Source organism: Sabethes cyaneus, chromosome 2, assembly GCF_943734655.1.
Source record: "Sabethes cyaneus chromosome 2, idSabCyanKW18_F2, whole genome shotgun sequence".
Lineage (NCBI taxonomy): Eukaryota > Metazoa > Arthropoda > Insecta > Diptera > Culicidae > Sabethes > Sabethes cyaneus.
In genome coordinates, this window is record NC_071354.1 from 131,685,859 (window position 1) to 131,811,227 (window position 125,369).

At 39.9% G+C, this 125,369-nt stretch overlaps 4 protein-coding genes across 4 annotated transcripts; 3 read left to right on the forward strand and 1 right to left on the reverse strand.

The window, feature by feature from the left end:
• Positions 1-498: 498 nt before the first annotated feature.
• Positions 499-9,667, forward strand: LOC128734053 (protein kintoun). The gene is made up of 6 exons (XM_053828035.1): positions 499-620; positions 684-1,819; positions 7,162-8,017; positions 8,479-8,909; positions 8,973-9,087; positions 9,144-9,667. The coding sequence occupies exons 2-6, from the start codon at positions 729-731 to the stop codon at positions 9,444-9,446; spliced, it is 2,796 nt and encodes a 931-aa protein (XP_053684010.1). The 5' UTR covers positions 499-620; positions 684-728; the 3' UTR covers positions 9,447-9,667.
• Positions 9,668-12,215: 2,548 nt separating this feature from the next.
• LOC128736005 (uncharacterized protein K02A2.6-like) lies at positions 12,216-13,895 on the reverse strand. Its single transcript, XM_053830490.1, has one exon. The coding sequence runs from the start codon at positions 13,893-13,895 to the stop codon at positions 12,216-12,218; it is 1,680 nt and encodes a 559-aa protein (XP_053686465.1).
• Positions 13,896-59,965: 46,070 nt separating this feature from the next.
• LOC128736006 (potassium voltage-gated channel subfamily H member 8) lies at positions 59,966-113,836 on the forward strand. The gene is made up of 17 exons (XM_053830491.1): positions 59,966-60,059; positions 79,958-80,068; positions 80,195-80,314; positions 81,957-82,094; positions 87,082-87,269; positions 87,525-87,753; positions 88,602-88,765; positions 89,002-89,206; positions 102,459-102,638; positions 103,938-104,056; positions 104,368-104,448; positions 104,519-104,614; positions 107,322-107,475; positions 107,543-107,658; positions 107,719-108,032; positions 112,215-112,431; positions 112,917-113,836. Exons 1-17 carry the CDS (start codon positions 59,966-59,968, stop codon positions 113,793-113,795), a joined length of 3,405 nt encoding a protein of 1,134 aa, XP_053686466.1. The 3' UTR covers positions 113,796-113,836.
• Positions 113,837-115,262: 1,426 nt separating this feature from the next.
• LOC128736007 (uncharacterized) lies at positions 115,263-118,440 on the forward strand. Its single transcript, XM_053830492.1, has 3 exons — positions 115,263-115,953; positions 116,112-116,866; positions 117,046-118,440. Exons 1-3 carry the CDS (start codon positions 115,263-115,265, stop codon positions 118,438-118,440), a joined length of 2,841 nt encoding a protein of 946 aa, XP_053686467.1.
• Positions 118,441-125,369: the final 6,929 nt, after the last annotated feature.

The following is a 125,369-nucleotide window of genomic DNA, read 5'->3' on the forward strand; positions in this document are numbered from 1 at the left end:
GCACGGCCGAGCATAACCTAGCTTTTTTGACATCTATTAGTGGTTTGTTTACATGGACTTGGATCGTGGGTTAACATGTTGAAAGTGAATATTGCTTAAGGCCTTAACGGCAAGTCAGAAAAGCACAAAAACTGCCATTCCGAGTAGTTTGGAGGGCGACACTGCTGGGCAATAGCTTTTAAAACGTTTAACTTCAATTTATGCATATCGTGTTTGCCTAACAAATAGTAAACAAACCACGAGTGGATGTCAAACGGATGAATTGCGTTCATTCGTGACGTCACCTTGCAAAACCTTATGACGGCGCCGCAGTGGAGACATCTACATTAGTTTCGAGTATGCGTGAAGCAGAATAGCGATTTGTTGAAGAGTGCAAAAGACAGAAACATGTCGGAAATAATTTTCACGCATTCAGCACCGGACAGTTCTGTAAGTGAAAAAGAGGTCGTGCGGTGCCGTCATTGCGAATTACGCTATTCTGCTGTAATTCGTATAGAATCGCAAAATCTTCGCCTATAGTTTATTTTGTTGCCATTCATTCATTCATTCATTCATCGTTACGATACTATTTTTAAGTCGTTTATCAACCATCGATTAGTTGAATATTGCGACTGATTGCGGTAGGTTTAATAATGTTTCTGCTTAACCGGCGGCCTCAAGGAAAAAATATTGATAAAAACTAGGTACGAATACGCAATACTATAGAGAGTGAAGGAAAGAAAAACAAAATGTCAAACGTAGATGGTGAAAAGTTTGAACTTTCTCGTGATGAATTCCGCAATATTACCCGGTGTTTAGAAAACGAAGAATTTCGGAAACTATTTGCTGAATATTGTGGAGAACTTTCCGATCCGGCAAATCGAAAACAGTACGAAAATGAATTGAAAATTCTAGAAGCAGAAAGGGGATACGACGTGCAATTCATTAATCCATTACCGGGTTATGTAATTAAAACTGTACTTCAGGAAAAAACAAAAGCATTTGTAAATGTTTGTTATTGTGACCTTATCGGACGTCCGGTCAGTCAAAGTTCCACGGGTGAATTCGGTCAACGCGGTTCGAAATGGAGCATTCCTTATGCACAGTGCCATCCCAGGAAGGATTATGACAATAAAAAAAACGAATGCATTGTATATGATGTTGTTTTTCATAACGATACGCTACGTTTAGCCAAGACTAATCGAAATCTTCGAAATCTAGTGACCGACACTGCCCTTGATGCGGTTGAGAGGTCATTCAATGTGTCATTGGATAGAGCCAATTTAAAATTTCCTAAATTGCAGTACAAGGGTGTTCCAAAAATGACGGTCATTCGTCAGAAAAACAATAGTTCTCAAAACGAATGTTTGATCGATCCGTTTTATCCTTTATCAAAATCATCAAGCCATCTAGCCGAAGAAAAGAGCGTGAATAAGATAGGCGCCACGCTCAAAGTCTCTCAATCCACAAAAGAAGTCCTGTATGGAACACCTAGCTTTGAAATTATTCATAGAAAAAACATAGAGTATCACGAGCTAACAGATGAAAAAGATGCAAAATTTGATGCCGCGATCCCAAAAGAATTAGTTATAATCATTCAACTGCCCTTACTTAATTCGGCTGCCGATTGTAGTTTGAACGTTACCAGCAAGAAGTTACATTTAGTCAGCCAAACTCCAGCAAAGTACAAACTGGACATGAAATTGCCATATGAAGTACTGGAAAAAGAAGGAAATGCACAGTTTAACACCGATGAAAAAACTCTTACAGTTACACTACCCACTGTGAAAAAACGATGCCCCATGCTCGATAGCGCAAAAAACGTCGAGCTCGTCGATAAGTAAGTATCTAGGTTTTCAATTTAGTTTTTGTTTGAATGTTATCAATAAATCAAGCGAAGCTCAAGCGATGACTGTAAAAGAATCCTTGAGCGGAAGTTATAAGTTTCATGACAAGGATTTGTCCTTTATATGAGTTGATATTATATATGTGAAAATAATCGGAATTGTCAACCATACTCAACAATAATGTACCCTTAATAAACACAATGAACAGCACGACCTCTAAGCTATTCTTTTTAACCAAAAAAGTCGATTAAAGTTGAATTTAAATATATTTTGTCTTAGTATTCAATACCCGTCTCACTCTTCCCATGTTTTTGGGACCAGGTAAACGAAATGAGACATATACACTTATGACTTCTGTAGCTTACCAGAATATTAGAAAATGCAAAAATGTTGTGTAATTTACATGCAAAGGGCCACATCAAAGCTCGTCGAAGAGTTGCTCTGAAATTTAGTGAATAAATCTGCCTCCTCCATCAACGCCACCGGTTGTTTGTATATCCTTCATCTATACCTATAAAAATGGATTTCTGTCTGTCTGTCTGTTCCTCATACAAACGAAAACTACTGAACCAATCGGCGTGAAAATTTGCATGTAGAGGTTTTTGGGGCCAGGGGAGGTTCTTATAATGGTTAGAGACCCCTATACCCATTTGTATAGGGGGCGCCTATACAAATGGAACACAAATTTCTGCATAACTCGAGAACTAATCATGCGAATGCACATAAGAAGGGCCCCATATAAAGTAGCGGCCAAAATTGCCGAATGTAAAATTTCACATTTTAGCACATGTTTAAACGCGGTTTTGTAGTAAATTATCTATATTTTTATGATTCGCGAATTAAATTTTGATAGAAAAAAATATGTAGAAATAAGCCGTCAAAGTTGCCCATTTCAAAAGTTTGAAAAATAAGTCATTTTAAAAAAGTCAAAAAATTAAATAGTTATCGCGGATGTAAATATTATTGTTATATATCATTTTAAAACTGATATCTTGGTCTATTCAAAACTGAAATGAAAACAAATTTAAACTCAATGAGGAGCGCCATAGGCTACTTATAATAAAAATGAAATTCTCATAAACTTTAATCAAAAAAACAACTCTTGTCGCCTCTTGTCGCCGCAGTTTCTTAAAGTGCGTCTGAAAGCTCGAAGTATGTTTTATCAAAACATGAATTAAAAGTTTGCTATAATTTGACGTTTTCTGAAAAAAATAATTTTAAAATTGTCATATTTTTAGCAAATCTTTAAAATTTTAAGTACTCTTTCAACAAATTTGATTATCTTTGTTACTAAATTTATTTAGTACCTGAAGAGAGTTTCAATGAGAGAATGTGAGAATCCCCGCGAGAAAAATTTTTTTTTTGTCAAGCAAATATTTATTTCGAAAACATTTGATCATTTTTCCCCAAATCACCCTAAATATAAGTTCTTATAAGTTTAAATCATTTCTTTTGTAACAAATATAAACTAGTATCAATTTGAAATTAAAAAATAATTTTGGCCAAAAATCGCTATTTTCCGACTATTGTGGAATGGAACAAAATTTGGCACGTGGGTATTTTTGGAAACAAGAATTTTTTCTATGGTGAATTGAGACCCCTCCCCTCTTTAGGAGGGGAATTATGACCCCTCCCCGTTCAATAGTGGGGGAACTCCAATACAAATGAAATACAAATATCCTCATAACTAGAGAACTAATCAAGTAAATGGGACCAAATTTGGCATGTGAGGGGTTTTGGAGGCAGGAATTGTTTTTATAATGGTTTGACACCCCTCACCCCTGTGGTAAGGGGATAAGGACTCTCATACAAATAAAACAGAAATTTTTGCGTAACTCAACAACTAATCGAACTCGAGAAATTTTAGACTCTTTCATAAAACATTCGTCAATAACAAGACCACCGGAAACTATCAATAGTAACATTAGATGATTCAGGGCGAGACGGACATAGGCCGCGAGTGTTGCCGGCGACCTGCCGTCGGAAGCGTAGCCCCCGGTAGAGATCACCTCTATCTAGGTTTGTTTATTTTCATAGATCCATTGACCTCTATTACTTTCCTTCAGTTGGGTCACCCCTGCGAAATGGTACTTTCTACGAAAAGATTTTCCGTGAAATAGTACATCTTGCGTAAGATTTTTCGCGAAATGATATTCTGCGAAACTCTATGTTCCGCGTTATGATCAACCGAGAATTGGTGTCCCGCAAAATGGTATTCGGCGAAATGGTTTGTAATGATGGCGAATATTTAAATGCTATCCGCTTCATTTTATCAGACTAAACAATGGGGGGAGTTGTTTTCTATTTTACTGTGAGGAAAATTTGTATATTAAAACACCCATGGACTCCTCAGAAACTTGCAAAACTCGAGATTGTGATAAAGGTCATCCGGGACTCAGGATTTATGTACAACACAGTTTAATTTGTGGCCATACGAAGTTTGTCGGATCAGCTGGTGATATATAAATGCAGCTAACAAAACCTAAAACAACAATTTTTAGATTTAACACGAAGACAATCTATAAACAAATAGAGAACAACACACTGTCAAATTACAAAAAAAAGTTGACGCCAATACCCAACTCCGCCAATGGTGAGGTTAGTTCTTCGACAAAAAGTTACCAATTTTTAAATTCTCTAATTTTCCCTTTTATCATCAAAAGTTCAACTTACGTATTACCAAGCGTATTACCGTCGTCGTATTTTCGATTCTCGGCTGGGAGACGCTGTTAGAAGTCAGTAGGATCGTAGCACCACTAACTCTCCGCAGTTGTCCTGTACTCTAACAGCTGGCTGCAAAGTCTGTCGTATGGAAAAACAGAAGGTCAAGTTTTGATCACGGAATATAGCAAAGCGAAGCTTTGGAATGGGAGATTCGAACATACGACGACTGGCTTGTTAGACCAGCATCGTGCCCCGAAGCTAGCTTGGCGGTTATAATGATAGCACTTAGGCTTTGCTTTTAATTCCAAGAAGTTGAGTGCACAGAAGAAAACAATCTTGAATTGTTCAACTTTCGCACGATATATCTGACAGAGCCTTTTTTGTATCAATGTCGGTTTTAGATTCCCCTCTTGTCCCTCAGCTATTTCTACATCTGCTGTCGCGCCGGAAATTGATATAAGGCAAATGAAACCTTTTTTTCCTTATTTGGACCTTCTCGTCATGTTAGGGACCCTCTCCGTTTTTCTCAACCATCCCAGTCTGATTACCTTATGTCAAGATACATGTATGCCAGCTTTTATGAAGAACCGTCCAGGTGTTCCGGAGTCATATATACATACTCAAGTTCCTCCGAGCCACCTCTCCAACTATTTGGCTTTCACTACAAAAACTTTTTTTATGCCAACTTATGAACCGATAACTCAATATTTAGTGAAGGAGACCAAGCCAGGATAAAAGAACATAGGACAACAGAGAATAAGCGCATAAACGACTCCAGTGTGGCGATGCATGCCATTAGTCTTCAACATCAAATAGACTGGGACAGCGCAAAAATGTTGAAAAACGTACGAAAATCGTCACATTTAAATGCTTGAGAGTCTATGCAGATATCTACAGCTGAGCAACCGCTAATGAATGAGGATGATGTTCCAATAATATCGCTGCTCTTCAGTTTGACTAGGTTAAGGATGTAGATGCTCCATCTCTTCAAGATAATCAGTTGGACATCACCCCGTTGATGGGAAACATATTTCCCGAAACCGGTCGGTTTAAAAGGTAAACTAATCGTTTTGTAAGAACTAATTAGTATTCTGTCCCGTTCACTAAATATTGAGTATTTGGTGTTCCTTTTTCGAACCGCAGCTACTTATGGATGTTCGAACCGCAGCCACTTATATTTTATTCGAGTCTCGGGTGAGTCAGTACTCTAATAGCCGGCTGCGAAGTCTCTCGATAAAAAAGGGTCAAGTTCTCAACAGGACGTTTATACCCATGGCTTTGCTTTGCTTTTTGCCACTTATGCATCTGTTGGCTCTTTGAAAATCCTTACTTTTCCTATAGACCCCCCTTTTCGTTTAATACCATACCTATTCTTTTATGTCAAAGAACATGTGACAAGCAACATGTCAAAGGTAATCAAAAAATAATTTAGAACAGAGCAATTCTGCTTCAACTGGCAAGAACACAGCACAATACTTTAGACTAATCTCAAGTTTTAAGTCTTGACCTTGAAATGCGGTTATAAATATATATTAATATTTTTTGAAATGATGGTTCTACAATTGATGGAGGGACGGTAGGGGAAAGAAATGAACATTTTTGGTGAAGGAGGGGAAGAGCGAAAAGGAAAGGGGGGGGGGGGGGGATATTGGTAGCTACGCTTGACAAGTAGTCATTTTGACTCCTACCTTTTGTCCAATGCTGGAAGGTGCATGAGTCGAACCAAGCTATAATCTGAGATTATAACCGGATTTGAACCCACAACACCCGCCAGGGTTCAAAGGTACAAGTACCAGCGAACCATATGACCAAAATGACTACTTGTCAAGTGTAGCTACCAATATCCCTCCCCCCTTTCCTTTCCGCTCTTCCCCTCCTTTACCAAAAATTTTCATTTCTTTCCCCTACCGTCCCTCCATCAATTGTAGAACCATCGTTTCAAAAAATATTAACAGTACTTTACTTTCAAATCTTTTTATTTGAAGCGAACAATATTAGAAATGATTGACATTCGAATTGATCGATCTTTGATGACACGAAAAATATCGATATGTACATACCTTGCACCAGACATCCATCCAGTTATGCATGTTTTACATAAATTGCACAAAATACTTGAAACCCACGGTTTATCAAGATTCTCAGGACCAACTTAAAAATACATAGTTTGCAATGAAAAAGATAGTTTCCACAAGCGTAACAGAATTTTTGTGAATTATTTTCACACTTAACCTCACGTCTTTTCACACTCATTGTTTCACATTGTTGCAACCGACAATTCTTACTGTGTGTAGCCGGAGATATTTGCAATTGTGCACATGTACCTTCTTTCTTTAACCAAATTTCAAATTTTGCGTATATCTCAAAAACTATTCCACTTTAATTTTTTCTGACTCCATTTTCGGATTCAGTGGTCAATTTTACATGAAAAATCACCTTCAGTTTACTGAGTTCATTAACGCTGTTAACTAGCATAATATACATAATATGCGATTCTCAAATGTAAGTAGTTTGTAGAGCCGAGTTAGGGGATTTTATAAAAAAATAAATAATATTTTTTTTATAAATATATTCAATTATTTAACTCAAGGCTTCGTTCTCGATATCGCTTACTTCTATATCAATTATTGTCATTTTTATAATGCTGCTTTATATTTTTTTATTCTTTAAGACTTGTGCAACCTGAAACTGATACTAACGTGGAATCTTCACCCGTGTCCGAGGAAAAACAAAGTGCACAAGTTGTGAAGCATCAGCGAGGACCTCAATTGGTTTCCCACTCTGCATCCAGGAAAATTATTTTTCCTAAATTTTCTACAAATCGCATGGAAAACATGTTTGCATTTACTCTTAACGTTCGTAATATTGATCCAAGTTCCATTGAGTTGGAAAACGGTGAAGATTCTGTTTGCTGTAGATTTACAAATGTTAGTAATGGATTTTTCCCATGTTACTACATATTTTTCGTGCGTTTCCCTAATGCAAATATTGCCGAAGTACACCACGAAGAATGGGACAACAATTTCATTTTACAAGTTATATTAGCAGACAGTACACGTGTTGATTGCTATTATGCCGGTCCCGATGAGAGCAATTTGGTACAGTATCATATATTGGAAGATATCAGTGAAAAGATAAACAAGCTTGGGAAAGAAATTGAAGATGACAGTCTTAGTATAGCTGTATCAAAAGAAGCTGCTAAGCGCGAACGCAAGTCTAGCTCCGGTGTAAGCATTGAAATCAAAACTAAAAGCGATTTCGATATCAGCGATGAAGACATCACTGAAGAAGCATCCGCACAAAATTTTAAGACTGATCAACCTTCAGAAAAGGATACAATTTTAAAGGGAAAAAATGATTGCAATGATACTAGTACAAATCTGTTTAGCAAACAGGAGAAATCTGTAGATGTGACTAACGAGCTAACTTCCCAGATCGATGACAAAGAGTCAAGGAAACATAAAAAAAACTCTCGCAGGAAGAACAAAAAGCGTTCCTTTTCTGAATCCTGCTGTGATAGTCTAAAAGTGAGTAGGAAAAAATATATTACGCCGCAGAATGTCTCCCATGCTAATAACTAAACAAATATGTAACAGTTTCATCTTTCATTAACTAAATTTACTAACTACTGTCGCTACTAAACTAAACTACTAAACGCTATTTTGCAATTCGTGTAGTTTATGTAATAATACCCTTATACTTCTGCGGAATTTAATTTTTTTCTATGAACTAAAAGTTGTAGCCTTCAATAGAAATGCTTAAAGTTTTCAATGATCTATAAAATAATTAAATTTCCTTTTATTTGTCTTTGTATCTCTTCAAGTTTAGTTTTAAATTGCTAGGTAATCGCATTCTGATCTTATATCTATTTATTCAGCTTATAATATATAGATCATTCTATTGTACCCTCCTTGTTTTGTATTCTTGACTTATGCTGTTTTTTAAAAATGCTGTATTTTGACCCTGTTTGTTCTATTTATATCGGAAGGTAATAATGGAGCATGATATATCCAAATTGGAGCGAAGTGTCACTTCAAACCCCCAAACGGATTCGGAAAGGAATGATGATAAAAAATCATTTTCCCTAACTGACATAAAGCAGCGCAAACCTCGAAGTATATCGGAATCATGCTCGTCCGTTTGCGCTGATACAAACCATGCTGCAACCGGGTCAACATCGATGGATAGTCTAACTGCTCTAATACAATTTAACCAAAAATGCAAAGGTATCCTGAAGCGATCTTGTTACGCAAGAAGTATGAGTGAATGTTCATCAGTCGATGATGCTACGTATTTGGCTACTTCAATGGATGGTGGCTCAAGTCTAACTGAGTCTGTTGATCATTCGCAAGGAGAGCTCTCTGAGTGTTGCAGAAAAACTGTTCGCTTCAATGATCTTATCAAAACTAAAATATTTAAGTACGCTATCATAAATACTGTGTTTTTCAAAGGATTGTAACTAATTTTTCAATGTTTTTGTAGATCGAATTCTAGCATATTAGCACAGAAGAAGAAAAATGCAAAGAAAAATGAAAGCAAACGTCGTGTTCAATCTCGTCGTTTAAGTGAGGGTGAAAGCACCGATAATGATGATAAAGTAAGACTGTTTGCTATTATATAGAAGATCCAATTCTCCATCATTTTCATTTTTAGGAACATCTAAATGATAGCGAATCTGGCATTCATGGAGTGCAACCTGAAGCGGAGCATGATAGTGGAATTTCATTGGACTCCGATGCAGGACATATGGTTGAAAATACGGATAATAAGGATGATCAGAATAATTTCTCAACTAAACCGATCAATATTGGACAGACAGTTACAACAGGTGTCGTAAGCAGCAAAAATACTGGCGACGACAAAAAAACTAAAACATTATTGCGTAAAACCGTTAAACGGTCGGATTCAAGCGATATTGAATTCAAAAGTGATATGATTTTTGACATTGAAATGTGAAAAAAATACAATTGTACCTAATGAAAATTTAGAACATTAAATTGTTCCCGTTTTAAGTGATTATAATACCAGTGTAGTAAGTATAAGTTCTAAAATTAGCCTGTCTAATTTATAAGAGGCAATCTACTTTTGGCGGCCTAAAGCTAAAATGCATTTGTATATGAAAACCATTTATTAGCTAGTTTTGCGCTGCATTTTAGGTGATTTGAAACATTTAAATTTTCAACGTTTATCACTTAGAATGTGGAATAAAACAGCATTCATGGATTGTTATATAGATTCCTAATTTCGATTTGATGACCTTCTCTTATGGCAACCAGCATGTTTATGGACAAATTTGATGGCTTCCCGGTAAGAATCTTTATCAAAGTCGACTTTACTTGAACCTTTACCGAACCGAACAGCACTGGGAATTTTTGCCTATAAGGGGAAATCTTTGAACTGATGCTGCCCGAATTACGTGCGCTTAATTTTGGGCGCCTGATTCCAACAATCTCTCAACAAAACCCATCAATGATGTTTGAAACCTTGAAAGAGTATACGTTCAAACATTTATTTCGAAAATATTATGCATGATCTACTGGAACATGGTGGTGATGGAGGAAACCGCCACCGTTAGACCAATTGCGTGGAATCAGTTACTGCAAGTAATTAGGGCACACCACGGTATAAAAGTTCTATTTAAGAAGCTTTGCCGGAATTAACATATTGGTACATATAGGAATGGTGATGAATGATTGCACTGGCCTGACAATCCAGTCGTCGTTTGTTGGAATCTGGACTGGGAGATTAATAGGTATGGAACAAAAGTGCCATTATGATGGGATAAAATGAGAAGACGTAGAAAAATAATAATTATTGTTAGGTTGTTTCCATATTGATCTTTTTTTAAAGTTTTGAATTAATGTTCCTATCCTCGGTTGAGGGCATTAATGGTTTTTGTGGGTACTATGAAAGGTAACCAACCTATTTTAGACCCCATCAGCAGCTGTACATAATTTGGGCACTGCCATTTGATTTTGCTGTAAGTGTCCAAATTATGTACAGCCGCTGATGAGGTCCAAAATACGTTGGTTATCCTAGTGTGCCGAAATATAGGACTTATCAATTTGTCCAGTCAGACTAGACGTGGTTATTTGCAATTGAAAGTCGAATGTATAAACGCTACAAACTCTTCAAATTCTTCTCACAAGAACGGCCGCAAAAGAGAGGAAGTTTGAATAATGGTGATTATGAAATGATTGAGTATTGGTGTCATTTTTTGACGTAGGACTACGTCTTTGTTTACTATACTGGGACTGGGTAGCACTTTGTGAAAACGAAAATAGAAGTGTAACGTTTGAATGCAAGATTTCGAATGCTAATAGCTACTAAACTACTAAACGAAACTGAACAATTTATATGTCGTTGGATAGATAAAATGACCAGCAATTTTTTAGGAGTGTAAGGGAGCAATTTTAAGGAGGGCATAAGAGAGGGGCTTCTATACAAACGAAACACAAATTTCCTCAAAACTCAAGAACTAATCAAGCAAATGGAACCAAATTTGGCATGTGGGGCTTTCAGAAGGCAGGATTATTTTGCTACGGTGTACTGAGACCTCTATTCCTTCTAAGAGGGGGGGGAGGTCTCCCGTACAAATGAAATACAAATTTCCTCAAAACTCTAGAACTAATCAAGCAAATGGAACCAAATTTGGAATGTAGGGGTTTCAGAAGGCAAGATTTTTTTCTGTGGTAAATTGAGACCACTCCCCTCTTTAGGAGGGGGGCCCCATACAAATAATATTCAAATTTCCTCATAACTCGAGAACTATTCGAGCAAAAGGAATCAAAATTGGCTTATGGGGGTTTTTGGAAGTAAGATGTTTTTCTATGGTGTACTGAGACCCCTTCTGCTTCTAAGAAGGGGGCTCCCATACAAATGAAGTACAAATTTCTTCATAACTCAAGAACTAATCAAGCAAATGGCACCAAATTTGGCGTGTGAGGTTTTTTGGAGGCATGAATTTATTTTGATTTTGTTATTTTATGATGCTTTGAGACCCCTCATCCCTATGGTAGGAGGATAATTCATTATAGTTTGAACCTTTATGATGCAAGTGATTTTTAAAAAAGAAATTTCTATGACTCAAAGGTTGCAGGCGTTGCACTTATGAGACCCCGTCCACGTATTTTCAAAGCCACCATTGCATTAAATGAAGAATTGAATCTGAATATTTCGCTCTGTTCTTTTAAACATTCACTTAAACAATGGCGCTCACAGATTCTTATAAACATATTATCAATTTCCCACCCTTTCGTACGCAATGAATTATAACCGTCACGGGCGAAACCGACTCCAGAATCGTCGCGGGGGCAAGAATCGTTTATTTTGTCAAGTAAATTAATAACTTACGTGCTAGACAAGCATATAATATGTTCCTTCAAACACCGTGAGGATAAACTTAGGGAACTGTGATATACGGTACTGATAAACGTGAGGTGAACGGTTCGTCAGTCAACTAAAAAAACTGAACCTTTATTTTACTAATCAGAACACTGCCAGCAGCTGTTCCGTCAGGGTTGTACTCGAGGGTGGTCACCACAGTTCTCCCCCTTTTTGTTAAAACATTTACTTTACATTTGAAATTGGCCAAACTTCACTGCCAAAACTGTCGTACAATTCAGATTGCGGTTAAACTAAACTGCCGCGTATTATTTATAAAAAAAACATTTGATAGTGGCGAAACTTCACTGCCACAAACTAAAAACACGATTTGATGTTTCATCAATAGTATATAAAATCAGAATTTTTCTTTAAACACTGTGATCTAGTTGAACGTCGTAAACTCGACGGATGACGCTTTGATTTCGACGCTAAACTCGATTGCTTCGATGTATTGAAGCGACGTATTTTCCTCGGCTGTACACTGGAACTCGACGATGGATTCGATGGCTTCGATTGCGACCACTGCCGCGTAGATGGGCCTTCCTGGGGATCTACTTCCTCAGGTGGTAAACTTGTTGCTACACTTCCACTTCTCGATTCACAAACCTTGGGATGATCGTCAGTTCCTCGGTAAATAAACGAATCTGCTGCGAAACCGAGAAAATCGTCAGCATCGTCGTCAACGCCTTCATCGTCATCGTCACGTGCTCGTTTTCGGTTACTACTAATCCCCTCATCCCTCGCAAAAATCAAACCGTAACGATTCTTGCGGGTGCCAAACAGCTTCAGCTGATTGCGGTGCGCCAGATAAACCCGACTTCCGACGGAAACCTGAAATGTGTTTAAAGAAGCACGTTTTAGAAATTTAGCTTCTAACCATCGTCGAATGTCAGTTGGTCTAAAATTTTTATAATAAACTAGATCTCCTGGGCGCAACTTATCAATCCAGTCATACTTTGGGTGTTGTTTGGCTTTGTTACTATATACAGGTTTATTCATAGACTCTCGCTTCGTCAGATGATTTCTAAAACTATTCCTAGGATGGATCAAATCCAACAGCGTCTTGGGCTTAAAACTAAACAGCTTTTCAGAAGGAAACGAACTGTTATCCTCCAAACATGTGTTCCTGTAACCAAACAAAAAATATGACACCATATCTTCCATACTTAGCCTTGCCATCTCTGGATCCAACAGAAACTTTTTCAAACCTTCTTTTACCACTCTTACCATGCGCTCTGCTTGTCCATTGCTGGACGGGTTATACGGCGGGCTCTTCATAACCTTGATACCATGTGTCTGAAAAAAATCAATCAGTTCTTTAGAGCTAAACGGTGGTCCTCCGTCCGTAACAACTACGTCCGGTAACCCAAATCTAGCAAAAACGCTGATAAACTTCGACTTTACACTCCTGGCATCAGTACTAAACTTCATGTACTCAACTTCAAGCCATTTGGAGAAACTGTCTACAATGACCAGGAAAACTTTCTTGTCGAAATAAAAGAAGTCCGCATGAATGCGGGCAAACGGTTTTGTGGTAGGAATCCAGTTAGAATGCGGAACTTGCTTTGGAATTGCATTCATCTGGCAGCACACTCTACAAGTTTTTACGAAATCTTCGATGTCAACACTCATGCCATGCCAGTAAACTGTCCTTCTGGCCATCTGCTTTATTTTGGTTATTCCTGAGTGATTTTTATGCAATAAACGCAGTACTTGCTTTTGTAAACTAGCAGGAATAACGACACGATCTTGGTACAATAAACAACCTTCAACTTCTTCCAGGTCTTGGTGTTGCGCATAAACATTGGCTAAACTGCGATCTAAATTCTGCGGCCAACCATGCTTCATGTAGTTAAAAATTTGCTGCAAAAACGAGTCTTTTCGTGATTCACTTGCAATCAACGCATGATCTAGCGGAAACTCATTGGATACAATTAAACTTTTTATAAATTCATTTTGCAAAGCAACGGGTACGTTTTCTGGAAGAGGGAATCTTGAGCAAAAATCAGCATTGCCCATTTTTGCTGACGGTCTGTAAACAATGTCAAAATCGTAGATACTGGTGCTTATTACCAATCTCACTTCACGGTGAAATAAATTTCACTTCCAAACTCACGTCACTTTTTTTGACCTATTCCCGATTCCACGTAGAGTGAAGTGAAAAAAATTTCATTCGTGAAGTGAGATTGGCAGTGAAGTGAGTTGCATAATAACCCCATTTACAAGATTGACGGAATAGCGTCGGATTGTTTCATTTGCCTACTCATGTGAACTTGTGCAATAAAATCTACGGTCCCTTATGCCCTTCTTATTTCCCTTGCCGGACGGACGGCCTGTGCTCAAAGGCTAGTGCTAGTACAGTAGTGCACATGTGCCATATTTCCATCTGATTCTGCATCATCCTTGATCCTGCATTCCGATCGGGCTCGTTCCGATCAGAAACGTCCCGATCGACGTGTGTTATAGCATAGGATGTATTTCGATTGAAGCGCAATTTCTGATCGGATCCGACTCCTATCGGCATGTAGAATAGAGGTGTGTATTTTAATTTTAGCCTGGTCAGCTGGGACTTGAGACGCGGAGACATCAAATTGGGCTTGAAATCATACTGACCAGACGTGTTGGATTTTGCGGGACTGTACCGGATTTGGAAGGTTTGTTCCGGATTACCATGTGTCCCAAAAATGGTCCCGCATTGATTAATTTCTTTATCATGTCAGTTGAATATTGAAACGCTACTGTGAGTTATAGGAACTATTCAAAAAATTCTCTATAGGTATACGAATTATTGTTGAAGTAAGTTCATTCAACTGAAAAATTTATGTAATTTTGTATTAAACTGCCTTTAAATAAATCTATTATATACTACTGATCAAATTTAGCAAACAATCCATTCAATATGTCCTGCTGTCGTCGTCATCAGCATCAGAGAACCAGGGTAGCTAATCAAGCAGGGTCATTCGTCGCCGTTTTCTCCGGCGTCCTAGAAGTCGCAAATCGCTTTCGACATGGTCGAGCCATCTTGTATGTTGGGTCCCTCTGTTCATGGTGCCGTGGCACATCAATGGGCTTGTTTCGTTCTACCCATTACGTCTAGTCTAGCGTCTAGTTACGTTCTAGTCAGTACAAACGGATGCCTGCTCGTTGACGGCGTGTCGCAACGTGGCCCTGGAAGCCACGGAGAGCGCTACCAACAGCGGTAAGGCATCAGCCAAGCGTCTGAGACAGTCCCCGGGGGATGGCACCCCTGGTGGACCAAAAAAAACGCCTGATCGGTAAAAGCCCTCAGGCTAGCGAGTTGGTGGAGCTAACCGAACAAGCAGTGGGAAACACCAAGACGGGTGGCCCGTGGATCGAGGTCACGGCCAAGAGGAAGAAAAGAGGAAGCTCCACCAAAAAGAAAGCTTCACCTAAACCGACAGGGAAGCGAGCGAGGAAGGGCGACGCTCTTATCCTGACAACCGACGGGTCGAAATAGGGTAACCAACGTATTTTGGACCCCATCAGCAGCTGTACATAATTTGGACACTTACAGCCAAATTAAATGGAAGTGTCCAAATTATGTACAGCTGCTCATGGGGTCCAAAATAGGTTGGTTACCCTACTCGGAGGTTCTGAAGGCCATGAGAGGAGATGCCCTACTAAAGGACCTGGGCGCGGACGTGCGGAGCATCCGCTGCTCACGCACGGGCGAAATGATCCTTGAGTTGAAGAAGGACGCCTCCAAGAAGAGTTCCGCATACAAGTCGATAGCGGAAGGGGTGCTCGGTGAGGAAGTACAGGTACGTGCTCTCACATCAGAAATGACTCTCCAGCTTAAAAACCTGGATGAGGACACCGATGTGTGTGAGGTCGTACAGGCCCTCAAAGAGCAAAGTGGAGTGGTGGTGGCAACAGAGGCGGTTCGCCTGCGTAAGGGTCCTGTCGGGACCCAGGTAGCCACCTTACGACTTCGCTGGCGGACGGAAACGAAGCCCTGAAAGCTGCTAGGCTAAAAGTGGGGTGGTCGGTATGCCCACTAAGCGTGCTGAAGCAATCGGAGGCTTGCTTCCGATGCTTCGAGCACGGGCATAAGGCCTGGAACTGCAAAGGGCCAGATAGGAGCCAATTGTGCAGGAGACGTGGCAGTGCTGGCCATAAAGCAAGGGACTGCGCGGAGCCTCCCCAGTGCTTGATCTGTACCGGTAAACGGGACGCAAAGCACGTAACGGGAGGTCCAAGGTGCCCGGCCGGTGTGCCGGCGAATAAGCCACGTTCATAGTGCAAGTGACACAACTCAACCTGAACCACATTGCAGCACGGCTCAGCAGCTGTTACACCAAGCAGTTTCCGAGTCGGCAACGGACATTGCCATCATCTCGGACCCATATCGCGTCCCTGCCGGAAACCGCAACTGGGTGTCGGATGGGTCTGGGACGGCGGCTATATGGACGACAAGCAGGTTCAAGAGGTTGTGTCAACCGCAGACGAGGGATTTGCGGTTGCCAAAGTGGGTGGAGTGTTCTACTGCAGCTGTTATGCTTCACCGAGATGGTCTATCGAGCAGTTTACGCGAATAGTAGACCGAGTATCAGTTGTGCTGACTGGTCTAAGGCCGGTGGTTGTGGCGGGAGACTTTAACGCTTGGGCGGTAGAGTGGGGAAGTCGTCACACGAACCATAGGGGTCGGATTCTGCTTGAGGCTCTGGCAAAGCTCAACGTAGATTTGACCAACGTCGGCACCACAAGTACCTTCAGTAGGAACGGTGCGGAGTCTATCATCGACGTGACATTCGGCAGTCCTAGTCTGATAGGAGACTGGAGGGTAGACAATGGCTACACTCACAGTGACCATCAGGCGGTCCGCTATAGTGTCGGTCAGATAACGAGGCGGCAGGTGGCGAGTAGAGCCAACACTCCAACCACTCGTGGATGGAAGACATCATACTTCGATCCCGAAGTATTTGTGGAAGCGATCCGAAGAGAGTGCGGTGATCGCGGTATGTCCGATTCGAACGCTGATCATTTGGTTGAGGCACTGTCGCGCTCGTGTGATGTTACCATGTCTAGGAAAGGTCGACGTAGGTATGGCTGGTCACCGGCTTACTGGTGGACAGTTGAAATTGCGGAACTCCGCGGAGCGTGCTTTCGTGCGAGGAGAATTATGCAAAGAGCTCGTTCGGACGAAGGCAGGGTTGAACGTCGAGTAGCACTTGTTGCTGCACGCGCAGCGCTTAAGAGTGGGATAAAAGCTAGTAAACGAGCCTGCTTTGAAAGGTTATGTGCTAGTGCCAATGCGAATCCGTGGGGTGATGCCTACAGGGTCGTAATGGCAAAGCCCAAGGGCGTGATGGCGCCCGCAGAGCAATCGTCAGAGATGCTGGAGCGGATCATCGAGGGCCTCTTTCCGCGCCACGAGCCAAGGCCCTGGCCCCAGGCCGCTGAATCGTCCCACGGCCGACGTTCCAGTATCTCAGACCATAGCGTAGGATGGTCGGCCTCCCAGCCGAACATCCAAAGTAACGTCGGCGACGGCGGTTTGGAGGTCGGGGAGGAAGTGACGGTTACGAACGAGGAGCTCATCGAGATCGCCAAATCCCTAAAGGTGAGAAAAGTACCGGGGCCAGACGGTATCCCGAATATGGCCTTTAAAGCGGCTATTCTAGAGGCTCCCGGATTATTCGGGGCAGTAATGAGTAGATGCCTGGAAGATGGCCACTTCCCGGACAGATGGAAGCGACAGAACCTGGTCCTATTGCCGAAGCCGGGAAAACCTCCGGGTGTCCCCTCGTCATATAGGCCGATCTGTCTGCTCGATACTGCCGGCAAGGTACTGGAGAGGGTTATCCTTAACAGACTCGTACAGTACACGGAGGGTACAAACGGTCTGTCAAGGAACCAATTCGGCTTCCGAAAAGGCATATCTACGGTGGATGCCATCTTGTCTGTCACTAAGACAGCCGAGGTGGCAATCCAGCCCAAGAGGACAGGTATCCGTTATTGCGCAGTTGTCGCGCTCGACGTGAGAAATGTGTTTAATAGCGCTAGCTGGGACTCCATAGCCAACTCGCTTCGGAACGTCTAGGTGCCGGTGTCGCTGTACAGGATCCTGGAAAATTATTTCCAGAATCGTGTGCTATGCTACAACACGGAGGAGGGTCAGAAATGCGTTCCAATCACCGCAGGGGTTCCGCAAGGTTCCATACTGGGCCCGGTGTTGTTTTTTTTTTTTTTTTTTTTTTTTTTTTTTAACGAGTAGGGAAATCTGCTATCAGACACCTGAGAAGACAGCTCAGGGTGTGGGGTTTGGTATCTCGTGAAGATCGTGAAGATCCAGACCCACTAAAACCCTACTCGAGTCTCCAGCCTCAATCCCCCCTGGAACCACCTTATCGGTATTACTTCAGGGAGGGGCTATTGTGCTTAACGCACCCTCTTAGATAACTACTGGACTATGGTAGTTAGGCTGTTTATTCGCCGTTGATCGGCTTTCCAGCGGTTTTGTAGCTCAAGTACGATCTGAGTAGCAGCCGCATTGACCGCACCCCAGACGTCCGAGCTAGAACACATCCTTTGGACTAAGTTATCCGGAGTAGTGTCCTGTCCGCTAACTGCCATCATGTTGCTTCTCACGCCCGCGAAACGAGGGCACATGAAGAAAGCATGTTCTGCAGTTTCCTCGACGTCCGCGCATTCCGGACACTCGGGGGACTCCGCATGCCCAAACTTGTGCAGATACTGTCTAAAACAACCATGCCCTGACAGAATCTGTGTCAGGTGGAAGTTGACTTCGCCATGGCGCCTGTTGACCCATCCGGATAGTTCCGGGATAAGTCGATGTGTCCACCGGCCTTTTGTGGAATCAGACCATGCCCGCTGCCATGTGATCATCGAGGCCGATCTCGTGGTACTCCGTATGCCTCTAGTTCCACGTTGGTTGAAGCACTCTACGTCCTCGCTGATGATGATACCAATAGGCATCATACCCGCTAAGACGCAGATTGCGTCATGTGAAACTGTGCGATACGCACTCGCCACTCTTAAGCACATGAGACGATAGGTGCTTTCCAGCTTGGCTAGATAGCTTTTGGTACCTAACGCCGATGACCACACCGGCCCGCCATACCTGAGTATGGACTGGACCACGTTGGCTAAAAGCCTTCGCTTGCTGCCATATACCGCAGAGCTATTAGACATCATACGAGACAATGCCGAAATAGCTGTGGAAGCCTTCTTGCAGGCATAGTCGACGTGGCTCCCGAACTTGAGCTTGTCGTCGACCATGACTCCAAGGAGTTTTAAGGACCGCGTTGACGAAATAGTGCAGTCCCCGACGCTGATATTTGCTTGCTGCACCGACTTGCGGTTGTTCACCACGATAAACTCCGTTTTATGATGCGCTAGCTCCAGTTTCCTGGATCGCATCCAATCTTCAACAATGCTTATAGAGTGGGCAGCCGTCAACTCAACCTCTCTGATAGATTCGCCGTAGACTTCCAAGGTGATATCGTCCGCAAAGCCGACAATCACCACCCCTACCGGGAGCTTTAGCCTCAACACCTCGTCATACATGACGTTCCACAACACCGGGCCCAGTATGGAACCTTGCGGAACCCCTGAGGTGATTGGAACGCATTTCTGACCCTCCTCCGTGTTGTAGCATAGCACACGATTCTGGAAATAATTTTCCAGAATTCTGTACAGCGACACCGGCACTTGGACGCTCCGAAGCGAGCTGGCTATGGAGTCCCAGCTAGCGCTATTAAACGCATTTCTCACGTCGAGCGTGACAACTGCGCAATAACGAATACCTGTCCTCTTGGGCTGGATTGCCACCTCAGCTGTCTTAGTGACAGACAAGATGGCATCCACCGTAGATTTGCCTTTTCGGAAGCCGAATTGGTTCCTTGACAGCCCGTTTGTACCCTCCGTGTACTGTACGAGTCTGTTAAGGATAACCCTCTCCAGCACCTTGCCGGCAGTATCGAGTAGACAGATCGGCCTATATGACGAGGGGACACCCGGAGGTTTTCCCGGCTTCGGCAATAGGACCAGGTTCTGTCGCTTCCATCTGTCCGGGAAGTGGCCAGCTTCCAGGCATCTATTCATTACTGCCCCGAATAATTCGGGAGCCTCCAGAATAGCCGCTTTAATGGCCATATTCGGGATACCGTCTGGCCCCGGTGCCTTGCTCACCTTTAGGGATTTAGCGATATCGATGAGTTCCTCGTTCGTAACCGTCACTTCCTCCCCGACTTCCAAACCGCCGTCGCCCACGTTACTTTGGATGTTCGGCTGGGAGGCCGACCATCCTACGCTATGGTCTGAGATACTGGAACGTCGGCCGTGGGACGACTCAGCGGCCTGGGGCCAGGGCCTTGGCTCGTGGCGCGGAAAGAGGCCCTCGATGATTCGCTCCAGCATCTCTGGTGATTGCTCAGCGGGCGCCATCACGCCCTTGGTCTTTGCCATTACGACCCTGTAGGCATCACCCCACGGGTTCGCATTGGCACTAGCACATAACCTTTCAAAGCAGTCTCGTTTACTAGCTTTTATCCCACTCTTAAGCGCTGCGCGTGCAGCAACAAGTGCTACTCGACATTCAACCCTGCCTTCGTCCGAACGAGCTCTTTGCATAATTCTCCTCGCACGAAAGCAGGCTCCGCGGAGTTCCGCAATTTCATCTGTCCACCAGTAAGCCGGTGACCTGCCATACCTAGGTCGACCTTTCCTAGGCATGGTAGCGTCACACGATCGCGACAGTACCTCAACCAAATGATCAGCGTTCGGATCGGGCATACCGCGATCACCGCACTCTCTCCGGATCGCTTCCACAAATACTTCGGGATCGAAGTATGATGTCTTCCATCCACGGGTGGTTGGAGTGTTGGCTCTACTCGCCACCTGCCGCCTCGTTATCTGACCGACACCATAGCGGACCGCCTGATGGTCACTGTGAGTGTAGCCATTATCTACCCTCCAGTCTCCTATCAGACCAGGACTGCCAAATGTCACGTCGATGATAGACTCCGCACCGTTCCTACTGAAGGTATCAGGTATCAGGTATCAGCATCTTTGGCTCGAGCAGCACGTTCCTCACAATCATGTGGAAGATTTGTGCCTTGCCCATCTTGCCCGTGTCATCATTTACCTGATGAGGACGGGAAGGAAAACAGGAGGAATAGGAAGGGGTGGATGAGGAATTTGGACAAACACAAACATATATATACCGAGAGATTTTTGTACCCCCGAGGGGATACTGCAATCCTTGGTAGTTAACTTATCAAAAGTACACCCCCTGGGGGGTATACTCATGATAAATAAGAGCTTATAGCTCAATACCGCTTTCGGTAAGGAACATCAAAATGTCTCGTAATTTTAGTTTCCTAAAATCCGATTCATTTAAGACGTAGGATCCAAAGGTCCTATGACGCAATTGTGCTACTGCAGGACAGTTGCAAATTACGTGATATGGTGTACCGTAGTCGGATTCACATAAATTACAATGAAACGATTCAGCTCGCTGAATCGTAGCCATATGATAATTTAGTCTGCAGTGACCAGTCAGTGATCTGACAAGAATACTGCAATTTACCTTTGAGTGTTGCAAAAGAAATTTCGCAACCTTCTCACAAGGCTTAACAATGAAACTTTTCGTTTGACGACAAGTTTCAAGATTTTCCCAATAACGTACATGTTCAGATGAAAACCAAGATCGAATCTTTTGTTTTATCCAACATGCCGCAATTGGTAAAGCAGGTTCCGGTCCGAAAACCGACTTTTCTGCTCCAGATCTTGCTAGTTCATCAGCCCATTCATTTCCGGTTATACCAGAATGGCCAGGAACCCAAACCAGATGAACGGCATTTAGAATGCTTAGTTCTTCTAATTGGGTGTGGCAGGCGATGACTGTTTTAGATTTAGAATTAGCCGCACAAAGGGCTTTTATAGCGGCTTGACTGTCAGAACAGAAGTAGATAATCTTGCCTATCAGTTCTTTCTGAAGTGCAAACTGAGCTCCGCACATAATTGCAAAGATTTCAGCTTGAAAAACGGTGCAGTAACTACCCAACGAATAGGATTCCTCCAATTCCAGCTCACGGCAGTAAACACCAGCACCCGCGCGACCTTCGTACAAGGAACCATCGGTATAACAGACCACATAGTCGGAAATTTTCCTTTCCATGTAGCCTGACATCCAATCCTCTCTAGGAGGAAAGTCACTTGAGAAAGTCCTATACGGGAAAGTACGCATGAGCGTTACATCGCTAGGAGCAAGGGCAAACTTGTCCTCAGCAACAATTTGCGACCACAGTCGAGTATGACCAGTGGAACCGTCCACAGACTGCCAAAGGCCAATCGCGTGTAGTCGATAAGCACATATTAGTGCCTCTTGCTTCAGGTGGAAGTGTAGAGGTTTAATATTGAAAATAGCTTCTAGGGCGGCAGTAGGAGTTGTAGTAAATGCACCAGACATTGCCATTAAACACATCCTTTGAAGATGGTTTAGCTTTGTCTGGACAGTCACAACTTCCCCTCTCTGCCACCATACAAGACAACCATACGCCAGTATTGGTCTGACAACGACCGTGTATAACCAGTGTATGTATTTGGGTTTAAGCCCCCAAGAGTTGCCAATTGCTCGTCTACATTGCCCAAAGGCCATGCACGCTTTTTTAATTCGGAAATCAATATTTGTGGACCAGTCAAGCTTGGAGTTGAGAATCAACCCCACGTACTTCACTTCGTTCACAACATCAACAACCGAATCGTAAAAGCGCAGAGCGCGAGCTCCATTGGTATTTCTACGTCTTGAAAATAAGACGATAGATGTTTTGCTCGGATTTACCGAAAGTGCAGTTTCTCGGCACCACGTTTCTACGACCCGTAGTGCCTGCTGCATTAAGTCAAATAATGTGCTTATGCACTTTCCAACTACTAGGATGAGATAGTCATCCGCAAAACCATATGACGGATAGCCTAGACCATTGAGTTTCCTCAATAGGCCGTCCGCCACAAGGTTCCATAAAAGAGGCGAGAGAACGCCACCTTGTGGACATCCACAAACACTTTGCTTCCACATGCTTGCTTGCCGTAAGGACGAAAAAAGCAATCGGTTACTAAGCATTTGTTCTATCCACTTTATGATTATTGAAGGCACATTATGATAACGAGCAGCCTCCAAAATGGAAGCGAAAGATACGTTATCAAACGCGCCTTCAATATCCAAAAAAGTTCCTAAGCAAGATTCCTTTTGTGAAAAAGCAACCTCAATTTTATCCACCACATCATGTAATAAAGTGGTTGTAGACTTGCCACTTTGATAAGCATGCTGTGCTGAATGAAGAGGAACTTCTACTAAGCTTGTTTCGCGGATGTGGTGATCAACAATCCGCTCAAGTGATTTAAGCAAGAAAGACGTTAGACTGATTGGTCTAAAACTTTTGGCTTGCTCGTATGTCGCGCGTCCACCTTTAGGAATAAACTTAATGGTTATTTCACGCCATTGAGTTGGGATGTACCCAATAGCAATACTACACACAAACATCCTTCTCAGAATGTGTTTGAAGTACTTGAATCCTTTTTGCAGTAGAATAGGGTATATTCCATCTGTTCCAGGAGATTTGTATGGAGAGAAGCTGTTCACGGCCCACTCAATCGCTTCAGTTGTGACAAGTCTCCGAGCAAAAGCCCATGAGTCTAAGCCACCTAAAACGATTTCTGGATCGTTTCGAACTTCAGGTTCCACACAGCCCGGAAAGTGACTATAAAAGAGACATTCCAGGATTTCATTGTCATTCGAACAGTATTCACCGTTCGAACTTCGAATGTTATTAACCTGATAATCTTTCGATTTTGACAGTATTTTATTAAGTCGACTTGCCTCGCCGAAACTGGAAACGTTGCTACAGAACCTGTGCCAGCTCGTGCGTGCTGAAGATCGTAAAGCCTTTGCATAGGCTTTCCGGGCCTGCTTGAAAGGCTCTACGCCATCCCTCCGACGTCTATTCCAGGCTCTCCTGCATCGTTTCTTTAGTTCCGCGAGATGAGAGTTCCACCATGGTGTTCCTCTAGTCGTTTTAATAGTTTTTAGTGGGCAAGCTACTTCAAAAGCTTCCGCAATAAAAGATGTTGTGACATCTACAGCCACATCCAAGTCGATCGATGACTCAATCGTCGGTTCGAATCCTTGAAATTTCGTCGCCAGTTCCTCCTCAAAGAGTTCCCAGTCAGAAAATCTCGGATTGCGAAATGTTGCAGCGTTCAAGGAGACACCCAAATGATCAAAATATATAAAGCAATGATCAGATATTGGTGTCTCATTTGAAACATGCCATTGTGCCAACTCATGACTGATCCTGTTAGAGCAGAGTGTTATATCTAACACTTCCTCTCTACCAGCTCGTATGAAAGTTGGACAATTGCCAATGTTGAGTATTCCAAGGTTGGTACCACTCAAATATTCCATCAAATCAGAGCCTCTCAGATTGATATCCGAGCTGCCCCAAATGATGTGATGGGCATTGGCATCACTGCCTACAATGAGCGGAAGCCCACTAGATTGGCAGTATCTCACCACATTTCTGAAATCGTCGCTGGGAGACGGTTCATCGTGTGGTAAGTATGCAGAACAGTAGACATAGCGCCTATGGACATCATCCACGACGAGTTCTACTGTGACTGCACAAATATCTCGAGTAGTCAACTCAGAGATAAGGCATGCACTAATTGACCTATGCAACAATATGCATGCCCTGGGCATCAAACGAGGATTTGTCATACCAGTTTTGCTGAAAACAGCAAAGTTCTGGTTTCCAATATCCGTCGAATGAAAGTACCCCTTGCGAAAATATGGCTCCTGGACCAATGCGATGGTGACAGAGCCATTAAAAAGTTTTTCGCATAAATACAAATTTGCTGCCCGTTTGTGTTGAAGATTTATTTGTGCGACTCTAACTATTTGACTAGCGGAGTATATGCACAAACAATCTCCAACACAGATCAGACAGCAAATTGTAAGCGAAGCCAATTAAGTTGGCCAGAACGCACTTGGCGTAAAACCCATAAGGGAAATTGGGCAGGACTACTATGCTGTTCCCACGAAACGCAAGGGACAACAAAGATCGACCGTACCAGAGCCCCGCATGGCACAGTAGGGGCAAGATGCCCAAAGCACTCCGTTCGCGACTGGCATGTTTTCACCCCTCCAGCCATTCAGTCATCGGCACGGAGATAGACCTTGACTTAGGGGCACCTGATTTGCCGACTCCCGGCAGGATCAGGTCCCGTGGCTCAATTTTTGCCCAAACGTACAATTCGGCACCAACCGCCAAAGGGCGTAAGTGCAGATTGTGTAAAACAGACCGATTAAGAGTCTCTCTCTCTCTCTGTGCTAAGCCAGCTGAGAAAATAACTCTCTCCCGGTGTGCTCACACCCCGCAGCCGCGCCCTTCGAAAATCCTGCGCCGAACTGCACGATTAGGTAGCCGGAAACCACACGGCGAGTGTTCCACCTTCTCTGTCTGCATACGACAACCAAAGTTGCGTACCACCAGGTGCGCAACTTTGGCTACCGTACCCCAGCCGGCACCTCGTGGAGGTAGAGATAGGAGTTAGAAAACAGAGGTGATATATTTGCACATGTTCACTCATTTGCCAGCCTCCTACTGAAGGTACTTGTGGTGCCGACGTTGGCCAAATCTACGTTGAGCTTTGCCAGAGCCTCAAGCAGAATCCGACCCCTATGGTTCGTGCGACGACTTCCCCACTCTACCGCCCAAGCGTTAAAGTCTCCCGCCACAACCACCGGCCTTAGACCAGTCAGCACAACTGATACTCGGTCTACCATCCGCGTAAACTGCTCGATAGACCATCTCGGCGGAGCATAACAGCTGCAGTAGAACACTCCACCCACTTTGGCAACCGCAAATCCCTCGTCTGCGGTTGACACAACCTCTTGAACCGGAAACCTGCTTGTCGTCCATATAGCCGCCGTCCCGGACCCATCCGACACCCAGTTGCCGTTTCCGGCAGGGACGCGATATGGGTCCGAGATGATGGCAACGTCCGTTGCCGACTCGGAAACTGCTTGGTGTAACAGCTGCTGAGCCGTGCTGCAGTGGTTCAGGTTGAGTTGTGTCACTTGCACTATGATTGTGGCTTGGTCGCCGGCACACCAGCCGGGCACCTTGGACCTCCCGTTACGTGCTTTGCGTCCCTTTTACCGGTACAGATCAAGCACTGGGGAGGCTCCGCGCAGTCCCTTGCTTTATGGCCAGCACTGCCACATCTTCTGCACAATTGGCTCCTATCTGGCCCTTTGCAGTTCCAGGCCTTATGCCCGTGCTCGAAGCATCGGAAGCAAGCCTCCGATTGCTTCAGCACGCTTAGTGGGCATACCGACCACCCCACTTTTAGCCTAGCAGCTTTCAGGGCTTCATTTCCGTCCGCCAGCGGAAGTCGTATGATGGCTACCTGGGTCCCGACAGGACCCTTACGCAGGCGAACCGCCTCAGTTGCCACCACCACTCCACTTTGCTCTTTGAGGGCCTGTACGACCTCACACACATCGGTGATCTCATCCAGGTTTTTAAGCTGGAGAGTCATTTCTGGTGTGAGAGCACGTACCTGCACTCCCTCCCCGAGCACTTCTTCCGCTATCGACTTATATGCGGAACTCTTCTTGGTGGCGTCCTTCTTCAACTCAAGGATCATTTCGCCCGTGCGTGAGCGGCGGATGCTCCGCACGTCCGCGCCCAGGTCCTTGAGTAGGGCATCTCCTCTCATGGCCTTCAGAACCTCCGAGTATTTCGACCCGTCGGTTTTCAGGATAAGAGCGTCGCCCTTCTTCGCTCGCTTCCCTGTCGGTTTAGGTGAAGCTTTCTTTTTGGCGGAGCTTCTTCTTTTCTTCCGCTTGGCCGTGACCTCGATCCACGGGCCACCCGTCTTGGTGTTTCCCGCTGCTTGGTCGGTTGGCTCCACCAACTCGCTAGCCTGAGGGCTTTTACCGATCAGGCGCTTTTTTGGTCCACCAGGGGTGCCATCCCCCGGGGACTGTCTCAGACGCTTAGCAGATGCCTTACCGCTGTTGGTAGCGCTCTCCGTGGCTTCCAGGGCCACGTTGCGACACGCCGTCAACGAGCAGGCATCCGTTTGTACCGACTTCGACGCCTTCACGGTCTTCACCTCTCCTACATGCGCCACGAGGTCGTTATGCACTTTGGTCGCAGCACACAAGGTTCTCCGAAGCATGAGCAAGCTCTGCTTCAGGTCCTTGGAGAAATTGCCGCGACCTGACGTGAACTCGATGATTAAATCGAGCTGCTGTGACGCGGCTACCACTTTGGGTAGTTCCTCTCTATTCTTTCCCATCGCCTTGATTAGCGATGGGCCGTTCATCGCTGTGTCTGGCGTGGCAGGCGTACCGCTGCCCTTGCCACCCACACTAGCACTTCGGGTTGCATCCTTCTCCACCCTTGGTGGAGAACGTTGGATGCCTCCCCTCGCGAACGGGTTTTCCACCGTATCCGCACTTGCTGTAAATTTGTTTAGAAGACTCATTCTGATTCTAAAGGGTCCCCCTTCAAGCCGCTATCCAAACCCATTTGAAGTAGTCGCTTTAATGATCCCATGGCGATCTATGGAACAGGGAGAACCATGCGAGGGTTGGGGCAGCGCCTTATGGGCAACTGCACCTCAGAGCCAGATCGGCGTAAATCAGGAAAAAGCATCTGAACCTACTCCCGCCCGGTGGTCGCCGGTCGATAGATTTGGAACGTACTTGAAGGCCTGCCAGGTTTTACGGGACGGAGACACATGCACCGTTTGCCACCTCGCCGTTTCAAGTCGCTATCACGTGACTTTACTAGGGGAGCTCGTCGCAAATGCCAGCCCTAAGTCGTGTTGTATATCGTGTCCGAATCATGTCCAATAACATAGCCGCCAGTTTACCGAAGTTGAAACCTTACTGGCATCGGCCCCAATGGGTCCCAACGGACCGTTCAGACACCTGGTAGACCAGAAGTTTAAGGTCTAGGTGTCCCTCTCTCCCTGTCTGTTTACAACCAAGGGTCCAACCAGAGGGGAGTTTCTGGTTTTTCCCGGGACTTGGTTGTATTACCAGCTGGCACCACGAGGAGGTAGGGGTAAGAGTTGCTATAACTGAAAGTGGTCAGGTTACACTGTTATAGCCATTCACCAGCCTGGGCCCGGTGTTGTGGAACGTCATGTATGACGAGGTGTTGAAGCTAAAGTTCCCGGTAGGGGTGGTGATTGTCGGCTTTGCGGACGATATCACCTTGGAAGTCTACGGTGAATCTATCAGAGAGGTTGAGTTGACGGCTGCCCACTCTATAAGCATTGTTGAAGATTGGATGCGATCCAGGAAACTGGACCTAGCGCATCATAAAACGGAGGTTATCGTAGTAAACAACCGCAAGTTGGTGCAGCAAGCAAATATCAGCGTCGGGGACTGCACTCTTTCGTCAACGCGGTCCTTAAAACTCCTTGGAGTAATGGTCGACGACAAGCTCAAGTTCGGGAGCCACGTCGACTATGCCTGCAAGAAGGCTTCCACAGCTATTTCGGCATTGTCTCGTATGATGTCTAATAGCTCTGCGGTATACGGCAGCAAGCGAAGGCTATGAGCCAACGTGGTCCAGTTCATACTCAGGTATGGCGGGCCGGTGTGGTCATCGGCGTTAGGTACCAAAAGCTATCTAGCCAAGCTGGACAGCACCTATCGTCTCATGTGCTTAAGAGTAGCGAGTGCGTATCGCACAGTTTCACATGACGCAATCTGCGTCTTAGCGGGTATGATGCCTATTGGCATCATTATCAACGAGAAAGTAGAGTACTTCAACCAACGTGGAACTAGATGCATACGGAGTACCACAAGATCGGCCTCGATGATAACATGGCAGCGGGCATGGTCTAATTCCACAAAAGGCCGGTGGACACATCGACTTATCCCGGAACTATCCGGGTGGGTCAACGGGCGCCACGGCGAAGTCAACTTTCACCTGACACAAATTCTGTCAGGGCATGGTTGTTTTAGACAGTATCTGCACAAGTTTGGGCAGGCGGAGTCCCCCGCGTGTCCCGAATGCGTGGACGTTGTGGAAACTGCAGAACATGCTTTCTTCATATGCCCTCGTTTCGCGGGCGTGAGAAGCAACATGATGGCAGTGAGCGGACAGGACACTACTCCGGATAACTTAGTCCAAAAGATGTGTTCTAGCTCGGACGTCTGGGGAGCGGTCAATGCGGCTGCTACCCAGATCGTACTTGAGCTACGAAACCGCTGGAAAGCCGATCAACGGCGAATAAACAGCCTAACCACAATAGCCCCTCCCTGAAGTAATACCGATAAGGTGGTGCCAGAGGGGATTGAGGCTGGAGACTCGAGTAGGGTTTTAGTGGGTCTGGATCCTCACGTCCCAGTAGGGGGGTCGGGATACCAAACCCCACTCCCTGAGTTGTCTTCTCAGGTGTCTGATAGCAGATTTCCCTACTCGCTAAATAAAAAAAACAACACACACACACATACACACACACACATACACACACACACACACACACACACACACACACACATATACACACACATACACACACACACACACACATACACACACACACACACACACACACACACACACACACACACACACACACACACACACACACACACACACACACACACACACACACACACACACACACTCCAAATACAATAAGAAATATAACATAATTTGAAATTTATTCTATTAGTAGATCACATTTTTCAATAGTTGTTTACAACTTCAATCGTGTTTCTGCCTTTCATATTCCAGCGTCAAGTTCGATCTGAATTCATTGTTCATTGATCACCAATTTCGTGTGTAGTGTGCAAAATCGGTTATGTAACAACGTACCTATTTGGGACCATTCAATAATGACGTCCATTGCTTATGGGGGGAGGGGGGTGGCAATTTTGTGACAGGTTGTGACAAAGGGGAGGAGGGGGTCTAGGCAAATGTGACATCCGCCGAAGAAAATTTTATTTTCATCAAAAGGTTGCAAAAATTTGTTTCTCGGTCATTTATTACTCATTATCTTCAGACATCGTCGAAACAAATAAATGAAACTGATTCTCTCCTACCTTTGCTTCACTCAAGAAGCGACTTGTTTGATTGGTTGAACAGAATCTTTCTATTGAAACTAGTAATTGTTCCAACTGACGGCGCTTGACAGTCAGGCACAATTACAAAATTACATACAAGCAAGTCAGCAATTCGATAAAAAAAATCTGTAAAAAAGCAGCAAAAGTCTACTCGCCGGGTAAAGAAAGTTAACAAAAAAACGTGGAATCTTTTTATAATTTCGTTAAAAAGATAACTCTAAGATCAGTTTATCCGGAAAAATCTCGAAATTTAAATTTATGTTTTTCGAGAAAATACTCGACTGTTATTTTCTACTAGTTGAGCCCGAATCTTACGATCCGGAAAATATAAATATCTGTTCAGAATTCCGAAGACTGCGGATACATTCCATTGGCCAGTGTTTGCGAAGATGTTTAATCTTTGTATTAGTTCTTTGAGTTCTTATATTGCATAATATAGCTCAAGAAGTTGTACCTAAAAGAGCCATAGCCGGAAACTGAAACAAATAGTTTTTATGGTCGTATTGAATTTTATTCAACTGAATAAAAACTTCTGGCTGTTTGCAACATTTATGTAGTCTGAGTCGATGTCGAGCAGTTAAATCGAGCAGTTAAATCGAGCAGTTAAATCGAGCAGTTCAGTCGAGCAGTTTAATCGAGCAATTAAGTCGAGTAGTCCAGTCGAACAGTTGAAACGAGTAGTCTAGTCGAGCAGTCGAATCGAATGGTTTAGTCAAGCAGCTGCGTAAAGCGGTTAAGTTTAACAGTTGAGTCGAGCAGTTTTTCGAGCAGTTGAGTCGAGTAGTTCATTCGAGTAGTCGAGCCGAGCAGTTCATTCGAGCAATCGAATCGTGCAGTCGAGTCGAATAGTTCATTCGAGCAGTCGAGTCTAGTAGTCTAGTCGAGCAGTCGAGTCGAGTAGTCCAGTCGAGCAGTTGAGTCGAGTAGTCCAGGCGAGCAGTTGAGTTGAGTAGACCAGTCGAGCAGTAGTATCGAACATTTGAATCGAGCAGTTGAATCGAGCAGTTGAATCGAGCAGTTAAGACGAGCTGTCGAATCAAACAGAAGTCAAGCAGTTGAGTCGAGCAGTCAAATCAAGCTGTTCAGTCACGCAGTTCAGCCGAGCAGTTGAGTCGAGCAATCGAGATGGCCAGTTTACCCGAGTAGTTTAATCGAGCAGTCCAGTCAAGTAGTTTAATCGAGCAGTTAAGTCGAGTAGTCCCGTCGATCAGTTGAATCGAGTAGTCTCGTCGAGCAGTTGAATCGAGTAGTCTAGTCGAGCAGTTGGGTCAAGCGGTTCAGTCGAGCAGTTAAGTCTAACAGTCGATTTGAGCAGTTTAATCGAGCAGTCCAGTCAAGCAGTTTAATCGAGCAGTTAAGTCGAGTAGTTCCGTCGAGCAGTTGACTCGAGTAGTTCCGTCGAGCAGTTGAATCGAGTAGTCTAGTCGAGCAGCTGAGTTGAGCAGTTGAGCAGTCTAGTCGAGCAGTTGGGTCAAGCGGTTCAGTCGAGCAGTTAAGTCGAGCAGTTCAGTTGAGTAGTCCAGTCAAGCAGTTGAATCAAGCAGTCAAGTCGAGCTGTCGAATCAAACAGTTAAGTCAAGCAGTTGAGTCAAGCAGTCGAGTTGAGTGGCTAAGTCGAGCAGTCTAGCTATAGAATCAAGCTGTCAGTTGAGTCGAGCAATCAAATCGTGTAGTCTAGTCGAGCAGTTGAATCTAGCAATCAGGTTGAGCAGTTGAGTCGAGCAGCTTATTCGAATAGTCCAATCGAGAAGTTGCGTCAGGCAGTTCATTCGAGCAGTTGAGTCGAGCAGTGGAATCAAGCAGTTGAATCGAGCAGTTGAGTCGAGTAGTCCACTCGAGTAGTTAAATCAAGCTGTTCAGTCAAGTCGATATGTCCAATCAAGCAGTTGAGTCGAGAAGTCGAATCGAACAGTTCAGTCGAGTAGTTCAGTTGAGCAGTCCAGTCGAGCAATCAAATCGAGTAGTCTAATCGACCAGTCTGGTATGTAATTGGTAATGTAATTGGTATGGTAGTCTTGAATGTAATTTGGTATGATTGGTTTGAGTCTTTGCTTAATGTGGGCGATTATTACCACGAAAATACATATCGCGCCCCTCGTTTTGGCGACAGACATAAGCCTTTTATATAAATAGATGTTTTTTAATCATAGTCTAACTCTTAAAAGGTTAAGCTATTTTTATAAACCGGTTTTTGTTTTCAACACGCTTTTCTTATTTATTTTGGGTTTGTGTGACGTCCAAAGGGGGGGGGGGGGGGGGGGTAGGTTGAGTTTTGTGACACAATCGGACAGAGGGGGGGGTCTAAAACAGCAGAAATTTGGTGGACGTCATTATTGAATCGTCCCATACCTTAGCTACCTTAGAATACCTTAGCTTGCTACTCCAGTAAGGCTTTCCAAAGACAGTCATAGTTGTTCGTCTACGGAAAGTAATACAAACTATTAAGCTCTGTTTGAGTTCTATCCCAAACAGCAGCGTGATTCTTTCGCCTCAGTTAGGGTGCCGGCTCTTTACTTTTCCAGAAAAACTCTGAAAACTGATTTGAGAAACTTCCAGCTAACTAAAGACAGTCACTTGCATTTGAACGATCACTATGAGCATCTTTCTTTTCATATTCGTTGCGGTAGTCCTTCCTAACAATCGTTGCTCTCAGCCATCGGCACGCACAACATAGGCAGGAATTGAATATCGACGTCGACGTCATGGTTATTCTGCCTCGATGTAGATCGTGATCTTACAGTTCCTACTTCACTGATGTCACCGTTGCTGTCCAGGAATTGATCGTCCTCGTCACTGTCGTTACTGACAGCACCATTGCCGGTGAAATGAGTGCTAAAGTCCAGTGTGTCCTGTAGCTGGCAAAAGAACGACGGATTAGAGGGAGGTTTGGCCTTCTGAAAACAGGCGGCGTAAGCTGTTTCCAAAGTTGGTTTGGGGGGAAAATGTTTCTGCGAAATTCGCACTAATGCATGGATTATCTCATTGAGAGATTCTTCTGCTGCTTGAGTTGCACGGTGTATAGTTCCGGTCCATTTTCGACAAGCGACACGTAAACCTGATATGCTGAACAACGTGGTGTAAACTTCCTTGCCGCTATACCGCTGCTGGCATGTCGTGTCGTTTAACATACCTATCACTCTGAACGGATTGGTGCTGCTAGTAGGAATTAATTTGCACTAAAATTACCCGGACCGTGACGATTCTGTACTGGACACCTGGCAGCGATCGACTCAGATTTTTCGCTGACTGAAAACGTCCCGTCGTATTGACTGTTTTGATCATAGTTCATTAGTCCATAACGATCCTGCAATAGAATATTAGTTGCAATTAGCTTTTGCCATATTATAAATACTAAAACCAGCCCTCTGCTGACTAATAAATCGATAAAAAATTGATAAACAAAACTTACCTCTTTTCGTGGAATCATTTCACCATCTAAAAACCAAGTGGAATGTTTTTACGCGAAATGTCATTTTTTTCGATTCCACGCAGGTCGCATGACATTGGGAATAACCCTGATTTCACGGGAGGTGTGTCTTGTCACTTTTCATCTCACTTGCGTGACTTTCGGAATAGGGCCGAATTCACTTCACGTTGATTTCGCCGTGAAGTGAGATCGGTAATAAGCACCACTCAGTTCCATTACATATCTCTGCAGACGCGTCACAAACAACGTATTTTTTCCTTCCTTTCCAAAAATACCAATCAACGGTTTATGATCTGTATACACAGTAAACTTCTTGCCAAAGAGAAACTTGTGAAACTTTTTTATGGTGCTAACAACTGCCAACGCTTCTAAATGTAAAATTGGGTAGGATTTTTGTGCATTTGTTAAACTGAAGGAAGCAAAACTAATAGGCCTCTCTTCATTCTTGATCTGATGAGCAATCACTCCACCTAACCCGTAGCTACATGCGTCTGTTACAACGACAACAGGTTTACTCGGATCATAAAACTCCAACAGTTTTGAACTCAACAATGCTTGCTTACATTCCTCAAACACTCGGCTACATTCCGAGCTCCAGACAAACTTAACGTCTTTCTTTAGTAAACGATACAGACAGCTAAGGCGTGAGGACAAGTTGGGTATGAACTTCCCGTAGTAATTTACCAAACCCAAAAATGCCTTTAGCTCAGAAACATTGTTCGGAACTTTCGCTTTCCGAATCGTCTCGACCTTTTCCGGGCACGGCAACAAACCTCCGTCGCACAAAATGTGACCCAAGAATGGCAAACTTGAGACAAACCATTTGCATTTTTGCATATTAACTTTAATATTGGCATTAGAAAGACGCTCTAACACCAAATTAAGCTTTCGTACACAGTCTGAGTTGTCCTTGCCTGCTATCAAAACATCATCTAAGTAACAGTAAACTCCATCGATACCTTTCAAAACCTGATCCATGATCCGTTGAAATATAGCTGCACTTGAAGAAGCACCCTGTGGCAAACGATTATACGTAAACAAACCTTTGATCGTATTTATCACCATAATTTTCTTTGACCTGTTTGACAATAACAATTGTGTATACGCACCAGCCAGATCTAGAGAACAGAAAACCTTCGCGCCAGCCAAAGAGGCGAACAGATCTTGTGTGAGTGGTAGCGGATAAACATTAGGAACCAAAACTTTATTAATAGAAACTTTACAATCAATAACCATCCTAATGCTACCATCTTTTTTAACAACTTGAATTACCGGAGATGCCCATTCACTTGCATCTACTGGTGTTATGACGCCATCTTTTTCTAAGCTTTCGAGATGCTGTAAAACCTTATCTCGCAACCTGTATGGAACGTCATAAGCACGCTTAAACACCGGTTTATAATCTTTCAAAACAAGATCTGCCTCAAACCCTTTAATTGGCGTTGATAGAGATTTATCAAAAACATTGGCAAACTTACTCTGTAACTCAGAAACAATCTGGTCCGGGCAAACTACCAGTTGATTGATGCTGTTTCCAAACGCTCTCCTCCAGTCAGGAATAAACAAATCCAACCAATCTCGTCCAAGCAAAGGAGTGAAGTCACTACCGCTCCTCAAAACCACTAGCTCAACAGTTTTCCTCTGTCCGTTAAACTCAACACGGACTGTAATTTGTCCTTCCACCTTCAAACGACTACCGTTAATCACTGCCAATTTCTTGTCGCAAGTTTCCAAAGGAATATGGTCAAATTCTCCCTCGTACATCTCCAAACTGATGACGGAAACTGCAGCACCACAATCGACCTCCATTCTTAACCGCAAGCCGTCAACGTAAACGTTACGGAAACACGGTTCGTTGATTTTATTGACTGACGAAATCATCATACAGTCCATATCTTCATCATCCGAGACGGAACGATTCAATCGACGCCTCAAACTCTTCTGGTAATCGGTCAACTTGGGTTTAGCTGCTGGAGAATCGACAAACTTAACTGTCTTCCTCTTGTTTTTCAAATCGTAGCAAAAACGCCTTGTATGGCCACTCCTACGACAGAAATTGCAAAACAAATTACGATGCCTTGAAGTGGAACGATTTTTCCTATCAAACGATACTGAGCGACTCCTACTTCTTCTTCTGCTAGGCTGACGACTCCGTCCACGTGAGCGATCTCGAACATCAACACGACTGTCCCGATCTCCAAGTCGGTTCAACACGCTCGTACGTCGCGAACTGGAATCTTTCGAGATTATCTTCACTATCTCTTCCGCTGATTCGGCGTTAGTAATTATTGTCTCCGTTTTTGCTAAGGTTAGATTGTCCTCGTCAAACAATCTTTTCTGCAGATCTTCATCGCTAATTCCGCAAACCAATTTATCGCGGATCGCCATATCCTTAAACGCTCCGAATTCACACAATTCTGCCTGGAGCTTGACAGCTAGTATGAAGTCCACAGCTTTTTCATTCGGTTGTTGGTTGCGTTTGTAGAACTTAAAACGCTGGATCAGATCGCTTTCCGTTTTGTCATACCGCTTCCGCAGAGCATCAGTAATTTCTTTAAACGACAAAAGCTTCAAATCCTTGCCAGGGAAAAGAAGTTTTATATCACTATAAACTTCCCTACTGCATGAAGCCAAAAACGATACTTTTTGCTCAACCGGATCCGTCACCTTGTGGTGCGCGTACACCCACTCTAGTTGCTCCAGAAACTGCGCGAACGGAATTGTGCCGGGAACGTACGGCTCAATCTGATTTACTAGCGGCATACTTGACAAAATGTGAAAAACAAAAACAAAAATAAAATAAAATAAATTCACAAAAATATTTAATTTTTATTCGCGAAACTACAATGCTATTTTTATCAGTGCAAAACTAGAGATCAAATCAAAACAAACCGAACTTGATCTCCACACACAACTCAAAGCAAGTGCGATAAACAGTAAATCTTTTCGTATTCCGTTTTGTGCGGGAACGATCAACACAAGCAAACGGTGAAACTGTTGGTATGTAGTGCAAATTGCAAACGAATGAATGAAAACTTTACCGTCGCTGAATGGTATCAATGTTGCATTAACCGAAACTTGTCAGCGAAACGAAAATGCTGCGGTTTGATTATGTTAGTGCAACTTTTGGCAAATACAAAATGGTTCTTTTGCCAAAACAATCACGGTAGAAACAAAAAGAAGTGTCTTCTCTGTGTGCTAAACAAAAGAAAAGGCTTACAAACGCACTTTATAGCATGCAAACTAAAACAAATTCTAAACTCAACAGAATTAAAACCATGCAAAAACTTACGTGACCGTTGACACAAACCTGTGTATTGGCAAACCAAACAAACCAAACCAACTCAACGGCAAAACACTGCACTTGCGGAAAAACTAAAAAGACCGCTTTTTTTTTCTTTTCAAACAGCACTCCGCACAAACTAACGGCGGGGCAAACAGATTTACTTTTTTTAATCTTGCTTTTCATTTTACCAGAAAACACCTCCAGCAAACCAAAACGCTGGGAAACACTTCACTGCAAACCAAGCTGCAAACTCAATTTACCGGCAAACTTAGCGCACGGCGCAAACAGCAGAACACTGGAAAATCTTCCAGGAAAAACACTAGGTACTGTCGAAAAAAACTATTCACACGCGATTTTTCCAAAATTTTACACTCGTCGCCACTAATATGTTCCTTCAAACACCGTGAGGATAAACTTAAGGAACTGTGATATACGGTACTGATAAACGTGAGGTGAACGGTTCGTCAGTCAACTAAAAAAACTGAACCTTTATTTTACTAATCAGAACACTGCCAGCAGCTGTTCCGTCAGGGTTGTACTCGAGGGTGGTCACCACAGCATAATATATACTTGTTACTTACGTACAGCCAAGCAGATTCTTTCTGCGACTTCAAGCTATCAAAAAAATCAGCAGCGCATTTTGTTACCAAAGAAACGGGCAATACTTATGCCAGAAATGCAGTTTACATTAGTCTTTGATCTGATGATCTGATATAGTCCTACGTCACCCTTTCGTACAACCCTTAGGGCTGTATACCTTGTAGTTTTTTTGTTATGCTGCAGGGTTTGTTTTTTATTGAAAATTGGGTTCAATAGAGGTTTTTGGTGGTGGCGATATCAGATTGAACAAAAACAATATATATTATCGCTTAGTAAGTGTGTGGTGAGTGTGTGGGATGGTGAATTTGAAGTGCGCAACAAAATTAGATATTAGACCACTTAATAGAAGTGGGCGGCGGTGGTATAGAGTTATCACACTACGACCAGTAGTCGAGAGGCTGGGTTCGATGTCCACTTGCCATTGAACAACCCAATATATGTTTGGTCTACATATTGAAATTTTCTAGTACATAAAATTTACATAAAACGAAAACCAAATTCGCGTTATGTTACATTTGGCTTGATACTGAACATTTAAAGCTGTCATGACGTCGTTGAATGAAACCCTGAAGCGTCTGAATTGGTCCCTGTTGTCCTTATTGCGTACGGTCGAAGACAAGCTGAAGAAATCCACGTCATACGTGATGTGACCACTGACGAACTAACGTGACTCATAGAAGACAATCCTTTAAAAACCATCGTCCTACACATTTTGCTTGCCCACTAACTCCCTCTGATATGCATGTTGCGGAGTAGCTTGCATTTGCAGGGTTTTATACTGTAGGGTTTTTACATTTGAATGGTTTTATACTTTTTTGAAAAATGGGTGGTTTTTGATTGAACGATGGAATTAACGCGAATGTCTCGTCTGTTTGTCTGTGGTAGAACAGTCTCAAACTTCGAACACTTCAGAATAAAATGTTCGTTAGTATCACTAATATGATAAAATTGTATGCTTATTGTATACCCCCATGTTCGTTACAATGTCCTCTATCCGGTGAGGTATGACATTGACATGTAGGACTCCTTGTAAGAAATCAGCAGGCGCTGGAAAAAAGTGAGAAATCAGATTTTAACTTGGTTCCCATACTCTTAACGTTTCGTGCAAAAGTAGCTGTTTTTTCGATTACCAATTTTAGAACTTTTTCCTTCCCACTTCGCGATTATTAGATGAGTGCAAGATATGAATGTACTAAAGCATAATTAAAATACAATATTTCATGGATTATTTCAAAGATATTAGATAAATTATAGTGTTCGAAGTTATTAATCACACTTTGAGGAGTGATTCCGATGTTATGAGTCTCAATCAGGTGCGCTAAGATCTGAAAAATCGCGTCGAAAGAACTGCTCGTTTGCAAAATATCTGAGTGCACAAGACACGACCGCATAGGTGACGTAGTACTACGTTAGTCTCTTTGTAACGATAGTAGGGTGTATCCATGTATGTAGTAATACGATTCTTCATGTATACAGCCTACAAACGCAACGTTTATCCTAGTAGTAACATTGTATACGTTCAATCTTCAACCGATGTCGGAGTTATTTCCATGAATTGATTGAATCTGTTTTAATAAAACGAATCGAAGTCACACTAAACCAAACAGTAAATAAATTTTCATGATCTGTTTCTACGTTGAATAGTGCTTTTCCTCTGGTAATCGGTAGACGGTACGCGCGAGTTTTTAAAAAGCTGAAAAATTTACGCAAAACTTTTCTGCAGTTTAGAAAAGAGGAACACTGATAATAAAGCATTTACAAGCTGCAGACGTTTTGGAAGTGGCAGAAAATGTCGCCCGTGACCAGAAAACTTATTCCCGCCATTTTTTAGTCGTCCGCAACGGCGAAAAGTTCAACTTTTCCCACGTTGCTTGTGTTATTATGGTATTAACTGGGCAAGAAAATATAATAAACTCTTCAATCGTTGTGTGATCCTAAAAAGGACGTTTGTTTGATTATCATAACTCTAGCTTGCAATAAACTTGCACTAACGCACCTAACGTAATTCTCTTTTCGGTAAATTGGAGTACCGATAACGGCTAACCAGGGACGGCTTGTTGGTTGTTGCAACGGACCAGCCGGAAAGCCTCAGCAGCTATGCGATCGATGAAGCCGTTTGTGTATGGTCATGAGTCACGATGAAATACCAGTGCAGGTGGCCAACTGCAAGTGACGTGGCATAATTCTGGTCGTTTTGTTGTCGCGAGCAGCATATTTCCAGCCAATTCCAGAACTTCAGCAGCCAGATATTCCATCACGGCAGCGATACGAGTGCTCCAGCTCCAAGAATACTTTCCTTTCCTCAGCTCCAGCATACTTTCCTTTCCTCAGCAGCTGATGAACAAGACCAACTGATGACGATGTGCACCGTAAGGCAAACAATGTTTCAAATACAACCTTTAAAATCATGCCACGGATGTGACTCGACTCGACTCGAAAAGGCATAGCAGCCAAAACCATATCGTTCACTGGCGGATGAGTCGACGAATTTTTCGGTTTGTTGGCGTCTCGCTTGGTGAATTTGGATGTCTTCGTTGCCTTATCCGGGGAAGCAGCGACAGCTGAAGTTCAACCATTTTCGATCGGATTCTATAGAGCGTAAACTAAATACAATCATAAGGAAACTTAACCCATAGCTTATATCGTATAGATTTCTATCATCCGTGCTAGGGACGCACTGACGTGGGAAGGCAAAAAAATGAAAATAATTCAATTTTCCAATGATGCGTATTGAAAATCAATAGTTTTCTATATTTTCCAAATCGATTTTCCGATCAATTGGTGTAAATATCTTGGAAATCTATTGAAAATTGTCTGAATTACAAGCCGTGAAAACGTATTTCTACTTTGACGACGTCATTTCCAACAACCAATCACGAAGCGAGAAATCTGGTAAAATATAGGTTCATTATTTTCAATTTTTCAATAGTTCAACATCAAGAATCCATACTTTTTTTCATTTGGACCAATTCTTAGAAGATTTTCCAATCGATTGGTGTAAGAATATTGAAAATCGATCGGAAAACCGCTAAGCTGAGTCAAAAACCTGCGTAAGTAGGTACATCTAAAATAAGAATCTATCACTTCGTGCCATCGGTAAAAAGATGGGAATCTTGTATTCTATGGTTTCTCGTATCATAAAATTGTTTGAAGAACGTCTGATTGTCGATCATCAGCCAAGATGCGGAGTAAAAGTCGCCCGTATATTGTTAAGGATCACACCCGTGCCGTTTAGTTGTGGCCTTTCATGGGAAACCAAACTCCTCCGTTCGAGATGTTGCAAAAAAATCAGAGAGGTTATGTACAAGACACGACCGCATATAGGTGATGCAGGACTACGTAAGTCTCTTTGTGCTGTGGCGATAGTAGCATATATCCATGCATCAGCCACGTAGCCAGCCCCCCGAAATATTTTGGCTTACATTTTTAAAAAAATTTTAAATGTAGAAGAACAATACACCAAGCTAAAATTGTAGCACAAATATATTTTTAATGAGTATAACAATATAATAACAATATAACCGTCATCGTTTTGAATCTCCATAGTCTGAAAATTCTCAACTATGTTGCTCTTCATTACTCGAAACATTCGGCATGGACAAAGGCGACGAAATAAGGACTTGGAATGGAGATTTGGTACCTGGAACTGCAGTTCGCTAAATTTTGTTGTTGGCGACAGGGTGCTGCCCAAATAGTTAGAACCTCGAAAGTTTCCAGAGCGGTCGAGTGCCCAACGAGCTTGGAACGGGCTTCGTAGAGTTGGGCAAAATGCAGGATCGCGTAATGGACTGGAAAGCGATCAACGAGAGGATGTGCGTATTGAGGATAGAACGCCGTTTTTTCAACTGCACCATCATAAACGTACATTGTCCACACGAAGGGAGACCCGACTATGAGAAGGAAGCGTACTATGCACATCTGGAGGCAACGTATGACAGCTGCTCACGACAGGACATCAAGATCGTCATCGGGAATATGAACACCCAGGTCGGCAGGGAAGCAATGTGTAGACCGGTGATCGGTCCCCCTAGCTTGCACACCGACACGAACGACAAGGATCAGTGATGCATCAACTTTGCAGCTTTCCGAGACTTATGGTGATCAGAAGCACTTTCTTTTCCCACAGAGATATCCACAAAGCCACCTGGATATCACCTGACTAACGAATTTCGAACCAGATCGACCACATTGTTATCGAGGGCCGGTTTTTTTTTCAAACATCACCAACGTAAGCTCCCTACGGGGTGCGACTATCGATGGTTTATACCTCGCGACAAAGCCGCCCTTCTCGGTTAAACATTCGGCAGATAAACAATCCGCTAGTTGCCGAAAACTACGCGCGCGTGGTGGATGAAGCTCTGCCTTCTTCTGTGGCGCTCGATGCTTCTACCGTCGAAAACGGATGGAATATGATGCGCTCGGCCGTCAACGAGGCCGCAACCGCGGTGCTAGGAGTGGAAACCTCGAGTGCACGAAATGATTGGTTTGACGGGGAATGTCAACAAGCGATAGAGAGGAACAAAAGAGCTTGGAAAAACTATCTAAGCATATCAACGAGAGAGAATTTGGCCAAGTATCGACGAGCGCGGAATGAGTTGACCATGATCCTGAGGAAGAAAAAGCGCCAGAAGGAGGACAGATATCGTGAGGAGCTGGAACAACTATTCCGGGCTAATGACACGCGCAAGTTTTACGAAAAGGTAAACCAATTTCCTAAGGGGTACACACCTAAACCTGACATATGTAGGGACGAGGGAGGGGATCTAATCACAAACGAGCGCGAGGTGGTAGAGAGACGGAAGCAGTATTTCGATGAGCACTTCAACGGCGATATAGCAACAGAAGTTTACCTCGGAATGCCTACAAACGACAACAGCATGGTGGCTTCCGATCTCGAAGAGATCCAGCGAGAAATTTCTCAGCTGAAGAATAGGACTTCCGGTCTGATTAGCGCTTTGTATATCGTCAGCTTTGTGCAGCGTGTGCTCCTTGATTGAAGCGTCTTGCGGAGGAAAAAGTAGGTTTGATGCTCGAAGTTATACAGTCTTTAAAAATTCTGTAAAACATCCTTCTCAATAGCAATTAGCAGAAATCATAATATACGCAAACTTTTGAAAGCCATTAGAAAGTTACTTGTGTTACATGAATACTTAGTTAAATTAATTAATTAATTAATTCGAAATAAAATTCTGTAGCATTAAGTATATTTCTTAAACAAATGGTTTTCTGCATAATAACTTGGCCTCCCTTCAGAGGCGAGTGAACCTCTTAGGTTTAAAACTTCTCTAATTAAAAAATGGCTTGGCCCCCTCCAAACGAAAATTATGGCTACGTCACTGCCATTCATGTAATAATACGATTCTTCATGTATACATACTACATGCAGAATATATATAGAGTTTGTTGAGACTGCAGGTTGAGAATACTCAATTATTTTCGAATGAATGTTAATAGTGCCTCAAATCTTACTTCAACATCAAACACTATTTAGTTAGACATATATGTTTTTATGTATTTGATTTGATGATATCAAAAAATTGTTATGTTAAAATGGTTTGGTTGTGCTGCAGGTTGAGACATCAAAATTTTTGTAAGTCGACAAGTTTTTACAGCGTTTTATTCATTCTCATGATTGAAAGCTACTAAATAAGTTAAAGTTATTTGTAAAATGTTTTGTACCTTACTGCCTTATACTGAGTTGACAGTCAAATAAACATTAGCAACACTACGGGTCCCTCCTGCCTTGTCTTGTCCATCATTTTCGAAAGAAATTAATCTAAATGTAATGCTTGACTATGGAAACTATGTAAAGAATTGCCAGCAACTAATTGATGCAAAGGAGCAAATGAAACGTTCAAAACTATTCTCGGATAAGAGAGTCGCTGATTTTTCTCGCTTTGAGAATTCAATGACACGTCACATGCACAAATGCAAGACAACAGTTTCGAACGAATTCTTGCAGTACCTATATGGATACAATCTGGCTAAAAGAAAGGATGACCGCTCACTTTTCGATGACGTTTCACCTTCAGGACATCAATTTGGTCTAATTTCAAACTTAAATGTTAAAGGCGGTTGAAGAAAAGGGGTGGTTTTATACTTTAAGAAAATTGTTTACCTTCAGGACTTCACATTGGACTTGGTTTAAACATTGGAACGATAACATCGGTTGAAGCAAAGGGGTGGTTTTGCACTCTGAGGTACTTCCCAAGCACAGATATCAAATTGGTATAGGTTTAAGCGCCGTAGAGAATCTTCGACCTATTGGGACGAGGAGCTCCTGTCACTTTTTTTTTGCAAAAAACACGTGCAAACCATGAGGACGTCTTTTCAGCGAGCAATCAGGATGCGAGGATGTCTAGTTGGACAATGCTTTTGTATTTTCAGTTTTTCAATAGTGTACATTTACGAAATCATAGCGTTCTTCATTTGAGCCAATTCTTAGAAGGAAACCGCTAAGCTATTAGTGTTCAAAACCTGAACACTTTTCGAGAAAGATTTTTTGGAATGACACCCTACCCAGCCAAACCTTGCCGTAAGACGTAGTCCTATACGTCAAAAAACTGAATCTGAGTAAAAACTTCAAAAGGTCAAAACTTCAGCTGGATTACGTATGTTCAAGGTATGTATAGATGTTTTACCAACATTCCTAAGCACTTCCTCTGCGGTTGTTCGGACGTAGCCAGGTATATAATGCGATTATATAGCCATCTACGATGTGTGCAACCTCATATGCTAATGCTAACGCTAATGTAATTTTACCGTGGACACCCTGCCTATATCGCAAAATAACACGTAACATAACGTGGTTTGTAATTTTCCTTTTATGTGCATGATAACAAATATAAATTTACAGCATTTTTTTACGAAATGTAAACAAAAGATCAAATATCCTTGTTTTCTACGACACTGTGTACAAGTTTCCGATATTCAGGTCAGAACAGTACGCTATTCTCAGGAAAGCAAACTGGAAATGGTACCCGAAAGCGCTAACGAACGCCAAGGGGTTGGGGTATAGCTCAAGTGCATAAGGAAATAAATGATCCAAAACGAAGAGATTTCATACGGCTTCGGAACGTTTCGTTGTAGGTTTGAAGTCCGAATATTTCCGATTAGTATCCGAATCGACTGTTGATTGCGTTTCTGCGCATGTCCTTGTCCACCAGCCGATGTCGGCCTGAGCTGAAGATGTAGCAAAGCATGCTTGCTCCAGGGCAACAGTTTGTTGGATTGATGTTAAATTGTTGAATAGCTTTTCCTTAAGGCAAAGTAAATTTTTTGAATCAACAATTGGTCGATCGACCGATAACTTGGTTACGGGAAAATCGGTGCTTCCTAAAGTTCTTGCTAAAATAGGTGAAAGGAGTTTGAGATGAACAATCTGGTGTGTGTGAATTAAAAAATATTTAGAATGCAAGAATCTAGGGCTTCTGCAAAATTTGAATATCTAGTTTTTATTACGAAAAGTATACCTACCGTGCGTTTTTACATCCTTGAATCGTCTAGTCAGATAGGCAACAGCAGTTGCTCTGATTTGAGGATAACCCGGGATAACATCAAAACAATCGCGATCTGAGGGTAAAACAGAGCCTGTTAGGATTGCACTCTCTTGACTTGGTTCAGTTGATTTTTAGCTCCCAGGAACGCAGGACGTGCTTGTGGAGTGTTCTCGGTGCAGTTGCAATTTTCAAAGAGCAGTTCTTTCAAAAGTTAATCTACTAAACTACTAAAAATGCTCATATTTCCTTGTTGCTAAGTTAAGAAACCAACCAGAGGATCATTCTATCTCCTACCATCTGGTGTGCCTACCAATTTTGACTCCGTTTGTAACTCCATACTTTTTAATTTTTCCCGGGTCAAGGAAGTGCAAAATGTCAAATGCCTGAGTGATATCAACACCTATCTTTAACCTTGCAAATAGTTTAACGGTGGCACTCAAACGCTTGGTTGACCTGGCTGCTTTAGGATACTCATGTGGTTTGAATTAACCCCCGCAATGTGAAAGGTTTAAGAGTTGTGACCACTGGTGTGGAAAATTGAAAAGACGGGTGTTTACGGCCCGGGGAGTCGAATAGCTCGAGCGCAAATACAGCAGAGAGTGCGTGAAAAGTGTGGTGGCGGGAAGTTAGCTGGAAGTACTGCTTGCGGTTGTGGTTTCAATCATATTTTAAAGCAACTAATAATGCCGGAAACTGATTAAATGGAATATTATATGTTGGGCATACCTATTGGTGGTTGCCTTAGAAGAAACAAATAAAATTGGTTGAGAGTCCATTGCGGTTGAGTGAAAACATGTAACTTTTCTGCGGTTTGAATCAGCATATGTATGTAAAACATGCAAATATGAGATAAAAAATTTGGCTCAACCTGTTGGTAAGTAATTCTTAAAAAAGTTCAATTTAAATTTAATTTTTAAAGCTTTGTATCTCTATTCACCTTTTCAAATACATATTATAAAATTATTATAAATATTTTTCCGGAGGACTTAATTTTCAAGGCCTCGAAATATTTTATTTTTCATGAAAATTTTATATGTTATTCTTTTAAGTTTTTGGTCTAATTTCATATTTTTATGTATTCATATTCGATCTTACGAATAAAACGGCCTTATGTAACCTATTGAGGCAGGTCAAAGCGTTTCCACTATGCATGTTCACGCATTAATAAGCTTGATTAGTAAGTGAGATTTCAATGTGTTCTCTGCATTTAAATTATCCTTGATAAAGAGATGGCAACGTCAAAGGAGAAATACATTTTTAAGATATACAGCGCCAGTGTTGTAAGAAATAATCACGTTGGGTTACGCTGTAGAAACTCTCATGTCAATTTCATTTGTGATAATTTAGTTATTATTTAGTTTCCGATTGAAAAGAAAGAAAACGATTACCACATTGATATTGCCAACTAAAGATAATTTTAATAAATTGCTGTTTTCAATAATGTATAGTGAATTATAAAAATCTTGCAAATATGTTTGGCCGTCACGTCATTTAACATTTCCACAGTGGGATTTCGAAACTGGCTGGTTCGATTTTGGCATGCCTCGATATTGGCACGGACCGATTTTGGAAACATAAGCGACACGCATTTGTTACCGAATACGAATAACAATCGTACTGTATATAGAAAATATTTATTTTAATGTTGAGCGTGAAGTATATAACTAACCAAATTTTCTGGTTTGGATTAAATCTAACATACGTGTTTGATTCCTTCCACAGATGGCATCATTTGGAGTTTCATAGGTATTATGTTTGAAAAATTGTCTTTTTCGAGTCATTATTTTTTGGTTTCCTCCACTCCATTAAGGCTTTTTTATGCGTTTGAAAAGTTTTGAAGTGCTCTTCAACATCAAAACTTATTTACATATATATGTATTGTGATGATATAAAAAATGGTTATGTTAAAATTGATTGGCTGTGATGCAGGTTGAGAAATACAAATTTTTGCTGGTCGAAAATTTTTTTTCAGCATTTTATCCAGGCAAGTTCGACTTGTTTACAATAAGTTTTGTGCATTTTAATGCTTTATAAATTATACTGGGTTGACGGTCAAATGAACATTGGCGTCCCTACCGGTCTATTGTCTTGTCTTGCCCACACTCTTAAATGATTCTACCTGTAAATAGGCCGGATCTAGTTAAAGCTAGGTTGATGCCCTTCAAAATGCCCTTACAGTGTACAAACTCAAATTTTGAGTAGTTTTTCAACCAAAAAATTGGTAGAAGGAACTTGAAAGTGCGTTATTTGTTATAGAGAATAATTCAATTATCGGTAGCAAGTAGCCAAAATTGGTTGCAATTTTTACCCTAGCTTTAACTAAATTCGACCTATTTACAGGTTGAATCATTTAAGTGTGCATTATTTTCAAAGAAAATTGGTCTAAACTTAATGCTTGATGTTCGAAAAATGTCATATGTTCAAATAAAATGGATTTTGTTTTTATTATTGTAAAAACGAAAAATTTCTCAACCTGCAGTGTTACCGATCACTTTCGAAATGATCGGCACAATAAAAGAGTTTGTTAATTTTAGTGTCTTAGTTCTTAAGTCTGTAAATATTTTGTTTTGTTTGTTTATGAATACCAAAATCATCTTCAAAGCCTAGGAGTTTTGTCGCTAGCATTCTACCGTAGTCTGATGCTTCTTGAATATTCTGATCACTTAGGGTACGGTTGAATGTGTGATTCCAAGTAGTTTACTGATCCATCGAAAAAAAGCATTTGGATTTTTGAAGGGAATGCTATGCTCAATTTTTTTGCGCACTTTTCCGTGTTCGAAAGATATACCATGAACCCTCGCTAATATAAATGACACCTCGTTCGGATTAGGTGAGTTTATCTTGAATCTGAATACTTGATAACTCTATTCATTTTTACATATGCTCAAGGTGTACACTCTATGAATTTGTTTTGATTTGAAGAAAACAAACGTTTTGAAATCATATCAAATGTGCGCGAATTTAATATACCTGTAGCCATTGGCGGAACTAGGGGGGCCAGGGGGGGCTAAGCCCCCCCTAGGGGAAACTTAGCCCCCCCTAGAAAAATTGACTTGGCCGACCAATAAAACGGTCGAAAAAAATTCCGGGGTTATAGCCCCCCCTAGAAATGAGCGCTAGTTCCGCCAATGCCTGTAGCTCAAAAGAAAAATGTTGAACCAATAAGGTGTATTTGGACAGGTGTAGAAAATTCAGTGTAAACTATAGGTAATTGTTAGAAATTTTTAAATCAAGGTGAAGCAACGTGAATAACATATGAAAATTTTTTATGAACTTTTTATTGGTGTATATTTGTTCGAGTTTAGAAATTAATAATGAAGAGGCGAACCAGCCGCAGGCTGAAAACCTCTCAAATTTAGAATAAAGAAAATATATAGGGGAAACTGTTGCAGGTTGAGACTAATTTTATTTTCGGTCCATAAAATTTATTCAGAAAGTTTAAATCATGATTGTTATACATCATTGGAAAGGTATTTCTATTGTCTATACAGAAAAATAGCAAAATATTTGATTTTAGAAAACCAAAAGAATTATGGTCATTTCTGTGTAGGTCCTAAAAATTTCCGAAAAAAATTGTTGCTGCTGTAAGTATGAGAAGAACGTGCTGCTCGAGCCACAAATGCTGATGCTGCTGCTGAAGTATGAGAAAGCTCACACTGCCCTTCTAGCTCGCTCTATCTACTCAGGGTCGTAGTGTGTTCGGGGGACTCAGTACATGCGATTACTTACCGTCAAGAACCAACTGAAGAGGACAATGAAAGAGTAATTAGATGAAAAGGTATCGGCTCTTTAAAATATAAGTCTAGCGTTCCATTTTACTTGTTTATTAGAAATCTGGATATATTCTCGTTGCGGTACCGTATAGAGGTGTGCGCCGGTCAGATTATCGGCGGCGGCGGCGCAGGAATCATTTTTATTCGGCGGCGGCGGCGGCGTGCATTGGCGTGCGAGTATTTTACACCGTTTACCGCATTTCGTATAAGTTTAAGCAAAATCTTTTTAAAAATCGAACTAAAGTTGACAAGTAAAACAAATCTTAATTTAAAAGCTTATTTTGTGAATTATTTTTAATGACCCTTAAATCTTTGAAATATTTTTTATTTGTATGTTTGCGAATACGCGATTACTAGCGAGCGCATAGCCTCGAAGTGTCTTTCTGCACAACCCGCTTACAAAGCCAACAACTTGTGAGAAGCTAACAGCCCGTGCGGGCTAGCGGCATACTAGGATATATGGATACTTATTTTGCATTTTTTTTTCTTTTTTGTTCGCCTTACGCCCTCACTTACACACGCGGATAAGACTGCGAGCACTCGCGAGTGATCGGTGTCACTGCTTGGATTGCAATGACGAGCGAGAGCGGCGACTGTGGCCGATAGCTAAATACACACTCGCAAAAACTTGTCACGGTGCATGAAAAAATAAGAGCGAGAGTCCGTAGGAGATACTCATGCTGGCGTGTTCGTTAGAACTAAAACGCGCGTGTGAGAAAATTAGAGCACACGAGTACGGGCTTGCAACACTGGAAATAAGTATGGGGGTAAGATCGGCATCTAATTTTGGCACCAGTCAGTTTACAACCGCGAAAGGAAAAGCAACAATGTCCAATATGTCGCTATTGATTATGGTTGGATTCGGCTAATCAGTTCCGAATATATGGCCAGAGTAATTTTCAGTAAATGCGGAATATGAAAATGAACGCAATTTGAAATTAACGAAACGTATTATGTGACACTACAAATCACACTAGAATTCAAAGTCAGACACGATGAAAGTCAAATCATGTACTTGAGCCTCAATGACCGAGCAAGTTCCATACCCACCGACAAAGTGGCCAGTCCTTTGATTTGAAAACGCACAATGGGTTATACGACCTCAAGCTACACCAGAATACAACAATTAGTTCAATAGGCGTTTATCTACAATATAAGCTGGGATAACATTGACTAGATCTAAACATGTCTCGGATACTTTTGAAGAAATAGTTTGGTGACCAGACAATAGTTGTATATACGGTACATAAGAGGTACCCATAACAGCCGTAACATTGAAAAACATTTGTTTTCTCTGTAAAAGACTGTAAACGAGTTGCCGATCATTCAAGGCGTGTTAACCGCAGACTAAAAATGAACTTGAAACTCCTTCTGAGAATTAGAGCTTAAAACCTACTCGTGAGTAATTACATTCAGTTGCGCATCGGCGGTACTCGCCTTTTTTTTTATATATTTCGATATTTGACGATTCATATCGGTCATGATATCTGAAATAATGAATACTAACATGTTCAGTGTTTAAAAACACAGTTAATTGATGCTATCTAGTAAAATTAAGGGGTACCGGTCTTACCCGCACTGCCGCGGAAAATAATCATACCTCCCAAACGAAAAGCGACTTTTAAGGGGATATAAACGACTACAATGTTTGAAAAAGTCATAAATTTTTTATTTCAGATGTTGATTCTGCAGCCTTTTCCGCTTATTTTGATACTAATTGTAATGATCCGACCACAGGAAGTGGTCGAAAAACGATCGAACACCTAAGCATTCCAGTGCGGCGTTGTACAATTTCAACGGAATAAAACGCCGCTTCTGTAAAAACACGATTTTCAAACTTTATGTACCTTTTTCTCAGAAACTACACAACGTGTCGGAACAAACTTTTTTTTTATTTTATTGGTAGTAGCTTGGCAAAGTCTTTTATAACTTTTGAGCTCTGTAAACGAAACAGCTAGAGAAAAAGGAAAGAGAATATTTTTTGAAACGGTAGTTCTTTTACAAATGACGAATGGACGGTAGAAGAAAGAAATGAAATTTTTAGAGTGAGGAGAAAGAGCGGAACGGTGAGAGAGAGGGGGGGGGTATTAGGTAGCTACGCTTAACCAGTAGTCGTAACTCCTACCTTTTGTCCAATACTGGAAGGTGCATGGGACGAATCAAACTATAACCTGAAATTATAACCGGATTCGAACTAACAACACCCGCCAGGGCCTGTGGCTCGCTGGTACTAATGTACCTTTGAACCATACAGGCACTGGACAAAAACTATAATATACAACCTCAGATTATGGGCCCTATTCTCACAGTCACTTCACCTCACCTTACTTCTCTCACGCGCCCTATTCTCACTTAACGGCTCTCCGTTTGATTTGTACAGTCACCCACGTGAGCGGGGTCACCTAGGTGACTGTGAGAATCGCAAATTGTCACCTCACCTGAAAAATATAGGTGAGGTTGTTACAATTCTTTTGTACATTGAAAAACTCTTTATCACAATACATATATCACAATAGCCTATGTTCTTACCGGCTTGGGTCGTCTTGGTTGGTCTTCTGGAAAAAACTTCAAAGAAAATGGCGGACTTACAACCCACGCCAATGGTCACTGAGCGAAATTCATAAAATAAGCTAATTTTATAAATAGACAAAGGAAGCACTTTTTTGAAAGAATGTACATGTTGCTTGACGAATTACAGACCATACATATATTTTTCTTGAAAAAAGGGGTTAGTATAGTTTTTTTTCACTTTGCTTGCGCATTTTCGACGAAATTCTGGTTCTTTTATTCATCATCTATCCGCTTTCCATCTTAGACCCTCCCTGCATCGCTCCGCCTCCCCTTGTTGTCCTTTCTCCAAGCATTTATGTTTCTTATTTCCTAACAATTTTTATCGTTTTTATGTTGGTGTCCCGATCAAACTTGAACTTAATAATAATTTTAACAAATTGCATACAAATTATTTGTTATTCTACTTTCCTAACCCTAAATTTAAATTCTAAATAATATCAAGCAAAACTAAACTAATCAAAAAATATACCATGCAACAAATAAATAACAAAAAAAGGAAAATAATTTAAATAAATAACAGGGAAAACAATTTTTAATAAATAATATTCGAGGACACCAACTTGGGCTATTAAACATAAAATAAACGTCTCTCAAACATGCAAGCACAGAGAACTGACATTGATTTTACATTCAGACATTTACTTACAATATTTACAAAAAAATAACAATATAAATTACGGTAATTATCAAGCTGGCTCAGTGACCAAAGGATTTTATTGTGACCGTGGCAAAATATGGTCACAAGGTGACTGTGAGAATAGGGCCCTATAGCTTGATTCGCACCTTCCAGCATTGGATAAAAGGTAGGAGTCACAACGACTACTTGTTAAGTGTAGCTACTAAAAACCCCCCTTCCCCCACCTCTCTGTCACCTTTCCGCTCTTTCTCCTCACTCTAAAAAAATTCATTACTTTCATCTACCATCTCTTCGTCAATTGGAAAAGAACTACCGTTTCAATATTAATTATATATGCCTGACCTCATTTCAAGGTCCAGACTAAAACACTAGGTTGGTCTAAGGAAAAAGAAGACAAATTTTTATTTTTCAACCATCTTTTTTCCTTCTTTTACTTTTTTCTCAAGCTGTGATTAGTTTACAAAGCACAAAAGTTATAAAAGTTTTTGCCAAGCTTCTACCAATACGTTATGTAGTTTCTGAGAGAAATGTGCATGGCGATTGCCTGCTACTCAGACACGGCCAGCCTCGACTGACGCTTCCGCATAAAAATGTCCATTTTGGTCAAGTACTTCTTCACCATTTAGCCGGTTTCTCTGACCTTCCGGTCCAAGGCGCGGAACGTTGAGGTCACCCTACTTTCGGTCTTAATCTTAAGCTTCCGCACAGCACTGTCAAGCGGTCGCAATCAGGCTTCCGTACAGCACTTTCGCCTTTCTCGCGAGAGAAGATGTTGCGAATGTTAGATTGCTCTATTCGGTGGATACGAAGTTCATCATATCCATTATCCAACTTCTTCGCTGAAAGTACGAACAAAGCATCGACCGTGATTGTTTGACGGTTTTCACCATGGCTGCTGCATGCAAATCAACCGATAAAGTGGCATACAAAATCGCCAAAATAGTTAGTTTTTAATGCATACGTTATTGCTAATGCTTTAATGAAATGTAGGCCCTTTTTGGCGCCCCTAAGAGCTTGCGTCCTTAGCGGGGGCAATTACGGCGCTGGCTGGACGCATAGTGTTTTCTGCTCTTTCAATTAATGCTTGCAAATTTATTTTTGATGTAGGACTACGTCTTTCAGGAAGTTAGCTGGTATAGGGGGTCATACCAAAAAATTGGAAAAAGCGAGCGTCTCGAAAAATGAAAGATTTTGAGCACTAATAACGGTTTCTAGATCGATTTTAAATATTTTTACGCCAATCGATCGAAAAATATTCTACGCATCCACATCCATAATGATACCTATTGCTTTCAAAGTACGTACTATTGAAAAATTGCAAATAATGAAGCATTACCCACCTCGAAATCCTCGCTTCATGTTTGGTTGAAGATTATTTGCGGGGATCTAAACCTATACCAATTTGACCAGTGCTTGGGAAGTAAGCCAAAACAAGTAACGAAGTTTCCTCGTCTCAACAAGATTTCTTAACTCCGCGATTAAACCTATACCATTTTAATATCGTTGCTTGGGAAGTACGCCTGAAAGAGTGACAAAGCCCCCTCGTGCCAATAAATTTCTTACAAACGCGATTAGACCTAATCCAATTTGATGTCTGTGTTAGGGAATTTTTGCATTTTTGAACATTCACGTCCATCCCGTTCAGTGAGCATCAATTTAACAGCAAGTCGATGTCAGATTGTATGGCACTACAGACAACTGCCGATGTACCTACTCGAAAAAACTTCAGGCCGTCGGCAAACATATACTTAGGATACCTTATAGTTGAGCATAAATCGTTTACAAAAACTACAAGGTGTATAGCCCTAAGGGTTGTACGAAAGGGTGACGTAGGACTATATCAGAGCTTTAAATCAAAGACTAATGTAAACTGCATTTCTGGCATAAAAGCCAAAGCAAAGCCTGGGTGCTAATTCCGTTATCGAAATTTGACCTTCTGTTTTTTATACGACAGACGCAACCAGATGTTAGAATACAGGACAGTGCGGGGTCAGTGCTACAATACTATTGGCTCTAACAGCCTCTCCCAGCCGAGATTCGAACATACGACGACTGGCTTATTAGACCAGCGTCTTACCTCGAGGCCAACTGGGAGGCTCTGGCATATGTATGTTTATAAGAATCTGTGAGTGCCATTTTTGAAGTGGATGTTTAAAAGAGAAGAGCGAAATATTCTGATCAAATTCGTCATTGAATGGTTTCGAAAATACGTGGACGGGGGTTCATAAGTACAACGCCTGCAGCCATTGAGACATAGAGATTTCTTTTAAAAAATTACTTGTATGCATCATAAAGGTTGAAATAGTAATGAATGACCAGCCCACAGATTATTGTTTTAAATATGATTATGCGTAGCTTGACATTTTTTAATAATCTTACTCTAACTCGCTAGTGGCGTTTAAAAGGTTCATTGGTTACAAATAACATTAAAGCCAAAGCACGTTCATCGCAAATATGACGTACCATTCGAAAGTCCTTCTCTTTTGACATGAATGACAACGGGCACGTAAGTTAGCGGCGTCGATTCACTGTCTTTTGTTCCGAGAAGGTTTTACTAGTTTACTTTCACAGCTTACCGCTTGTTACATAGCAGAAAATATCCCACAAACGCAAAAATTTTATTTGTATGAGAGTCCTTATCCTCCTACCACAGGGGTGAGGGGTCTCCCCACATGCCAAATTTAGTTCCATTTGCTTGAGTAGTTCTAGAGTTATGAGGAAATTTATATTTCATTTGTATGCGAGCCCACCCCCCCTCTTAGAAGGGGAAAGGGTCTCAGTACATCATAGAAAAAAATCCTGCCTTATGAAACACGCACATGCCAAATTTGGTTCCATTTGCTTGATTTAGTTCTCGAGTTTTGAAGAAATTTGAGTTTCATTTTTATAGTAGACCCCCCCCCCCCTTATACACCCTCCTTAAAATTGTTTTCTTACCGCTCCCCCTCCATAAAATTGCTGGTTATTTTATCTATCCAACGACATATAAATTGTTCAGTTTCGTTCAGTAGTTTAGTAGTTATTAGCATTTGAAATCTTTCATTCAGACGTTACACTTCTATTTTCGTTTTCACATAGTGCTACCCAGTCCCAGTATAGTAAACAAAGACGTAGTCCTACGTCAAAAGATCAAATAACAGTGGTCACAGGTGGCTTCCTTGGGGTAGTCCAGAAAATATTTCAAATGGAATAGAGCTAGTTCCATTTACGCGCACAAACGCACTACGACCGGTAAGGTATGATAGTATCCATCGTGCCAGTCATTCAGGAAATCCGATTTTATCAAGCTTCGATATCATCAAATTGTGTGGTACCCTATCGAAGGCTTTAGCAAAATCAACATACACGGCGTCCACTTGTTGACGCTTCTCAAGTGCGCTTTTCAGTGAAGAGGCATATGCCATAATATTGGTGATCGTCGAGCGTTTTTTCACGAAACCTTGTTACTATTCAGAAATGATGTGATGAACCTTCGGGTAGAGTGAGTCGTGGGTAAGGCTTTCCAATACTTTGGGCCGGCTAGTCAGGATCGAAATACCACGGTAGTTCGCGACATCATGGGCACTACTTGCTTTATAGACAGATGCAATTGCAGCAGTTTTCCATACACGCGGGAAATTTTTGTCCGCCATAAAAATAATTCTTGAAGGAGCTGCGAGCGTCGCTGCACAGTTTTTAAAGTAAAGCGGTGGTAGGTTGTCAAGTCCGGTGCCTATAGATCCATCAATTGACTGCAGCTTCAATAATACTTCATTTAGTGAAAAGTTAAAAAGCGGCATGCGCAAATCACACGTTTGCAAACTACTCAAATGCGCTTCAGAATGTGCACCTCATTCCGAAAGAAAGACGAAAATAAGTTCGCTGACTATAGCGGGGACTCGGCTGCATTTCCGTTACAATATACATGTTAAAGGATTCCACTATGTTGCTTCGGATTTTTCACGTACGTCCAAAACGATGTAGGGTCATATTTAATAGTAGATTCCACGCGTCGAATATAGCAGCGAAAGCATTGTGCATTCAATGATTCGCCCTCAATATCACGCAATAAAACTTGGCTCCTTTCATCTCTCCAGCGGAAGAACGGCTTTCTAGCCTTGCGGAGTCGGTTTCGCTGATGCTGTAACTGGTTACTCCTTCACATCTGCTTATTACCATTACATTAAATTTCACTAAATATACCGTAAATGTGCTCATAAAAACGCAACGCGTGAAAATAAATTTTGTATTAAAAATAAACTTTATACTTATAGGCTTTGGCAATGATGTACCTATTACCATTCATAAAAACTATCTACGTGGATACATAGTTGTTTTGTTCATGTAGTACAGTTCACCTTATAATTCAAATCATACTGAAATCAGTGTGTTTACTCAATTGGATTATGTTCCAGCTTGGTTTCTGGTGATCATCAAGATGGATGCGAAAAATATAGCGTTAAATCATGCAATGATTGCAATGAAGCAAAAGCTGCTAATCTCTTAATTAGCATTAGCATAAACGTATTTTGTTACCGTTTGAGCAAGTAAATAATAAACGCAGCAGCTTTCACAAAGCATGAAACCATGATGTACGCCGCACTCAATTAAAAATGCTCTACTGCCTGTGATTAGCCAGAGGCGTGAAAACAACACGGCGAACCAACCTAAAGCTGCCTGGTAGCAGCGTGACCTTTTTATGAAATTTTTTAGTATGTATAAATCCTTGTTGGTACTACAGCCAAGTCGGCCACTGTTTGTTGGGCAATAGCTTATCTACACCGTTTTTTTATTGACTTATGTAGTTCATTCCTGATTTAGCTCGCCGAATAACTGTTGAAGCGTTTATAATTTAATCTGGAAATCAACACAGTTAGTATGAAAATTGTAACTTTAGCACGTAGTTTTAAAGCATATACATAGTTGGCATAACGTAATATAGTTAATTTGAAAATAGTTACCGGTTTTTGAATCGAAAATGATCTCAATTTTCTTGATATAACATATATATGTTATAGATTTTATCTTTATCTAATTTATTTCAATATGAGAAATAAAATGCCATTTGTTTTTTAAAATGATATATTATAAATGGCCTCGTCTGACGTCAATGACTATGATTGTTACTAGTATAGCCAAACGTGAAAAAACCGCGTTAATTAATAGAAGAATAGAAAAATTTGTCGCAAAACCGCTCGAATTTAAAAATCGCTGCAAAAAAAAAATCACGTTAATTTGAAAAATATTGCAAAAAACTAGCATTGGGCGATACTGCAAAAAGCATCGATATTCGAATATCGATACAATTTTTGTAAAGGTATCGATCCCGTTGAAATATCGGGCGGCAAGTATCGATACCAGTGGTATCGATATCGGTATCGATACACTGACAGGGTGCAACGAAAACCACACTTTTGTTTATTATTTAGCTTAATTTTTTAGAAAATTATATGCGTGTGCTTTTACTACTGTTGATACTCTTTCGTTCTCATACGATATCTCGTTAGGAACGAAATAATAGCTGATGTCGGACTGGTCAGGCCTGCGGTTTTAAACTCTTTTGACCGGAAACTGCAACGAATTGCTCAGGATTGCTACAAAATTTATTAGAAAATCTAGTGGAATGATGGAAATGAAAAATAAATTTTAAAAATCGGACAAAAAGTACAAATCCGTTTTCTTAAGTCGACCGTAAACCTTCTCAAGTAAACTTAAGTAAACCGACTTTTTGCCAGATTGATCGGTCACCGCGGCTTTGCAAGTGAAAAACCGGCCGGGCCGACCAGAAATCGACCACTCAGCCAAGCGCTTGCAAATGCTTTTATATTTTGCGTACGGTTTATGCTCCTTGATCGAAATAACTTACGAAGGGAAAAGTAGACCTGACTTAGCTAGAATGCGTCGTTGAATCTGCTTACTCGTATGATTGACGGCGGTTGCCAGAGATCCCTAATTTATGAATTCATCAACCCCTTCCAGTTCATCTCCGTCAAAAGTCTTTTCATGCACTCAGGGTTTCTTCACTTAACAACGCAGTTGCGGCTTCATTGACGGTCTAGCGTATCCAACCACATCCATCTTCGAGTGCCAAGACAGCTACCTCCATTGAGGAAAGCAGAGCTTCACTCAGCAACTTGCGAGTTGTCTAATTAATCGCATTTGAAATTAATTCTAAAATCGGAGCTGGAATTGCCCTTGAAATTTTACCTAAAATTGAACCTGAAATTAAACTTGATATTGAACTTGAAATGGGAACTGAAATTTAACTTAGAATTGAGCATGGCATTATGCTTAAAATTGAACTTCAAATTGATATTGATGATCAAATGATATTGGACTTTCCCGTAAAAATGATGTTTGCCTCGAATTCGGTTGGTACCAGGCGCAGAGGTACGCAGCGTGCTTGACGGTTAGACCAAATGGAGCAAGTCCTGGAAAGTGTGGGACATTCGAGAAATTGGAGGCGGACGGCCATGAATCGAGTTTGTTGGCGGAACATTGTTATGCAGGTGAAATCCTAATGGACATCGCATTAGGATAAGTAAAGTATTTTAGTTTCTCTAGCATTTACAATAAAGGTATTTATCGATACAAATATCGTCGTTTTAGCATCGATACTGGCCGGTATCGGGACGCTCAGTATCGATCCAAAATATCGATATATCGGCTCAAAAGTATCGATTTTTTCGATACAGATGCAGTATCGCCCAATGCTACAAAAAACACGCATTAATTCAAAAATCGTCATAGAAGTAAAGCCTGTTTCATCACATATGCTCGTAAAAACCGTTTCAATTTTTAAAATCGGAAAAAGAAACTGTGTGAAAAAAGGCTTGAGTGTAATTCATATTTCTGCTATGAAATACGGTTGAACTAGAAATACTCAGAGGTGAGAGATACGCGGAAACAGCCAACTTGGGAGCCAATCGAACACGCATACTTTTTGCTTAAATGTATGATTAACAAGTATTGAAATAGTTATGAAATCTACTTAAGCTATTTAGCAGTTTTTGTACACTGCTGCCAAATCGTTGGCTTTAGTTTCCGCGTATCTCTTACTGTGAGTATTTCTAGGTTGAGCAACCGTGATTGTAGATCAAAACGTAATACAGCAATTTTTGTGAATATCTACCCAACTCACTGAATTTAATTGTTTTATACACACGGTAAAAAATTGTCACGTTGAAGCGAAGTGATTTACCGTTGAATTCGCACTACTTGCCAAACATTACGATTCGAAATGAAAATTTATTGAAAATGAATCAACACAAAGTATGATGAAATCAACAGAAAATCACTTTAATTTCGAATGTGCTTTCTTTTGAACTTTTGAACTGTCAAATGGATAGAAAGGATTGTATGTTGATTTTTCGTAAAGCTGCTTTATTTATTACTCATAATTGAACAATTACATAATTACATACAAAACATAATGCAAATAAAACATCAATCGCTGATTGTAACCGGATTCCTGTGTTTAATACTCTGATGTCTAAATAAAGTTGATCTCGGGTTGATTGCTGCTATCAATTCGGGACCCGTGTGATCAATTCCATAACCTGAAAACAGTTAGTAATTTATTAATTATGATCACAGGTATAATTTCGCCATACTTACACTCTAGAAGAGCAATAATTTGGAACGAAAACGTATTTTCTCCATTTGGGTTTCTAATTTGGCTTCCGATTGCTGCTTTCATGTTTCGCGATTTTTTGACATTTGTAAATTACGAAAAAAATAATTGCAAATTCTATAGATATGCATTAAAATTCGATGGTGATATCCATTGAATAGTTTTCAATAGCTAGTTTCTTGTTTAAAAATTTGAAAACTCTGCAAAATCAATACTAAATCACTTCGATTTGTAGTGCTGCACAACAAATTGATTTAAATGCAAGAACATAAATGGACGTGACGATTTTTTACCGTGCAGTGTAATAAGGGACACATGAAGTAATTTGCGGTTTCGTCACCAACGAGAATGACATTTGCTGAGGATCGCTTATGTAGGAGTGAGAGGGGAGCAAAGAGTGGAGGAGAAGATCCGGGAGTTTGGAATTTGATGTTGTTGATATTACTCCTACTGCAAACAGCATCAGCGAGGGCCTCAGCTAATGTCAAAAAATCTTTATATGTGTGCGTGGTGGAATACTTCATAGAGGAGCACGCGCTAGTATGTGTGTGACAGGCGAAGATACTCACCACGTGCTGCTCCAGACACAACTGCTGTCAGTGTTTGTGTACGCGGATGCCGTTAAAACGCTACACAGTTTGTGGGTGTATCATGAGGACGTAGTTTTTTACTAGCATTTTGCTAGTATTTTTGTGTTCGTGATTTTATTATAAAATGGTACAAAGTGCAAAGTATTTTTATTGGTGGAAACTGTATTGCTAACTCAAGAAGTTATATTTATCAGAATCTGTTACTAACTTGTTAATTTTTTGACTGGTTACCCGATCTTACTCGAAGCTCCTTTGTCTCTCAGTCACTTGTACATCTGTTATTGTAACGAAAATTATCATAATGCAAGAAACAAAAACCTTTTTTTTCATTTGGATGTGTCTACACTCAAGTACTTTTTTACACGGTTTGTTTTTTCGATTATTAAGAACGGGACAACTTAGGGACCATTTATTTATTTCTCAATACATTTCTAGATAGAATTAACAAAAGGGCGAATGTCGCAAATGCAAACAAAACGGGTGAGAGTTATTTTTTGCTGGACCAGCATAGGAAAATCAACCCTCACTCGGTTTGTTTACGCTTGCGACATTCGCCCTTTTGTTAATTCTATGTTCATTTGAGAGCGGCCCGACATTCGTTACGTAATTTGTAAATGGTCCATAAGTTGTACGGTTCCTGAGTATTCGAAAAAAAAACAAACCGTGTAAAAAAGACTTGAGTGTACTCCGTTTGTCAGTTACCCTACGTTGTCCCCATGCCACTTGTAAATCTGCCTTCTTCTCGACAATCCCTATAAAACGACACAAAGCCTTTTTTACGTTTTTGAACCTCCCCCTTGTTAATGGCCATCGTATTTCCCCTTTCAGAAATCCAGCAACTTGTACAACTGCCTGCGTTCCAAATGCAAGGGAAACGCACCCCTTCACCCATTTGAACCTTTCTCTCCCCTTGTAAGAGACTGTCTCCCTCTTTTGTCAAAAAATCCCAATACCCAAAAATATGTGTTTGACAAACGATGTTTGAAGAAGAACAATCCAGAGGATCCTGAACTATGGGAGAACGTACATTCATACTCACGTTCCTTGTTCCCTTGCCTGTCGGTTCCTTCCTAGTCAGCTGCTCCTTCTGTCACGTAACTAATTATGCATCGGTTTGCTCTATGAAAATTCCTGTAATGGAAATGAAACAATGTCTTTTTTGCCACAGAATCCACCTCGGTGCAACCCCCTCTCTTCTCAAAGTGACTTGCACCATTGCAATTGATTTAAATGCAAGAGAAACGCAACCCCTTTTACTTGTTTGGACCTCTCTCCCATTTTAAGGATCCCCCTCTTTTGTCAACCTCTCAGTTTGACCAAACCTCGTGATTTTAGTCATGACCTTGAAATGCGGTCAAGCATATATTAATATTTTTTGAAACGATGGTTCTACATTTGATGAAGGGACGGCAAGGGAAAATAATAAAGAAGGTTGTTTTGGGAATGGAGGGGAAAGAGTGGAAATGAATGGGGGCGGGGGGGGGGGGGGTAATAGGTAGCTACGCTTAACAAGTTGTCGTTGTGACTCCTATCTTTTGTCCAATGCTGGAAGGTATATGGGTCGAACCAAGCTATAATCTGAGATTATAACCGGATTCGAACCCACAACATCCGCCTGGGCATGTGGCTAAAGTAAAGCGTAGCTACCGATACCCCCCCCCCCTCACCTTTACGCTCTTTCCCCTCCATTAAAAAAAAATTTCATTACTTTCCCCTACCGTCCATTCATCAATTGTAAAACCACCGTTTCAAAAAATATTAGTTTTTCGAATACCTTGCCAAAACTGCTAAGTATGGATATGCCACAATAATCGGATTTATGAATAGGCACCATGGACACCATGGATTTATGAATAGGCACTATGGACACCATTTTTCATGTAACATGATCTGCTACTGAGCGAGCGATTAAAATCAGTGGTAATTGGCAATGTAAGCGGAAGGTGAAGTTCTTTCAAAACATTCGAGATAGGCTGTCTGTTTCGGGCTCTTCGTTGGGCCGAATCTTCAGGGTTTTTCGAACTTCGACTGCAAAAGACAAAGATAAGTAGTAGATTGATATCATGGAGCGTATTTGCTCGAACCAGCTCTGCCGATGGACGGGTGATGCCTTACCAAATACGGCCTCGAAAACGTTGCGAAAAGGTTTGCAGCTTCTGAACTTGAGTGAGAAAAAGACCCACGGAGGAACAGTGTTGCCAGTTATACGGTTCTTAACTAAATTCCAGAAACACCAAGGGCTAACGGCTGACTGAGACCTCTGCAAAAAGTTGTGAAATGCTGTAGTAAGAGCCGCTTTGTACTCTACAGCATGCGAAGCTTAGCTCTATCATATTTGCTATTTGTAAAAAAATATTGGTAGCGCATTTTACGAAGATTGTAACTAAAGCTGCTTGAAACTGGAGACCACGACATGTCTTTTTTCCTGCTTTTATCCCTGATTAGATTTCCTGATTTGTAACACAATATGTTAGAGAGAGAGAGGGAGAGAGAGGGAGAGAGAGGGAGAGAGAGGGAGAGAGGGAGAGAGAGGGAGAGAGAGGGAGAGAGAGGGAGAGAGAGGGAGAGAAAGGGAGAGAGAGAGAGAGAGAGAGAGAGAGAGAGAGAGAGAGAGAGAGAGAGAGAAAAAGAGAGAGAGAGGGAGAGAGAGACGCAAAAAAAATCAAAACAATTAGCTAGCTAGTGACTCCGGTAACCGATTCATGCAAAGCTATTGTGTTAAAATGCATTAGTATCGCCGTAAAAAGAGAAAATCAGTTTTTTGTTATTATCATACAATTGTGTAAAATGCATATGCGAAGTTTCACAAATAAACGGTTCAATTGTAGTGTTAATTATTATCTACAACTACAATATTGTTATTGTTATATGCTTTCGGGCCATGCTGATACATACTACTAACAAAATTTCATTTTCTGTGGTATTCGAGGGGCTCAAAAATTGTGTATGGCATTTTCAAAATTATCTTATAATTGGAAATTTTCCAATTTTCTCGGACACCACTTATATAACAACTCTTGACCCAAATCCAAATCTTGGAACACATATTTTATGTAAAAACTTTTATCAAAAATCGAGGAAAAGTGTCTTTTGGAAAAAGTTTTTACAAAATTTTTGACGGCAACGGAAAACTTCGAAGAAAACTCGGAAAAGTTCTATTCTATATATCACGATAGCGTTATTTTTTTGTTTCTGAGTTATGACCAAAAAGCTAACGTCCAATGATGGCACATGATCGGTCGTTAGTTTCAAAATAAGCATACATTCGAGAAAAGCGCAAAATTTCTTTTGGAGTTTTCGAGGAAAATGGAAAGTTTTTTATTTTAAAATGTTGGTTGTGTTCATAAGTCCATTAAATATACCCGCGTACAAATTTTGTGAAATTCTAGGAACCTTTGCCGCATTTTGTAATATGATGTTGAAAAAATTTTTCACCTCAAATCGGAAATTGAAAGATCTAATAGAAATTTCTTCAACCATGTACGCTAATTTGTGCTTTTTGTAAACATCTAAAAATATATATTTCTGTAAAGGTGGCATATCCGAATTCAGAATTTTCGGATATTTCCAATACAAAAACGGAAATATAAACATTTTAACCACTAAATTTACTGCCACAAGAAATTTTCGTTGTAATAGCATAGCATGACTTTCACTGGATATTTCCTTTTTTGTCGAGGTTGTTGTAGAGTAGATTTTCACGCATTCGGCTGCTAAATCCCGTGAAAAACAAATTTGTATTAAATATAATTATTATGCAAATATTTTTACATATGTGAAATGTTGAATTCGTAATGTGCGATATTACTAGTAGATTCTAGATTTCAATCGATATTGGTTTAATATGCGAAATTGCTTGCAAAAGTAAGTCGCGTAATGCTGCATAACTTACTACGACGATGTTGTATTGATTACGGTCTTCACAGTACACAGAGATAGGTATAATGTTTTTCTCTTTTGCTGGAAACGCAGCTTACCCCAAATGAGTTTCTGTCATATATCGACGTAAGTGCTCTAATCTTATCAGAAATATAAAATGTTGATGGATACGATTACTCATCACAAGTTTGCTAGGAATATGCGTCCAGTGTTTACCCTGTGATCAAGGTCCGACCTGAACTGATAACTATAAGGCAGCGCTGTCCTGAAATATATATTCAAAGCACGTACATACATTCCTGTGTACGAAATAATTGTAATTTCTTTATTTTTCAGCTATTTAATTTTGCATTGCAGTAGCTAGTCAAAGAGGTGCATTTTTAAATCTTATGCTCATCAAATTTTATGTAGTGAAAGAAAATCTTCACTGATTTTATGGCAACGCTGTGTGTGACGAAAATATCAGGGAAGACATGAAACAAGAGATGTAACATGTATAGACTAAGGAGTTTACTAGTTCTGTTTATACAAAATTAAATGACAGTTATATTTTTTTAGTTACTTGTGAAAATATTCCATTTACCAAAACTAAACGAGCATCAACTCAATAAGCTAGATCGGAACCTCACTTCAATCATTGATTGTATTCCAACTGCCCGGCTTTCGATCAAGTTTTTATGCCAACATTGTAAAGGCAAAGCAAAGACTCGGTGTTACATTCCGTTATCGAAACTTGACCTTCTGTTTTTATACAGCAGACTTTGCAGCCAGTTGTTAGAGTACAGCACAATTGTCAAGCTAGTGCTACGATCCTATTGACTCTAACAGCCTCTCCCTGCCGAGATTCGAATATACGACGACTGGCTTGTTAGACCAGCATCGTAACAACTAACTGGGAGGCTCTAACATTGTAACATACTATGCAAAGCACAGTTTCGTATTGTACTTATCTAAACACGTAGAAATACAAAACAAGAGAGAAAAATACATCATTTTTGTTTGAGGCCCAGCTCTCTATGATTATATTTTTTTTAAATTGTATTCCGCAAATTTTTTTACACAAATTTTACTTATTATCACAAAAGATTCTGTTATAAAAACGGAAAAGAATATCATTTCAATTTGCTGCCAAGTCGATTTTTTTTTTAGAAAAGCTCTTGCATTGTGTAGTTCAAGGCAAAGCAAAGTCTTGGAGCTACATTTCGACGGAATTTGACCTGATATTTTGTTCGACAGACTTCGCCTGCAATTGTTAGTATATAAGTGAATTGCGGAGTCAGTGCTGTGATCCTATTGACTTCGTAGTCTTTCACAGTTGCGATTTGAACATACGACGACTGCTACGACTAGACTATACGCCATACCTTGAAGCCTTTGAATGAGGATGTTTGTATTGTGTATTTCACTATTTGTCAGTTTCTTATTAACATTGCGAACCTTGTTGTACATATTGGCTTTAATTTTAAAAATTGCATTTTCGAAAAAAATCACTTCTTTTAAAAATTTTACTGGTAGTAACACAGCCCTAGACTTAGCGCCGATCGTAAAATGGTACATAGATATAGATTGCACGAATATCACTAATAACTTTGAGTATGATCATGCCAAACGCACATTACAATTTTATTAATCAAATTGATGAGCAGTTTCAAAGGTTTATCTTTATCTATTCAGTGAAATTTCATCGTTATACCGAAACGAATATAAACGCTCTAAACTTTCAACTTAGGTATAAGAAGTGTAAATTTATTGCTCAGTAGATACTTGTACTGTCAATAATTAGTACTGCTCGTTATAGGCGATAAAATGAATTTATTAAAACATTCTTCTTTGGGCTGTGTCAAATGTATACTGGTAAATAAATCCACTCAACTCGATGTTCGCAAATGGTTTATAAAATGGTACCATGGTGTGATACATGTTATCTACTGACCTTGTATTGAATTATCAAATAGCCGACTGTAGCAATTGCTCGGTGATTTTCGGAGATTATAAAATATGCTTGTTGGTTTGCGTTGCATTTGTCAGTCAGATTGACATCTTGAAGACATTGAAGACACAATGGCCGTAAAGAAACCATCAAATAAAAAAAATTACAGGCGTATGTTTCCAAGTTTCTATTTCAGCTGTCAATAGCAATAATGAAATTAATTAACTAATGTGTTAACTTTTCCTATTCTGTTTTAAGGCCCGTTGCGAAGAGTTTGACGGAACACGTGAGTATCAAACTGTATTACCTACTCTTTCTCATTGGCTAAAAACTCATATTCAATATGGAGAGAAACCTTTGTTATATAGTTATAATGGATTGTTTTGTTATATATTAGGATTGAAGTTTTGTTTTCTTTTTTCAATTAATTATAAATTATTCCTGGATTATCTGGTAGGAGCAAGTATTTTATTGCTCTTATAAATTGTTCCTGGAATATCTGATAGCAGAAAGTATTTTATTGCTCTTCAAAATGAAATTTTTGCAGATACTCCTGTTGTTTTTTGATTTGATAATGTTTGCTGAAGCACTTATCATTTAACAGTTCCTCATTACCCGACATAAGAATTGCCAGTAATTTGAAAATGTAGCACATAGCAAGAAAGTACATATATTAATTGTTATATATTAAATATGGCAAAACGAAAATTTAGCCGCCAGATGTTTTGTTAAATTACTCGTTGAAGTTAGTATTTGTAGAAGTGTATTTTTATGTTAAAATATTATTACATATCGACAAATAGAGCTAACATACAGAAAACTAGCTACCGTGTATCGCGATTGCTGTCCAACTTCATTTAGTCATACAGCAAAATTACGAATTCATGGTAGTGGATGCTAACAAAAACACAGCAAAGCAACTATCTCGCAACTCCGTTGCCAACCACATTTCTTTTAACCACCAGTTGCTACCGTTCAGCAATAGTCACCAAATAACCACTGAGCTTTAAACATTGATCCTTTAACAACATTGAGGTCACATACAAAACTTTCATTAAATCACTACTATTATTTACACACTTCTGTACTGCCGCTAGAAGCATATCTATTCTATGTTATAAAAATGATAAAGAGAATTCAAAGGCATGGCATCCAAAGTTGAAAAAACTGATGTTGCTAAAATTATTTAATTTCGTTGTTATTATTTAGTCCTCTTTGAGAATGTTGAAAAACTTACATCAATTTAATAACATAGTGAGACAAATATGCGTCCAATTTTTCTAGTATAAACACCATATTTTGATTTAATAATTTAAAAATACGTACCAAATTGTAACGTTAGACTTCAATTTGTCAAAAATGACAAAATGTAACATAGGACAGTAATGCGTCCACCGGCCAGTGGGCCAAATCGCGAAAACGCGTTTATTTACTTTTGTATTAGAAATGAGGAATTTTCCAAGCATGGCATCTTTGGAGAACTTTATAAAAAAAATATAGAGCTTCTATTTACATTATTAGTGTGATCGTAATTCCATTTATTAGGATAAAAGAAACTTCAATTTTTTAAATACTTTTAAGGGGTTATATATAGTTATGATGCTTAAAAAGTTGATTTTTTCTGGAATTTTTCTAGAGAAAGCTCTTTAACTGATTAAAGTAAAAATTTGTATAAGGTACCCCGGGGCAAGTGGGAATACGGGGTAAGTGGGAACGGAGCTCATAACTCTCTTCAACCTAATTTTTTCCATCCGAACCTTTTTAGAAATGAAAGATACAACTCAAACGCATGTATTAAAATTATAGATTATTTATAACAGGCATTCCAAACATCAAAATTGGACTTTCAATTTGAGCGTTATTTTCAATTTGCGTTGTAAGTATTTGCGTTGTAAGTAACCTCTCTATAAATAATATTTTGGTCATAGGCTTTACGTAAAAGTACATGTTTTTCCGACAGTAGGTAAACATAATGAGTGTATTAACAAATTACACCCGAAAACTAGTTGTTTAATTTGACAAACGGCATTAAAAAAATGGGTCGAAATAAGGTCGGCACTTGAAAGCACCCGGGGCAAGTTTATTTATTTTTTATTTTATTTATTTATTTAGTCGTCAAATCATAGTAGACCTTTTACATTAGTTATTACATTATATTAGTTCTATCACTACAACACAGTCTACAAAGAAAACTGAACAGTGCAACTTTTAAATTACATAATATTGCTTACATTTTTTGCATCTAACGCGTAGAATTTAAGTATTGTTTTAATTTTAATTTAGACATAGTAAAGTCAATATTTTCGCAATGTTGGTTATAGGCGATCATCATCTGATTTAAAGGCCCGAATTTGGCATAGTTTGTGCGACAGTGACTTATGCTAAATATATTTCGGTTCCGCAATTGACGGTTCGGTACATAAAAGCTGAGTTTGGATAAAATTTCCGTAGAATCTATACGGTGTGAAACAATATCGTTTACAAATGACACTTTGGCGAACTCACGTCGCTGTTTTAGTGTCTGTATATTTATAAGCAAGCAGCGGGCTTCATAAGAGGGAAGAGGAAAGCTTGTCCAATTTAGTTTACGCAAAGCAAACAGCACGAATTGTTTTTGTACTGATTCTATTCGTTCTTGGTGTATTAATGAAAATGGTGACCAGACTATGCTACAGTATTCTAATATTGACCTCACATATGCAAGATATAGTGTTTTTATTGTGTATGGGTCACGGAAGTCGTAGCTAAATCTTTTTATAAATCCTAGCATACTGTTAGCTCTGTTGATAATTGTGTTATAATGTTCAATAAATGTTAGTTTTGAGTCTAATATAACTCCTAAATCTCTGATTTTTTCACACTTTTCAACCAAATTATTTCCTAGAGAAATTGTAATGTTTGGCATGTTTCTTTTTCTACTGAAGGCTATTGATCTACATTTATGAGTGTTAAGTTGAAGAAGACTTTTGTTACACCAAATATAGAAAACCTGTATTTCGAGCTGGAATACTCTGACGTCCTCCTTGTTTGTTATTTCTAAAAAGAGCTTCATATCATCGGCATATACTAATACCCTAACATTTCTCAGCAAGAAAGAGATATCGTTCACAAATAAAATAAACAAAAGAGGGCCTAAATGTGAACCTTGGGGAACTCCAGAGGTTACTTCTAGAGGGTTTGACTTTTTCCCTTCAAATTTGACTATTTGCTGACGATTAGTCAGATAGGATTCGATCCATTTAAGCAGATCTGATTGGACTCCTATTTTTTGTAATTTAAATAATAGCATGGGTATATCAACGCGATCAAATGCTTTGCTGAAATCAGTATATAATGCTTCTACATAGCTCCCTTTGTCCATTGCATTCAGCGAATAACTAACGAATTCAATTAGATTTGTATTAGTTGAGCGGCCCTTAAAAAACCCATGTTGCATATTAGATATTCTATTTTTGACTTGATTGAACAACGATTCATTAATGATTGCTTCAAAAAGTTTGGGAATACAAGAAATAATAGCAATACCTCGATAGTTACTTATATCAGATTTTTTACCGCTTTTAAAGTGGGACCTATTAAAAATAAAGTGTTTCAGCACAAAACTTCCTGTCTTAATACATTTTTTAGATGAACTACCGAACATTTTCAGTTCAATTACATAATATTTATACCAGTAAAGCTTTAAAATAAAACCGAAAAGGACTAAACCAAGGGGCCCCAAAAAAGAAGCCCATATGCACAGCTTGTGAGGGAACAAACACTGCCCCGGTAAATGGGGCAAGTGGTACCTATCGCCATAATTTTGAAAATTCTCCTGCAGATTCATTTCATGTAATTTGATAGGCCTTTTTCGTAATTATCCTTCAAGCGATGCCACTGGAGAGTTTCTGTTCTGAAAGAATTTTGAAATAATCATGGGTATAGAAAACATAGTGGAATAAACCCAAACTATGCATTTTTAGGTCCCATTTGCCTCGGTCTACCTTACATCTTACGATATCTTTTGCCTGTATTTTTTGGAAAAAGTTATTGATATAGTTGCTATAGTTAATCTTCTGTAACTCTTCTAAAATAAGGCGTCTTGCGGTGAGCACGATATTTATGGAAATCAAAAAACCAAAAAGGAATCTGTGATAAAATATATTATCTATAGATTGGTCGAAGGAATTAGCAAAATAATAATTTTTGGCGAAATGGCTGCAACTTAAACATAACAAATCGATTTTTGACATAAATTTTGCTCTTTATTGTCCATAAAATGCGAAATATTAATCGATGACGAAAAGCCTTCGATTAATATCTAGAATATATTATAAGAACACTTTGTGTCAAAATTTGAAGTGATTCGATTCAGCCGTTTTCGAGAAATCTTGCTCACCGACTTTGAAAACACGGTTTTAAGAAACACTTTCGCATCCCTTCTTCAATCGCACTCCTTAATTCTTGCTGATCGCGTAATATAATGTTGTTTGAAAAGAGCACTTAAAAAGGAATTCGTTTTAATAATTCTGCACACAATTTTGACGTAGGACTTTTTTTACTATACTGGGACTGGGTAGCACTTTGTGAAAACGAAAATGGAAGTGTAACGTTTGAATGAAAGATTTCAAATGGTAATTATTAATAAACTACTGGACGAAACTGAACAATTTATATGTCGTTGGATAGATAAAATGACCAGCAATTTTATGGAGGGGGTAAAAGAGCAATTTTATGGAGGGCGTAAAAGGGGGGAGGGGGCTCCTGTACAAATGAAACACAAATTTCTTCAAAACTCAAAAGCTAATCAAGCAAATGGAACCAAATTTGGCATATGGGGATTTTAGAAGGCAGATTTTTTTCTATGGCATATTGAGACCCGTTCCCCTTCTAAGAGGGGGGGCTCCCATACAAATGAAATTCAAAATTTTCTCATAACTCGAGAACTATTCAAGCAAATGGAACCAAATTTGGCAGGTGGTGGTTTCAGAAGGCAAGATTTTTTTCTATGATGAATTAAGACCCCTCCCTTCTTTAGGAAGGAGAGCTCCCATGCAAAAGAAATACAAATTTATCATAACTTGAGAACTAATCAAGTAAAAGGAACCAAATTTGGCATGCGAAGGGTTAGATTTCTGCCTCTAATCTAGTAAAATCTTCTCGGAGCAAGAGACAGTGAATCGACGCCGCTAACTTACGTACCTGTTGCCATTTATGTCAAAAGAGAAGGACATTCGAATGACACGTCATATTTGGCCCTTTTAAAGCGAGTAATATAGTCCTACGTCACCCTTTCGTACAACCCTTAGGGCTGTATACCTTGTAGTTTTGCCTTTCTACTATATAAATATATAGTATAAAGTTATAGAAATCACTTGGAAAACCGAAAATGGAAAGAAGGTCCTGCGGGCCGAATGTTATATACCATTCGACTCAGTTTCGAAAACTGAGCATTTTCTGTGTGTGTGTATGTGTGTGTGTGTGTGTGTGTGTGTGTGTGTGTGTGTGTGTGTGTGTGTGTGTGTGTGTGTGTGTGTGTGTGTGTGTGTGTGTGTGTGTGTGTGTGTGTGTGTGTGTGTGTGTGTGTGTGTGTGTGTGTGTGTGTGTGTGTGTGTGTGTGTGTGTGTGTGTGTGTGTGTGTGTGTGTGTGTGTGTGTGTGTGTGTGTGTGTGTGTGTGTGTGTGTGTGTGTGTGTGTGTGTGTGTGTGTGTGTGTGTGTGTGTGTGTGTGTGTGTGTGTGTGTGTGTGTGTGTGTGTGTGTGTGTGTGTGTGTGTGTGTGTGTGTGTGTGTGTGTGTGTGTGTGTGTGTGTGTGTGTGTGTGTGTGTGTGTGTGTGTGTGTGTGTGTGTGTGTGTGTGTGTGTGTGTGTGTGTGTGTGTGTGTGTGTGTGTGTGTGTGTGTGTGTGTGTGTGTGTGTGTGTGTGTGTGTGTGTGTGTGTGTGTGTGTGTGTGTGTGTGTGTGTGTGTGTGTGTGTGTGTGTGTGTGTGTGTGTGTGTGTGTGTGTGTGTGTGTGTGTGTGTGTGTGTGTGTGTGTGTGTGTGTGTGTGTGTGTGTGTGTGTGTGTGTGTGTGTGTGTGTGTGTGTGTGTGTGTGTGTGTGTGTGTGTGTGTGTGTGTGTGTGTGTGTGTGTGTGTGTGTGTGTGTGTGTGTGTGTGTGTGTGTGTGTGTGTGTGTGTGTGTGTGTGTGTGTGTGTGTGTGTGTGTGTGTGTGTGTGTGTGTGTGTGTGTGTGTGTGTGTGTGTGTGTGTGTGTGTGTGTGTGTGTGTGTGTGTGTGTGTGTGTGTGTGTGTGTGTGTGTGTGTGTGTGTGTGTGTGTGTGTGTGTGTGTGTGTGTGTGTGTGTGTGTGTGTGTGTGTGTGTGTGTGTGTGTGTGTGTGTGTGTGTGTGTGTGTGTGTGTGTGTGTGTGTGTGTGTGTGTGTGTGTGTATGAAACGCTTTCAATCTCACTCACTTTTCTCGGAGATGGCTGGACCGATTTTAATGTTCTTAGTGTCAAATGAAAGGTCTAGGTGTCCCATTGGTCGCTATTGAATTTCATACTGATCGGACTTTTAGTTCAAAAGTTATGTATAAAAATACGAAAAATATGGGACTTCATTATCTCATAGATCCCTTAACCGATTTGAACAAAATTAATTGCATATGAAAGAGGAGCTTTACAAACCCTTAACTTCCAAATTTCATGCTGATTGGACTTGTAGTTTGAAAGTTACATAAAGAAATGTGAAAAAATAGTATTTAAAACCTATTTTTGTAACATTTAAGAATTAATTCAATGAAAAACATCACACATTTTATTATTATTTGAAAATTACTGCTGAGATCTATCAAACGAAACCGAGTTATTGAAAATCGGACGGTTCATTCAAAAGTTATTCAAACTTTAACACTTAAGCACCGTATATTAAACCGTTAAAACGTGTGAAATCAAAACATATCAATCAAATGTTGATTGTATTCAATGTGTGCAATGTATGTATGTATGTATGTATGTATGTATGTATGTATGTATGTATGTATGTATGTATGTATGTATGTATGTATGTATGTATGTATGTATGTATGTATGTATGTATGTATGTATGTATGTATGTATGTATGTATGTATGTATGTATGTATGTATGTATGTATGTATGTATGTATGTATGTATGTATGTATGTATGTATGTATGTATGTATGTATGTATGTATGTATGTATGTATGTATGTATGTATGTATGTATGTATGTATGTATGTATGTATGTATGTATGTATGTATGTATGTATGTATGTATGTATGTATGTATGTATGTATGTATGTATGTATGTATGTATGTATGTATGTATGTATGTATGTATGTATGTATGTATGTATGTATGTGATGACAATTTGCTATGAAATTCAAGAAAAGTGAGAAACATGTCAATAGTCTGAAGTTTTTGAAGTCTCTTAGTGGAATACGAACTCTGAAATAAAAGAAAAAAAAATTTTAACCTACTAAACTGCCCATGGATGCATAGTTGACGTAAAAACCAAAATGACCAAAATGTACTTTTTCGGTCATACGCACTCTTAACTATGTTGTTCACATGCCCAATACTCAAACAACATATGTTTGTTCGAAAATATTCGAGAAATTTAGGAAAATTGAGTTACTCTGCTATTGGTTTCACGTAATGCTAATGGTTGACGTAATTTCCTGCATAATCAATCAGCATAGTAACATATTTGTTTTTGTAGCTTGACGCCAAGTTATGGGAATAATCGTTCAAAAACCAGTCTGTTTATTCACATAAACTGGCGTTCGCATTTTTTAAACACAATAAATGAGGAATGAATCATGAAACCCCATCAGACCTCTTTTGATTAATAAACCCTACTAAATAGACAGATTATTTGTTTGAAAAAGTTTATCGCAAAGATTATATGGCTTTATTTCACGATAAAAATGCGTTTTCTCAACAATCATGGTGCTGGTCGTTACGTCGACTATGCATCCATGGGCAGTAAATTCCACTATTTAATATTTATTCGCGACAGATACGTATACGCTTTGAAATAAGACACTGATGAAGCCTGCACGTCGTAGGCGAACTACGTATCTGTCGCAAATAAATATTAAATAGTGGGATTCAATCGAAAAGTTTTTTCTTTTCTTTTTTAGATTTCAATAGTCATTTTCTTCACTTGCTGTTACTCACAATTGTACAAGAAAAGCAAAAAGCGGAGAAAAGCAGTTAATTTAAGTATATAAGTACATATAGTGGTGTATAGGATCAAAATACTAGTGAGTTGATTTTTCCAAATAAATTTATACAAATTTCATACAAATTTTGCGCATTAATAGATGCTCTTTTCAATCCATAGATACTAGAGCTTAGAAATGTTATATGAAAAATAGGAAGTAAACGGTGCACGGTAGTAATTTTGTAAGATTTGTTTTCGTTAGTGACATTTTAAAGGACAGATGTCTTATGTCATGTATCATATTTTATTAATAAATCAAAAATGACAAGCACTGGAAATCATATTGATCATATTTCTCATTCTCAAGCATGTTTATGGCGCAGTTTTTGCACTATTTTTCGACCTCATCTTGTTTTCCTAACCCTCTAACATTGTAAAAACGATGTGATCAAGTTAATGACTATATTTTCATGAAAGTACATTCAAAAGAAGCTTAAGTTTTGATTTTCATGCAAAAATAATTATCTGAAGGAGCGCCAGCTAAGAAAAAAGCGAAGTATAATAATAATTTTTCTGAACTCTTGTTTTTCAAAGATGCTAACTTTCGAACGCATGGTATTAATATCAAAATATCAAAAAAATCTACCCCAAAAAACCACTAAAAAAACCACTCAAAAAAAAATATCAAAAAATCTGCTATGAACACATATTTCATATTGTCAGTTCGAAACAAGTTTCGTATGTGGCTCTGAAACCCGAAAGTTAAGGCCAACCGATTATAAAACTAAATAAGGTGTTCATCAAATAACATAAATGACGCTTAAAGTATTTACGCACTCAAGGAAAGAAAATATAATTATTCTACGCAATACGTTGTGAATTTTTCTGGCAAATAAAGATTTTGAGGAATACGGAACGGATATTTAAAAATATAGTCAAGTTAATTATAGATGTTCCTGAGAAATTAAATAATGATTATTGTGGCAGTAGAAAGGCTAGGTCACGCCGCTAGGTGGATTAATTCGGGTTTTTTCATTTCATTTCTTCTACAAAGTTATCCAGTATGTCAAAATATACATTGTTTGTAAAGTATCAGAAACTTTTCTGGTGATGCCTTTCTTGAGGTTTTGCACAGTGTTTATTGAAAAATTTCGCACTGCTACAGACCAGATTTTCTTGAAACTTCCAACGGAGTTAGCTTCTCTACCATCCTTATTGAGATGCCTTTTGATTATAGCACAATATCTTTCAATGGGTCGCAGTTCTGGGCAGTTTGGTGTGTATTGACATTTTTGAACAAAATCAAATTTTCCAGTTCTGAACAGTGTCAAAGTCGCAGTGGTATAGTGAGCAGATGCTAGATATGGTCACAACAATGGAGGAGTTGTGTGCTATCGTTTGATAGGCAGAAGTCTCTATCAATGCATTGCTTCCTGTAGTCCTCGCCGTTGATCGTGTCCGTTGTAAAATATGAAGAACTTTTCCAGCCTCACGAGCAGATTGCTTGCCATGCCTTCTTTTTGAACTGTTTTGTTTTGATGTATCGTACGTCATCAGGAACACTTGTGGCTTGTACGCTTGTGACGAATTGGACGTACGTATCGTCGTCTATCAAAATGCATCGATCGGACTTTTCCAGCAGAGCAAGATCCGTGACCTTTTTTTTCGAAAAAATTTACTGTGCAGAAGGTCTTTTAGGTGCTCATTGTTTCTTGTAGGTTCTGATGTTATGGCGTTTCTTGATATTTCGCACAATTTTGATGGTTGTGCTCAATTTTTTTTGGCATCATCACAAACAGAATGTACATATAATATTTGGTGTTGAGAAGTGAATGGCTTTAAGCAGTTTCCGGACCACTGGTTCCTTTCTATGTCGAGTTTTCGGTGAATCTTCTACAACATAACTCCATACCGCTAAACGATTTTGAACACTGCGATTTTCACAAATTCGCGCAACGATAGCCAGCGTTGCGTTGGTCAAATTTTTTCACACACGGGTACACATTTTAACAAACACGTCGGCATAAGTTATCGGATTGACGGACTTGATTTGCGCAGAGTCGAACATGTTACGGACCTTGGCATTTTACTTGACAAGTTAACCTAAGCGAAGCTAACGTTTAACGCACATTGCGAGTCAATTGTTTCTAAAGCAACGCGTCAACTCGGATTTATTGCAAAAATCGGACAGGACTTCAAGGATCCACACTGCCCTAAATCGCTATATTGCGCCCTTGTTCGACCGCTGCTTGAGAACTGTAGTTTAGTATGGTGTCCACAGCAACAGTCGTGGAACAGCGCATCGAGAGAGTACAGAGAAGATTTATTCGAATAGCTTTACGACATCTGCCGTGGCGTAATCCTGTGGATCTTCCACCGTACATGGATCGTTGCCGCCTACTTGACCTCGAATCTCTGGAGTATCGGCGTAAAACCCAGCAGGCGGTTTTGTGTCTAAAGTCATGAATGGTGAAATCGATTCACCACAACTTTTATCGCTCATGAATTTCCGCGCTTCACAACGTAATTTGAGATCAACCGGTTTACTGCAAGTACCATTTCATCGTACTGCTTTTGGATGTAATGAACCTGTAACTACCTGCGTCAGGATGTTTTCGATAGTTGAAGAACTGTTCGAATTTGGACAGCCATCGCATAAGTTTGTGCAGAGACTACGAAATAGCTATCTTTTATAGCAATTAATATTCATGTAGACCATCATAGTCAGATGAATTTAGAAAATCTATACCTATAAAAAAGAAAATTTGCATGTAGGGGTTTTTGGGGCTGCGGAAGGTTCTCTCGTTGGCAAAAGACCCCTCCCCTCACTAAGAAGGGGGGAGGGGCTCTCATATCGAAAACTACTGAACCGATCGGAGTGAAAATTTGCATGTAGGGCTTTTTGGTGCCAGGGAAGGTTCTTATGATGGTTAGAGATCCCTACCCCCACTAAGAGGGGGGCGGGGCTCCCATACAAATCTATACCTATAAAAATGGATTTCTGTCTGTCTGCCCGAATGTTCCTTATAGAATCGAAAACTACTTAACCGATCGGCGTGAAAATTTGCATATAGGGGTTTATGGGGCCAGGGAAGGTTGTTATGATGGTTAGAGACCCCTCCTCCCACTAAGAGTGGGGGTCCCATACAAATTAAACACAAATGTCTGCATAACTCGAGAATTAATCAAGCAAATGGAACAAAATTTGACATGTGGGTCTTTTTGGAGACAGGAATTTTTTCTATGGTGAATTGAGACCCCTCCTCACTTTAGGAGGGGGGGGGGCTCCTATACAAATAAAATACAAATTTGCTCATAACTCGAAAACTAATTAATCAAATGGAACCATATTTGGCATGTGGGTGTTTTTGGAGGCATGAATTTTTTCTATGATGAATTGAGACCCTTCACCTTTTTACGAGGGAGGGCTCCCATACAAATGAAATACAAATTTCCTTATAACTCGAGAACTAATCAAGCAAATGGAACCAAATTTAGCATGTGGGTGGTTTTGCAGGCAATTTTTTTTTCTGTGGTGAATTGAGAATCCTCCCCTCTTTAGGAGGGGAATAATGACCCCTCTCCCTTTTAAGCGAGGGGCTTCCATACACATGAAATACAAATTTCCTCATAGCTCGAGAACTAATCAAGCAAATGGAACAAAATTTGACAAGTGGGTGTTTTTGGAGACAAGAATTTTTTCTATGGTGAATTGAAATCTCTCCCCACTTTAGGAGGCATGAATTTTTACTATGATGAATTGAGACCCCTTACCTGTTTAGAAGGGGGGGGGTCCCATACAAATGAAATACAAATTTCCTTATAACTCGAGAACTAATCAAGCATATGGAACCAAATTTAGCATGTGGGTGTTTTTGCAGGCAACTTTTTTTCTATGGTGAATTGAGACCCCTCCCCTCTTTAGGAGGGGAATAATGACCCTTCTATCTTTTAAGAGGGAGGCTTCCATACACATGAAATTCAAATTTCCTCATAACTCGAGAACTAATTAAGCAAATGGAACAAAATTTGACATGTGGGTGTTTTTGGAGACAAGAATGTTTTGTATGGTGAATTGATGCCTCTCCCCACATCTGGAGGGGGGCACCCATACAAATGAAATACACGTTTCCTGATAAGTCGAAAAGTAATCAAGCAAATAGAACCAAATTTGGCATGTTGGGGGCAGGAATTTTTTTAATGATGGTTTGAGACCCCTCACCCCTGTGGTAGGGGGACTATCATACAAATAAAACGGAAATTTTTGCGTAACTCAAAAACTAATCGAACTCGAGAAATTTTAGACTCTTTCATAAAACATTAATCAATTTGGTGGTCTTGTACCAAAAATTATCCATAGTAACATTAGATAATTCAGCGCGAAACGGCCGCAGGCCGCGAGTGTTGCCGGCGAGCTGCCTTCGGAAGCGCCGGCCACAGCGGGGGGCAGCCCCCGTAGAGATCACCTCTATGTAGGTTTATTTATTTTCCTAGATCCACTGACCTCTATTACTTTCCTTCAGTTGGGTCACCCCTGTGAAATGGTACTTTCTACGAAAAGATTTTCCGTGAAATTGTACATCCCGCGTAAGGCTTTTCACGAAATGGTGTTCTGCGAAACTGTATATTCTGCGTTATGGTCAACCGAGAATTGGTGTTCCGCAAAATGGTATTCGGCGAAATGGATTGTAATGATGGCGAATATTTAAATGCTATCCGCTTTATTTTATCAGGCTAAGCAATGGGGGAGTTGTTTTCTACTTTACTGTGAGGAAAATTTGTATATTAAGACACCCATGAACTCCCCAGAAACTTGCACAACTCGAGATTGTGACAAAGATCATCCGAGATTCACGATTTATGTACAACACAGTTTAATTTGTGGCAATACGAAGTTTGTCGGGTCAGCTGGTAAATAAATAAATAAGCATCCCTTTCGGACTCTTGCTCTTATTGATTCAAGCACTGCGAGGAGCTTTTGCGAGTGTGTATTTAGCTAACAGCCACGGTCGTCGTTCTCGCTCGGTATTGCAGCCCGAACTACTGATAATAATCACATGCGGGGGCTCGCACGCTCACCCTTAAGGAGAATTGAGGGCAAAGATGAAGAAGCAAAGAAAAAGTAATGCTTTTATCCTAGTGCGCCACTAGCCCTCACGGGCAGCTGGTTGCTCACGAGTTGTTTGACTCGCGAGTGGCCTATGAAGAAAGACGACAAGAGGCTGTACATTCGCGAGTGTGTAAGTAGCAGAATGTGCACTCTACAACGGCCATTTACGCTTGCGTGAGTCGCGTTAACTTTGAATGCTATCCTTCTCATACTCGCATGCGTGAGAGTAGGCATCGTTGGATTCTTACTCAATTTGCAACATTGACGATAGCTTCTCAGAGCATCATTTGTGCAGAACTAATCTTGTCGACATGCTAATCCGACCCATCGCTCTTGAAATTTGTACTTGATTTTATATTTATTGGTACTGTTACCAAGGAGATGCATTTTACATAAACATTGAAATAATTTTCATAATTTTTCGTTAAGAATCGACCTGTAACCATTGATGTCCACTTTATAAAATGAACACTCATTATTATCTTATTTTGCTAGTATTTACGATTCCTTATTGCAAAAAACTGTTAAATAACCAAAACAAACATCGATTTAACTAGCAAGATTACTTTTTTGCTTTTAAAATATTGTTTAGCTTAAAGACGAAAGGAATGTATTTTGCCTCGACGGTGTTTATTATCAGAGGTAACACTGGGTCTCAACAATAGCCAAAGGCGTAGATCTTTATTAATATTTTTCTCAACAAATTAAATTATGAAAGCGCTTTTATGAGAATTTTTTAGGGACATTTTAGTTATGCAATATTTTTTCTACAAGGTCATTTACATATATGAGTGATGTAAAAATCGACTTGCAGGTCGGATACGCTATGTTACTCGGATTTATACACTCATTGTACTCTCTTGATCTACTTTGCAGACTCTAACTTCGTTCTTGGCAACGCGCAGGTTAGTGGATATCCAATAGTATACTGTTCCGATGGCTTCGTGGAACTTTCTGGATTTTCCCGGGCGCAAATTATGCAGAAAGGTAATTTCTTACATATCATTTTTATTACATTGTTGCTTGATACTTTTACAACCGTCAAGGTTGAAAGCAGTATTCGAGTGGTAAAAGCTTTAGTGAGGTAACAATTGTACTTTAACGCTCTTCCAGGTTGTGCTTGTAGGTTTTTGTATGGCCCGGAGACGAAGGAAGAACATAAAAGCCAAATTGAAAGCAGTCTCGATGGAAAGAATGAGCTGAAGTTGGAAGTGATATTCTATAAAAAGAATGGTAAGTTTATTTATATACAATATGCACGATGCACCCATAACATCCGACCCAACAGTCAGTCACAGTCACAGTCAGATTGGCGGTATGTTTCATAATATTATCCACTTATCCTAGTAGCAGCTATCCTTATTCATCGTCACGGTACGCGATTCTTGCTAGCACGGGACAGTGACTGCGCGGGTGGTCGGATAAACATAAATAAAGCTTTTTATTTACAGCAGTTTTATATGAGTGTGAATGTGAAAAACATCATAACATTTCCTGAGAGGAGTTATATTATACGGATTTTAATTTGTGCATTGTGCAGCTTCACGAAACAACTTTTTTACTAGATTTAGCTAGACTTGCGGAAGTATGGGGACACTTTCGGTTAAGAAATTCTGCGTAAAATACCAAAACTATGAATTTGTTATATGGTATTATATGTCCATAGAAAATATTAATACAGACAAGATGTGCGTTTGGGATTACCCGAGCAGGAGCGAAGTGCAAAATAATATCAAAACTATATCAAACTAATGTATAATACTATATTTTGTTATTGAATAGATATGGAGATATATTGATAACACATTTTGTTATTGAGTAGATATTTAAAACATTGTTTGTAAGATGAGTTTAATAACTGATTTTGTTATCATATCTTATTGTGTTCTTAAAATGACATTCGATATATTTCATAATTTTTTTTATTGATTAGGCCATTACAAATATTTTATAAAGTTTTTGTCCTTCCGGTGTTCGGCCACTGAAGGGAGGGGGGCGAAAAAAAACAAAGTGAATTTTTTAATCGAGCAAAAAAAACTTGGGTTTAAGCATTTTTATTTAAAGTTTAAACGTAAAAACCGAATCTATTCTTGCTTATAATATATACGTTATTATTTTCTATTCTACGAAAAAAAGACAAAAACGAAGAAAAATTTTTTTGGACGATTTTTGGAAATTCCATTGTTCGAATTTCCATTCCTGTTTCGTGCTAGAAGCGTTAACTCGACTTATACACTCATTTTTCGAGTTTTTCAAACTGTAGAGCCCACAGACAATTGATTTTATAAAAAAATTTTGACTGATACCCTAAAATTTATTTTTCTGCCCCCCGATTTTTCAAGCCGATTTCCAAGGGGGGTTACAAAAAATTGTGTTTATTTGTTTTCCGATGGGTCTTGGTCATGAGCGTAGCTCAGAAGAAAATTTATTCTACACCTACAAGCTCGATTTAATACATAGGATACAACCTAGCTTCATTCAGCAACATTGTTGCTAATAATTACTGCTGCGAATGTCCTACATACATAACTTTTTCAAATTTTACTTGGCTGAGACAGTACTGTCAAATGCGTCAAAATTAAGTCAAAGTGATCAAACCATCCCTGCACTTATAATAAACGCTATATTTATAAATTTATATATAAATATAAATACTATTTACGAGTCTTTTTATTGGTTGCTGTAACCTTTACATCAACCAAAACGAAATGTATCAAACTAAACTGGTACGTATTTCTAATTGCAATGTATTTTCCTTTAAACAGTTTGCGAGAAAATGTTCTAGAAGTTTTTGAAAGTTTTTGATTGACGAAAAGTAAAAACATGCGAATGACATAATTGGACTAATTATTCTTCATGTTCTCTACTGGTGTAGGTACGCCGTTTTGGTGTCTTCTGGATATCGTACCCATTAAGAATGAGAAACGAGAGGTTGTGCTGTTTCTTGCCTCTCACAAGGATGTCACTACGGCGAAGATGTCAGAGATGTCGCTGTCGGACGAGTGTGATAGCGGTAAGTGGGCATATGCTCATTTTATATTTTTGATGTTATTTAATGCCTGCCTTTGCAATTTGAATGCTTCCATACTTAGACACAGAGTAGTTCTCCACGGTATTGCTCAAATGTTTATGCTCTCATGTGTCGAAGACTAGTTTCATTATAAAGGTAGTGTAATGTTTTCGACGAAATGTTCGAAAATATTCGATTTATTGTATTTTCAACCATTGATCTTTACACTTAAATTTTATTGAAAACATCACATATAGAGAATGAATGTTGCAAAGACATTTTAACGAATAATAATTAAAGAACTTTTTTATGAGATTTGAAAATAACCGTTCGAGAAAAGCAACTTAAGCAACGAATGTGTTTTTTGTATTGCGCAAATTTCCTTGCAATAGTGTAATGCAATAATGTAATGCAAAATCACATTTTATTCACTACTATTTTATTTAATTTTTTGAAAACCTTTGTGAATATTAGTACAGTTCATCGAAATTATACTATTGGTGATCCATGGTGCAGCCCCGACTTTGTTTTGGGTATTGGCTGTCCACGGGGAAAGTCGTCTACAGTGAGACACCTTTTTCTAATCATTTTAATAATTTTTGATGATAGTTACTAACGATCTCTTCAATCCGTTTGAAATATAGGTATTCCCTCCTAATTACCTGAAAAAAAGTTTCAGTCGTTTTAGTTGCAAACCTTAGGTTACATTAGGTATAATCACAAATGCGAAGGCGTCATGTTGTCTCACTGGAAGAGTGATTGTTGCCTTACTATAAGGCAAATTGAGATATATTTTTTAATTGAATTTAAACCATATTTTTTTTGTTTTATAGCTTAGAGTAAGTTTTAATTTAGAGTAAGTGTACTTGGTAACAACCTTGGTAGCTTCAGAGACAACCAGCTTACCCAATTCATGAGATGACAGCAAACTAATAGAGATCTAAAGCCCGCGAGAGCTAATCGTGAAGCAGTTCTGGTAGTGAGCCATACCGGAAAACCTAGTGGCAGGGCATTTGAAGATATCATTGATTAAACAGTTCGTGCTGCTGATCGTCTATTGAAAAACACTTCTCTAGCTTTCCTTATGTCGTGATTTATTCATTTGCCTTGCCCTTCTTGGTCAATTTGTCACTAATTTTTGGGGTCATTCTAACGATGTGATGTGAAGTGATCAAGTAGTCTTGGATTCATTCAATACAATTTTTCAAGATCCCTCATTTTTTCTAATTTCTTCCGTTTTATCAGCGACGTGGCTAGAGGGTGTTGCCAGTAGCAACTTAGCAACGAAAACTAATAATGAAAACTGTAGTGAATTTGTAAAAAAATTTCATCTTTATGTGGAAATTCCAGAAGTTGCTTGCAAATTGAATCTTTTGATGAAAACTATGTGAAAGGCACATCTTTAGTGATTCGAATGGTATGCGAACCAAAAAAATATATTCAGAATTGGCTAAACTATAAGCGTTCAAAATCTATCACTTTTTCGTGTCACGATTATCTTTGCGTGTCGCTATTCAGAGTTGGTCGACATAACCCAACACTGCGTTTCCATGGGCCTCTGGGTTTGTCTTTTTTTTGCTGTCTTTGTGGATTCCAGTCGAGTACTTCGTTTGTTCGTCTCGTTTCGTGCGCATTTCGTTTCCTTCTCTCCTTGAGCTATATCCGCTTCTACCAACATGCCCGAAATTCTGTTGCTATCCGCCGTGCCACAGGCAGCGATTAAAAAATACTTGCAGTATTTGCGTTGTCTCTGCTGAGAGCAATACAGATTCAACGTTAGAGTTGATTATTCGGGTTTTGGTATGTAAAGTGACCTGGATTGAGCGCCAGATGTTACGCAGACCTGCAAAGGTAACCCTGGTCTTCCTGATCTTGGCTGGCTATATCAGTCTTGGTACCACCATTGGGCGTTGTCTGGTGAGGTTAGTAGGTTGGTCAATATTCACTACCATAGGCTTAGTCTTTGCTATATTGTCTGTGAGACCTGCTGCTAGGACGCTCTTGGATAGGTCATCTAGCTTCCCCTACATATCGGTGCCCCGTTGGACGCGCAAGAAAATGTCGTCGTTTAGGTAAAGGTCATTCCGCTGCTCCATCCCTAGAGAAAATCAGGATGTTCGTGATCGTCGTCTATAAATCCTCGATTCAGTCTACTGTCTTCAAAAACTAAAAAAAATTAAACCAACAGCTACAACTACACTGAAAAAACTTTTCGTATAGTTTCTATGTGTTTCACACATAGATTTTTTCCATGTGCCCAGTAAATAAACTTTATGTGCCAAACAGTTACCATTTATGTGTTTTTAAAATTTACCTTTAAAATTTGCACATACTACTCATATGCATATAATTTTCATCCGTACTTCTGGGCGCATTGTGCTATATGAGGCACATAATAATCATAAGGATTTTCATATGAAAATTTTCCATTAGTTATGTGCGGATTATTTTGAGTGTAGTATCTCATCCACATCAATGAGAAACAACACTGATAATATGCAACCCTGTGCCAAACCAGCAGTAACCTTTATAGCTACGAAACAGACATAACGCTTAAGAGTTAATCCTATAAAAATATCGCCATCCACATTTTGGGTGCACTCTAGTACTATCTAGGGCCGATATTCTCGAATATTAACTTACAACTGGCGTGTCCCTCGTTTAAGCAAGTGTTTTGCAACTGGCCTTCCTCTTCTTTCGTTAAAAAGCACCTTTTTAACGAATACGGAGACATTCCCAACCAAAACCAAATTTGAAATGACGGTTACAGCGTGCGAAGAAAAGAAAAGTGAGTGTTATGTCTGTTTGTCTGTGCTCCCTGGATCGGACATGACGCCATTCAACACCTTCCACGAGAACGCCTCGTACCGGGCTTCGATGAGAAGGACTGGCTTATCTGGGACTCTACACTTAAGTGCGCTCCATATGTCTTCGTGATTGAGTCGGTAAAACGTTTTTTTTTTCAAAGTCAACGAATAGAGTTACCAGCAAAAGAGAGTCCTGGAATTCGTAGATCTGCTTCAATATGATGTGGAGTGTTGTGATATGGTCTATATATTTTCGGCTAACAGAGTGGCAGTGATCTTCTCCTGGATCCGGTTAAGAATTACCTTACAGAGTACACCACGCCAGTTACCACACTCAGTGGAGGCTACCATTTTAGCGACTTTAACCAATATGCATATGCACTAGAGATGGTCGGGTATGAGAATTTGAATACCCGGACCCGACCCGTACCCGATCAAGAAAAAAATTAAAAACCCGTACCCGACCCGAACCCGCAAATTTATCATTTTTGATACCCGAACCCGACCGCAACCCGACGGGTACGGGACGGGCCCGGGTACCCGACCATCTTTAGTGTTAAATGCGGTCAATAGAAATACCCGACACGACCCGTACCCGGTTTCAAAAACAAAAATTAAGAACCCGTACCCGACCCGAACCCGCTAATTATTTTTTTTCAATACCCGAACCCGACCCGAACCCGGCGGGTACGGGTACGGGTACGGGTTTCGGGCAAATTTTCCGCTACCCGACCATCTCTAATATGCACTGCATCCAGTCCACCGGAAAAGTTGCGGTTTTCCATATGTTACTGAAGAGTATATGCATGATCCGGGCTGACAAAGATGAGTCAACTTTGAGCATCTCGGCTGAAATGCTGTCTATCCCTGGCGCTCTTTTGGATTTCATGCTTTTGATTGCTGCTTCAATTTCATCCAGTGATGGTGCCTCAGAGTTGACACGATTAATGCAACGAACTATTGTAGTTTTAATATTTTTTTGAAACGATGATTCTACAATTGATGAAGGGACGGTAAGGGAAAGTAATGAAGAAGGATTTTTTTTCCCTGGAATGAAGGGGAAGGGTGGAAAGGAAGGGGGTATAATAGATAGCTATGCTTAACAAGTTGTCATTGTGTTGTGACTCCTATCTTTTGTCCAATGCTGGAAGGTGCATGGGTCGAACCAAGCTGTAATCAGAGATTATAACCGGATTTGAACCCACAACACCTGCCAGGGCGTGTCGCTCACTGGTACCCGTATACCTTTGAACCACAGAGGCGCTGGATTCTCCTGCGGAGGTAAGGAGTTAATTCAGGGTCTCTTGTCCTGCAAGGTTATTTAATAGCCCTTTCCAGTACAGCGTATCGTTGACGGGTTAAGACAGCTACCGCTCTGGTTCGCGCTCGCTCAATCCCCGCTTTCGCCTCTCTCGGCTCGTCGATCGTCCTCTAAACTTCATCGGAAATTCACTCCATTCGTCCGCTGCGCACGTACGTGGTAGCTCTGCGGCTCGGGATTTAAGTTATTCGATAAAAGCCCTTTTTATCTCTACTTTCTTCAATCGGCGGCCGTCGTAACGAAATCTAATTTTCTCCTCTCGTCGTTGGACACGTGCGACACGTAAACGTATCTCTGCCAGGCTTTATTCTCGGTTTTTTGCTCAGTAGATGCTCAATTGACTGTAACGCTTCAACGCTGCAGCGCGCTACACGCTTAAAATATTTTTCACGTTAAAGTTATATAAAAAGTTATGCAGAAAAGGCACACGTATTTTTTAGCTGTAGTTCTTGTAGAAACTAATGTTTCTTTGCAACATTCATCTTTTATTGTGTTTAAATATCATATTTGTATCGTAGTATCTATTAGACTAGTCTACCTATCATATTTCTTGTTCCATTTTGTAGTTAAAACAATTGCGTTTAGTTTCAACATAGACTTTTCCGTAACTTCTGGGTACGCAGGCCACATATTCTAAAGTTCCGTCCATCGTCGCCGAAAGCTACCTGCGTCGCTATTGTTGTCCCAAATCAATCAAACCCAAAGTAAACGGTTATGAAAATCCATTATATTGGTTCTTTTTACAAGTGGTTCGCGTTTTCTACAATTGCAATTTCACTCTTGACAAACGTTTATTCTGCATCTCGATGTATTTTTAATCAATCCATTCTCTCCTACATTCTTGTACTACCGGTAATTTTAGCTGCTCTATTGGGAGCTCGATTTCGATCTGCTGAAACCTCTTTGCTTGCAGACGATGGAGCAGAGGATGAGAATTTGGAAATTCCACCGGGAGTAAACATGGGTCGCAGACGTTCGCGCGCGGTTCTGTACCAGCTCTCGGGTCATTACAAGCCGGAGAAAATGAAGACTAAAATCAAACTTAATAGTGTAAGTATAAAAACGCATGTTATCTAGACATTAGTTGCTTAACATTAGTTTTCACGTTACGTGAACGCAATGTATTGTTTATATTGTTGATCAGGTCGTATGTCATTACAATGACTGATTGACGATAAGTATTTTTAAGTTAAACTCTAGGTTTAACTACACAAATAGTTTGAACATTGTTACAAAATATTCGAATAACTTCATATATTCGTATTTTTTTCTATTTTCTATCTTTGTATTTTTTTTTGCTATTAGAATATTCTACATTCTAGCGAAGCTCCGCTACCTGAGTATAAAACGCAAGCCTTGAAAAAATCACGCTTTATACTATCGCACTATGGGATGTTTAAAGGATGTTGGGACTGGATGATTTTAGTGGCCACTTTTTACGTAGCCGTCGCCGTACCTTACAATGCAGCTTTCGTTAAAACTGATCGTCTCACTATGGCATCCGATGTAATTGTTGAAGCTTTATTTATTGTTGGTGAGTATGCTTTTTGGAAATTTAGAATGTAATGAATGAACCCAAGTAACAATTTGGGTTTTATTACACTCTTATGATGGCGTTTAAGACCGAAATTGGTCAGGAAAACCGCCATAAGAGTACAATAAAACTCACATCGTTGCTTGGGAATGGCCTTCAGTTATTGCTGTGATAAATGTGACAAGCTACGGTATTGTGTAATGTATCAATACGGGACACTTTCTAGGTTGCTTATTCATCCGGGACAATTCATCTTAATCCAGGACGCCTGGTCAGTTTAGCTATAACTAACTAGTTTCATGTTGCGGCTTTAGCTAAACTGACCAGACGTCCCGAATTTAGATGAAATGTCCCAGATGAATAAGCATCCAAGCAAGGAAAGTCCAAGTCCATAATCCATGCGGGAATTAATTTTTTTTGGTATCAATGATACAAGTGAGACAGTTATTTGCTGCAAATTGCGAAGTGTTTCTTAAGAAGCTCTATATTTACGAATATTTTTTATAACATATAATATCAAATTAATGTCATATTATGAAAAGAAGTTTGCTTAAAATATTTTATAGTTGTCAGTCTTATTTCCGATACAATCATGCAGAACGTTTCATCATTGTATACCCCACATTTCATACTGACGGAAAAGATTAGTCTATTGCAAAAAGGTTTCATATTAAACTTTAGCTCGAAGAAGCAAATAGCTGATCAAGGTAAAGAGCGGGGGGATTCAAAGCATTCCGAAGTACCTACATCGTCTTCAATTTATGGTACAATGCTGTATCCATAACCGTAAAACCATGAATATTTTGTAGCACAACTAAAGGTTTAATCTCGTTACGTTCCTCTTCCAGATATTTTAGTAAATTTCCGCACAACGTACGTATCACGTAAGGGTGAAGTTGTATCAGATTCTAAAAGTATAGCAGTTAACTATCTGAGAGGTTGGTTCGTGGTAGATCTGCTGGCTGCCCTCCCGTTTGATCATCTTTACGCGAGTAATGTAATTAGCGGAGAGGTAAGGATATGGAATTACTATCTCTGTAGCGTCTGTATTCTATTACTTTGCCATGCAAAACTTTCTGTACATACAAATCCAAAATGAGAAAGCGACAGCATCTATGATAAGCACATTGTATTGTACCAATATGCATCCCTTCACCTTCCGTTCAACTAGGAGCTGTGATACTAATTATGTTTTTTCCTTTCCATTTTGTTCTCTTGTGATCATTTGTTTATTATATTCACGTATAGGAATCTCACATTCATTTAGTAAAATTAACACGATTGCTAAGGCTGGCACGATTGCTTCAAAAGATGGACAGATATTCGCAATACACGGCTATGATTTTAACGCTGCTGATGCTATGCTTCTCTTTAGTTGCACACTGGCTAGCTTGCATTTGGTATGTGATAGCAGAGAAAGAAAGACTAGTAAATGACGTTGACTGGGACATTGGTAAGTGAATTTAGCTAGCGCTACGATGAAACCGACTCGTCCACCCGAGATTAATTACTATCATCAATAGATTAAACGGTTCCATTAGTTTACACAGTAGTGAGTAGCCGCGAAATAAATTATTCAATGAAATGTTACTTCGGGTGTTATACGCGATTATAGCATGTGATATGCATGGCAATATTTTATCGTCCTTCGTGTATCAGATTGACACGTTAAGGTATTAGAGAGGGCTAGCGAAGGTGCAAATGTTCAGCACCCGGCTTGCGGTAGACCATGGTGTAATTTAATTAAACGAAAATTTGCACCTTCGCCGTTTGTTATTAATAAAACATTATTAGACTATGTTGTCCATACCATTTGCTATCTATAAGACAAGGTATATGTTGAGACAATATTGACAACTCTTGTTTCCAGCTCGTTTATAAGATTAAAGATTAACAGCAATTATACAGAATCGGGTGAAACTTTTTTGGTGCAAAAAATTCGTACCGATATAATTAAGCAACTTTGTTTTTCCAAATTTACCGCGTTATTGTTCGCAGCAGCATACAAATGCGGTTTCCGAGTTCCCTGCGTGTATAATTTCTTAATTTTTGTAACATGTACGTGAGTCACAACTCACAGCAAAAACAAAATCCAAACAGCAGACTGAAAATAAAAGATGCCGATTTTCTTAGTCTGAGAGTCGCTTTATGCAATCAGTCAGACAGTTAGTTTATTTTGTAGAAAGTATACCTGTCTCAGATGTTTTCAAAATACACTCAAAAAGCGACTTCAGTGTATAGCATTTTCACATGGAACGAATCTATTTTCGGCATTCTGGAACATTTCACCTCATCTGCATGGGACACATTACGCTGGTACTGGGGCATTTTTAACGCGGGGTTGAGGAACTAGGAACTTCGACGTCGTTAATAAATAATTCTTGGTGCTTTTAATTCGCAATACTAACTCACAGAACAAAAGAATCTTATATTCGACTCAAATTGAAATGCATATAAATTAGCGAACAATGATCACCTATATTTTTTCATCAAATAACACGTACTTACATTACATTGCCTGTGCCGTTTTCAAAGATACATTTTTACATCAAGTCAAATGTTTTACCACAACACGTAATATTATATGATTTGCGATGCTCCAAATTTACAGAATTTTTCAAAGTGTGTGAAGTAAATGATGAAAATTAACTTTTTAGCTATCTTTATCGCAACTGGGGCATTTTGACCAGATTTGACTAATATTGGCCCAGATTTGGAAAATATTGAATATAGAAGCAAATTGAAAGCCTCTAGACTTTTTCCCCAGCTATAAATGTAGTATGATAAAGATTTTAGGGATTTGAAATGTGACTTAAGGAGACATGAACGACTAAAATTTTTGAAAAATTCATTATGTTTTTATCTGTGTTTCGTTTACAAACCTCAAAAGTTATAAAAGTCTTTGCCAAGCTACTACCAACAAAACAAAAAAAAGTTTGTTTCAATACGTTGTGTAGTTTTTTGATAAAAAGGTACATAAAGTTTGAAAACCATGGTTTGCGGAAGTAGCGTTTTATTTCGCCGCAGTTGTTCCACGCCGCACTGGAATGCTTATGTGTATGATCGTTTTTCGGCCACTTCCCGTGGTCGGATCATTACCAATTTAGTATCAAAATAAGCGGAAAAGACTGCAGAATCAAAATCGGAAACTAAAAATTGATGATTTTTTCAAAATTTTTAGTCGTTTATGTCCCCTTAAGGATTTAAGATTTTATGTGTATGTTCTGGAACGACAATGATTTGGGTCATGGTAACCCTTAACGGGAAACTAGCAGTCATTAACTTTTCGTCGGAAAGCCCAATTTCGGAAGCAGTTTTTCGGCTCAAAAGCGGGATTCTGTTTATAAAAATGTAAATACTGCATTCTTCTTGCCAATCTGAACACAGCGAATATATTTTCATAAACAGAATTTTTGTTTCAAACAAAAAAACTGCTTTTGAAATTGGCAGAATCGATGACGACTAATTTCACCTTAATAGATCAAGGGACTTTAATGGAAGTTCTATCGAAGTTAGGATTTTAAAAATCGCATAGTGTTGCATAGAGATATTAAGTGAAAAAATTTGTGTTCATTTGACTGCAATAGATCCCCATGTTCGAAACACACTTCTTAATATAATTATCCTGTTGCACCTTTTCTCGGATAAGGCGGTTTTGAATCAGATCGTTTCCATTAAGGGCGGTCTGGAGTTATTCCACTAAAGCGTTCGAACCGCAAAGTCTGACTTAAAGTAAATCTAGGCGCCCCTCGTGCATCACTGACACGCCCCTTCTGGTAGGAGCTGCAAACATTTGACATAACTTTGTTTACATGTTGATGGGGAATAACTGATGTAAGTTTCGTCAAAATGTTTCGTGGAGCAGTACATAATGGAACTTGAACGACGTTAAAAAAAATCTTGCTCAAACACCAGGAAAATTCAGAATGGTCAGTATTAAAATTGGCTAAAGTGCTAAAATGCCAAAATGACCAGTATGTTGTTCTGAAGGATTATATGGAGAACCAAAAATTCTGAAAAAAGTGTGGAAAAGTGGAGGAGAACTTTCAAGAAAACCGGAACTAGGGACCGACAGCTGAGGACGAAGATGTTGTGGTGCGTCAAGTCAATCCTGGTATATCCATCCGGGATATGGCTAAAAGGTACGATGCTAACTATCAGACAACACGGAATATCGTCGTTCGAGAAGGCAATGGGTCTTACAGTGCCAGTAAACATCCGATTCAGTACTTGATACCCTCCAAAATCCTGTTACGCCGGCTGTCACCGATAGCACATGGCCTCGTAGGGAATTACCAGGTTTCATGCGACTCGCGCACCTGCGGATCATATTTTTAACATCCGACAGATCTTGCATCAAATGTCGGAAGTTCAACGTGTCCGCACATAACATGTTTATTGATTTCAAAGCAGCATACGATACAGTCGATCGGTTGACGGCGACGAACTAAAAGTGGTAGATGAGTTCGTGTATTTGGGATCGCTGTTGACCGCGCACAAAAACACAAATAAGGCCCTTCGCAAAACACTAGGATCAAGAAGTATACGCCCCCCTACGAAATTGACGATATACAAAACTCTTATTAGACCAGTAGTTCTTTATTCACTTGAAGCTGTGACACTGCTCACGGAGGTCATACGCGCCCTTGCCGTGCTCAAGCGGAAAGTGCTGCGGACGATATTTGGCAGAATATAAACTGAAAGCGGAATGTGGCGGAGACGTATAAATCACGAGCTACAGGCGCTGCTTGTAGAGATTCCCATCGTACATGTGGTGAAAGTCGGTAAGCTACGGTGGGCCGAACACGTCGTAAGGATGCTGGACGAGAATGCGACGAAGATAGTTCTCTTCAACAACCCACCAGGAATACGGGAGCTCAACGCGCAGGACGACTCGACTAGATCGAAAGTGGTACAAGGTAGAATTGAATAAAAAATCTCTCTTATAGTTCAATGTACTCGTGAGTCTCCCTTTGGGGATGGTTGTGATTGGAGATAGAATTTTATTTATTTACTACGTTCAGGATTAGTACTGTACATACTGAAATCTATAGTAATTGCCTTACGGTAATTTTAAAACGATCTCTGCTTACGTGAAAATCGAACACTTCTAAATTGTTTAACAAGCTAAAGCATTTCTCCAGCGGATGGTTTTGTCCAAAAACAGTTCTATGCCTTACAACAGGGCTTAGCGGCGGGATCGACGCGGTGGGACGAAAAAATTTGCTAGTCGCAGGAGGTCTGGGCAATCAATCCGGTTACTGAGCACGTCATAAGCAAACCTTCATTGGCTCCAACTTTATCAGAAGGCATCTTTGTTCGTACGGCGGTAATCTTTGCGGGTCACTCCATGGTAGTTGTCGTAAAGCAAAACGAACGAAACAGTGTTGCACTCTTTCAAAGCGAACAATGTAAGTTGCGTGGTAAGGTGCCCAGATTTGAACAGCATATTCGAGGACACTTCGAACACGTCACGAAATTCGCTTGCGTGATGCCCGATGAAGTCAAGCATGGCAAAAGGAAGTTGTCGCACTAATGTATTCGTTGAAACAGAGTTTCCAGTCATCGTCACTCCCAAGTTTTTTATTGATGTAACACGATCCAAACTGAAACTGTTTATTGTGTCTCCTGCATCCATGTCTTAGTAAAACTTATCATTATGCATTTTATTGCGTTCATCTCCATGCCATTAACACACCAATTTGCTATGTTGTTAATATCTTGCTGTAAAACAGCGCAGTCGACTGACGACCTAATGGTTCGGTAGATATTTAAGTCGTTGGCGTACGTAAGGCGATGCGAGTTAATTCGGTGATTCAAGTCATTCACGAACAGGATGAAAATTAAGGGACCAAGGTGAGTCGTGGTGACCTTGTGGCACGCCTGATGGTGTTGAAAAAATGTTTGACTCGACCGATCCTAATTTCATGACAGTCAATAGATACGACTTCTACCATAAAATGAACCAATAAGGAAAACCTTGCGTTTCATGCTTCTTAAGTGTTAATTCGTGGGATACTTTATTGAACGCTTTGGCAAAATCCACGTAAACGCTATCCACCCATGTATGCAATTTTTCATAAAGCCGTGTTGATATTCACATATGATAGGTTTAACCGCAGAGTACATTCTACCATGAATCAGAAGCTTAAGCGTTTTTGCTAGACAACCGAGAATCGAAATCAGTCTGTAATTTTTAATGTTGTAGGCGCTACCGGCCTTGAGAATAGGTGTAAAAGTAAATAACTTCCATGCTTTTGGAAAGACACTCTCCGAGAGCGACAAGTTATATATACGGCAAAGCGGTAGTCAAAGTGCATCTGCGCAACGGCGAATAAATCAAAGAGGTAGTTTATCCGGTCCGGGACCTTTGGACGGGTCAAAAGATTTCTGTGGTGACTGTTGGGCATGACATGTGTACGTCGTACGATGGCAAAGAGCTTAATAGCTCCGGGGATACAATCGAAAAGTGAACGCTGTAAATCGATATGAAAAAGTGGCGAAGAGTTCGACAGAACCTTTAGCGTTGTAGCTCGTTTTGCCATCGAAAGACATACCTAGCGGAATCGACTAAGTATCTTTTCTACTGTTTAGAAATCGCCAGAAAGAGGACGCATTTCCAATTCTAAAGATATACTCACGGAAGGAAGAAGATACATGTTCGTCGTAGTCTGCTTCGAGCCTACGGAGAACAGGCCTTTTTTGCTGTATGATGACATAGGAAACGACGACGTGCCTTACGAAGAATATTACGCCGATTTCATTGTGTAGCATTCCACCACGGGCGATTGTTCGAGCGTCGAATACCATTCTGCCATAATAGAGCATGAGGAACGGGGATAAAGTAGAGTAAGCATTGAAGGAAAAATAAAACCCGTGCGCATAACAACGCATGAAGTTAATAATAAGTCTATCACTTGCTCAAAAGGGATTATAGCAAATAGAAATGCATTGCAGATTACAGTGTACGACGGTACAGGTCGTAGAGCTAAGTTTACCCAAGGAAAAAATCCACTATTTTGTTTTCCATAGTGAAACTTAATCTTTTTTCAGTCTAAACCTGAAGTATGATGATTGGATTACAAAAAACTCCGACGTAAATCGAGCTTTATATTAACAAAAAATAGTTTAAATAAGCCAATAAACGTGGAAACCAAACTGCTATGCTTCCTTAACAGTTTTGCAGAAAAAGTAAGCTAGATGATTTCTGCAAAAAGTTGTAAAAGTTTATGTACTGACCTGAAAACTTGGTTGGATGTAGGATTGGGAGTACCGACACTATTTTTAAGAACCGGTATTTCGGTACTGGGAGCATCAGTACCGGTAGTACCGGTTCCAGTACCGGTACTCATATGTGTTGAAGAATTATAAACTTTATTTATAGCAAGAACCGAAAAAACTCATTTATTTATTTTAACACTGATTTGTTTTCGTCACTCATATCTAGTAGTAGAGGTAGTAGGATCGTTGCACTAGCCCCGTAATTGTCTGGTACTCTAACAGCCTGCTGTGAAGTCTGTCGATAAAGCAGGGCCAAGTCTTAGAGAGACGTTTGAGCCCAAAACTTTGCTTTTTTTCGTCTTCGAGATTCGACTTTGAGATGCACAGAATCCATTACAAATTTGAGAGTGTAACTTTGCTTATGGAAGATATACGAGCACTTGCCTCATCTGAATGAAAGGTATTCCGGACTATTATAAGCGGAAAACAGATAGTGGCGTAGGCTCAAGCAAGTACTGAAGGCATTACTTAGAGAGCTTTCCATCGTACACCTGGCGAATATCAGGAAGCTATGGAATTCCCCTGGCACCAGGAATGGAGGGGCCTACGCGCTAGACTCAAAGGCTCAAGGGCTCGACTAGGTTGAAACCGACTTGAGAATTTGTCGATACGCTCAACGAATTAGCGACAAATAGCTCAGGTACCCAGGACCGAGTGCAATAGAGACAAATTCTTGCTAGGGCATGAGCCACCCTGGCTAGATGAGAACCTGTTAGATGAGAAGGAGAAGGATGCACCGGACATTCAATGCATTGTCTTCCATGCCAAAACGAATCTTAGTATTATAATTGCCAGGCCCTCTTGGAATCTACTGACTTCACGTGGAACATACTCAAGGTATCGAAAAACATAACCAAAGTTTTGCCTGTCAAGGGCAAATTGAAGGTAACTGATTTATTTCAAAAATTTCTTTGGTATCTTGGTGTAATCGAATTCGTTGAAGCTGGAACTGCCTTGAAGTACTGAATTTAATCTGTTTATCACTCTTCATCTCTTTACTAATGAATGGTTTCTGTTTATGATGATCAATGTTAATAATGATGAACATTATGGAATGGAATTTCCTTGATAAACCAAACTACTGGGCTGATTGTTTTGTTGTGTAGTCGGTCAGTAAACTTCGTAGAAGGCAATATAGGTGTAGCGGTTAGCATTTATGCCGAGGACCTGGTTTCAAATCTCAACCCTGTAGAAGTCAAGAGTGACTATCATCGAAACAAAACACTTCGTTGTATATTACAAAGTTATCAGGGATGATTATCAGTTTTATTTTTGCTGCAACGGATATGAATTTCAACATCAGCGCCTGGAACCGAAAATACCGGTATTCTCGCATGCCAGTACCGGTATTTCGGTACCGGAAAATCGGTCGGTAGTACCGGTATTACCGGTTCCGGTTCTCCCGGTATCCCAACCCTAGTTGGATGCAACGAAAGCGGTTACATGAAACATTTTTAACGCTCATTGGCCTGAACGATGTTTGACATTTTCCATACATTGCACCTAAATGTTCGTCTTTCTAATAAACGAGTTGTTGGACAAAAATAATAGTACATAGTTAAAAAAACTGAGTCTAGCATAATTCATACGTCTTTTGTAGTAAATAATTACAGCATTCCCGATCAGGAGGACCTAACAAAATTATAACAGATCTTGTTATTTTGTTATCAAATTTTCTAACAACAGTTGTTATTGATTTGATATATTTGATCATATTATAACAACCGTTGATATAAATTAGCCTCCGTAAGTGGTTAAGATATCAAAAATTATAACTAAGCTGCCTCTAATTAATACCTGATTCATAACAAACATAACAAACGATTTTATCTTAATTGTAACACATTGTGTTAAAGGTTAATTGTCAATATTTCAAGATATTCCAAAATTAACACAGATAAAGATATATTAGTAAGTATTAGTTGTTAACGTAGAGTACAAACTATCCCTTGGTGTTACCCAAATTGAAGGATTTCCGATTTACCGTGTATATAAACTTAAATAAACACTTTGCCTTTTGTCATCATTCGTACCGCACGTATTTTACTTTAGATCGCGTATATATCACAGCCTCTGATTTTCCAAATAGGTTATGTGCCCAGCATAGCCCGAGCCTCGTTTTTTTTCGGATAGTTTACGCGACGGAACGTGTTAAGACGCAATAGGTTTTTTTTTCCTTTTCGCTGCGAGTGGCAATAATTTTGCGTACGGTAAAGGCAGTGGTTTTGTTTCTCGTTGCTGCTTGTTTTGTTTAATTCAGCAGAGATGGAGGAGGATAGAAAAGTGTATCTTTTCGACGGCACAAACTTCAACAACTGGTGTTTCCGGATGGAGATCCACTTGGAGGAGCTGGATCTCGTAGAGTGCATCCGCTCAGAAGTGGAGGATATTCCAGAACTCCGTATTTCGCCATCGGATGCTGCTGAAGTTAAGCAGGAAAAAGAGAGAAATTTGCAGGAAAGGAAAAGGAAGAACGTCAAGTGTAAGTCGGTGCTGGTTCGCAATATTGCTGATTCACAGCTGGAATGCATTAAAGGAAAGCGAACTCCACGTGAAATTTGGACAACGCTTGAAACAACATTCGCTCGGAAAGGCATCTCCGGACAGTTTTATCTACTTAAACGATTGTTGGCTATGAAGTTTATTGACACCGAGTCATTACATGCGCATCTGCTCCAGTTTGAACGAATGGTGCGGGATTTGGAATCGGCCGGTATTAAACTGCAGGAGCAATTGGTGATATTTTTCCTTCTTCAAACGATGCCACATTCATATGGCCAGCTTGTAGTAGTGTTAGAAACTCTATCGGTAGAACAATGTACCCTCGAGTTCGTTAAAGCTCGTTTGTTAAGTGAGAGTATTAAACGGGAGAACATTGACGATAGTGCTGGAAATGTTGAATCGACAGCTTTTGCAGGGAAAAGTGCGAAATCGAATTTTAAATGTTTTTTGTGTGGGAAATTGGGGCATAAGCGATCTGTGTGTCCCCAGCGGTTGAATTCCGGTACCACAAAGAACGAGAGAAAGGAAAAAGCGCATGTCAGTGAGTGGGAAGTTACGTTTGTCAGCAGTTCCGTTGACCAAAACGAATGGTATCGTAGTGATAAGGCATTCAAATGGATCTTAGACTCCGGAGCATCAGATCACATGATTAGTTGCAGTGAATACCTCCGAAACGTAGAAAAACTTACAAAACCAGTGATGATTAAGGTTGCGTCTGGTCAAGTTCTTCAGTGTCATCATAAAGGAAAAGTTGACATGGTGGCTCATATCGGAAAACGTCGCTTAAAGTGCGTAGTCGATAACGTATTATTTGTGCCGGAACTTAATTATAATCTTTTTTCGATCCGTCGCGTGGGAGAACTGGGAATGGAAGTAAAATTTTCGGAGAACACGGCCATTATCACTCGAAATGGTGAGGTAGTATGCACCGGTCGTCGATTGGATCGACTTTATGAACTAGATGTTGATGTACAGTTGCCAAACGATGCAGTGTTAGTGACGCAGAAAACGATTAATAGTGTCGAGTTGTGGCATAGAAGATACGGCCACATAGGAAAAAGTGGACTGGTGAAGCTGCTAAGTGCGAATATGGTGAAAGGTATATCGCTAAACAAGGAAGATGTACTCGGTGGTGGTGTGTGTGGTCCTTGTATGGAAGGCAAGCAGACACGTAGGCCATTTCAGGATATGAATCTTCCCCGGAGTTCCAGACCACTCGAGTTAATACATAGCGACGTCTGCGGTGCAATCACCCCTGCGACTTGGAACGGTAAGCGCTATTTAGTTACCTTTACAGACGATTACACTCATTTTTGTGTTGTTTACATTCTGAACACTAAAGATGAAGTACTAGATTGTTTCAAAACATATGTAGCTATGGCGGAAGCCCATTTCGACAGCAGTGTTAGCCGTTTGCGCTGTGACAACGGCGGCGAATATGTGGGGAAAGCGTTCGCTGACTTTTGCAGAACCAAAGGCATCCAGGTAGAATTCACAGTTCCCTATACGCCACAGCAGAATGGGGTCAGTGAACGGCTAAATCGCACAATTCTAGACAAAGCTAGAGCGATGATAGCGGATTCCAGTCTGAATCGTAATATGTGGAATGAAGCAGTATATGCGGCAGTGTATCTGATCAATAGGAGTCCAACAGCTGCGCTGACATCGGATAAAACTCCTTATGAGTTTTGGTATGGACACAAGCCGGATATATCCAAGATGCGTATATTCGGGAGCAAAGCATACAGTCTTGTTCCGAAAGAGAAAAGAAGCAAACTAGAATCGCGGAGCAAGGTCAGTTATTTCGTTGGTTACGGTGGTGGCGGATATCGTCTTTGGGATGGCAAGAAGATTTTTATTGCTCGTGACGTTGTGGTAGACGAGCAACCATTACAATTGAGACGCATGGATGGGGATTCCGTGAATGATGGAAAAGCGGATACAAAATCGGATCATTATCAACTGTTTGGACCGTTTTCCTCTAATCCTATAAATGACGATTGTAGTCCGCCTGATGCAGGTGAAATGTATGGTCAGCCATCGGCAAGTAGACCATCGCCAGCAATAAATGATGACTCCGACAATGAAGAGTTTAGTGAAGCGGAAGGTGGATTGTTTAACGAGGATAATCAACATGTTGAAACTCGAGATACTGATGCGGGTGTCGATGTTCGTCGAAGTGAGCGAGTTCGAAAACCACCAGTGAAGCTGGATGATTATTTGTGCATCGCGTATGCCCTGAATGCCGAGACTTTTGTCGAAGATGTGCCTGAAACTATCGAAGAGCTGCGGAAATTGGAAGATTGGCCCGAATGGAAGAAGGCAATCGATAAGGAGATGACTTCTTTAGCTGAAAACGATACCTGGCAATTGGTAGAATTGCCTGAGAAATGCAAGCTGGTGGATTGTAAATGGGTTTTCCGACTGAAGCTAGCTCCTGATGGATCCGTGGAGAAACGTAAAGCCCGACTAGTTGCTAAAGGGTTTACGCAACGGTACGGTTTCGATTTTTCGGAGACGTATGCGCCTGTCGTTAGAATGGCAACCGTTCGCTCGATGCTTGCATTTGCAAATCAGCACGATTATTCTATCCATCAAATGGATGTGACATCCGCTTTCCTCAACGGCTCTTTAAACGAAAACATTTATATGCGTCAGCCGAAGGGATTTGAAGAAGGGGACAAGGTGTGCAAGCTCAACAAATCCCTTTACGGGCTGAGGCAGGCTTCCAAGACTTGGAACGATCGTTTCAATGACTTTATTAAACGGTGTGATTTCCAGCGATGTGAAGGCGACAACTGTCTGTATGTTCGTCGAAACAAATCAGGTCCAGTATTTCTGTTGCTCTATGTGGACGACCTGTTGCTTATTGCGAAGGATGTCAATGAGATAATGCTAGTTAAACGACTGCTACGGATGGAGTTCAAAATGCAAGACCTTGGAAATGCTCGTATGTTTCTGAATTTGCAGATTGATTATGACAAAGAAAAAGGAGTAATGAAGCTTAGTCAGCCACATTATGTGAATGCCGTGCTGAAACGGTTTGGCATGGAGGCGTGCAAGCCCTCAACAACCCCAATGGAAGCCGGTCTCCAACTCCTGAAAGCTGTCTCGCAAGAAAAGCTAGATAAACCTTATCGGGAGCTCATCGGCTGTCTTACTTACTTAGCAGTTACCTGTCGTCCGGATCTAAGTGCAGCGGTGTCGTATTTCAGCCAGTTCCAGTCTAACCCTTCGGAGCATGATTGGAAACATGTGAAAAGAATACTCCGGTATCTGAGAGGAACGCCGGATTATGGATTAGTCTACACCAGAAAAGAATTACCTTGTCGTCAGATCGTGGGTTTTGCTGATGCCAATTGGGCCACTGACATTAATGACCGTCATTCTGTGTCTGGATACCTTGTTCAAATTTACGGATCTACTACAGCTTGGAGTACCAGAAAGCAGAGAACCGTAGCCCTTTCGTCAACCGAAGCCGAGTGCTGTGCGTTGGTAGATTGTATCTGTGAAAGTTTGTGGATCTGTAAACTGTTCAACGAGTTAGCCATCTGGGATCAAAATGCGGCACAGATATTTGAGGACAATCAGTCTGCAATTGCTATCGCTCAGTCCGATGGTCCTTCAAAGAAGCTGAAGCATACTGACGTGAAACTACACTTCGTCAAAGAATGCGTTAAGGATGATAAGGTGGATTTGTGCTATATTCCGTCAGCAGATCAACCAGCAGATATTCTCACCAAAGGCTTAACGCCAATGTTATTTAGCAAACATTGTTTGACCATGGGTATTAAGGCGTGATTGTTTGAGGAGGAGTGTTAACGTAGAGTACAAACTATCCCTTGGTGTTACCCAAATTGAAGGATTTCCGATTTACCGTGTATATAAACTTAAATAAACACTTTGCCTTTTGTCATCATTCGTACCGCACGTATTTTACTTTAGATCGCGTATATATCACAGCCTCTGATTTTCCAAATATTAGTAACTGTGAAGTGACGTAAAATAAGTTTTTCAAGTAACATATTTTGTTATAAAAGTAATTTGCAAGTAACATATTTTGTTGCTAAAGCGAAATGTGTCATTCGTAGTGGTAGAATCTAGCTCATTCATAACTTAATGTGCTACTTGTATCTGGATCTGTTACAAACATGAATTTGCTTTCTAATTAGGGTTGCCAAGTCTGTAACCCCAATCGGTCCTGCCTTCAAAAAATGCGCAGTGGGGGGGGGGGGGGGGGGGGGGGGTGTCAGCATTTTAGAGGATTTGTCTGTAATGTGGTGTAATGTGCGTTAGACAGTCGCCATAGCATGACATAGCATGTAATCGACATAAAGAGAAAGTGGGAGTCGGTTGACATTTTCCCATGGGAATTATTGAAGATAGTTAATTTTGTGAGTGACACTTGCTTCTGGCGCTAGTGGACAATTTAATGTATATTACCGCCAGAAGCAAGGTATTATCACTGCAAAACTAGCTATCTTGATCTTCAATGATCCACTGTTCAGGATTGCTAATAAATTTATCAGAAAATTTAACAGACCAGGCAAAAAGTACAAATCCGGCTTCATACGTCGGAAAACCGGCCTTTTTGCCAGATTGACCGGCCACCGGCTTTGCAAGTGAAAAACCGGTCGGGCCGGCCAAAAACCGGCCACTTGGCAACCCTATTTCTAATTAGTTTATTTTCGATTTGTAACATAATATGTTAAAAATATCAAAATGTGTTATAAAACAGATATAATCTTGTTTTGGTCTCCTGATCGGGTTATCATACGTGAAAATAATCCAAGTGTTCCCATTTGTTACTTCTGGAATAGCTTAGTTAATAGAATAACTTATTACTGAAACTATTACGTGAGCTGCTTTTTACTACTGATAATTGAGTACCATTTCTCGCTTCTTTACATTTTACATCTCAGGTTGGATTCACACATTGGCGGAGCGATTAAAAATTCCTGTGACGAATGTAACGCAAGGCGAAGCTTACATAACAGCCTTGTACTTTACATTCACGAGCCTCACATCAGTCGGTTTTGGCAACGTATCACCCACAACTATTAGCGAGAAAATTTTCAGCATCGTTATGATGCTGATTGGTGGTAAGTGTTAGTAATACGAAAGGAATTGATTAAAAATTCCTGTAGCAAAACTAAATGAGATATATCTTTCTGGTTTGAAGTTTACGAATTACATAAATTACAACTGACTTTTCGAATTTAGTCGGGGGAATCGAAAATGCACTCAATTACTCCAAAAACTGTCTACCAAACTTGGCATACATAAACGAGAAAAAGCTGAAAAAACCCTTCCAATTCCACTAAATTGTATGGGACCTTTTCAGAAACGCGTGTTTCGTTTACGGTTTGTAGCCATATTCAGTGGTTGAAGAACTCAAAAATAATAAATTTATCAAAGTGATCGAAAACAATTTATAATTATTTTGGCATACATGTTCCCTGATATAAGGGAATTAGCGGGTGTCAAAAGAAAGAGTCCCCAACTAGAGGGTAAGGGTTTAGAAACTGGGAGGAAGTACTAAGCGAAGACGACAAAATAATGAAAAAAGGTGTTGTTTCTCTTCCATCGTAGGAATTGTCGAAGCGACACAGATGTGGCTGCGGGACAAATAGGGGGAAGCTGATCCTTCCTTTTCTAATTTTCCACTCTTTACCTTTTTACGGCTGGTCCCATTCTGTTGGACCCTATCAACATCTTTGTTTCATTACATTACTCTTATAAAAAAAATTAATCATATGGCTGACCTAATTTAAAGGTGAGAACAAAAAACGCGTTGTTGGTCCATATTTTTATGTCAAACGGGGTTAATTGATCGCGCGCTTACTTTTTGAGTGTTGTTTTATTGTTATTACATAGGAGTTTAAAAAGCGTTCTAAGGACGTTTTTGTATACTGCAATTACTCGAACCTTATAAATTAACCTAGGGTACGGCACTAGTTCTTCAGCCAATTTCTATTTTTGACCTACGGTGAAAAACTATTATTATTTTTCATCAATATGTATATACTACTATTATTTTGCAGACTCTTTTCGTGGTGATAAATCAGTTCTTCAGGTTCAAGGAACATGAAAACAGTGTAGGCCTAATAACTAAAAGTACGGCGAAAAATATCGAATACTCTATACAACCTATTTTCTGATTAGATTGTTGCTCGAGGAGATTACCTTGATAAATGAATATGTGTAAAAAGTAAAGTGCGAAGCAAAGGTTATTGTTCACATTTGTTGGCACATAACAATATTGAATCGATTGTTTACTTGAGTTGTTAAGTAAGGTTATTTTAAAAATCGATCAACTGGTCCCTCCCTATCCTACATATAACATTTGACGAAAGCGAGGTAGACAGACATATGTTTCCTTTTTTCATTTTTTTTTCTAGCGCTAATGCATGCGGTGGTATTTGGAAACGTGACAGCTATTATTCAAAGGATGTATTCACGACGGTCCCTTTACCAGAGTAAATGGCGTGATTTGAAGGATTTCATCGCATTGCACCAGGTGAGTGTGCCATTTTCGACATGTTAGGGATCATTTAAGTAATACGCAACTCAAAATTGGATCATTGTTTTCCCTTTCCTAAACGTAAAGCAATTACGTTATGGTGCTTACGTGCCCTGCAACGCGGCGCGAAATAGGTTTACCCCGTCGCGTATTGCGTAATCCGTGAATGGTCCGTAACTAAAGTACGCTAAGCTAGGATGAAAATGATGATAATCGACGCATATACAGAAGAAGCAGATAGCGAGAAAGATTTTTCATGTAGTCTTTTTAATTCCTTTCTACATGCATTTTATCCTTGTATTTTATAGATGCCGAAAGAGTTGAAACAACGTATGCAAGACTATTTTCAGACAATGTGGTCACTGAATCATGGAATCGATATATACGAGGTACATATACAAGCAAATTATAAAGAGCAAATATTATCTATAAGATTTATGTTTTCCTATGTCGCTTTAGATTCTGAAAGAATTCCCAGAGGAACTGAGAGGTGACATCTCGATGCATCTACACAGGGAAATTTTGCAATTGCCAATATTCGAATCAGCATCACAGGTATGTCGATCTTCATATCCCACTATCAAAAAATTCACAGGTTCTTCTACGTAAAAAACATGATTTATGGCAAGTTATATACTACATAAGGCCACTGCAAATTATTTTTAAAGTGTTTGTCACCGGCTCCTCTGAAATTTGCTTTAAAAATGCAATCAATGCGATAACCGAAAATCGTACAAAAAAACTTTCTTTTGGTAGGTTTTCGACATAGAATTAGGTATGATAAACCTCAGAGTTAAAACGTCCTTTTACTCACTATAGTTTAGCTACTCTGTAATAAAATATGTATTTGAGAAATTAGCTACGTTCAGTAGAAACATGCTTTGTTGGATGCTATATTCTAGATCTTCCATTTCATTACCCTTTTTGTGCTTTTTGTTTTTGGCACAAAAATGAATATTTTGGGAAGTTGATTTCGAACCACTTTCTCCGGCAGCAACCAATACAAGTATCGGCAATGTTCTATAGTTTGAAGTGCCTAATACTATTTTAGATCATCAGCTTGTACTTATTTGCAGCTAGCTACTAAGAAGAGAGTGACGTTGTTAAAAAACAGTACGTATGTATAATAATGGATGTTGTTTCCTTGCAAAACTCCTGCGTTATTAGTAAATTGTGAAGATATATCAAGCTTAACGCGCAAGACTCTACCGCAGAAGCTCATTCAACGCATCAGCTAGAAGCTCCAAATCGAGAAATTTTACACAGAAGTATTTTGTAATTGATACGATCGAAGGTAGCTTTTAGGTCAGTATATGAGGTTATCAATTTGCGCTATCAGTTCCATTTGGAGATATATGACGAAGTAAACTCCAGTAAATTAGTATAAACGACTTAACGTATCCATGTTGAGAGGTAGAGCTGTAATTTTTTGAACGAGAAAGAATAACTCAACTTACTCCATCTTAGGATGACCAGACGTCCCGGATTGTGCGGGACTGTCCCAGATTTGGATGGCTTGTCCCAGATTACCAAGCGTCCCGGAAAGTGTCCCGCATTGATTAATTTTTAATCGTGCCTGTTGAATGTTGAAACGCTCAGAGGAACGCTACAGATGAGTTTTAAGGGGTTTTCAAGAAGTATCCTATTTATGAATTATTGTCGAAACAAAAACAAGTGCATTCAACTGAAAAATTTATGTATATTTTGTATTAATTCACCTCGAAATAACTTTGTTATACCGTGGACAGCCGTTCTGGCGACCTTAAATATGCTGCACTTGTATGAATTGACTGCCCTGCTATTTGATATTGTTTATGTGTTTTGATTTAGTTGGCAATTACAAACGGGGCGAATATTTCGTTCTCCTATCAAACTTTTATCAGAATTGTCGAGGAAACGGATATGGAACACGCTAAATCAGAACAAACAAATTTTTAATTGGCACGTCGTGCAAATTAGCAGAGTCCAAATTAAAAAATGTTGAGAATTAATACAGTCAAGCGAACGGAGATCCATGTGGTTGTGGTATACTATAGTAGAAGCAATTTTGCAAATAAGTCATTCAATATGTCCTGCCGTCGGTCGTCGTCAGCATAACGTTGGGGTGGTTCGTGCTGTTTTAAACAATCATCACCATACTATTTGATATTGAGCCTCTCGTCGCCAGTTTCCCAGGCGTCTTAGAAGTTTAAAGTCGCTTTCGACCAGGTCGAGCCATCTGGCACGTATGTCCCCCTTTTCGCTCGGCTCCTGACTTTCGTCAAATGTATGATGAGAATCTCCCCAAGTAATGCCTCATGATTTATACGCATTCGCCACTCTTCGCTTTCACTTTGTACTCCACCGAATATTGTCCGCAGCACATGCCACTCAAAAACAGTAAGGGTGCGTATGTCCTCTGTGAATAGCATCACAGATTCAAGTCCATAAAGAACTACTGGTCTAATAAGGGTTTTGTACACTGTCAGTTTCATACGGCGGCATATGCTTCTTGATCGTAGCGTTTTGCAAAGAACAAATCAAGCCCGCTTTCCCGCGTGCATGCGGTGCTGGATCTTTTGACTAGTGTTGTTGTCCGCGGTCACCAGCTATCCCAACTATGCGAACTCACTACCACTTCTAGTTTGACGCCGTACCGGGCTACCGTCCGTCGGAGTCGCCCACTTGTCAGTTTGAATCTTTTCTTTTCATGTATTTAGCCTTCTACGCATTTATTTTTAACCTAAAATCCTCGCTTTCAGTCTGGGGTAGATTGCCACTGACGTCCCGCATTCGTCAAAAAAAATCTGGTCACTTTACTCCATCTCAAAAAGCAAAGAGCCTGCCAACACACGCGCGATACCGCGATTACTTTTAACACTGCCGATCATCAGTTGTACTGGGAACATAAAACATTGCTTCCATATATCAGAAAATACTTTCTGAAAAATGAAACATTCAAAAATGTTTCTTTCTAGACCTAATATTTTTGCAAATATAGGCAACAAAAAGAGAGTTTTAAAAAGCGGGTAATGTTTAAAAAAGAAGATGCTGCCATTAGTCGAGGAAAGGTCCACCCAGCACCAAGTTAAGATTTTTACACTCTAACCTAATACGTACGTATAATCTGGCAAAACTTGGTTCAAATCCGTAAGTTTTGTTTACACAGGTCTCGGACACTGTCGTGTGAAATGACCCTCCAATGAGTTTCAAATTACCTGTGATTGATTGGTTTGGACGAAATGAACAAGATTGCTAATATTTGAATTTGTGTCTTCCGTAGGGCTGCTTGAAACTCCTGTCTCTACATATCAAAGCGAACTTTTGTGCACCGGGCGAATATTTGATACACAAAGGTGATGCATTGAGTTACATTTACTACATTTGCAATGGATCTATGGAGGTGATGCAGAACAATATGGTGGTCGCTATACTGGGTAATACATACTTTTTTGATGTCATAAGTTTTCAATATCAAGTTCACGCATTTAATCAACTCAACAGGAAAAGGCGACTTAGTCGGTTGTGATATAAGTATCCATTTACTGCATAGCAGTCAGGGAAACTCCGGTAACCCGGGCTCACAAGATGCTATTGTAAAGAGTAGTGGAGATGTTAAGGTAAATTTCATTCAAAATGTGTGAATTCTGCATAAATGCTTTACAATCTATTATGCGTAGGCACTTACCTATTGTGATTTGAAAAGTATTCATATGAATGGCCTGGTCGACGTGCTGCGGCTCTATCCGGAGTACCAACAAGAGTTTGCGAATGACATTCAGCATGATCTTACTTATAATCTACGCGAAGGCTATGAAGCGGAAGAGGAAATGGATAATAATGCTCCATGCCTTGCGTTACCGTCCATCAGTGAAGACGACGAAAATCAATCGGATGTAGAATCTAATACAACGTCTCCGTTGAATACATCGCTGAGTAAATCACCCGCACACAACACAACCGCTAGTCCGCGGCATGCAAAATTAATACACAGGTAACGAAAAAGTAATATGTTAACAATATTGCGACATTTGCCCCTATTTAGACTGCCCCGATTTACACGATTATCACAGTCGAATCTCGCACACGATTTCGCTAAAAAAAAATGAAGTGAAAAAGAAGGGGAAGAAGGAAAAAGAAGTCAAACTCATTAGTAGATCAAACTAAAAGCAACTCTAGTGTCAGATTAACAGTGCAAAATGCGGTACGTTGCATTAAATGATTAGCACGGTAGTCTGAATAGTCATAAAAGGGGCAATATCAGGACTAAGAACTTTTTCATTCTCGCAATTTTTAACGACGATGCACAGTGGGACAGGTTCAAAAATAGGCGGACATCAGCTTTTGCGGAGAAACTATTAAGTTTTTCGCATTAGTGTCTTCGCAAAAGTTTCTTGGTTTTTAATTTATTTTTTTGTTAGATAAAAAAAATTTACATTAAGGGGGTGAATCAATAAATAGAAAAATTAACTTTTTTATTTTAGGTACAAAATAAACAGTGCCTAAGGAAAAGTGGTAGAGGACATTATTTCAAGAGTATTTGGCGAAGGAAGGAAGTTTCTATCCCTTAAGGGAAAAAAGATATTGAGCTACACAATAACAAACCCCCTTAATATCAGTTTTCCTAATTTTACTTGCTTATTTCCGTTTCTACATCGTTTTGATGTTCAGTAAAATTTAAGATATAGTAAAAATACATCTTTTTGCTGAAGAGAGCGAGGCTCTAACCTTATGGGATTTTAAGCTGTTACAGTTTTTAGACAATTTTCTAGTCAATTTTAAGGTGATTTATTTCAAAAAGGCGCAAGTATGCGCAGCCAATCTCAGCGACTTTATGTGTTGCAATGTAGTGGCTTTCATTTTATGTATATGTCACGGTGGATCACGGTGGAACATTCGAGCAAACTGCGACTAAAAATATCACGTTTAACGCCTGAAAAATTACATAAAATAACATAATCGATCAATACAAATGGTATAAACCCATTTAAAATAAAAATAAATTTAATAATAAATGATTTAACAATTCAATGATCTTATATTTTTAAATAACTGTTCATTTCTTCATCGTTAGCTTCGGAGGAGTCAAGAGTACCGTTTCCCGCAAAATCTGGTTCACGCAATAACTTCAGTGCTGCTTCACTGAATGGCATTTTCTTCCGTTTTGTGTTCTTACCCACTGATGAAATTATCGGATCAGATGATAGCATTAAACGGTTAAATATATCTTGATTTGTAGATACTCTGTGAACATAATCGTATGCAATTAGGAACAAAACACAACATATATGAAGACTAATATGCACCTTGAACATTTTCGCGCTCGATTTTCCCGGAACATTTTGACGTCCTTATTCCGGCATTCTTGCGGTTCTTCTGACAAGGCACCGATAGGGAGCACTGATGCTTGGATAATATCTGCACCATGGATAAGAATTCGGTGCATACTAGCTGGCATTTTGTACCATCCGTATAATGAACCAGATTTTGCGGGAAACGGTACTCTTGACTCCTCCGAAGCTAACGATGAAGAAATGAACAGTTATTTAGAAATATAAGATCATCGAATTGTTAAATCATTTATTATTAAATTTATTTTTATTTTAAACGGGTTTATACCATTTGTATTGATCGATTATGTTATTTTATGTAATTTTTCAGGCGTTAAACGTGATATTTTTAGTCGCAGTTTGCTCGAATGTTCCACCGTGATCCACCGTGACATATACATAAAATGAAAGCCACTACATTGCAACACATAAAGTCGCTGAGATTGGCTGCGCATACTTGCGCCTTTTTGAAATAAATCACCTTAAAATTGACTAGAAAATTGTCTAAAAACTGTAACAGCTTAAAATCCCATAAGGTTAGAGCCTCGCTCTCTTCAGCAAAAAGATGTATTTTTACTATATCTTAAATTTTACTGAACATCAAAACGATGTAGAAACGGAAATAAGCAAGTAAAATTAGGAAAACTGATATTAAGGTGGTTTGTTATTGTGTAGCTCAGTATCTTTTTTCCCTTAAGGGATAGAAACTTCCTTCCTTCACCAAATATTCTTGAAATAATGTCCTCTACCACTTTTCCTTAGGCACTGTTTATTTTGGACCTGAAATAAAAAAGTTAATTTTTCTATTTATTGATTCACCCCCTTAATGTAAATTTTTTTTATCTAACAAAAAAATAAATTAAAAACCAAGAAACTTTTGCGAAGACACTAATGCGAAAAACTTAATAGTTTCTCCGCAAAAGCTGATGTCCGCCTATTTTTGACGCCGTCCCACTGTGCGATGGTGGGGTGGCCCCTGCGGTTAATCCTCCGCAGACAATTTATCTATTCTGATAATTGGACTATTGCAAATTATTTTGACGTAGGACTACGTCTTTGTTTACTATACTGGGACTGGGTAGCACTTGAACGTGAAAACAAAAATAAAAGTGTAACGTTTGAATGAAAGATTTCAAATGGTAATAACTACTAAACTACTGAACGAAACTGAACAATTTATATGTCATTGGATAGAAAAAATGACCAGCAATTTTATGGAAGGGGTAAGAAAGCAATTTTATGGAGGGCGTAAAAGGGGGGCTTCTATACAAATGAAACACAAATTTCCTCTGATTATTAGTATTAGAAACTCTAGAACTAATCAAGCAAATGGAACTAAACTTGGCATGTGGAGATTTAAGAAGGCAAGATTTTTTTCTATGGTGAATTGAGACCCTTCCCCTCTTTAGGAGGGGGGGGGGGGGGCATACCAATGAAATATAAATTTCCTCATAACTCGAGAACTAATCAAACAAAAAGAACCAAATTTGGCATGTGGGGGTTTTTGGAGGCATGAATTTATTTTATGATGATTTGAGACCCCTCACCCCTGTGGTTGGAGGATAAGGACTTTTATATATGAGATAAGAATTAAAAGAGACATTTTCTGCGTATGTGCCATATTTTTTGCTATGTAACAAGCGGTAAGCTGTGAAAGTAAACTACTGTTTTACCTGACTCACTGCGAATATGCGTGTTATTGGAATAAAACGTCACCATGCGTTTTATTCGTTTATAACGCATATGCAGCTAATATCGATAACAACCGATTTTTTATAAGTTGTGCTTTTGTTATTGCATTTAACTTGTAAAAAGTTGCATAAATAACAATTCAGTTTCACAATACAATTATTGCGTACTACTAGCACTTGCAATATAACGTTTAAGTACGTTATTTTTAGTGATCAAAATTAACGATATTTTCGATACAAGGGCGATATTTTTCGAAACCTTTCGAACCAACACGATCCCGCGAATACAACGCATATTCGCAGTGAGTCAGGTAACACAGTAGTAAAATCTCCCGGAGCCAGAGACAGTGAATCGAGGCCGCTATCTTACGTGCCTCTTGCCATTTATGCCAAAAGAGAAGGACATTCGAATGGCACATCATATTTACGATGAACGTGTTTTGGCTGTAATGTTATTTGTAACCAATGGCCCTTTTAAAGGTCACAAGCGAGTTAAAGTAAGATTATTGAAACATGCCAAGCTACGCTTAATTATATTTAATACAATAATCTGTGGGCATCATTCATTACTATTTAAACCTTTATGATGCACACAAGTGATTTTTAAAAGAAATCTGTATGTCTCAATTCAAAGCCACCATTGTATTCAATGAAGAACTGCATCTGAATATTTCGCTCTTCCCTTTTAAACATTCACTTAAACAATGACACTCACAGATTCTTATAAACATACATATGCCAGAAATGCAGTTTACATTAGTCTTTAATCTAATGATCTGATATAGTCCTACGTCACCCTTTCGTGCAACCCTTAGGGGTGTATACCTTGCAGTTTTTTAAATTTTTTGTCAACTTCCTCCACCGTTGAAATTGGTTTTAATGGTCGGGCGACGAAAAATAAACAGCATTCTATAATTTTATCAAAGTAAAAGTGAATAACTCTGGATTCCGTTAGGCTAGATACACTTTTACACATCACCTGTTTATTTTTTTAGTTTTGGTCAAATGAAGATCATGCTATACTACGTTAATTGAGAAAATTAGGGTAAAATGACTAATTTTTCCGCAAACAAATACCCTATACCATCGGAATTTTAACATCAAGTAATATGATTTAAAAAATTTTGAACCTGCTGAATATGTTCCATTTTACAGTCGCAACAAATCATTAGTGGCTTTGAGGGAGCGTGTCGAGCGTCAGAGGTCTGTACAGGCCACCGTCAATCCAGTAACCGAGAGCAATAACTCTATTGAGGGACTGAACCTGGAGCTACAGAGTAAGGAGAAAACTCATCCTGCCAGAGTATCGGTGGAGCGGTTAGACACTCAAGTAACCTCATTACATAACGATGTTGCAGCACTTAGCATGGAGGTAAGGAGGATTGAGTAAAACGTCGTACCGTGGACCCCCGTTCGTTTGACCATTTATAATCTGAACACTTTTTAATTTGAACCCCGCTGGTTTGCACGACATGCAAGTTAAAAATGGTTCAAATATCATTCTCAACATGACATCATTTGTTTATGCGGACAATGCACATAAACACGATTTGTTTGTACTAACCTAGCGTGTTTAATCGGTTTCACATTTCGTTTTCCTAACGATTACGATAGAAATCCGATCGGAAAATGCAATATTCGCACTTGCAACTGCCAACTAAAACAAACCACCAAAACAATAACAAAGAGCAAGGCGGCCAGTTCACACAGGTTTCAGCATATTTCGGGTTACCAGTTGTTCAAATTAAAAAGTAACCCCGTTAGTTTGCATGAGGAATCGTTCAAACGAACGGGGGTCCACTGTACTTGAATTGAATACTGAATATTGACAATAATGCCTTACATGTATGTTTGTAGGTTCGCAATGCAATTCAAGCCCTCCAGGAAATGACATATTCTACTATAAATTCCCAGTTCGATTTAGGACATTTTCCACCTGCGCGCTCAATACCTAACCTGCAGAATGGTGCTATAGGCATTTTGCGAGATACCAACGTTACTTTAGCACGCAGTAGCTCGCATCCACCAGAGATGTGGTGCAGAGAGATGAACGCCTTTGGTGAACCTATACCTAGTCCTAATGGAACGGAAACTTTCTCCGAACACATGTATCGACGAAAATCGATAATGTCCCAAAAATATTCAGAGGAGATGTCTTGTTCAACGCAGACTGAAAATGTGATTGATTTTGAAACGCTAGAAAAAGTAGTTTTAACGCACCCCCATTTAGTGCTTAAGATTTTAGGCATTAACGCCGTGTTTAACAATGATGCTGAGATGAAGCTTTATCCTTTAAACACAATATCCGAGATGGCTAGTTCGGGGGAGACAATCGCACCAAAAGTGCAAAGCACAACAAATCATAACAATAAGGCAAACACCAATGTATCTAAACAATTGGGCGAAAGCGACTCACCAATCATTTTTGACAACTCTATTGACTTAAGTACGGATTCCGATGGAATGATTAACAATAACAACAATAACATATCTTCTCTAACACCACTAAAAGCAGAAACTATACCACTGTTGATGGCAGACTCAGAGGTCGAAAGCACTTGTTGTTCTATTCTGATAGATGAAAATATTAACGTGTTGAAGCAATCAGTTGGAAACCATGTATTGCGGCGTCAAGACCGGGTGCCAACCAAAAACCGTTTTTCAGCTGGAGACGCCGACACGATCGAGAAAGGGTTGAAAAATTTACCATCCTCACGTTCGCTGGGCGGTAGCTGAGAAACAGCTAAACCCCATTCGGTTACAGAAGAATTTTATGAGTGAGCAAAATGTTTCATGTTTGATTACACTTAGCGGTTATTGCATTAGATAACCATTTAGTGCAAACTCTCTTCCTGATAATAAATTGAGTATTTTGTGTATTTTATCGCAAATAAAGTTGAACGAATAATTATTATCTATTGATTTTCGTGCGTTTTTACTTTGTTATACTATATAACTAACAAAGGTTTAGAAATTGGTCGAAAAATATGAAATAGAACCAAGACCCTGGGGGCTAAGTGTCATAAAAATCGATAGGATGTAGGGTGTCTTTTTGATATTAATTTTTACTTTTTGTCGGGCTTTTCAGTCTTTTGTAGAAATCAGAAGTTATTTAAAAAACTAATGTTTATTTGAGCGTCTTAGTAACGAAAACCTGTAACGATGAAAAGGAAGAAAACCAAATTTATTTATATCCTTTAATTCTACTACTATGTTTTATTGATAAATACGTATTTCGGTCACAACGTGAGACCTTCTTCATTATCTAACTAACTTAGACTGTCCAACCCACTCGCGTTTTGAGGTTATGATATGTTCTCCGACGGTAATCCCCACGTGTTGGACTGCTCCCCGATTACTGACCAGTAATATCTCCGTTTTATGGTGCGCTATTTGCAGTTTCGCGTTCTGCATCCAACTCTCCACCCTGCGGATTGACTCAGTCGCCAATGCCTCCACTTCCTCTTGCGATTCGCCTGCAGCCGTCATCACGATGTCGTCCGCGAAGCCGACGATTTCCACTCCCGTTGGTACACACTTAACAAAAAGGACCGAATTCGGTAAAATTTTACCGAAATCTAAACAGCTGAACGTTCGGTAAAAATTTCGATGGTGCCAATCGGCGTTTACAGATCATTAGTAATGTTTGGTGCAATAAAAAATTTTACCGAACGTTCAGCTGTTTAGATTTCGGTAAATTTTACGGAATCGTTTAAGTGTGTAGCTCTAGGGTTAGTACGCCATTGTGCATACCGTTCCAGAGAGATGGACTGAGTATTGACCGTTGTGGAACGCCCGCCGTGATCACGGCAGTTTCCTTTCCGAGGTTCGTCCGATATACTATAGCACCCGATTCGTGAAGTAGCTTTGTGTTTAGAAAAAGGGTATAAATTCACTCATTAAATTTGAGTGGCACTTGTTATGAATCATATACCTTGCAATAATAACTTTGATGTATTATAAAATGTTACGGCAACACTTCTTTAAATAAATTTCATCTTGTATTTCTCCATAACTAAGATGGTTGTGTTTTAATTAACTGGTCTTATTCCATCATGAAACATGGTGTCAGAATAGCTTCCATAGCATAAAAAACAAGATACAGGCATAGAAAACAGCCTGAGCATTGAGCTGTAGTGAATAAAAGTATTTACACACGAAAGCAGCAAACCCAGTTTCGGAAACGAATAAAAGAAAAACATCATGGCGTCGGACGACGAGCTTGAGGGAGCTGTAGGAGGATTGTCCATCGAAAATCGGTCTAAGTCGACAAGCAACGTCGACACCACATCAATGGCGGCCGTCACCACAGCTGCAGTGACTGCTGCTGCGAAAGTGATTAATAATAACATTCCGTTTCCCGAACCTCTTTGTTTGTCGGGAAATGTACGACAAAATGTAGAGGATTTTATTGAAGGATTCGAAATTTACCTCGTGGCTACCGGGTTGGAGCACCGGGATGAGCGAGTAAAAATAGCTACATTAAAAGCAGCAATGGGAGTTACGGTCAGAAAAATATTTAACAATTGGCCGCTACGTGAAACAGAAAAAAGCAACGTTAGTGCTTGTTTGCAATCTCTAAGAAAATATATTGTTCCAAAGAGGAACGTGAAACTTGCTCGTTACGAATTTATACAATGTAAACAAATGAGCCCGGATGAAGCTAGCGAAGGCGAAACAGTGATGCAATTTATAAACAGAGCTAGAGCATTAGTGAAAGATTGCAATTATGGAAATATCGAAGAAGAAATGTTGCGAGATGTTATCGTAGCTGGCTTACAGGACCATCACTTACAAAAGGAGTTTATTGATAAACCAGATCTTCCAGCCGCGGAAGTGATGGCCGGTGTATGTCTGCCGAGGCAACACAAAATGAACTCGGAAAAATCAAGTGGTATGAAGAAGAGCATTCGGTAAACAAAGTGTACAAAAAGCAGGTTCTAGATAAAAAGTGTGGCTATTGTGGTTATGCATATCATCGCCGTTTATCGGAGTGCCCAGCAAGGGGAATCGCTTGTTTTTATTGCCAACAACGAAATCATTTCGAGTCAGTATGCAAGAAAAAACGTGACGATGCGGAAAAATTTCGTAAGCCAGCCAAAAACTCGAAACCGCGTAAGAAAGTACAAAGAATTGACGAAAATAGGTCGGAAAAAAGTTATGCTGAGGAAGAAGAATCACTAGAAGAAGAAGTGATTGATTCGATTGAATACTTGTATAGTGTAAAAGAAGAGCGTTCCGGTCTACTTAAAGCCGAGTTAATCTTTAAACGGGAAGGAATGAAAACGACACCGGTTAAGTGTATTCTTGATACTGGTGCTACGTGTAATGTAGTAGAACTTCCGTCATTACTTGATTTTCTTAACGTATCACACATAAAGTTGGACCAACATCGATCAGTGCTTAAGGGATTTGGTGGTAACGCGATTAAAACGTTGGGTAGAGCAACAGTCGACGTTATCTACAAAGGAAAAGAGTACAAAGCTGTTTTTAATGTTGTGAAATTTCCACAAATACCGATACTTTCGCTGTATACGTGTAAAAAGCTAAACCTAGTTAACTTTTGCCTATCGATAATCGAGGAACAAGAAGGCATTGCAAGGAATATACTGTCACGTTATTCTGATGTCTTCGAAGGAATAGGGCAGCTTGCCGGAGACGTACATTTGAATATAGATTCATCCATAAAGCCAGTTGTTCAACCAGCGAGACGTATTCCGATAACTCTGCAACCGGAACTTAAAAAGCAACTGGATCAATTGGAGGAGCATCACATAATTAACAGAGTCGTTGAACCAACTGATTGGGTAAGTAATCTTGTTCTTGTAAAACGAAATAACAAAATTAGAATATGCATTGACCAATCATGTTGAACTGCGCATTGAAACGTCCCCATTACCAAATACCTACAATCAATGAGCTATTACCAGAATTGTCGAAAGCCAAAATATTTACTACAGTTGATGCCAAATCTGGGTTTTGGCAGGTAACGCTGGATGAGGAAAGTTCACGACTCACGACTTTCTGGACACCGTATGGTCGGTACCGCTGGTTAAGAATGCCGTTTGGAATTTCCCCTGCACCAGAAATTTTCCAGCACAAACTTCAAGAGGCAGTCGACGGACTTAAGGGCGTTCGTGCATTAGCAGATGATGTGATTATATTCGGCTGTGGGGATACCATGAAAGAAGCATATAGTGATCATAACAAAAATCTACAAAGTTTTCTTCTAAGGATGAGGGACAAGAACGTGAAGTTGAATAAAAACAAGATACGGCTATGCCAAACCAGCGTCAAATTCTTTGGTCACATTTTAACATCGGAAGGAGTGAAAGCCGACCCAGACAAAATTCGTAGTATAGTGGAAATGGAACAACCTCATGATGCCGCCGCTCTGCTTCGGTTTCTAGGCATGATAACATATTTATCCAACTACATGCCAAAGTTGTCAACTGTCGCGGAACCTTTACGAAAGCTAGCCACTCAGAAACAGTCATGGATCTGGGAAAATGTTCACCAAGAAGCATTTGTGACTCTTAAGACCATGGTGACGGAAGCTCCTGTATTGAAATATTTTGATATTAATAAGGATGCAGTTATACAATGTGATAGTAGCAGCGTCGGGTTGGGAGCTGTACTGATGCAGGATGGCAAACCAGTAAGCTACGCATCCAAAACGTTAACACAAACCGAAAGACGATATGCACAAATCGAGAAAGAAACACTCGCTATAGTTTATGCTTGTAGGAAATTTGAGATGTATATCATTGGCAAAGAAGTTACCGTACAGACAGATCACCTGCCCTTGTTAAAAATTTTTCAAAAACCGTTGTGTGAAGCACCAATGCGTTTACAACGGATGCTTCTGGCCCTACAAAGGTATAAACTGAAACTGCAATTCAAACCCGGCAAGGAAATCGTGATAGCTGATATGTTATCGAGAGCAGCGATGACAGATGGAGATCCCACTGATCGTGGCATTTACGATATTTATACAATCGACATGGATTTTACATTCGCTGAATTCGAGCAGATAAATGTTCTGGACTACATTCCGATTTCAGATTTTCGCTTAGATCATATCCGAAAAGAATCATCAAACGATGCGGATATTCAGCATATTATCAGATATATTGTCGAAGGTTGGCCAGCTAGAATGATTGATGTACCTGAAAAATTAAAAGTGTACTGGAAATACAAAGATGAACTAAGCACACAAAATGGCCTCGTGTACAGGAACAACCGTATTCTCATACCAATCAAAATTCGCAAAGAAATCTTGGAACGACTACATGCATCACATTCAGGAATACAGTCAACGATGAAGCTGGCACGAGATGCCGCCAGAATTTTGCGCGTTATGGATCCCCAATGTATGTGACAACAGATGGGGGACCACAGTTCAACAGCACGGAGTTTCGAAAGTTGTCTGTAGAATGGGAATTCCTACATACTATGTCTGCACCACACCACCAACAAGCAAATGGGAAGGCGGAAGCAGCTGTAAAAATAGTGAAGCAACTGTTAAAGAAATCTTACGAAACTAAGACAGATTTCTGGAAAAACTTGCAGCAATGGAGAAATGTTCCAAACAGTCGTGATAGTTCTCCCTCGCAGCGCATGTTCAGCAGAAGAATTCGTTTCAACATACCGATGGCTGAGGCTAAATATGAATCTAAAATTCAGGAAGGAGTAAAAGAGCAAATACAGAAAAATCGTCAACGAGCCAAGCAGTACTATGATAGAAAAGTTAGAGTCTTACCATCACTGGAGATCGGTCAACCAGTTTTCGTTAAAAAGAAACCAACAGATAAAGTTTGGACACCAGCCTCCGTCGTCGATATACCTAGCGATCGCTCTGCAATCGTGGATGCCGGCGGTCAAAGATTGTGGCGAGATAACGTAATGATCAGACCAGCAACAAATCTACCAAAGCTATCACCGTCAACACAAACTGGATTGCAAGACCGAAACACAGTAGAACAACCAGATGCTATGCAAGCTATGGGAATAGCTTGCAGCCCATTGGAACCCGTACCGTTATATACACCCTCATCATCAACGGAGGTACCCCCGACAGACCGGCCTCGGAGAGCTACGCAGCTGCCGAAACGATTTACTGATTTTGAAATGTATCCCATTGATTAAAAGAAAAAAAAGGGAAGATGTTATGAATCATATCCAGCTTTTTACGCGCTATAATGGTGACCGCTATAAATTGTGTTCGTAATATGCGAACAATCTTTTTGACAACTCTGCATACATCAAATTTGGCACTCTTCTCTTGCAACACTGCCGTGCTCTTTCTTTCGTTTACGCCAAAGAAGGAGAGCAAAAATGTGCGAAATGTAAACAAAACTATTGCTCTCCTTCTTTTGCGTAAACGAAAGAAAGAGCAACACTGCTCTACAGGAGAAGAGTGCTCAGTTTTGATGGATGCAGAGTTGTCAAAAAGATTGTTTGCATATTACGAACACAATTTATAGCGTCCGCCATTATAGCGCGTAAGAAGCTGGATACCTTGCAATAATAACTTTGATGTATTATAAAATGTTACGGCAACACTTCTTTAAATAAATTTCATCTTGTATTTCTCCATAACTAAGATGGTTGTGTTTTAATTAACTGGTCTTATTCCATCATGAAACAGCACTAACAACATTAATATTTAGAGATAGAATTAACGAAAGCGCGAATGTCGCAAATGTACACTAAACGGGTGAGTTATTTTTTGCTGGAGCAGCATAGGAAAATCAACCCTACTCGGTTTGTTTACGCCTGCGACCTTCGCCCTTTTGTTAATTCTATCTTCATTTATCAAAATAATACTATAGTCTTCGATGTCTTCGAGAGAGAAAAATTTTACCTTTGAATATCGACCATGAAAGTGTTCGAATCAAAACCAAACTGTAGCTTTTTAGTGTTTTTAATGTAAAACTATATTTTAACATTTTTTTTTGAAACGATGATTCTACAATTGATGAAGGGACGGTAAGGGAAAGTAATGAAGAAGGATTTTTTCCCGGAAATCAAGGGGAAGGGTGGAAAGGAAGGGGGGGGGGTAGCTTAACAAGTTGTCGTTGTGACTCCTATCTTTTGTCCAATTAACGCCATTTAAATATTTTAACGCCATTTAAAACATTTTCCCACGAAAATAAATAAATTGTCATGCTGTTAAACCATTTGAGGGTCAATAAAAAAAAAATAAAAAAAAGACGGGATTATGCCGACGAGAAATTGTAGACGGTATATCTGGCATCAGGATGTAGAGAATGTATGCCGAATGTGTGCCATCAACCACAAGAAACCATCGACCACATCATAGCTGGCTGCGTAGTACTAGCAAATGCAGCCTATACAGAACGCCACAACAACGTAGCAAAGATATTGCACCAGAAGTTGGCACTGCAATGTGTGTTGTTGGAGGAAGATGTGCCAAATTACCGCTACAAACCAGATCCCGTCTTAGAAAACGACCGTTTCAAGCTGTATTGGGATCACACCATTCTGACGGACCTTTTTATTCACCACAACCGACCGGACATTATGGTTTACGACCAAGGGTAGACTAAAAATACTCAGAGATACGCGGAAGCAGCCATCTTGGCAGCCAATCGAGCAGCGAGAATTGTCAAAAGGGAGCCAATCGAACACGCATACTGTTTGCATAAATGTTTGATTAACAACTATTTAAATAGTTATGAAATCTACTTAAGCTATTGTCACGCACCTTGAATATTATACTCGGACACAGTGTGTATAAAGCTTTGCAATGAATTTTACACTGATTGAGTTGAAAAATGTATTGCTCTATTGTGCAAAATTGATGTAAACAAAACAGAAGCGGATCATGTTGAAAACAATCAAGTCACACTGCTACAGCATTTTGCTCCGCAGCAAGTGCTGGTAGTTTTTGTACACTCATGCCAAATCGTTGGCTTTAGTTTCCGCGTATCTCTTACTGTGAGTATTTCTAGGGTAGACGAATAGTAACCATCATTGACGTCGCCAGCCATTCCACTGAGCCGTAATTTGGAGTCAACACACGGTCACAAAATTGTTAAGTATCGTCCGCTGGCAGTGGAGTTGAAAGAGTTGTGGAGATTAGAACAGGTTCCAAGGATAATTCCGATAGTGCTTTCCACAACCGGAGTGGCTCCGAAAGTATTGCTGGTAGACCTGAAGGTGTTGAGATTAGACCGAGAGCTAGCTGGGATGCAGAAATCAGCGATACTCAGCACCTGTGCAATTGTCCGTCAGTTCCTGGGTCAAGACGACAGTTATACCCCAGATGATAATGCTATGTAAAAAAATGTGCAGACCTACCGAGCCTAATCCCCCTTTGGCAACCGCCCGGGGTAGGTGAAATTTCGTGACTTTGTCGCGAGTGTAAAAATCGGATAAAAAAAAATTCGTGCATTTTTCTCTGAACTAAGTTTCAGCATAGCTTCAGTATTCGAAGTTTGAATCAGAACGGTATTCGAGTGAATTCTGTTAGGTTTTAGCATGCCTATAAATCGCAGTTGGCGCGAGTAACGAAAGGTTAACAACATTGTGTAAACATACAGAACTGACTAAAAGCTTTTTATTATTTATTGATGTTGCAGTTGAAAACTGTAATAATCGACGTGCGACATTCGGTTTTATTTTTTTATATAGTGCGCTTATAGTTACTATATATATAGTTCGGCGGATAGAAAACCAGGCGAATTGGCATCCCTGATTTATGAAATTAAATTTGAAATTATGGTGAAATGTGCAGGTTTTTACGAAAAATAATCACTGGCGGGTGCTGAAAATGACTAGTTCTATGAAAATAAAGTGTGTTTTTTTAACATTACTCCTGCATTTTGGATTTTGAAAAGCTTTTGGCTCCGCTTTTGACGTTTATTTGGCTCCCGATTTTCTATCCGCCGAACTATATATATAGTAACTATAGGTACGCTATGTTCGCACATTGATGCGCTATTCGCGTTGACGGCATTAAACGATCTCTTGCACACTCATAGAAATACCCGTATGAACGTGTTTGTGAAAATCTACTAAAATGTTTCGATCTCTTGCGCTCTTTAACAAATTCCAATTCCGCTTCACCCCTACAGTAGACTTTTGGAGGTGGCAGCAGCTTACGTTCGTCAACGCGAATACAGCGCACCACGTGCGACATAGTTGCGATACACAGAACAAGAATAAACCGACAGTCGCACGTCGATTATGCCGGTTTTCAACTGCAACAGCAATATATACTTCTGTAGAACTCACATAAAGCATAGGGCTTTTGCTACACACACACATGCAAGACGTCTGTTAGGCACACATTGCATCTTTTCCTATTCGATGCAACGAAAACGCGTTGGATAAAATGATCATTTTTTCTAAAAATATTTATCCATTCAAAACAATTAATGTTCAAATCAACCAAGAAATGTACCCCGATATACATGTTTATATTTAGCAACTAATATTTCAGTGAATTAGCATTAAATCGGTGACCCAAAAATACAGCTTTCGGATGCAGCATGCCGCATAGCCCAAGTTCGAAATAACTGAATGTAGCTGATGTTCACTGTAGCTCGATATAGAGATGTCAATGGGGTGGTTCTCTGTGCTTTTACCACAGACATAACACTCGTTATCCATTCTTCGTACCGATTAAACCGTCACTTCAAATTTGGGCTTAGTTGGGAATGTCTCCGTTTTGGTCAAAGTGGCGCTTTTTAACGAAAGAAGGGGAATTCCCCATAAAAATACTTGCTACTTCGAGGCATACCCATGGTGCTATTTGATATTTGGGAATGTCGATCATAGATGGTGCTAATGTTCAGGCTAAATGTGAGGTACGATAATTTTTGTTGATTTTTCTTCCAAGAGTTATGTCTGTTTGTCTGTGCTTTTACTTAAGAACAACTCATTGGCAAAATTCACATCGCTTGTATATGACAAAGGTGACGCAGTGAATCGGGATAGGTTTACAAAGCGGAACACCCGGGTTCAAATCTAACAGCAGGCGAATGCAACGAACATAGAAGTTAGGTAGAAGCATAAAAATAGAACATAGAAATGCTGCAAAATTTTAGTTTTTTCTTAGTTTTTGACAGTTTAGTTCGAAGCTGCTTAGCGTTCTATGCAGCGAACCCAAGACAGCTTGAAAGTTCGGTTAATTACATAAAGCTGTTTAACCCTCGTTAGATACCATTATTCAAACTCTTGGTTACTTGGGTATATACCAAGGGCATGGTGTATTGCTATTTCTTTCTCATGTAGGAGTGAAGAGAATAACTTTCAAGTGGTCCTCGGTAAAGGGGAATTCCCAGCAAATTTTTTGGTACCTGTCAAAATTAACAGTTTGGTACCCATGCGTGGGACATCGAAAATGTATGAGTTTGACAGCCACTTCACCCCGTATGTATATACACGCGTATTTTGTGTTCGCTAGTGTGGTTAAGATGTCAGAAAGCTCATGTTCATGTTGAGCTTGCTGAGCTTTACCGTACGCACATATCAACGCGCGATTTTTTGCTGCTGTTGTTAGATTTTACATTGAATTTACACGTTTTCACTCAGTTATACCCCGGTAAAAAACATACGTTTGAGTGAAAAACGATAAGTTTTTGTAACCTTTCGCACTGGGCTGAGCAAAAACAAACCTGTAAAATCTAACAACAGCAACAACAAATCGCGCGTCGATGTGTGCGTACGGTAAACGTCAGCATGCTCAATATAGATCATTAGAGTGACTATATACAGAGTGGCGACAATGTCAAAATTGGAATTATAATTATCTGTCAGTGTCATTCCAATCGAGCAGACGACCTATCCAACGCGTATGCAGGAAAGAGAAAGAAAAACCTTGGAAAAGCCGCATTGCATACATTTGGGATGACTTGTCGCCACTCTGTATATAGTCACTCTATAGATCATTACACGGGAGCTGGGGGGTGGTGTCAAGCGAAAATTTCGTACCTAGCATCGAAATCATCATCCCCATAAAACATTCCTCCTATTTAGTATTTGCAGTAGTATTGTCAATTGCAAAGAAAATTGTACCATCCAAAGTGCGATATCGCTCATAAAAGTGCTATTTTGCATTAAATCGTTTCGGTATCTTCGGCGTACTTTTTCGTTATCTTCCAAGCAATAAGTGCGCCGAAGATACCGAAACGATTTATTGCAAAATAGCACTTTTATGAGCGATATCGCACTTTGGATGGTACAATTTTCCTTGCAATTGACAATATTTCAAAAACAACAATCCCAGTTCTTCCAATGTTCGTTCTTCATAAAAACACAAATACTCAATAGTAAAAAGCATTCAGTCTATTCGTAATAAGCTAACCAAACTTGTTTTGTTTGAAGGTCATTGATAATGGTCGTAATTAGAGTGACTATATACAGAGTGGCGCCAAGTCATCCCAAATGTATGCAATGCGGTTTATCCTAGGTTTTTCTTTCTCTTTCCTGCATACGCGTTGGATAGGTCGTCTGCTCGATTGGAATGACACTGACAGATAATTATCATTCCAATTTTGACATTGTCGCCACTCTGTATATAGTCACTCTAGTCGTAATGAGTTTTGTTACAATTAATTAAAACGAGCTTAAAGCACAGAGAACAGATTAACAGGCTCGAAGGAAGTAATCGATTTTTTGTGTGTAAAATCTGTCGGTAGCGCCCTCCAGAAATAGTTTGCCAAACGCATAAAAAAATATCCATGTACCTTTATCAATATTTCTTTGTGCTGGAGTTACATAGCAGCGATGGCAGCGACATCAAGATTAAGTTTGCCACTTACTGCTCAAGGGGTGCTCTATTGAAGGATTACTCGTAGATCACATAAAAAACTTTTACACACTTTTTGTCAATTACCTGGTAGTCTGTTCTCTGTGCTTAAAGTATCACAATCCATTAAGTTTTATATGTAAGTCAAATTTTTTCTTCGCTGTTATTTCAATTCTAAGCAATTAAAAAAATGCCGGATTGAAAGTAAAAAATATTGCAAAAATTTCTTGGTCACTGTAATTTGGAAAAAATGGTAACCCGAAGAGCCAAATTTTTGGTGCATATCAGTAATGCATCGAATATATGGAGTTTGACAAACACACCATAGCCCTGCACGGGAGCTCCTAACCACACTTTTTGACAGCACTTGGTGGTTTGTTTACATGGTGTTAAAGTTTGAATTGAGTTTTCTATCTTTGTCCGGCAGATAATGATAAAAAATTATAGTTTTTATTTAAGAGAAAGTACCTTGCATGCATTTTAAAGCACCTGATGCAGTATCCTTCACGAAATTTTAAATCGAAGCCGCT

Excerpts from the sequence above, each read along its gene's own strand:
- LOC128734053 (XM_053828035.1), top strand. The coding sequence starts at position 729 with ATGTCAAACGTAGATGGTGAAAAGTTTGAACTTTCTCGTGATGAATTC. Across the intron at positions 1,820-7,161 it reads AACGTCGAGCTCGTCGATAA|ACTTGTGCAACCTGAAACTG; the intron begins GTAAGTATCTAG and ends TTATTCTTTAAG. Across the intron at positions 9,088-9,143 it reads GCACCGATAATGATGATAAA|GAACATCTAAATGATAGCGA; the intron begins GTAAGACTGTTT and ends TTTCATTTTTAG.
- LOC128736006 (XM_053830491.1), top strand. The coding sequence starts at position 59,966 with ATGTGTGTGACAGGCGAAGATACTCACCACGTGCTGCTCCAGACACAA. Across the intron at positions 80,315-81,956 it reads GATATTCTATAAAAAGAATG|GTACGCCGTTTTGGTGTCTT; the intron begins GTAAGTTTATTT and ends CTACTGGTGTAG. Across the intron at positions 87,754-88,601 it reads TGAAGCTTTATTTATTGTTG|ATATTTTAGTAAATTTCCGC; the intron begins GTGAGTATGCTT and ends TTCCTCTTCCAG.
- LOC128736005 (XM_053830490.1), bottom strand. The coding sequence starts at position 13,895 with ATGGGCAATGCTGATTTTTGCTCAAGATTCCCTCTTCCAGAAAACGTA.
- LOC128736007 (XM_053830492.1), top strand. The coding sequence starts at position 115,263 with ATGGCGTCGGACGACGAGCTTGAGGGAGCTGTAGGAGGATTGTCCATC. Across the intron at positions 115,954-116,111 it reads GAACTCGGAAAAATCAAGTG|TATGCAAGAAAAAACGTGAC; the intron begins GTATGAAGAAGA and ends ATTTCGAGTCAG. Across the intron at positions 116,867-117,045 it reads TCGTTGAACCAACTGATTGG|GTAACGCTGGATGAGGAAAG; the intron begins GTAAGTAATCTT and ends GGGTTTTGGCAG.